This window comes from Choloepus didactylus, chromosome 3 (genome assembly GCF_015220235.1).
Source record: "Choloepus didactylus isolate mChoDid1 chromosome 3, mChoDid1.pri, whole genome shotgun sequence".
NCBI lineage: Eukaryota > Metazoa > Chordata > Mammalia > Pilosa > Megalonychidae > Choloepus > Choloepus didactylus.
Window position 1 is genome coordinate 128,889,424 of NC_051309.1, and position 144,179 is coordinate 129,033,602.

The window sequence follows — 144,179 nt, forward strand, 5'->3', positions numbered from 1 at the left end:
ATAACTTGATGTTCTTTGGTCTTGTCCATGTAGTGAAAGGAACTACATCCCTGAGTCCGTCACTCTTACCCCTTCTGCTAATAATGCCGTATTCACTTTCTTGGCTTATTATCCTTGAATTTTGAAAATTCATAGATGAAGTCTCAAACAGGCCAATCAGTTTCACCACCAAGTCCTAGTTTTTAAATTAAGTTTGTTGCTCAGTATTGATGAAACTTCTTTTTATTTATTTTAAGTTGGCTTCTTATTAAATTTTTATAAATCGTTGTTGTAAACATTTCCAGGCTTCCATAATTTCCATCCTTATGTAGCACACCTACTATAGCAGATGAACTGTCCTGCTCTGAATCAAGACTGGACCTTGTGAGGGCAGGTGAGTCAGGGAAATAGAAATTTGAAATCCTTAAGGAAGAGTATGCAGGTTGTGAAGGAAGAATAGAGAATAGAACGCTGTTGAATACCATGTGTGAAAGGATAAAATGGTAAGAGAAATTATAAAGGATCAGGAGGAGGCAACTGATTGGGAGCCAGGGTCTGGAAAGCCAAGGAGAGCATTGTTGAAAAAAGTACAGAAAGTTTACAGAGTCAAATGCTGTGGAAACTGATATCCAGTTTGCTTAGATCATTCTTTGTTCTTAATTTATCAGTTTTTCAGTAAAACATTTTTAGGAAAGAGGCCAACCAAAAGTGTAAAACCCTGAGCTGTGAGTCAAAGCCTATGGTTCTACCTACTATTCTAATTTTCTAAAGTTGCTGAACATCTATGAAACTGTTTCCTGATTTTCAAAATAATGTACCTAATACTTACCCCAATCAAATCTTTTTTACTTATTCCACCCAAATCTTTTGTGAAGACCAAGTTGGTAATATATATGAATACACTTTTTAAAAGGTGATATGACTTTAAGAAGATATTTGTGTTTTAGAGGAAAGACATGCCCTTTTATTTTATTTTTAACTGTAGGTTTGTTTTTATTCTACTTTTCTCTATACTACTTATCTACTAAATCTTAAGTTTTCTTTTTTTATTTAAACAAGTTGAATAGAGTTTTTCACATATGAGAATGGATTTGATACAGTCTTTAAAGTTTACTGAGGAAATTATAATCTAAAAAAGGTTAATGTTGGACTATTGAACCCTCATTGAAATCCACACAAGGAAAATATTCTGAAATAATCTGGGACCAAAAAAGGCAGAACAATATTAACAAAGCAGTTAATTTAGCAAAATCGCTGATAAGCCTGTCAACCAAAACGTTGAAAAAAATATTTTCAGATAAAAGGCAATAATGTGCTTTTGAATAGTCAATTGTTTACCGCATTCAATTTTTTTAGTCTTCTTTTTCACACAGAAAATAAATTTGAATCACAATAACTTTTCCTAAATGGATATGGAAGAAGCTCCTAAGAGTCATTACATCCGTAATTTTCAGTTAAATAAAGTAGCATTTATATTTACAATAACATATTCTGGAAAAACAATCAGAAGGATTCATTGACCTCATGGACCACCCTTTAGAAAGACAGCATTCACTAGTTAGAAGGAAAATCATTGTTGAAATGCTTCATGGAATCTTTCTCTAGCTTTGAATATGTCTATATAACCTGTTTAAGATTCTAGATTGCTCTTTGGTGAAAGGATTTTTAAATCACATATGTATATTTGAATGTATATATCTGTTTGTATGTACACACATATATATGTAACACATATATGTGTGTGTATTACCTTACAATTTTTTCCAAATCCTTTTATCATTCCTGCCTCAAGGTTATTTAGTTACTGTTCAGTCAAACTGGACATGTTTCCCCCAGATCTTTTTTGCCTCACTCCATCATTTCTTTCACTTACTCCAAGTTTCCCTTCTTGACAGCCCTATCTTTATAGAAGCCAGGACTTAAAGAACAAATTTAATTCAGGTTTTCAGAGTAAGTTTTCACTTAGTTACAGAAAATGAAGAGATTTCTCTTTTACAGGGTAAATATTCTCTGGCTTTGTGTACTCTCATCATTCCAGTAACTGTTCTCAAAATGTTTTCCATCTCTCCTCATATCTCTTAATTGCCTGTCTAAAGCTGAAAAAAATCAAACACATTACCTCCTTCATTCTGGAGGTTATACTCTACTATTAAAGTACCTTGAGATTAGTATGTTTGGCAGCTAACTCTTAATGTGCACTCATATTAAGATTATTAGAAATTTAAATACCAAAATCCTATATGATGCTCTTGAGCTATTATCCACTCTTCAATTCTTCAGTTATATCTTGAACTCTAGTATCAGATTCTAAGTTAAAATATATCAAATATGTTGTATTTGGCTCATAATTTCCAATTAATTGAGATAACTCTGGAGTTGAATTCTCTTACCTGAGGTATTTGCACGTTGATCCACACACAAATGTGTTCTAAAACTACCCAAGTTTGTTTGAATTCCTTTCTGTACTGTAGGTATGCTTAAAGACTTGTTGCAACAGTTAATTCACAGAGCACAGCAACACTTTGGAGGGCTACAGAGCAAGATGAAAAGGCCACAAGTATGTTGCATGATTCAGCTAAACACATTAGTGGTTGCAGCCTTTGCCAAGGGAGCTCTACAACTGCTTTATCCATTCTAATCAACCATTCTAATCTACCTAGTATGCCTCAGTTTTGTCTGCCTGATTCTAAAATGCTAACATTTTTCTGGACACCCTTTCCATTGAAACTCACTCCATACTCTCTCACTGTGGCTCTTATGTACATTCTCAAGACTCCAAGTACAAGTTACATGGCAGTAAAGCTCGTATTTAAGACTTTATCCTTGACTGACTTATACTCATTGTTCAGGTATGATCATAAATGTTCAATTTCATGATAAAGAACCAGCTTGATGTAAACAGAGAATCGTCTTATTTTGGGGAAACAGTCTCTTTCATATTAATATATGTCTGTAGTGGAAGCTAAGTTCCATAATGCCTCATTTTCCTAGTCATAGAGGTAGGCTGTTCCCTACCAATTAGAATGCCTACTTTACCTTAAAACTTTATAGTTTTTATCACAAAACTCTTTGAGTAATTATTTGTTTGATATGCATATACATTATTAAATTCTAATCACCACAATGACAGAACCATATCTGTTACTCTCCATTGTAGCTCTGAGATTAACATAGTGTCTGCCTCTAAGTAGGTCTCCTTTTTCTTGTAGAGGAAAAACATAATATGTGGCCTTAAATTACCATTAAACTCAAAGATAGTAATCCTATGGGCTAATTCTATCATTTCTGTAATGGCATGTGTGCCAATTTGGATGTATTATGTCCTCCAAAATGCCATGTTCTTTGATGCAATCTTGTGGGGGCAGATGTATTAGTGTTGATTAGGTTGGAATCCTTTGATTGTTTCTTTGGAGATGTGACTCAATCAACTGGAAGTGAGACCATTGATTGGATAATTTCCATGGAGGTGTTACCCCATCCATTTAGGGTGGGTCTTACTTAAATCACTGAGTCCTATAAAAGTGTTTACAGACTGAAGGAGGAGCTTCAGCTAAGACATTTTGGAATATGGCCATTGAGAGCTGACATTTTGGAGAATGCCATTTTGAAACACAACCTGGGAGCAAGCAGATGCCAGCCACGTGCTTCCCAGCTAACAGGGGTTTTCTGGACACCATTGGCCATCCTTCTGTGAAGGTACCCTACTGGTGATGCCTTATCTTGGACACTTTATGGCTTTAAGACTGTAACTTTGTAACCAAATAAACCTCCTGTATAAAAGCCAATCCATTTCTGGTGTTTTGCATAATGGCAGCGTTAGCAAACCAGAACAGCATGTAAGCAAGAGAGACAACTGACCTGTATGTACACTGGTCAGTTTTTTTTTTTTTTTTTTTAACTTTTCATTTTGAAATCACTTCAAACTTATTGGACAGTTGCCAAAATGATACAAACCCCAACATACACCCCAATCCTAGATACCCAAATCCTCCAATTTTAACATTTTGCCACCTTTGCTGTTTCATTCTTTCATTCTTTAATGTCTATCTATCTATCTATCTATCTATCTTTCTATCTTTTGAACATTTGAGAGGAGGTTGCACATGTAATACTCCTTGAACACATAATAGTTCCATGCACATTTCCTACAAACAAGGATATTCACTTATATAATCATCCTGAATGCAGTTACATAGTTCAAGAAATTTAATGTTGATATAAAGCTTACATTCCATATTCCTATATTTTCTTACGTCCCAGCAATGTTCTTTTGAGCCTTTTCTCCTCCATTCTCACATCCCATCCAATAACATGTATTACATTTAATTGTCATTATCTCTTTAGCTTCTTCTTCTTTTTTTATTTTTAATTATGGGAACATATATACAACATAAGTCTTCCCATCACAGCTCCTCCCAAGCATTCCATTCAGTGATATTAATCACATTCACAATGTTGCAGTGACCTCACCACCATCCATTACTAGATTATACCCATCACCACGTACAGAAGAAATGTATACTCATTTTACATTAACTCCCCATTGCCTCTGCCCTCCACCACTGGTAACCTGTACCCGATTCCATCTCTATGAGTTTACCTATTCTCTCATATTATATTTGTGTTTACCATGGTGCTTAAATTTAACATCCTTAATCTATAACAATCTCATTTGCTATGATACCAACTTAACAACTTCATTAGCATCATAAACTATGTTCCTATATCCCTCCATCACCCTACCTTTATGTAGTTCTTGTCACAAATTACGTATTTATACATTGTGAGACCAAAGCCATTGAAATATTACTATATTTTATGTGTTAGCCTTTTAGAACCTGTAGGAAGTAAAAAAGTGGAGTTACAAATCAAAAATACTATAATACTGGTATTTTTTTACCCATGTCATATTTATTTCTTCATGAAGCTTCAGTCAATTGTCTAGCATCCTTTCTTTTCAATCTGAAGAAATACCTTTAGTATTTCTTGTAGGGCCACTCTAATAGTGATTTATTCCTTTGACTTTTATTTATCTGGAAATGTTTTAAACCCTCCCTCATTTTTGAAATTGTTTTCCTGGATTCAGAATTCATGTTTGGCATTTTTTTTGCTTTCAGCACTTTAAATATGTCTTCTCACTGCCTTCTTGATTCATGGTTTCCGATGAGAAATACATCTCCAATGAGTGTACATCTCAGAGCTGTATACTCATGTCTTTTGTTAAATTGGGGAAATTTTCATCCATTATTTCTTTGAATATTCTCTATGCCCTTTTCTCTCTTTCTTCTCTTTCCAGGATTCCCAGATTGCATATATTGGTATGCTTGATTGTGTCTCAGTTTCCTTAGGCTCTCTTCACTTTTCTTCATTCTTTCTTCTTTCTGCTTCTAAGACTAGATGATTTCAATTGTCTTATCTTCAAGCTCACTGGTTCTTTCTTCTGCCAGCTCCAATCTACTGTTGAAGCTCTCTAGGGAATTTTTAATTTCTGTTACTATGATCTTCAGCTCTGTTTGGTTCCTTTTCATAATTTCCATCTCTACTGATATTCTCTTTCAGTTCATCTGCTATTTTCCTGATTGTCTTTAGTTCTTTGTCTATGTTTCCTTACTTAGGGCTATGTTTTTTTAAGTCTTTTTCTGATATGTCCCAAGTCTGATCCTCTTCACTGATGGTTTCTAATACTTTAGTCTTCTCCTTTTGCCTGGGCCATCATGTCCTCTTTCTTTTGTGTTTGGTGATCTTTGGCTGAAACCTGGATATTTTGATATCTTGATATTTTAAAATGTTATTACTGGAATTTAGGCTCTGAGGCATCTATTCCTTTAGCTTGTGTCTATGTTGTGTTATGACAGACCTTTCCTTGAATGCCAGGAGTTAATGAAAAATAAAAAAAAGGAGAAAAAGTGAAAACACCTTGCAAATACCTATCCTTTTTCAAGGGCCTCAGAAATCATGTGTTCACAAACCTACACACATATATACAAGCAAATAAAAAGTTCTGTTATTTGGAATTCACCAGTCAGCACTCACATAAACTCGAAATGCCTTTTCTAATAATTACACTGTTCAAGTCCTAAGGAATCACTTCTCCATGTCTCTTGCTTGAAGTTCTTAGATCAAAACAAAACTACCTGTCATGAAGGTTTGCAGGTTCTGTTACTGTCAGTATTAAAGACAAATACTGTTTTGCATTGCAGAGAGGATTTATGGGATAGAAGTGCTTAGATAAGAGAAAAGACAAATTAATTAACTTGTCAAATCTTTCCTCCCACATATCAAGAATGTAATAGATTCTTGCATAATGAAGTATAGATTCCCACTAGTGTCAAGTGTCTGCTTTCTTGCTTCTCCTGGTGTCCCAATTAATGATGCCAGGGGCATTCTACATTAGCATTGCAGTCATAACAATGCTATGCAATAACTGAGGAAATTTTCTGATATTAAATAATGTGTCCTTTTCTTAAACTTATATGTATATAGTTTAGGCATAATATGCATGAATTATAATACTGCCTTTTACTTTGGCAACTTGATGTTCACTGAATTATAAAGAGTTTCATTTTTTATGAAAATATATAATGATTAATTAGAATGTCAAGAGGAAATAAAATATCTTTCATCTTAGTTTATATTTATTTTTTATATATGCTTTGGATTATAGTTTATATTGTTTTAAGTTTATAAGATGGTTTTTAATATTTCAGAAAATACTCTTTTAAAATTTAAATAAAATAATTTAAATCATTAATTTTACAAAATTTATTTGATGAAATTATAATCAAATTTTGAAAACACTGAATACAATTACATTTATTTTTTAATTCTTTAGATAACTGAGAATGAGTACAATCAATATTTTAAAATAGAAACTATGCAAATAAATACCAGAAAAGAAAATAAAAATTTTAAAAGAAAAAAAGAGATAGAAAAGGCAGTCATATTTTTTTAAAGATGGAAATAATAAAAATGAGCAAACTTCTATGAAGAGTGCTCAAATAAAAGTCATGAAGAGAACAATACCAGGTCTTTGTTAAAGGAATATTTAATTACTGGTGAAATCCATGGGGCCTTCTGTGTACTGAGTCCCAAACCAGTAAGTGGGAGCTCCTTGGCCCCAAGAAGGACCAGTTTCCTTTTCAGAAGGGCCTGTAGATCTAGTTAAGTTGCCAGACATGCCACTACAGATTTCAACATCAAAATCAGAAAGCCGGAGGGAAGAGAATTAGAAAATAAAGGGAAAAGAAGGTCTTGGGGCACTAACAAAGAGAACTTTTAATACCAGGAAGAAGAAATTGTACAAGGAGACTCCTAACCCTAAACCTAAAATTTATAAAGTTTTGCTGAAGTCACTAAACAATAAGAAAAAAATAGCCCCCCAAATTCTTACCATTCCCACTTAACTGAGGGAATTTGAGAGCACAACTCAGGATATTATTTTTTGAGATGCTGAGATTGGCAAATTCTTTTAAAGCCGTGGAACATGAAGGAATAGGGTTGGGGGATAAGAAAATGTTACTTTCTTACCAAAGAAGGGAATAGATTTGTGCATTGAACATAATTCTGGCAACAGAGTTCAGGACAGGTTAGCACAAGGATATTCTGGATAAGTATGACTATTAAAGGAATTATTAAAATGTAAGAATCTACATGAGTGTTGTAGCAACCAAGAGAAAGCACCTCACAGACTTCCAATTTTTGGTGTGGGGTGGGAGGGAATTGACTAAAAGACTTTTTGTCACATTTGTACCAGGCCATGCTTCTCACTGGTTGCCTCCAGGAATACTTCACTTTGACAGCAGGAATACTAAGACAGGCCCATACCTGGGAGACATCAGAATCCTCTGATGGTTGTCTTAGACTACAAAATTCTCCTATGACTTGCTGTCTTTAGAATGCATGGCAGTCTAAGATGTTTCCACCCAATCTTTTTTCCCTTTTTCTTTCATTCAAGGATAATCTTGCATCATGGCCTGATGGCTCTTCCAGCCTTTCCAGATATTTCCCCATTTTCATTCACTGGTTGTTTCCCTAATAAATTTCTTACATGTTTAATCCCATGTTGGCATCTATTTCTCTGTTCTAGATTAACATAAGGCAGAAACATGTGTATGAACATGAGTATAGGTAAGCAAATTTGGAAGAAAAATTGACAGAAAATATTACCTGATTTTATGGAGAAGAGGAAAATAAAGTCCAATACTACCCAAGTAATTGTGTAAATGCTGATGACATTAACCAAAATTTCAAAAAGAAGGAAAAAGTAGTTGAAGGAAAGACAATGACTTCAGTTTTCGAATATGTCCAGTATGGGATATCACGGCCCTTGAGTGGATGATACACAGCAGATCATTACAAGTTTCACTCTTGAATTCATGAGATAGAAAAAGGCTAGAGCTGCAGGGCATGCAGATTAAGGAGACTATTTGAAAAATAAAATTGTCAAGATTTTACACTATTTGTAAGCTTAAAAGATAGCCTGTAACAGTTTTAGGGATGCTGGTTGAAGACATGAGAGACTTGATTCAGAGCAATAACAATAAGCAGAATATCAGCATTTGTGCAGGTGCCATAAGCCAAGCCCAAGTTACCACAGGGCAGCATGACACCTGCACGCATAATGGGTTGCATTATAGAAGAGGAACCCTGAGCTTAGGAACTCTGATCTTTGATAATAAGTAGTAAGCATGCCTGTCCTTTGCTCCACAGGGAGACACTATCTCTATTTACTGCTTGCTATTCATACATCTTTGAGAAAATAATCTGGAATAAAGAACATTCAATGGCTTGAGCACGAAATGTGCAGAAACACGAGAGACCCAAGGAAAATTGTCTCCCAACACAAATCACTAGAAAACATATGGAAAAATGATCAAACTCTCTTGAAAACCTGGAATGCTAATTAAAATAATTAGGTGCCATTTTCTTCCTTATACGCAAAAAAGTGGGCAGGTATCTGCATAGGTGCCTGTGCATATGTGTTTGTACCTGTGTGTATTTGTATGCCTATGCTTTGTTTTGTTTTTGGAGCCCATTCTGGGTCAGGAAGGGCACAGCAAATTAGGCTTTTAATGGTGTTGCAAATTTGTTTTCTAAGAACAATGCCAAAAGTTAGCATCCAGCCTAACACTCTGCTTTGAGTAGTTATCAATATCTGTTTCTAAATTCTCTATTCATTTCTATTATGTACTTTAATGGATATCCAGAAGTAGTCACATCTATTCATACTTTTCTGTTTTATATTTTCTGTTGCTTTAAAATATTTTTAATTGCAGATGTCTTTATTTAATTTTATGCATGGAAGATCCTCCACCAGTCAGAGGTTTAATGGACATTGTCTTTTATTTTTTTCTCTAGCTTTTACTTTTTAAAAAATGATGAATTTTTAATCCTTCTATTTTTAATCCTCACAGCAGAAGAGTTAAATTTGGTGTCTGATATGTAGTACAGATCTAAATTTATTATATTAATCTGTCTTTGTTAATTTTTTTGTTTCAGCCATTAAAGTAGCCAAACTTCTTTTAACATGCAGTGTCATTTTCAAATTCACTTAATTTTTATTTATTCACTCATTTTAAAAATATTTGTTGGGTGTTTTATTTTCCAGGCAAAATTCTAATGCTAGTTTGTGCAATAAAGGAAACAGACAAGCATGCCTACCTGCATGAAATTTACTTTCTAACATGTGGAGACAGGCAATGCAGAAAATAACAACAAGTGGAATATATAAAGCTTGTTACACAGTGATACGTTTATTATAGAGGAAAACCAAGATGGGAAAGAGAAAAAGAAAAGTCAGAGGTACAATTTCAAATTGAATTTTCAGAAAATGTGATATTTGAGCAAAGAATAAGGAGGTGAGGGGAGGAGGTGAGGGGATGGATATCTGAAGGAAGAATTTTTCAGGCAAAGGAAACTGCAAGTGCAAAGGCCTTGAGACTGAGGGCACCTGGCACATTATCAGAAGTACAAGAAGACTAGAGGGGCTGAAAAGAAGCAAGACGGACAACAGGACAACAGCCTAAGAGGTCATAGGTTCAGACTGTGTAGGACCTTGTAGGTTATTGTTTGAGCTTAGGCTTTTACTCTTGAAAGATTAGGAAGACAGCGAGAGGACTTTAAGTAGAGGAGTATTGTGACTTGATTTGTACTTTAACAAAAAAGTTTAAGTACACTTAACTTTTCCTGGCTGCAGAGTTGAAAATAAGCTGGAGGCAGACAAGGATGGAATGAGATACGATGGTGGTGAAAACTAGAATAATAGCAGTAGAGATGGTTGTAATCTGTTTAATTCTGAGTATGTTTTGAATATAAATTCATTAGCATATGTTGAAGCATTAGATGTGCATCAAGAAAGAAAAAGAATCACCGATGACTTCCAACATTTACACTTGAGTGTTTGGAGTGATGGCTTTGCCATCTCTCTAACAGATGGGGATACTGTGCTAGGAAAAAGTTTTGAGTGTAGAGGATCAGGGGCTCTGGTAGAGACATATTGAAATTTAGTAGTACACATCCATGTAGAGATTTTGAACAGATAGGTGGAAATAAATACCTGCAGTTCTGGGGAGAATTCAGTACAAGAGATATAAATTACAGACACAGAAAATAGGAAAAGCCAATAACACAGAAGGAAAAGGGCAATTGTCGGAATCAGAATCTTGAAGAGATGAGAAATGATGAGACCCTATTCCCAAATGAGTCCATTAGTCTTTGTGAAGGAACAAGGGCAGAACAGGAGGTGAAGTTATGGGTACAGATACTGGTAGGTGGAAGAATAGTGTTGGCACTCTTCTTCAGTTTTCCTAATGAAATAGGAAACTAAGCCATCAGTTGTGAGTGAAAGTGTGAGGTATCGGGGGTTTGAGGAGAGAGGAGAATGCATGAATTTATGTCCAGAAATGTAAAAGTGAATGATCTAAGCAAATATAGTATAATTACCAGGTAATATAAAGGGCCAACTTCAATGACAAAATTATGACTTTAAAGTGAAGCTGATCAATACGGTAATGTGGTTTTCTCCAGGCCTGTTCAACTGTAAGAACAGGTAAAAGAAAACTGGATTTACCAGTTTTATGGCTTGGCCAAATTAATATCATGAACCAAGGGATTAGAAAGGGGGTATTTGTAAGGCATTGATTATATTGTCCATGGATCTTAGGTTGGTTAAAAGAGAATAAGCAAAGGTGAATCTAACATGAAGACAATGAAGCTTCAGCTTTAGGGCTCTTCACCTGTTCCCCTTTCTTCCACAGCCCAGGGTAGAGCTGTAGTATGTATTATTACCTGCGTTTTTAAAAACTTTTAAATATAAGGTATTTTAACCGTAAGTATTTAGGTTCTCCTTTTATTTCACTCTTTCTAACCCTATCCTACTTCCCCTGGTTCCATGTGGAGATGAATTGCTTCAAACAACTCTTCTTGGAGGAAAGATGACTTGGGGATGCATTGTTTACATTAGGACTAGCAGGATATGGTTATGTGGTTAGCAGTCACATTTATATATAGTTTACTAATTGTTCACTAAGTGTAGAAATGTCTTCCAGGACATTCTACCACATACCAGGGCTCCTGATACAAAGGTGCAGTGCCCAGGATTACACCAATATGCAAATGCAACCTACAGGATTTGGAACCAGATAAACATAGATAGGGGAGGACAAAAATGTGTGGAGTCATCAAATTTTACAGCTTATATATAAAAGAAATTTGACAGAGTTTACCCCACATGTGACATTTAAAAACTCACTTGTTATAACCAACTACAACTGTGAAATTGTTAACCATTTTTTATAAACTTTCAAATATAAAAACAAAACAGAGTTTGATCATCCATACTGGAGAAAATGTGAAATCTCTTTCTGTTCTCTCTATAGAAAATTATATTTCAAAACCATTCTCTTATATGAAAAAAAAAAAAAAAACAATTACAGAATTGCAACTAAAAATATTGAACAAAAACTTAAAGGATGAGTCAAACAATATCACAAGTGTTTCTTTGCTGGATTTAAAAATACTTGTGATTTTTTTTCAACTTTTTAAAACTTGTAATTAGTTGTGAATTTTTTCAACTTTTTAAAACTTGTAATTAGTTTTGATTTTTCCATTTTCATTTAGAATAATTATTTAGCTATATTTAGAATATTTACCTGTATTTATAATTTTCAGAATATTTATTCTTGAGTATATTGAGAATATTTATTCAAGACTCATTTTCAAAACTGTCTTATTTTCCTAGGGCTGCTGTAATAACAGCTCAAGTTGTTGTCTCAAAACAACAGAAACTTATTGTTCCACAGTTCTAGAGGCTATCAATCCAAAATCACCAACTTCTTCTGAAGTCTATGGGAATCAGTTCCATGCCTCTCTCCTGCTTCTGGTAGTAGCTGTCCAGCAATTCATGACATTCTCTGCCTCAGTGGCCACATCACCTTGTCCCTGTGTCTGTCTGGACCCAAATCTCCTCTTCTTATAAAGACAACAATCATATTGGATTAGGGCCCCCCTCATGTTGTCTAATCCTATCTTCAAAGAGCCTATTTCCAAATAGGGTCATATTCATGGCATTGGAGTTTAAGGACTTGAACATAACTTTTGGGGGGACAAAATTCAACCCATAACAAAGCCTAATTTCATATTTCCATTCTTTTTCTTAAGGAAAGCTTCTAAATTTTAAGTTTCAGGCCTTACAAAGTCCAAGCTTAGTAGAGGTGTGATGAGTTTAAGAGATGGTGTGAAGAATGACACAGTCATAGTGTTCATTGGATAGCTACCTGGGTGTGGTAGGGGTGATGGGATTTGGGCACTAAAGAGGAACTAATCAGTCAAAAGTTGGTATCATCTGCTAATAGTTTTAATCACTTATTTTCATACCAACAGGAACCAAAATAGACTTTTTCATATTGGTGAGGTGATCCTTTTCAACCTCTAAATTATTAGTGCAATGGCAGCAAAAGTGAAGGTGAAAGATGAAGAACCATGAAATGATAAACCCTCTATTTCCATACAAACATGCATGGAAATTAATATTATTTCTTTATAGCAACACATCCAAAACATTTACATTTTGTGGATAGCGATTTTCTTCACCAGATGGGACACAGGCATAAGAATAAGCCATCAAATAATTATTTGATGGGTAAACAATTTTTTTTTTAGGAAGCAAAAAGGTAGAATGAAAAGTAAACCTCTTTTTCTGTGAATTTCCCTTCGGCAAAATGAAGAGAATGGTCCTAATCATTTCATACCAAGATGAGCCTCAGGGTTGCATAATAGTTTAATTAATGAATAAAATGATAAAGATCTTGTAGGAACACAGCAAAGTGCCTGGCACTTAATTGGAGCCCCACAGCAGAAATAATGTCTCCCCCTTAGTGACCATTATTGAAGTCTTCTTATAGGAAAGGAGGCATAAAATAGGTAAACAAACCTAGAGTGAATTTAACAACAGCATAGAAAAATCAATTCAAAGAAATTAAGCACTAATCATATTATCCTAAACCTTTTTACACTATATTCTAGTTTTAAAAATTGATGTTGTGTTCAGTATGTTCTCTTTGTAGAGTTAAGGTATTCATATTTTATTGAAATTTTCATAAATGCTAGGTATTTTGTAGTATTGGGGGGAATTTCTGATATCTCAGAAACCTGCAGCATTTGACATGTTTTTAAGCAAGGGATTTGTGCAGTTACATTGAAGTTTGCCATCTAGTGACAGAGATTTTGAATTGCCTTTATCTGCTTCCCGGAAAATCCAGCCCTCAGAAGACAAGCCATTTTATGGTAATTATGGCTTTAATTAAGTAACATGAAATTTTTTAAATCTCAATATTTATACACTTGGATGAGTGGCTTTCTCTTCCAAATTGTCACTTTCAGAAGCTAACCACTTAATCCAATAATGTTTCCCATTATTAAAATACTTTCTGGAATCCCTCTTTAAAATTGCCTTCAGGGCTTAGGTCATTAATAGCTGTTAATGAAATCAATTGCCATTTATGAAAGTCTATATTAAATATACTGTTTCTTATATATATATATATATATATATATATTCATCATCTTATGGAATCTTCACAATAAAACAAACAATGATGTATTTTACATCCTTTTCATAGATAAGGAAAGTTGCACATAGAAAGATTTAGTAAATCGTTCAAGATTACACATACTACATAAGTATAAAAGTAAGAATTTTAAACCAAATCATCAGACTCAAAATCATTACAATCTTCTACCTCCTGTTTGACATGGATGTCATTCAAGTTCACAGGGTTTTAAATCTTCATTTTAGTGAATACATTTGATTTTAACAACATCAACAAGAAAAATATTCAAATGAAGGATAGTGAAAATAGCTGTTTTCAGGAAATTTTACTTCTGGTCAAAATAAAGTCTCATTATGTATTAATCTTGAATTTTGTGTATTTATGGATGGGAAACTGGTTTTATAGACATTTCCAAGAGAGAAATTGAAATAAGTATAACACGTTGCCACCTTTGATGGTGAGCACTCCATTGAATAGCCTTAGAGTTTATTTAAATAACAAAAACTGTATTGCTGTAACATAGACCCACTTTTATGGAATGGCTATATATAAATATAATAAACTGCTTTCAATACACAGGCAATATCAGTAGTATCTTCTCCCACCCTGTCCTGACTCTAAATAATTGTATCAGAATGTGAAAATCTCTGCAATAATTTGGGTCTGATGGTATGAAACTTCTGCAGAGGATAAAAATGGTTTGCATTACTGATGTCAAAAATTGTTTAGGTGAGTTTTTCAATTCTACCATGAAAGCCAAAAAGTTGTTACCAAAGAAAATTTCCTAGAATGATGACTTTGTAAAAAGTTGTAGTGAGCCAAGAGCATATTTCAGATATAACCTTCATGTCAAGCTTAAAAAAAATCTAAAATCTACAAAATTATTTAACTTATTTTTAATGCAAGCTAACATTTTCAATACCTTTACTATGTATGAATTACTATGCTAAGGGTTGCATTGATGATTCATTTTAAACCTTAAAACAACAACTATCGTGGGTTCTAGTATCTTCTGGTAGTGGATGTTCTGTTAGCTGCCTAAGTGAATTCACCTCCAGCCCCTTTCAGGACCTAGGTCTCCAGCTGTTGGGAGTCTCGGCTACTAAAAGCTCTGGGTCTCTGTCCCACAGCACTGGCTCTGGCCCCAAAGGGACTGCCTCACTCAAGATTATGGCTGCCTGGGAAGAGACCACACATCTGTTGACTGATAGGTCAGTGTGCCGGTACAACAGTTCAACTCACCTGCATTAATTTGAGAATATTCTGAAGGTCTACCCTATTCCCAGAGCTACCTCTAGTAACAGCTTTGCCATTCATTCAACTTCTTTCCAATCCTGCTTTCCTTGTTTCCTTACAAGTGTTGTTCCTGTGACCAACCCCTCAATCAACCTCCTACAGGCCAATCTCCATTACAGGGTCTCTTTCCAAGGAACCTGATTTAAGACACATTTTTTTCTTCATTAATGAAGAAACTAAAACCTGTAGATCAAGTAATTTGTCAGTATTCACACAGATAAGAAGGAGTAGAGCCAGGATTTTAAGTTAGGGAATCTGACTTCAGAGCCTTGCTTTGCACAGTTGCCATTTTACCTGCTCCATCAGAAGCAATGAATCATTTTCCAGACAACATAAGGCTGTCTAATCACAGCATTGTATTCTTGGGGGGGAAATGGCATTGTAAACAATATAGGTAGGTCATCCTAGAAAGTAAGATTTGCCATGAAAATAGTGCCTACGTTTATCTCACATTCTCAGACTACAGCTACATAGTCTCTTCTAAATTTTATGTTTGAATGCCTTAGAATTATGAGATTAACAAATTTTCTGAAAATCTTAATGTATCTAAAATACACAGGAAAAACAAGAGAGACATTTTTGGCGTAATTCATAACATGTGTAACTGGGTAGTAGGAAGTGTTGGCATCATGTTCTTTACATTTATGTTCTTTTTATGCAAGTACAATTGTTTATCTGACTTAAAAATTCAAAACCAGATTTATTGGGCAGGAATAGACCAAGAAAAAATAATGCACACATATTCACAGCATATTTAGTGAGTCATAAATAAGGAAGTGCCATCTTGTAAACAATTCCTATCTCTAATGCCTTTTGATTATACAAGAAAGAGAAAACAGCAGTGAGGATATAGTGCCCAGGAAGATTGTAGTTTTGGAAGCCACTGTCACCATCCTTATATGCTTTTAACCCTTTCCTCCCTATAATGAATAAACTTTCTCCATACTCAGTGCACCGTGCTGCTGCTAAATGCCTTACTAGAATGTGTTGTTCATTATTTTTAAAATATTTGTCAATGAAGCCAAAATGACCCATCACATGTAGAACGTATAAAGAAACACAAAATATTTGCTTATAGTTTTTTCCTAAAAAATGGAAACTATATAGGATTATACCAAGAACACTAATTATGCTCAGATAAAGGGTAAAGAAAAAACAAAGACAATATAAGATACTTTTATATTAAATCAGTACATTGGATACTGTTTTCACCTTAGGTGTTTTCCATTATTTCCTCTTAGAAACATTAACCTATCTCAAAAGAGTCCAAAAGATAATTGCATTTCTGTAGGAAAACAGTATGTTTAACGTGGGTTGTGACATATGTTTCACCCTGCTTCCTTACTCTTGAAAGCCATTAATATTTAACTTAGTCCATTTAGAATTAATTATCTCAAGAGTCAATGGTCCAATGGCAATAATCTAAATCTTCAGCAAGCCTTACAGATGGCTGAAGACAAATCTCCTTTTTCCTCTTCTTTTGGAGAGAAAAAAATTATATTCATCACATCCTAAAATTTCATCAGTAAATAGAATATATATATATATATATAGAAACAACAGTGAGATATTGTATCTGGAAAGACAATATTTTAAAACAGGCCAATTTAACACATCCTGTAGAACAAAGATAAGAACCCCAAAGAAATCAATTCCCAAATGGGTCTGCATTCCCTCCAGGCTACTTCCCTGCTCTTTTGTCACTAATTGTATTGACAGCTGGTAGTTCCTACTTTGAGACAATTTATCTTCCCCCTGCATATTTATTGAAACCTACCTTGTTGTAGTATTGACCTTACACCGTGAGGAAGCAGTGAATAATAGCAAAATCCCCTGGGTCCTGACAGATGGTTTTAGTATTCGGCTTTGCTGTCAGCATTGGACCTCACAGCATATGCAAAACAAGGTAACATGAGCCTCTGAAGTGAAAATGAAATGCTATCTGAATTAAAGAGGCAATGTGATGATTCTCAAACAATACATGTGTTTAATACTGAATTTCAGGATTAAAGCATCTTCAGTTGCAAAATAAATTCCCAAGTCTAAAGAGTGGGGAAGCAAATGGAGCCAATGTGGTACTGCTGATTTCAAGGGCCAGAGTGAACCATGTCTTGCCAAAAAGAGTCACATAATTCTAAGCTCCATCTATATTATTAAGTAAAATAACATGAAAATAGCCATAATATTATTCTTTAATATAATATGTAAAAAACTGAATAAAATATTATGCATTGAATATAAAAATTTTATGGTATTTAGGGAATACTTACCATTTGTTTTAGTTTGGTAAAGTTGACAAAATGCCATATACCAGAAATGGACTGGCTTGTAACAATGTGGATTTATTAGCTTACAAGTTTACAATTCTAAGGCCATGAAAATGTCCAAATTAAGGTATCAACAGGGCAATCCCTTCTCTGAAGACTGGTTGCTGGTGAGCTTGAGTTCCTCTATCATATAGCAAGGCCCATGGCAATGTCTGCTAGTCCTTCACTCCCAGGATTCATTGCTTCTAGCTTCTGGCTTCAATGGCTTCCTCTCTCAGCTTCTGTAGGTGTGCCCTTGTCTCTCAGTTTCTCTGGAGTTTTTTCTGTAAGCTTCTCTTATTTTTATCTACTTAAGATTCTGTTTCTCTTTCTGTCTTTCATCCTCTTATAAAGAACACCAGTGAGAGGATTAAGAACCATGTTGACTGAGATGGGTCACGTCTTAACTGAAATAACCTAATCATAAGGTCTCACCTGCAAAAGGTCTGCATCCAAAGGAATGGATTAAAAGAACATGGTCTTTTCTGGGGTACATAACAGCTTCAAACTACCACATTCCACCCTCTGGACCCCCAAAAAGCCATGTTCTTTGAATATGCAAGATACATCACAATATCACAGAAGGCTTAAATCATTTCAGTAACAATATTAAGTACAAATTTTCATAAAAAAATAGTTACAGGCATGGTCTTTCCTGAGGCGAAATTCCCTTCTGGCTGTGGACCTGTGAAACTTAGAACAAGTTATCTGCTTCCAAGAAACAAAGAAAGGACAGCAATAGGATAAAAAATCTCATTGCCATACGGAGACATTGGAAGGAAGGGTGTCATAGACCCAAAAAGTTCTGAAATCCTGCAGGGCATAATCCATTAGATTTCCAGGTCTGAGAGTCATCTACAGAATGATATTTTGTCCTCAGGTTTTCTGTTTTTTGTTTTTTTTAAATTCATTTTATTGAGATATATTCACATACCATGCAGTCATACAAAACAAAGTGTACATTCAGTTGTTTACAGTACCATTGTATAGTTGTGCATTCATCATCAAAATTAATTTTTGACATTTTCATTACCACACACACAAAAATAATAAGAATAAAAATTAAAGTGAAAAAGAGCAATTAAAGTAAAGAACACTGGGTGCCTTTTTTTTTTTCTTTCCTCATTTTTCTACTCATCCATCCACAAACTAGACAAAGGGGAGTGTGGTCCATATGACTTTCCCAATCACATTGTCACCCCTCATAAGCTACATTTTATACAATCATCTTTAAGTTTCATGGGTTTGGGGTTGTAGTTTGATAGTAGTTTCAGGTATTTACTGCTAGCTATTTCAATTCATTACAACCTACAAAGGGTGTCTATATTGTGTGTAAGACTGCCCACCAGAGTGACCTCTCAGCTCCTTTTAGAGTCTCTCTGCCACTGAAGTTTATTTCATTTCCTTTCACATTCCCCTTTTGGTCAAGAAGATGTTCTCCCTCCCACAATGCCGGGTCTCCCAGGAATATGATCCCTGGGAGTCATATTCCATGTTGCCAGGGAGATTCACTCCCCTGGGTGTCAGATCCCACGTAGTGGGGAGGGCAGTGATTTCACCTGCCAAGTTGGCTTAGATAGAGAGAGAGGGCCACATCTGAGCAACAAAGAGGCATTTGGGAGGAGGCTCTGAGGCACAATTATACGGAGGCCTAGTCTCTCCTTTGCAGCAACAGTCTTCCCAAGGGCAAGTCCTGTGGTAGAGGGCTCAACTCATCAAACCACCAGTACCCTGTCTGTGAGCACATCAGCAACCATTGAGGTGGGGAAGCCCAATACCCATGCATTCTCCACCAGCTCCTCAAGGGGGCTCAGCATATTTTTGTATCATTTTTTTTTAACTAACTTTTTTTTTTTTTTTAAATCAACTATATAAAAAAAAGAATTAAAAAAAAACATACAATAAAAAAAAATTTCAAACAAACCATAACAAGGGAGTAGGAAAAAGACAACTAACCTAAGGTAACTACTTTACTTCCAACATGTTCCTACTCTACCCAAGAAAATAACCTAATATAGCAACATTTCTGTGAACTTCTTCCTACCATACCCATCAGAAATTAACAGACCATAGTCATTCCTGGACATTCCCAGAACATTAAATTTATCCACAATAGCTTATCTGTTCTTATTAAGTTGTCATTCCCCCTTCCTTAATTGCTCTCTATCACTAGTTCCCCTACATTCTACATTATAAACCACTCGTTTTACGTTTTCAATGTTCACATTAGTGGTAGCATATATTTCACTTTTTGTGCCTGGCTTATTTCACTTAGCATTATGTCTTCAAGTTTCATCCATGTTGTCATATGTTTCACAACATCGTTCCTTCTTACTGCCATGTAGTATTCCATTGTGTGTATATACCACATTTTATTTATCCACTCATCTGTTGAAGGACATTTGGGTTGTTTCTATCTCTTGGCAATTGTGAATAATGCTGCTATGAAAATTGGCATGCAGATATCTGTCCGTGTCACTGCTTTCAGATCTTCCGGGTATATACCGAGAAGTGCAACTGCTGGATCGAATGGTAGCTCTATATCTAGTTTTCTAAGGAACTGCCAGACTGATTTCCAGAGTGGCTGAACCATTATACAGTCCCACCAACAGTGAATAAGAGTTCCAATTACTCCACATCCTCTCCAGCATTTGTAGTTTCCTGTTTGTTTAATGGCAACCATTCTAATTGGTGTGAGATGGTATCTCACTGTGGTCTTAATTTGCATCTCTTTAATAGCTAGTGAAGCTGAATATTTTTTTCATGTGTTTCTTGGCCAATTTTATTTCCTCTTCAGGGAACTGTCTTTTCATATCTTTTGCCCATTTTATAGTTGGGCTGTCTGTACTATCGTCATTGAGTTGTAGGATTTCTTTGTATATATAAGATATCAATCTTTTGTCAGATACATGGTTTCCAAAAACTGTTTCCCATTGAGTTGGCTGCCTCTTTACCTTTTTGACAAATTCCTTTGAGGTACAGAAACTTCTAAGCTTGAGGAGTTCCCATTTATCTATTGTTTTCTTTTGTTGCTTGTGCTTTGGGTGTAAAATCTAGGAAGTGACCACCTAATACAAGGTCTTGAAGATGTTTCCTAGCATTATCTTCTAGAAGTTTTATGGTACTGTCTTTTATACTGAGATGTTTGATCCACTTTGAGTTAATTTTTGTGTAGGGTGGAAGTAGGGGTCCTCTTTCATTCTTTTGGATATTGATATCCAACTCTCCCAGCCCCATTGGTTGAAAAGACTGTTATGTCCCAGTTCAGTGGCTTTGGGGGCCTTATCAAAGATCAGTTGGCCATAGATCTCTGAGTCTATCTCCAAATTATCAATTCGATTCCATTGATCAATATGTCTATCTTTGTGCCAGTACCATGCTGTTTTGACAACTGTGGCTTTATAATAAGCTTCAAAGTCAGAGAGTGTAAGTCCTCCCACTTCGTTTTTCTTTTTTAGAGTGTCTTTAGCAATTCAAGGCATCTTCCTTATCCAAATAAATTTGATTACTAGATTTTCCAAGTCTGTAAAATAGGTTGTTGGAATTTTGATTGGGATTGCATTGAATCTGTAGATGAGTTTGGGTAGAATTGACATCTTAATGATATTTAGCCTTCCTATCCATGAACATTGAATATTTTCCCATCTTTTAAGGTCCCCTTCTATTTCTCTGAGTACAGTTATTTACTTTTCTTTGTATAGATCTTTTACATCTTTGGTTAAATTTATTCCTAGGTACTTGATTTTTTTAGTTGCTATTGAAAATGGTATCTTTTTCTTGAGTGTCTCTTCAGTTTGTTCATTTCTAGCATATAGAAACATTACTGACTTAGGTGCATTAATCTTGTATCCCACTATTTGCTAAATTTGTTTATTAACTCTAGTAGCTGTATCATCAATTTCTCAGGGTTTTCCAGATATAAGATCATATCATCTGCAAACAATGACAGTTTTACTTCTTCCTTTAAAATTTGGATGCCTTTTATTTCTTTGTCTTGCTGGATTGCCCTGGCTAGCACTTCCAGCATGATGTTGAATAACAGTGGTGATAGCGGGCATCCTTGTCTTGTTCCTCATCTTAGAGGGAAGGCTTTCAGTCTCTCAACATTGAGTACTATGTTGTCTGTGGGTTTTTTATATATGCTCTTTATCATATTGAGGAAGTTTCCTTCAATTCCTACCTTTTGAAGTGCTTTTATCAAAAAGGGATGTTGGATTTTGTCGAATGCTTTTTCAGCATCTATTGAGATGATCATTTGATTTTTTTCCTTTGATTTGTTGATGTGTTGTAATACATTGATTGATTTTCTTATGTTGAACCATCCATGCATGCCTGGAATGAACCTCACTTGGTCATGGTGTATGATTTTTTTTAATGTGTCTTTGGATTCGATTTGCAAGTATTTTGTTGAGGATTTTTTGCATCTATATTCATTAGGGAGATAGGCCTGTAGTTTTCCTTTTTTGTAGCATCTTTGCCTGGTTTTGGTATTAGATTGATGTTAGCCACATAAAATGATTTAGGTAGTGTTCCATTTTCTTCAATGTTTTGAAAGAGTTTAAGATTGGTGTCAGTTTTTTTGGAAACTTTGGTAGAATTCCCCTGTGAAGCCATCTGGACCTGGGCATTCATTTGTTGGAAGCTTTTTGATGACTGTTTGGATCTCTTTGCTTGTGATTGGTTGGTTGAGGTCTTCTATTTCTTCTCTGGTCAGTCTAGGTTGTTCATATGTTTCTAGGAAATCATCCGTTTCCTCTACATTATCCAGTTTGTTGCCATACAGTTGTTCCTAGTATCCTCGTAATTTTTTTAATTCCTTCAGGATCCACAGTAATGTCACCTTTCTCATTCATTATTTTGTTTATATGGATCTCTCTCTTTTTGATTTTGTCAGTCTAGCTAGGGGATTGTTAATCTTGTTGATCTTCTCAAATAACCAACTTTTGGTGTTATTTATCCTATTTTTTTTTGGTTTGTTTTCTGTCATTTATTTCTACTTTAATACTTTTTATGTCTTTTCTTCTACTTGGTTTAGGGTTGGTTTGCTGTTCATTTTCTAGGTTCTTCAGCTGATCCATTAGTTCTTTGATTTTGGCTCTTTCTGCCTTTTAATATATGCATTTAGTGTTATAAATTTCCCTCTCAGTACTACTTTTGCTGCATCCCATAGGTTTTGGTATGTTGTGTTCTCATTTTTATTCATCTCTATACATTTAGCAATTACTCTTGCTATTTATTCTTTAACTCATGGATTGTTTAGGCGCATATTGTTTAACCTCCAGGTATTTGTGAATTTTCTAAGTTTCTGATGGTTATTGGTTTCTAATCATATTCCATTGTGGTCAGAGAATATGCTTTGAATGATTTCATTTTTTTTAAATTTATTGAGGCTTGCTTTATTTCCCAGCATATGGTCTATTCTGGATAAAGTTCTGTGAGCACTAGAGAAGAATGTGTGTCCTGGTGATTTGGGATGTAATGTTCTATATATGTCTGTTGAATCCAATTCATTTATCAGATTGTTTAGGTTTTCAGTTTCCTTATTGGTCTTCTGTCTGGTTGATCTATCTATAGAAGACAGTGATGTGTTGAAGTCTTCCACAGTTATTGTGGAAACATCAATTTCTTTCTTTAGTTTTGCCGGTGTTTGTCTCATGTATTTTGTGGCACGATGATTGTGTGCATAAACATTTATGATTGTTACTTCTTCTTGTTGAGTTGCCCCTTTTATTAGTATGTAGTGGCCTTCTTTGTCTCTCATAACATCCTTGCATTTATAGTCTATTTTATCAGAGATTCTATTGCTACTCCTGTTTTCTTTTGACTGTAGCTTGCATGAAATATTTTTTCCATCCTTTCACTTTCAATTTCTTTGTGTTCCTGTGTCTAAGATGAGTCTCTTGTATGCAACATGTTGATGGTTCATTTTTTTTTTTGATCCATTCTGCAAATCTATATATTTTAATTGGGGAGTTTAATCCATTTACATTCAACATTGTTACTGTGAAGGTTATTTCTTGAATCAGCCATCTTATCCTTTGGTTTATGCTTGTCAGATATATTTTTTCCCTCTCTCTCTTAATGTCCTTTAACTTACCCATACTGAGTCTCTTTAGTACTGAACCTTTCCCCATATCTCTCTCTCATTTCTTTGTTTCTCTGTTGGTAGGGCTCCTTTAGTATCTCAAATAGGGCAGGTCTCTTGTTAGCAAATTCTCTCAGCATTTGTTTGTGAAAAATTTAAGCTCTCCCTCAAATGTGAAGAAGAGCTTTGCTGGATAAAGAATTCTTGGTTGGCAATTTTTCTCTCTCAGAATTTTAAATATGTCATGACACTGCCTTCTTGCCTCCATGGTGGCAGCTGAGTAGTCAGTATTTAGTCTTATGTTGTTTCCTTTGTATTTGGTGAATTGCTTTTCTCTTGCTGCTTTCAGAACTTGCTCCTTCTCTTCCTTATTTTGCAGTGTGATCAGAATATGTCACAGAGTCAGTTTATTTGGTTTTTTCCTATTCGGGGGTTGCTGGGCATTTACGATTAGTGTATATATGGTGTTTAGAAGATTTGGAAAGTTTTCCCCAACAATTTCTTTGAATACTCTTCCTAGACCTTTACCCTTCTCTTCCTCTTCTGGAACACCAATGAGTCTTATATTTGGATTTTTTATATTATCTATCATTTCCCTGAAGTCCATTTGATTTTTTTTATTTTTTCCCCATTCTTTTGTTCTTTCATTTTTCTGTTCTGTCATCCTCCAGGTCACTGATTTGCTGTTCAGCTTCATCTAGTCTTATACTATGAGTATCCAGAATCTTTTTAATTTGGTCAGCAGTTTCTTTTATTTCCGTAAGATCATCTATTTTTTTATTTACTCTGGCAATTTCTTCTTTATGTTCTTCTAGGGTCTTCTTCATGTCCTTTATATCCTGTGCCATGCTCTTCTTTGCATCCTTTGTATCCTGTGCCATGTTCTCATTGTTCATCTTTAGTTCTTTTATTAATTGCTCCAAGTACTGTGTCTCTCTGATCTTTTGATTTGGGTGTTTGGGCTTGGGTTATCCATATCATCTGGTTTTCTCATATGCTTTAAAATTTTCTGTTGTTTTTGGCCTCTTGGCATTTACTTAACTTTACAGGGCTCTTTTAGGATGTGTAGACCAATTCAAACCCTTATCTCTAATTTTTCAAATCTACAGCTTCATGGAATACACTTTAACCAGCAGGTGGCATCTGTGATCCACCTATTCCCCGCAAGCCAGTTCTTCCCCATTTTGTCTTTGTGGCGAGTGGGGGTGTGGGTCTTGTGGGGTCCAATTAGTGCACTAAGCTTGCATGTGTAGTTGGTGTTGCCCGCCCTGCATATGGGGCATGTGTCTGAGTGGTTTGGGAGGGGGGCAGCTTTAATAATCAAATCTCCCAGGTGTTCCTGCAGCTTTAAAGCTGTTGCAATACTCTAATACTTCAGTTCAGTCTTGCCACAGTTTGTCTCTGCCACTGACCCACAAGTCCTTGGTATTGGCATATGGTCCCTGGGACTTGAAAGTGGGTCCCTCTTCCAAGCCATGCACTCCTGTGTCCTCTGCTGAGGGACAATAGTGCTATGTCACAGGTTAGTGCCATCCCCCAAGGGAGGTTCTGGGCTGCAGGGCTTTGTAGGGGTGTTCCCAGTCTTTTGAACAGATGTCTGAATGGGGCATGTTAATTTCCCCCTTTTCACACAGCTCCACCTTCCCAGCTCTCAGACAATTAGCTGAGGGTGTGAGAAAGGCTATTGTTCATGCCTGATATTGTGGTGTGAGTGTGTGTTGTTGGAAACACTTCCCATCACACTGGGTTGTTTGGGGCAGCTCTGGGCTGTGGCGCTGGTGCCGGGCAGGAGCATTCCCTGCCCACCGGGAAGATGGCTATAAAGGGACATCCCCCTTTTCTTGGAAGTTGTAGGGTTTAGCAAATTTTCTCAGCCACTGGACTCATTGCCTTGTGTTTCAGAGCTGTCTCAGCTCTGCTCTTGTCTGGACCCAAATTGCAAGTCTTTGAGGTGTTTTATAATGTGCTTCTCAGAGTAATTGTTTTAGAAAAAGAGAAAAAGATAAAAAAAAATAAGTCTCCTCCTTGCAGATCTAATGGGCTATTGAAATGCTAAGAGACAAGGAGATTAGGGCCATTAAGGAACATCAAGGAAACAGAGAATCTGGCTCTTCAGACAAGGAAATGGGATTTGCATAGGAGCCTGACTCTTCCTGAGCCCTGCCCTTCCCCATTCTATGACCACCAGAACTCCAAAAAGTCTTTACTTTTATTTTTGGGTTTTCCTTGCTGTTTTTGCCAGCCCTATCTCCTCTCTGCCCAGCTGACTGCTCAGATTCTCCAGTGTCTGGTCTCAGCCTATCTATGTTTGGATTTGGATCAACCATCTAAAGTTTCAATAAGAACCACAACTGCAGTTCTCCCTCCTCATTCCTAGTACCACTGGCCCCTCATCCCATGTGACTGAGCCTGACAGGCAGGGGCATGGGTCCCTTGGCCACAAGAACTTACAGATTTTGCTGATCTCAGCTTTTCCATGTGTTTATGAGTGTTGTATGACATATGCCCAAATTCAAATTGCTGTCTGGTGTGCAGTCAATGTAGTTCCTGGCTTTCTACCTACTGCCCTGGAGGAGTAACTAAAACCTACACCTCACCACTCTGCCATCTTTCCCCACCCTGGAAATCCCACCTATCTTGAGTCTGTCCTCAGGTTTGCATAGAGTGGCAGCCCCACCATTTCCAAGGGCTTGTGCAGTAGCCCTGATCTCTCCAAACCCTAGGGTGAAGTCTCTGAAATCTACAAGCATTGGGGAGACAGCCGTGCACTTGGCTCTACCATCCTCCAGCATCTGGGTGGTGGCCAGAAGAGTGGGGTGGCAGCAAACTCTCCCCAATTTCTGAGGAATGTGCTCCACCCTCTCTGAAGCCTAGGATAACATCACTCTCCCAGAACACGGAGCAGAAGATTCACCATCTGCATGCTCCAGGGCACACTCACCCTTTCCACCTATATGTGTGGGTCTGCTTTCCCGGCCAGAGGTGTCTTACTTCAAGACCTCAGCTTCCATAGTTCTGCTTTTGAAATCATCTTTCCTTCAGTCTGTTCCTTTTCTCTCCCTTTTATTCCTAGCTGTCTGTGGTTCCATTCAAACAGATCTCACAAAAACTTTGTCAGTTTCACACGCAGCACACAGGGGTCCCAACTGTTAGAGAATAGGATTTTCCATAAATCCTTTCTAGATAACTCCAACTCCAATCCTGACTCTCACTGAAAGGGCTGACTGGTTCCATGTTCAGTTAAATCCTCACATGGGGCACTAACTTCTGGGGAGTCACTTTCCAGAAGCTCAGAATTTTCCAAGCCATGAATTTCTGGTTTCTTTGTTTCCAAGAGCTCATTTCTTAGCTTATCCCTTTCCTCTCACATTTTACTATAAGCTGCAAGGAGAAGCCAGGTTGCAGTTTCCACATTTAGTATGAAGGTCTCCTCAGCAAAATAATCAAGCTCATCACTTTCAAATTCTGCCTTCCATCTGGCATCAGGACTCAATTTTGCCAAATACTCTGCCACTTTAAAAAAAGGGTCACCTTTCTTCCAGTTGGCAATGACACATTCATCATTTCTAAGTCCTCATCAGAAGTATCTTCAGAGTCCATATTTCTACCAACAGTTCCTTCAAAGCAATCTCAGACTTTTCTATCAAGGTCTTCACAATTCTTCCAGAATCTTTCCCTTACCTATTTATATAGCCATTCCAACATGGTTGGTATTTGCAAATCATAGCACCACACTCTTTTGGTACCAAAATCTGTTTTGGTTTGGTAAAGCTGATGAAATGCAATGTATCAGAAATGGGCTCATGTTTAAAAATGGAAATTTATTAGCTTACAAGTTTATAATTCTAATGCCATGAAAATGTCCAAATTAAGGCATCAACAGGATGATACCTTCTCTAAGGATGGGTTACAGCAAGCATGGGCTCTTCTGTCAGATAGTAAGGCACATGGTGACATTTGCTGGTCCTTCTCTCACAGATTTCATTGCTTCTAGCTTCTGGCTTCAGTGGCTTCCACTCAGCTTCTCTGAGCCTTTTTCTATGAGATTCTCTTCAAATCATCTCTTTTAGCTTCTGTCTCTTTCTGTCCTTTATCCTTTTATTAAGAACTCCAGTAAGAGGATTAAGAGCCACCTTGAATGAGATGGGCCACATCTCAGTTGACATAATCTAATCAAAAGGTCTCATCTGCAATTGGTCTGCATCCACAGGAATGGATTTAAAAACATCACCTTTTCTTGGGTACATACAGCTTCAAACTACCACACCACTGTTAAAACAGCACATTAAAAATACCATATTTATTAATAAAATTTTAATGTCAATTGACTGTACATTTTGAATATTTTTGAGTAAGATTTTAAAATTGAACTCAAGAAGGGCATCTTTAAAGCAACAGGTATTTGTCTTCTAATTAATTTGGTCATTCCTGGCACAAATTTGAATTACATTTTAAATCCAAAATATTGAATCCTTTTTGACTAAAATTGCATTCCCATTTCCACTGTTTCTGACTCACGTTATCCTGCAAGGATTCTTACCTTTTACTTTATCTTCCTGCTTCCCTTTTATCCTCACTTTAATCCATGCTGTGCTTTCTCAGTGGTATTGCCTTTCCTAAATACAGACCTGATGCTACTCACCTGCTTAAAAATTCCTAATGTTTCTCAACTTCCTACAATATAGTGTTCAAGTCCCTTAGTAAAGAGATCAAGAACTTTCATAAAATGGCTCCAATTACTTCTTACTGATCTCATGACCAATACCTATCTCAAACTTTATACTTAAAATGCTCTGTGGTGAAACTATCCTACGGTGACCCCCCAGTGATCCATGCCCTTATATAACTGCCCCCCACCTTGAGTACAGATGGAACTTGTGACTTGCTTCTAACCAATACAAAACAGCTAATATGATGGGATGTCACTGCCTTTATTAGTTTGCATTATGTGTCAAAGGTAATGAGATGTTACTACCATCATTATATTACATTTTCCAAGATTCCTCTTAGCAAGGTAGAGAAAGATTCTCCCTTTTTGGCTGTGAAAAAGGAAGATAACCATGTTGTGAGAAGTCCTATAAAGAGGGCCACAAGGAACTGAAGGCAGCCTCTAGAAGATGAGAGTGGCCCCAGCCAACAACAAGCAAGAATACAGGGACCTCAGTAATACAGCCAAGCTACAAGAAAATGAATTCTTCTAGAAACCTGAATGAGCCTGGAAATAGATTCTTCTCCACTCCTGTCTCCAGATAAGAATGTAGCATGGCTGACACCTTTATAGAAGCCTTGTGAGATCATGTTCTAAGGACCTAGCTAAGCCATGCCAGACTTCTGACACACCAAAACTGTGAGATAAAACATTGTATTGTTTCAAGCTGCAAAATCTGTGGTCATTTCTTTAGACAGTAATAGAAAACTGATATGCACCATTAGTCCCTTGAATATACCACAGCCATTGTGCTGGTTTGAAACTGCTATGGACCCTAACCTTGATGTGTGGAAACTTTTTATTGCTTCCATGGAGATGTGACTCAATCAACTGTGGGTGAGACATTTGATTAAATCATTTCCATGGAGGTGTGGATCCCGCCCATTCTGGGAGGTTCTTGATTAGTTCACTGGAGTCCTTAAGAGAGCTCAAGAGCCAACACAGATGCTGACACTTGGAGTTGCAGACCTAAGGATGTTTGGAGATGTCAAGATAAGAGATGGAGCCCAGAGTTTGCCCCAGAGAAGCTGAGAGAGGACTCCCAGATACTTGGAAACACCCTGGGAGAAAGAAGCAAGGATGCACAAGATCTGAAAGAGAGGATTAAAGACAGAAGCCCAGAGACATTTTGGAGAAAGCCATTTTGAAACACAATCAGGGAGTGAAGGACCAGGAGATGCCAGCCATGTACTTTCCCAACTGACAGAGGTGTTCTGGATGCCATCAGCCATCCTTCAGTGAAGTTATCCCTTTGTTAATGCCTCAACTTGGACATTTTTATGGTCTTAGAATTGCAAATTTATAACTTAATACATCCCTTTTATAAAAGCCAATCCATTTCTGGTATTTTACATACTGGTAGTATTAGCAAATGAACACCCATTCATACCTTGAACCACTGCTCAAGCTACTTTTTCCTTCCCACTATCACTAAAGAAATCCTATGCATGGTTCCAATTCATTATCTTCTCTTTAAGGATGTCCATAGCCTGAAATTTTTTAATTAAACACTCTCTCTCTGCACTCCCTTTTCATTGTCATAGCTCAAATATAACATTTGGATGATGTATTTTTGTCAAATGTGTGTTTCCCTGGCTCCCTTTCCCCATTTGTATGCACACATGTGTGTGTGCACACATGGAAACAAATATAATCTATAGTCTTCTTTTTTTTCTTTGTCAGTCTAACAAAAGGTTTTTCAATTTTATTGATCTTTTTAAAGAACCACCATTTTTATTCTATTATTAAATTTTTATTTCATTTATCTCTACTCTCATCTTTGTTATTTCCTTCCTTCTACTCAAATGGGTTTGATTTGTTGTTCTTTTCCTAATTTCTCCAGATGAGAGAATAGATCTCTGATTTTCTTTCTTTCTTCTTTCTTTAATGTTGCTCTTTAGAGCCATAAGTTTCTTTATCAGCACTGCCTTTGCTGCAGCCACCAGTTTTGGTATGTAATCCTGTCATTTTCATCACCTCAGACATTTCTTAATTTCCTTGTGATTTCTTCTTTGAAGGATTGGTTGCTTAAAAATGTGCTGTTTAATTTCCATGTATTTGTGAATTTTCCAGTTCTCCCTCATTACCAATTTTCTAGTTTCATTCCATTGGGATCAGAGAAGATACACAGTATGATTTCAATATTTTAAAGTGTATTGAGACCTGTTTTGTTACCTAACATAGAGTCTACCTTGGTTTATGATCCATGTGCATGAGGGAAGAATGTGTATTCTGCTGCTGTTGGGTGATGTGTTCTATATATGTCTGGTAGGTAGGTCTAGTTGGTTTATGGTATAATTCTTATCTTCTCTTTCATTGTTGTAATCTTCTGTCTAGATGCTCTACCCATAATTGAAAGTAGTATATTAAAATCTCCTATATAGAACTGTCTACTTCTCCCTTAGAATCTGTCAAATACTTGCTTCACATACTTGGGGGTTCTGCTTTTGGGTGCATATATGTTTATAACTATTATATCTTCTTGTTAAAGTAATCTTTTTATCAATATGTAGGCTCATTCTTTGTGGCCTGTAGCAGTTGTTTCCTGAAAGTCTATTGGTCTGATATTAGTATAGCTATCCTAGCTCTCTTTTGGTTACAATTGGCATGAAATATTTATTTTTTACATTTTTTTTGCTTTAAACCTACTTGTGTCTTTGAATTTAAGGTTATTCTCTTGTAAATAGAATATATTTGGGTCATGCTTTTCTTATCCATTCTCCCAATCTCTGCCTTTTGATTGGAGAATTTAATCCATTTACATTTAAAGTAAATACTAATAATGCAGGACTTTCTTCTGCTATTCTACTGTTTGGTCTTTCTAAATCTTATACCTTTGTTCTTTAATTCTTCTTTAATGACTACTTTCATATTTACTTGATATTTTGTAATGTACCATTTTAAATCCCTTTGCATTATCTTCTATATGTATTTTACAGATATTTTATTTGTGGTTACTATGGCTATTAAGTTTAATACACTAAACTCTATAACAATAACATATGATTTGATACTAACTTAACTTAATAGTATATAGAAAAACTGTTCCTATGTCTTCTGTCACCCCATTTTTTAATTATACTTGTTACAAATTATGTCTTTATACATTTGTCCATAACCATAGATTTATCATTACTTTTTATGCATTTGAGTTTTAGAACCTGTATGAAGTAAAAAGTGAAGTTACATAAATGATTTAGAATAAAATAATGCTGGCACCCTTATGGTTACCTTTACCAGACATCTTTATTTCTTTATGCCACTTCATTCAACTATCTAGTGAGTTTCCTTTTATTTCAATCTAAAGAACTCCCTTTAGCATTGCTTGTAGGACAGGTCTAGTGGTGAGGAACTCCCTCAGCTTTTGTTTATTTTTGAATGTCTTAATCACTAAACTCATTTTTGAAAGGCAATCTCACCAGATGCAGACCATTTTAATTGTTTCTTATACTGCTTTAGCCGTGAACAAGTTCTTCTGCCTACAGGGCAAGTTCTGGGAGGACAAGCCAGAAGGAGTGTCCTGCTTCAGTCCTTCATGTGGCCACCCAATAGATTTGTAACTAATCATACTGGTTTGTATATATTAAGTCCCCCAGAAAAAGCCATATTATTTAATACAGTCTTGTGGGGGCAGATGCATTAGTGTTGATTAGATTGGAACCTATTTGTTCAGTGTTTCCATGGGGATGTGACTCAATCAACATGACTGAGACCCTTCATTGGATTATTTCTAAGGAGGTGTTGCCCCACCTATTCAGGGTGAGTCTTTATTGGATCACTGGAGTAATTTAAAAAGAGCCACACAGGCCCAGACACAGAGAGCTGCAGGTGAGAGACACATTTTGAAGATGGCCATTGGAAGCTGACAATGACATTTTGGAGAAAGCAATTTTGAAACCAGAACTCCAGAGCAGACACCAGCCATGTGCCTTTCCAGCTAACAGAGGTTTTCAGGACACCATTGGCCATCCTTCAGTGAAGGTACCCAATTGTTGGTGCCTTCTTTTGGACACTTTATGGCCTTAAGACTATAACTGTGTAGCCAAATAAACCCCCTTTATAGCAGCCAATCCATTTCTGGTATTTTGCATAATGGCAGCATTAGCAAACTGGATCACTAACATACAGTCAGTGCAGTGTGCACATAGGGGTTATTCTGTTCCCTCTGGGAGAGGGCAAGAGAACCACTAAAAGAATGTAGGCCAGTGCCACACTTCAAGTAAGAAAATGGGGGAGGGGACCAGCAAAGATGCCAAGAGCTTCTCCTACTCTTTATGTTGTGTTTTCTTGATTTGACACTCATCCAGTTACTGCCACTTTTAACTGTTTTCTGGAGCTCTGAGGAAGATGGCTCTGCTAGTTTTTGGTAGTTGTTCAGATTCTTTTAGGAAACAGAACACTGGAGTGTCCTATACCACCATCTTGGTCAACTGGAACCTTTGTGTCACAGATTATAGTCTATGTTGCTAAGAGAAGAAATTTGATTTCTATTTCTCCACTGCCAAGCATAAGTATTTGGTACATATTTAGGCATCCTGAATGATTATTAATAGTCATTTTTAAATGTAATAATAATAACTACTATAATCTAAAAATAATTACAATAACAAACCTGTCATTAATGAGCACTATGTTCCATGCACTTTGCTAAGCAAACTTTATATACATTTCCATTAATCTTTATGAGATAGGTATTACTACTCACAAGTTAAAGTTTTAAAAGCTGAAATGTAGAGCATGCAGCTGGACTTGTAATCTCTTTCAGCCCCTGTTTTTTTGTCTACTATCAGCCACCATATTTCTTTGGTGATCTCCCTCTTTCATTTCATATAGCCATGTCAAGCCATGTGTGAGATCATGTGACCCAAGCTGGGCTAGCCAGACTCTTCCCTCAAATATGAAATACAGATACAAGGAGACAGTAAACCACTCTTTGTCTTGCATCCCAAGATGTTGCTACAGTATATATGTTGAACTGTAAGTGGCCATTTTTCTGGGTATTAAGATGGTTGATGCATATATGTTGAAGTCAATACATTGAGGAAATCAGAACCAAGAAATGTGAGGAAGAATAGAACTTTGTTTAACTTGTTTGAATTTCTGGACTGAGCAACTGCTAAGACCAATTTTACCCCTCGCAGATACATGAGCTTTGATTTGGGTTTCTCCTGAAAAATACAACACCTAATATCTCAATGATGTCAAATGGTAAAATCAGCATTTGAAATTAGCTCTGAGTCCAAAATCCATACTTTTATAACACTGTTTGTTTTCTCCCAAACTTGAATATAAATGCTTAATAGAAACCCTGAATTAATGTCTTTATGTGCAATTATACTATCAACAGTATTCTAGCAGTAATAATAATAATCTTTATTGTACATATGTAACAAAAAAGTTTACAATAACACTAACTTATTATTTTATGTATTATTTATTATTAATTTGTGTTTTAAATTATATTATTAAAGATTGACAATGAATATACATGAAATTATACACAGTGGTGGAAACATATATATCACAAGTCCATCCCTTAATATAACATTGCATAAAACTTTGATGGTTGGTTTTGTAGCAAAACCAAGGACATAGTGAAATTCAAGAATCAGAGCCCAAAGGAAAATAGTTCTCTGTTTAGTATGCAAATTTGAAGCTTTCCTTAGTTGCTAGAATAGAAAAGAAAATAAAGATTGACTTAGGACACAATAACCACAGGAGACATACACTCTGCATTTTAACACTCTGCATTTTTCCCATATTCATGTGTTATTTTTATAATAATCTTTTAACAATTAAAGTAGAGGGTTAATTCTCTTTTTGAAAGGAGGTAATCATACTTAGGTATTTAAATTCCATCTGTCAATGAGTTTGGTCTTTAAGAATACCACAGGGCCTGTAGAATAAGATGAATCTTTCCTAGACTGTAGAAAATGCAAATTTCACTTCATTGTATGGACAAAGAAAGCAGTCACCTCTGCATTTTTTAAATTTTCTGTTACATTTCAATAAAAATATAGCCATAATATTTTGAAACAGAAATTATGCACAATGTAGCCAACTAAATAGTATCATTGTCATTTGAATACTAGAGCCATCAAAAAATATATATGTATTTTTCCTGAAATAAAAGAGAATATGTTAATTCAAACTGTTTTTTGAAAGGATGGTAGAATGAAGATTTTCAGCAAGCTAGATAATTTAAAATTAAAAGCAGAACTAGAGGCAAGTTACAGTCTTTGAAAAATAAATATCATCACAGCACTTTATGTGCATTTTTGACTGAGCTGCAATATTTTTTTATTTTCTCTGTTGAAATTAGAATCAAGAAAATTTCATCAATAAATCCTTTTACTTATATATAATACTTGAGCAACCTTCCTATCGAGCAACAATTTGCATCTATCAATGATCTGAAAAATATTATTTATTGTATCTGTGCTGGGTTGGATATATTATGTCCCCCAAAATGCCATGTTCTTTGATGCCATCTTGTGGGGGCAGACATATCAGTATTGATCAGGTTGGAATCCATGGAGATGCAACTCAATCACCTGTGTGTGAAACATTTGATTGGATAATTTCCATGGAGATATGGACCCCACCCATTCAGTATGGACCTTGATTTAAGCACTGGAGTCATAAAAGAATTCACAGACAGAAGGCACTGAGATCAGCTAAGAGTGACATTTTAGAGAGCAACTGAGAGTGACATTTTGGAGCTTCAGCCAAGAGAGGCATTTGAAGATGGCCACTGAAAGTAGACTTTTACTACTCCAGAGTTTGCCTGGGAGAAACTAAGAAAATATCCCCAGATACCTAGAGAGGAATGTCCTGGTAGAAAGCCATTTGAAACACAACCTGGGAGCAAAGGAAGAAGATGTCAGTCACATGCCTTATCGACAACAGAGGTATTCCTAATGCAATTGGCCATTCTTCTGTGAAGGTACTCTATTGTTGATGCCTTCATTTGGACATTTTCATGGCCTTCAGACTGTAACTTTGTAGGCAAATAAATCACCTTTATAAAAACCAATCTATTTTCAGTATTTTGCATAACAGCAGCATTAGCAAACCAGAACAGTGTCATATCTTTATATTTCAAACTGACAGCCCTATGATTAGCGTAAGAGCTTCAGTTAGTCTGTAGACCCCAAATTCAGCACTAGTTTTATTTCCTTTCAGATTTTCTTTCCTCAACATGGATAACAGTTAATTATCTGATGAGTAACAATGGATATAGAAGAGCAGTCAAAATATTTTAGAGCCCTGTGATAGTTTTTTTGAGTTATTCCCAAAATAGCCAAAGTCCACATGTCCATTTCATTTTGTGCTGTGTGAATAGAGGAAGAGAGAAAATTGGTCTCATATCTAAAATGATAGTTAAGATTTACCACCTTAACTAAAATGAAGTTTTAATTAAGAGTACAGACAGATACATCATATAATGTTAGGTTTGGAAGGTACATAAAAGATCACCAAGGTCAATTCTCTCATTTTAGAAATAAGAAAATTAAATGTGAAAAATATATCTGACATTCCTGGGGCTACAAGAAAAACACTTAATTTTTACCTCTCTACTAGACATACTCACTTGGCAACAGCACCAGCCCAGTTCAACGCAAGTATTTTCCATCTTTTGTGTGTGTAGGAACACTTAAAATGGTGAAGAAAGTCACAAAACTGTGTGCTCTTGTGTCAATAATTCAAGACTATGAGGGTCAAAAGAACACTTCATAACACTTCATAACAATCCTATCACACTTCCATAAAAGTCCACTTCCCCACACATAGTAAGGATGATTTCATTAAGTCTCCTCTTTTAAATTCTTTGATGCTCTCACCCCTTCCTCACCCGATGACCCTGTTTTTACCTCTAACTGACAAAATGAAAACAATTTGAACAGAAACTCCCTCATCTTTTACCAAATCTACAAATATGATTGAACTTGCTCACACACTGTTTTTCCTTCTTCCTGTTACAGAAGCAGAAAAATCCCTCCAGTTCTCAAAAAAAAAAAAACAAAAAAACAAAAAAACTCCTCTCTGTATTCTCCTTATACATGACCTTCCACATTTAGGATGTTAATTTTCATTTCACTAAGTAATTTTCCTTGTCCAATGAATTATTCTTATCAGCATAAAAATTGTTCTAATACCCATCTGTAAAAACAAAGCTTGGAGGATCTAAGATGGTGGCTGTAAGAAAGGGTTAAATTTAGCTGTCACATAAAGGCAATATGGAATAGGAAAAATGAAGACTCAGTGGCAGAACTGGCTTAAACTAGCTCCACAGTAAAGGGAAGGAAAGAGAGAGAGAGCCATGATGTAAGCCTAGAATCAGCACCAGCTCCTTATATGGGAAAAATAACCAGGGCTACTGGAATGTAAAGGAATATGGGGGATAATCAAAGGTGGGAACTCTTGGTGGGAAATTTAAACTGGTTAACTCTCTCTGATAGGCTTTAAAATTCAAAATCTCAAAGGCAGGCTAGTTAGCTCTCTCAGATAGGCTGTAATCTCTGGAGTACCCAGCCAATGGGGAAACAGGGAAGGGACCTGCATATTAGGGGTAGGATATAACTATTGCCATGTTCTGTTGTGCAGTATGCCTGCCACATTTCTGGCTGTGCATCCATTCTTGCAAGATTGTGAATAAATTCTTTCCTTCTCCACAATCAGGTGAGTGTGTATTCCGTTTTGCTTGTTTCTTACAATTTGGGGCCTCATCTGTGATCTGAAGCATTGAGGGGGACCCCTGGGACCAAAGAAGAGAAGGTGGGCCCCACCATTTGTGTGGTTGGGAGCCCACCTCTGATTGCTGGTGAGACCCACAATCAGTTGCTTAGGTCTGCCAATTGTGGACAAGAAAAGGGGAAGGAAAAATGTGCCTCACAGCAACCAGGTAACTCTATGCATAGACCAAGGTAAGAAATAAAAGGACTATTAAGTAGTTCATTGGTGGTTGGGACAGTCTGATGAGTCTGAGGCTGATCTTAAGGGAAAGATGCCCAGACAATTCTCAGAATGGGGATATTTTGATGAGTCTGAAGCTGATCCTAAGGGAAAGATACCCAGACAAGACTCAGAATGGGGAATAGTGGCAGTCAGCCAGCCAGCAATAAAGGGAAGGGGGTAACTGTAGGGTCCCCTGAGAACATTCCTTTAAATAGTCCATTGGGGAAAAACATTGGGCCAAAAGTGATTGGACCAAGGGAAAGGATAAAAGGAAAATGATCAAATATTGTTGTTATGTTTAGACAAAAGAACACATTTTTCCACCTGATGTATTCTGGCCAAAATACAGGGCAGATAAGTGTTAGCTCTGTGCTGACCTCATGCATTATGTTAATAAAAAGACACCTTTTTCCAAGGAGGAATCTAACTATGCCATGTGCTGGCTGCAGGGAATGAAGATCAGTTTTTATCCCATAAAAGTTAAAATCCCAGAATCTTTAGAAACTAAAACCTGGGATCCTTTGTTAAGCATCCCCCCACCTTATGTTTCCCCAAGGATACAACATTGTTCTGTTAATCACTCTCAGACTTTGAAATCTAATGGAGTTTGCCTGTGGATTTTAGGAATTGTTTTGGTCCCTTAAACCTTGTTTTCCTTTCAGTTTACCTGTGAAGGTTAAGAGACCAGGTGAAAGAATACTCGGGAATGGATCCTAATGATCCTGTGGCCCAGGGAATGATAAAGGTCAACTATATAAAGCAATCTTGGCCTAATATCCAGAAAACATCAAAAAAAAAAAAAAAGTGATGATTGGCTGGATAAGCCACTGGAGGAGTTATTAAGAGAGTCTACAAGGCAGGGAGGAAACAGAGGCAAGATAGAGTAGTGGGGAACAGTTAAAAAGAAAGAGGGAGAATTTTTGGCATGAAGTTTGTGTGATTATTCATATACTTAAGTGACAGGACTACATAGGTATTGGTGTATACATTTGCATATTTTAGTGTTTTGTATAATTGAGTCTATTTAAAGCACCAGAAGTTGTGTTTAAATTTCATTAAAGTGTGTATTCAAGGTGCACAGAAAGTTGTACATGCATTTTCTAGGACTATGTATTTGGATTCTGTAGTAAAAAGTTGTGAGTGTGCAATCTGGGAATTGAGAATTCATGTATCTAATGGAAGTTTGAGTTGTGTGTTTATACAGGGATGGGGGATAAGTGTAGCATATACTAGTTTATGTGCACTCTAGAGCTGGGTGATTGTGGCAGATTTATGATAGTATGGAGAATGAGGCAATTCTTTACTTAAAAATGTGAGGAAGACTGTGTTTATATAGAGGCTTTCTGTATATATGTAACAGCAGTGTGTTGGCTGTATGTGCTTGTAAATGAGCATAATGTATGCATGTTTTGTATGGTTATGGGTGTGTATATAAGTTATACATGTCTGCCTCAGTTCCAGATAGATAAAGGGGCTGTATATTTTTTGATTCATAGTATGGTTTTGCTAATATATTTTGGGCAAAAGCAAAAGGTTCATACTCAAAGTGCAAATGGATTATATGCACATGTTCCTGTAAAAGGGGTTGAGGTTCACTGAAGCTGAATTGAATGAAGTTAGGACACTAAGTGGTACATATCTATTCCCAGTTGTGCATTTGGTGATGCCAGGTTGCTAGTTTGAAATAGGCTCTGGTGGGAATAGAGACACCACATATATTGTCAAATGCCTCACACCAAAGCTTGTCCTCTCACTGGAGAGTGGGTTATTACGCATCTGACAGCAAAGCTTCTGTGTGTGTTCAAGGTATGCATATATGTGAATCAAGTATATTCAGGCATCACTAAACTAGGTGTAGTAAACACTGGATTTTAAGTGGGCATTTAAGAATGGTGAGTCTTTTGTGTTCATTAGTCTAATTGTTCCATTCTTTTTGACCACTAAATAGCCTTAAATTTTGGTAAATTCTTACTGCTCTTCATGTAAATGAGTTCAGGAGTGTCTGTACCTGAAGAAGGTATCAGCAGTTTTACACCAGGGGAGTCATTGGGGGGTACAAGCCATGTGTAATTTAGTACTTAGGCAATTTGGATGTGTAGGCCTTTATACAGTTACTAAATAAATATGTGAATGATGCATAATTTGTCAAAAGATTAATAAAAAGGTCTTAAGAAAGCAGGTACAAGGGGAAAGAAAGCAGGGCCTCAGACCAGTCCAAAGCATTCAGGTTGATTGCACTGAAATGCCCCAATAGGTTGGCAAAGTATATTCTGGTAATTGTAGACCATCTAACTGGATGGGTGGAAGCCTGTCCTCTAGCCTCAGCTACAGCATTAGGGACTTCTAAAATTATCCTTAAACAAATCATTCCCCATTATTTGTTAGTGGAGAATATAGATTCTGACAGTGGTAGACACTTTACCTCCCATGTGTTGCAGAATGTTACAGGAAGCCTAGGTGTCACTTGGGACTTCCACACTCCCTGGCATCTGTCATCCTCCAGAAGAGTGGAGAGAATGAATCAAACCTTAAAGAAACATCTTTCTAAATTAGTCTTGGAAACAAAGTTACCCTGGATCAAGTGCTTATCTATAGCTCCATTAAGGATCAGAAGTGCCCCTAGAAAAGAACTGGAAATTTCCCCTTATGAAATGCTTTTTGATTTGCCTTTTCCCAGGAGGACTGGAGAGTTCCCTTTCCTAGACACAAAAGATCTCTTCCTTAAAAATTATATACTGGCCTTGTCTTCTACTTTATCATCCCTCAGGCATCATGGTTTGCTGGCCCAAACCCTGCCTCTTGAATTTGCTGTCCATTGACACCAATCCAGCAGCTGGGCCCTAATCAAGTCATGGAAAGAATCCAAACTTCAACCAATCTGGGAAGGACCCTATCAAGTCTTGCTGACAACTGAAACAGCAGTCTGAACAGCAGAAAGAGGCTATACTCATAAAACCTGAGTAAAGGGCCCAGTGCCTGAACCAGATGATAAGTACTCAACCACTCAGCCTGAGTCCTGCAAAGTAAATCCTACCTCGGATCCCCTGAGAATCACTCTAAAAAGGACAGTAATTAGGAAAGTGTACTGGAACTTATATTGGTTGTAATGTTCCATGTTCAAAGTGTAACAGGTTATGCTTGTCAGGTAATTAACTGTGGGAATTTAGAACATCAGTGACAACTGAGAGAGGAATATAAGTATTTACTGTCCAGATAGAGAGCAAGATTTGAGAAACTAGAATGTGAAAACTAAAAAGATTTTAAAAAGAAAGCAGAGGGAATGTTGGGGGGGTGAACACTTGGAAGTATAACTTATGAGTCACCTGATCCCTGTTACTCTTGGAATGCTGTTTGGTGGGCAACACAGTATAAGGGATGGGTCTCAACCACATCAGAGGGAAAACCATTAAGGGAAACTTGGCTGGAGTCCAACTCTCCACTTCAAAATGACCCCAAGGTCATTAGAGCACTTGAGTCCAAAGACTTAAAGCAAACCATAGAAATAGAGACAGGTTATGGAAATAAAAATGCCTGGGCAGAATGGGTCAAATATACTATCCAGAGTCTAAACAAAAGTAGTGTTACACTTGTGCAACAGGCAGACTCACTGCTCAGATTGTGCCCTTCCCCTTGGGTATGGAAAAGCATGAAAAGGAGTTTAAGTGTATGATACTCCTCTTTCAAAATGCTACTCCTGGTGAAAGTTGTAGTACATGTCCTCCCTATTCCCTCCAGTTCAGAAGGGAAGGGTCAAGACCATGCCAGCTTCTCGCCTTGGTCCCAGAAACCACTCTGCCTGTCTCTCCAGATGGGGAGAAGGGCTCCAGGATCTTGGAACCATGGCCTTGTGTTCATGAGCATGGAATTTGAGTAAGGATAGTACTGGCAACTTCTCCAGCTTGCCTGTCCCCCAAGCAGACTTCTGGTGGTACTTCAGGAAAGGGCATCCTCCAGCCAGCACTACCTGAAAAGTGGAGAGGAGCCTCAACTTTGGTTCAATTGGCTATCCCATTCACCCTGGCATTTAAAAGTAAATCTATTATAATCAACAGAGATTTATCAACTATACCAGGGATGCCATTAAGGGAATAGCAGGACAGTTAGATGTCACTAACCAAATGGTATGGGAAAGCAGAATGACCCTCAACATCATGTTAGCTAAAAAGGGAGGTGTCTGTGTTATGATTGGGGGAAGTTGTCACATGTTCATCCCCAATAATACAGTACCTAATGGAACTATCACCAAGTCTTTGCAAGGCTTAACAGCCTTATCTCAGGAACTAGCAGAAAATTCTGGCATTAACAACTCACTCATGGGGTGGTTGAAAATTGGTTCAGGAAATGGAAAGGAATTGCAATGTCTGTTTTAACTTCCCTTATCATTTCAGCCAGAGTGCTCACAGCAGTTGGGTGTTGCATTATCCTGTGTGCCCCAGGGGTTAGTTCAGAGACACATTGACCAAGAATATCAGCAGAACAATCTATACCCCTCTCAAAGAGAAAGATCCCTATGATGAGGAATGTGAAAAAGCTCATAACAAATTTGAGAAACTAGAGTGTGAAAACTAAAAAGAGTTTAAAAAGAAAGAGGAAGGAATCTGTAAGAAAGGGTTAAGTTTAGCTTTCACATAAAGGCAACATAGAATAGGGGAAATGGAGACTCAGCAGCAGAATTGGCTTAAACTGGCTCCATGGTAAAGGGAAGGAAAGAGAAAGAGCCATGACATAAGCCTAGAATCAGAGACAGATCCTTATATAGGAAAAGTAAACAGGGCTACTGGAATGTAAAGGAATATGGGAAATAATCAAAGGTGGGAACTCTCAGCAGGAAATTTAAATTAGTTAACTCTCTCTGATAGGCTTTAAAATTCAAAATCTCAAGGCAGACCAGTTAGCTGTAACCTCTGTAGTACCCAGCAAATGGGGAAGCAGGGGAGGGACCTGCGTATTAGGGGTAGGGTATAACTTCTGCCAGGTTCTTTTGTGAGGTGTACCTGCCACATTTCTGGCTGTTGGTCCATTCTTCCAAAATCATGAATAAATTCTTTCCTTCTCCACAATTGGGTGAGTGTTTATTCATTTTTGCTTGTTTCTCACAGCAGCACAGAGAGGAGTGGATGCTAGTTAGTCCCCTTGGAACAACTAATAAACAACCAGGATTAGTAAATAATCCAGAATAACTGTGGGGAGACAAACATGATCATCCACTCATCATATGCAGCCTGAATTGGGAGGAATGCCTGAGATCATAGCATAAAATCTGCAAGTAAAAACTGCAGATCAAAGGGAACTCCCTATCCCCACAGCCCAAACTGCAAAGTCTCATGGTTCTAGAGAGAAGCTTTCTCCCAGCAAGTGAATATAGCTCATCTGAGTTCCAACTGGGGTTTTAATTAACAAGTGTGGACTGCTTGCTGTGGTCTATAAAGCCCCAAAAAACAGACAGAGGCTTTGGGTGATGATTGACCATGGAGAGTCAGGGGGTGGCCACAGACTGGCCCTGAAGGGGGCTTTCTATCCCTGTTTCAGCTCAGTGGAGAAAGCCTCAGCCATTTTCAGTTCCCAGTGCTCTGACCCACACAAGGGTGGAGGTAGCACAGGCAGAGTCTATTCAAATGCTAATGGCCTCTCCCTAGGGGAGTGATCTTCCCTAAGAGGAAAGGGGTGGGGCCTAGCCCAACTACCCACCTTCCATTGAGAACCAGACCCTAGAGCTTGGGAGAAAACAGCCATAGACCACACCTCCTTACACCAATCTGGAGTGACAGGGTGATAAGAAACACCTGCTGGGAAGAAAAGCACAGTGACCTGAGGCATCACAGTGTGTACAAGTCTTTTAAGACACACCCCCATGGAAACCAGATACTGAACAGTTCTTCCTTCTGGGACCTGAGCCCATTCTGGTCTGGGAAAACCTGACTGGGGTAACCAAGGAAACCATGCCTAGACAACAGAAAACTACAAACTACACTAAGACTAATGAAGTTATGGCCCAGTCAAAGGAACAAAGTTACACTTCAACTGTGATACAGGAATTTAAACAACTAATAATAAGTTAATTCAAAAAGTTTAGGGAAGATATGGCAAAAGAGATGAACCATATAATGAAAACACTGGGCATACATGAGGTAGAAATTGACAGTTTGAAACACCAACTGGCAGAATCTATGGAAATGAAAGACACAATACAAGAGATGAAAGACACGATGGAAACATACAACAGCAGATCTCAAAAGGTGAAGAAAACATTCAGAAACTGGAGAACAAGACACCTAAAAGCCTACACACAAAAGAACAGAAAGAGAAAAGAATGGAAAAATATGAGCAATGTCTCTGGGAACTTAAGGATAAAATGAAAAGCAAGAATGTATGTGTCATTGGTGTCCCAGAAGGAGAAGAGAAGGGAAAAGGAGCGGAAGTGATAATAGAGGAAATAATCAATGAAAATTCCCCATCTCTTATGAAAGACATAAAATTACAGATCTAAGAAGTGCAGCATACCCCAAACAGAATATATCTGAATAGGCCTACTCCAAGACACTTAATAATGAGATTATCAAACATCAAAGATAAAGAGATAATCCCAAAAGCAGCAAGAGAAAAGTGATCCATCACATACAAAGGAAGCTTGATAAGACTGTGTGCATGTCTCAATAGAAACCATGGAGGCAAGAAGGAAATGGGGTGATATATTTAAGATACTAAAAAAGAAAAATCACCAATCAAGAATCCTATATCCAGCAAAACTGTCCTTCAAATATAAGGGAAAGATTAACATATTCTCTGACAAACAGACAATGACAGAGTTTGTGAACAAGATACCTGCTCTACAGGAAACACTAAAGGAAGCACTGCAGACAGAAAAGAAAAGACAGGAGTTAGAGGTTTGGAAAACAATTTTGGGAGATAGTAGCACAGTAATGTAAGTACATTGAACAAAGATGACTTTGAGTATGGTTGAAAGAGGAAAGTTGGGACCATGTGGGACACCAGAACAAAAGATGAAGGATAAAGACTGGGAGTGCATAACTCAAGGAAACCTAGGGTGCTCAACAATTGTAATAAAAGACATGAATACATTTTTACATGAGGTAGAACAAATGAATGTCAACATTGCAAGGTATTAAAAATCGGGTGGGGTTGGGAGAAAATACAATCAATGCAAACTAGAGACTATGATTTATGGAAATATTGTATTATGCTTCCTTTAGTATAAGAAAGGTTATATTAATGCTTATGGGGGGTGGGGAATAGGGGAAGGTTATGGGACTCTTGGCATTGGTGATGTTGTCTTACTCTTTATTTTACTTTAGGTTAATGCTATCTTTCCTTTTGTTGCTTTCTACCTGTCAAGTTTTTTTTTGTTTGTTTAGTTTTGTTTTGTTTTTGTCTCTCTTTCTCTTTTGTCTCTCTGCCTTCTTTGACTCTTCCTCCTTCTTTGTGGAAGAAATGGAGATGTCCTTATATAGATAGTGGTGATGATACTGAATACATAAATACGTGACTATACAGGGAACAAATGATTGTTTACTTAGAATGGAATATATGGTGTGTGAACAAAACTGTCTTAAAAGAAAGGGGTTGATGAAGAAACCTGAGGACACCATATTGAGTGAAATAAGACAGACACATAAGGACAAATATTGCAAGGTCTCACTGATATGAACTAATTATTATCTGTAAACTCATAGACATGAAATATAAGTTACCAGGATATAGACTAAGGCTAAAGAATGGGGAGTAGTTGCTTATTATGAGCAGAATGTTCAACTAGCATGAATGTAAATGTTTGGAAATGGACAAGGGTGATGATAGCGTGTTGTGAGAATAACTCACAGTGCTGAAAGTTGTGTGAAGGTGGTGGAAAGGGGAAGCTCAGAGACATGTATGTCATGTATGTCAGGAAAGTTGGAGGTTAAAAGATGGGAATGTATAAAACAGTGAATCTTGTGGTGGACAATGTCCGTGATTAACTATACAAATATTAGAAATCTCTCATGAACTAGAACAAATGTATGACACTATAACCAGAAGTTAATAATAGAAAGGCATATAGGAAAAAATATATACCTATTGCAAACTATATACTACAGTTAGAAGTATTTTAGCATTCTTTTATCAACAGTAACAAGTATACTATACCAAAACTATGAATCAATAATGGAGGGGGGGGTGGTTAGGGGCATGGGAGGATTGAGTTTCCTTTTGTTGCCTATTTGTTTTCTGGAGTAATGATAATGTTCTAAAAATTGAAAATTAATTGTGTTGATGGACGCACAGCTGTATGATGGTACCATGGGCAATTGATTGTACACTTTGGATCTTCAGATAGTTATATGGTATGTGAACAATATCAATAAAATATACATATATATGCAGGTATTTAAAAAACAAACAAATAAAAAAAGCTTGCCTGTAAGATAAATACCTTTCCAGATATACCTCTAATTCTCTGCACAATAAAACGTTTTGAAGAGGTGTGTCTACTATCTACCTCCATGTGCTTATCCCTTCACTTTTCACACCAGTTAAAGGAACATCTGTTCTTTCCACTCATTGTAGCTTCATCAATGTTAAAAAAGATGTCCAATGCCAGATGCAGTGGCTACTTCTTTGTTTTCATACCTGGACATCTCTCTCAAGCTTCCATTAAGGTTGAAACGTTTTTTTCTATTGGATTTCTTAATTTGGCATTTTACTGGTTTTCTTCCTACCCTTCTGGCTACTCCTTCCCAGTGTCATTTGCTGTGTTTATCTCTTCTACATTTCCTGCTCAGTCCTTGATATCAACTGCACCTCTCTAAAAGACCAGGTATACCTGGTCCCATAATGACCCTCTGAATTATATTCTAGCATCAGAATCTTCCTCAGATGTTTAGACTTTTATATCTATGTACAACTACTTGAAATATCCTCTTGGAAATTCTATAGTTACTTCATATGTAGCTTTCCCAAATTAAAATGACCTCCAAAGCCTGTTTCCTCTTCATTCTACCAAATCTCAGAGAATGTCATCATTAACTGAATACTCAATCCAAAGGCCTGAGAGTTACATTTCATTACTCTATTTTACTCTGCATCCTCATTCAATCCATCAAGTATTATTAGCTCCAACTTCAAATAAATAATAAATATTATTATTTATATAATATATAATATAATATATCAACTTCTCTTTATCTCTACTGATTCCAATTTACAAAGATAGAATCATCTTTTGCCTTGATTATTAGAGTAGCCTCCTACACAAACATTGCCTCCACATCTGTTCTTCCTCAACTCATTTTCTAAACAGTAGTTTTGATGAGTGTCATAAACTAGATGCCTGGCAGCCATATCTAGCCTGGGGCCATTTCTTTCTAATTTATTTTGAGAGTCTTCAGAAAAAGAATGTGCCTTACAGTTTATCATAGCCCTTTTTTCTCCTTCAAGCCCACTCCACTCATTATGTTACCTCCCTGACTTTTTATAAGCAGCAAAACTTTCAATTCTGATTGTACATCATCTTTAAGAAATATAAACCAAATCATTTCAGGACCCTGTTTAAATTCCCTCCAGGGGCTCTTCACTGAATTAGTGTCTTTTCCAAATTCTTGACTGTTGTCTACAAGACCTTGCTGGATATGGCATATCCCTCTCTCTCTGTCCTCACCTGGTACCACTTGGCCCTCACTCATGAGGATTAACTGCCCCAGTTTATTTTGTTGTCATTGCTCCAGTTTACTTTGTTGTCAGGCTCTTTTTATTTCAGGAACATATGTTTTCTTTCTCTTGGCTTGAATTACTTTGCTTCCTAGACTGTTTCCTAGCCTAGTTTCCCAGGCTGCTCATGAAACACCATGTAATAGTTAAACAATGGGAATTTATTTGCTTATTGTTTTGAAGCTAAGAAAAAGTTCAAATCAAGGCATCATCAAGGTTATGTTTTCTTCCTGAAGATGGGCATTATGAGGCTGGCTGCCAGCAATCCTCATTGCCTAGCTTGTCACATGGCAACGCACATGGCAGCCTCTTCTGGCCTCTCCCTTCCTTTCCAGGTTCTGTTGACATAGCTTCTGGCTGCTCCCTCTATGGCTTCCTCTCCTGTCTGAATTTTATTCTGTTTCTAAAGGGCTCCAGTAATAGGATTAAGACCCATCCTAATTAGAGTTGAACACACCTTAACTGAAGTGACTTCATCAAAAAGTCCCACTTACAATGGATTCACATTCACAAGAAAAGATTAAATTTAAGAATATGTTTTTCTGGGGTACATACAGCTTCAAACCACCATAACATCCTTTGAGAAGACTGTTCCTATCATGACTCAAATTTCAACTCAAATATCACTTCATTAAAAAAGGCTTCAGTGACATCCTATATAAATGAGCACCCCTTTCTGCCTTTAACACATTCCAAATAGTTCTCTCATGTCACCTCATTTTATTTCCTTCATTGAACTTATCTCCTTATGTTATTATCTTGTTTATTTGTTTATCTGATTATTTAAGACTTTGATTAGAATGCAAAACCTTAAGAGCAGGAGCCTTCTCTGTCTTCTTCACTGCTGCATAACCAGCATCCAGAACATTGCTTTGCCCAATAATTTTCAGAATAATTGGTATTCAAATATTTGTTTCCAACTCCAACTTCAGTGCAGTCACTATTCCATGGTGACTTGCCACACACCCAACTGTCTCTCTGTATTTTGATGGCTAATTGTAAACTTTGTCCTGTGCCCCTTAGAATAATTATATTTTATACTTGATTTATCACCCTGCAAAACTGGTAAAATTAACACATGGTCATGCTGGTTTAACTAGAGCAAAAATATTGAACTCTATATAGTCTTGTTTTCTTAATGTATATATGTCCCTGCCTTTATAATTTCACTAAGCTACACAATGCAATGGTTAGAACAGATTCTGGAACCTGAGTGCTAGAATTCAAACCCCCTTTCTACTAATTCTAGCCTTGGGATCCTGGGAAAGTCCCTTAATCTCTGTGTTTAGTTTCCTTATCTGTAAAATGGAGATAATAGTATTTATTTCAAAGAGTTGTTTGAGGTTTGAATAAATACACATTATGCACTTAGAATAGTGTCTGGTACATAAAGGGTGTTCTAGTTTGCTAAAACTGCCTTTTTGCAAAACACCAAAAATGGATTGGCTTTTATAAAGGGGGTTTATTTGGTTACAAAGTTACAGTCTTAAGGCCATAAAGTGTCCAAGGTTAGTCACCAACAATCAGGTATCTTCACTGGAAGATGAATGGTGTCTGGAAAACCTATTAGCTGGGAAGGCATGTGGCTGGCATCTGTTCCAGAGTTCTGGTTTCCCAAAATGGCATTCTCCCAGGACATTCCTCTCTTGGCTACAGTTCCTCTCCAAAATGTCACTGTTAGTTGCTCTTGGGACATTTTTCCTCTCTTAGCTTCTCTATAGCAAAAGTCTGCTTTCAATGGTTGTCTTCAAACTGTCTCTCATCTGCAGCTCCTCTCTTAGATCCTATGCATTCTTCGAGGTGTCCCTTGTGGCTGTAGCAAGCTTAGTCCTTCTGTCTGAGCTTATATAGTGCTCTAGCAAACTAATCAAGGCCCATGCTGAATGGGCAGGGCCACACATCCATGGAAGTTATCCAATTAATCATCACCCACAGTTGGGTGGGTCGCATCTCCATGGAAACACTCAAAGAATTGCAATCTAATCAACACTGATACATCTGCCCGCACAAGATTACATCAAAGATAATGGCATTTGGGGGGACATAATACATTCAAACTGGCACAAAGAAGATTCAATTTTGCTTCTTGTTTTTATTATGATGTTATTATTACAAATTTCAAAGTTAGATACCTAAGCTAATGGAATAAAACAAGCAGGAGAGTCTAGGAATATGATGCAAAATTGATGGATTATATACTTGACCCCACTACTTTACAAAATTTATATATATATGTATTTATATATATGAATATGTAAATATTTATTTTAATGTACTTTTTTATTTGAGAGACTTAGTTTTGACTATTGAGTTATTTATTGATCACATTTTTCATTGAAATAATGCCAATAGTGTGAGCTATTTTAAAGACAGCAGTGATAAGATCATAATGCTAGACAAAAATCATTCTCTTGTAACAGTCACATACTTAACTTTCTTTTCCTTTTGTCTCGTCAACATTTATCTAGAGCTAATATTTTAACGTTCTTTTGACATTGATGCTTCAAAGTCATTCTTAATGACAGTGTTCAAAAGTACCAAAGATCAGAGAAAGAGTAATTCACTTTGGTAAACCATTTTTTTTTACCTTCAGTCTTTTCTGCGTTCACCTTTTTGAAACCTCTCCTAGCAATATTTCTGAAGAATTTGTGCATCCTAGCAGGTCCATATCAATTCTCAGTTGTTTTTATGGGTTTTTAAGTAAATAGGTTATTTTAAAAATGTGGTTATTTTCCAGGAAGCAGAGTTCTTTGACATTTTTCAAAATTTACATTGAGATTGGCAAGTTAAAGTATAAATTTATTCTTTTCTCTTCCCACAATTATGGTCTCTTATTTTTCTGTGATTTTCTCAAGCAAAACTTAATGTGTGATGAGATTACCAACTACAGTTTGGTGTCAAACTTAATAAATAGATCTCTTGTTACTTTCAGCCAATTTCTCAATAATAAGATTGCCATAAGACAGATATTCTAATTGCTGTGCCCATGCAACTATGTTGTTCTAGACACTTACTAACTTTGCACTTTCTGCATAACCTTGAGGAAATGAAGCTGATGAAGATTCCAGCAGTTTACTGACTAGGGAGAAGGGAGATTGCTTCTCTAGTGAAACCCCAGGCAAAGAACACAGGTCAGAGGCTGCCAGAGGGTCTGTAGGATTGAACCAAGTAAATCTCCTTAGAACATAGATAAGGAAGTTAATCTCTCTGTTCTTCAGTTTCCTTATCTCTAAAACAGAGATAATAATAGAATTTACTTCAAGGCATTGTTTCAAGCTTAAATAAATTACTTGTTATTAACTTAGAATAGCACCAGCCATATAAGGGCTACTCAATTTGTTTAACTATTCTTATTATATTACTTTATTATTAAAAATTACAAAGATAAGGACTTTTACTGCTATCTTACAACTGTTGATAAAATTTATTGAAACCCATTGTCTCTAGGTGATTGGATAATAATTATTTTATTCCCCATCAAGCCACCACAACCCAAGAAATAAATGCATCTAGCCCAAATAGGATTTGAGATAACCCTCTCTAGTTAAAATAAATGGAAAAAGACAGGGCAAGAAATTGGTTAAGAGGACTCAATTAAAAGGTGGAGATGAAGTCAAATATGGAAAACAGGTAATTATATTATGACAGATTTAATGAAAGAAACAGAAAAGAACTTAATGATAATGAAATTGGAATTCTTAGAAAACAAAATTTAAGTTTGGAATTAATAAAAATGATTTACAAAGTTATGAATTTAAGAGATGAACTGAGATATAGAACAAGTGATTTGGCATATCAGAAGGAAGCATTATTAACATTCTTATCAATGATTGCATTATATTATTTAAAATCATACTGCAAATTGTATCTCATGATACAAGAGATTTTAAAAAAAATAACTGAAGAGGAATAAATATAGAAAAAGAAACTGACCAAGGTAGTATAACTTAGCAAAAAGTAAGAATTGCCCCATAGAAAACTCAAGAGAATCAACTGAAAAATTATTCTTTCATAATGCTTTGGCACTATGTGTCCTTTCTATGGTATTTTATAAGCCTGTTTGTAGACAGTTTCTCATGCTCATTTTGTAGAATGAATGGTTCCCTCTTGTACACAACAAATGCCTTTGAAAGTTCATAGAACTATTATTTGAATAGGTCATCATTACCACTAAGACGTTCACCTGTTGAAGACTATTCACTGCAACCAAAGTGACTTAAGTCCTTTTTGAGGGAGAAGCCACAAGATTGGTTTTGTTCCAATAACAATTGATATATACTAACTGTAGAAGTCATGATTATTTAAATGAATGGAGAGCTAAGGACAAAGAAATCACAATTTAATAAGCAATTTTTATTTTGTCTGTACTGGATCATAATTTTTAAAAATATGTGTTCATATGGATATACATTCAGTAATAAGGTTCATCCATTAAACATGAGATTCCTTTGGGTTTTGTAGTATATGCTGTCAGAGCTTGGAGTTGGCTGCCCTAAATAACCCTTGGGCTATATTAAGCAGATGTGTGATTTGCATCATAATTTTATCTAATCTCCCTTTACTCTTTGTCAAGTAAAAGATGCTTTAAATATAATTAAGCTCCTTTTTAGAACCATTTATAAATTTGTCTTTGATTTTCATAAATGCTTAATTTGTCCTCTGCTTAAAAATAGCTCCATCAGAATGTGGAAAATTCTTAGAGTACCATTTTAGAAGTTGAAAAAACAAATAATGGTTATCTCATTGATTAGGATTGTTTCCAGTGAATCTTGGAAAATGAATAAATGGGCTGAATCTTCTAATTTACTTCTCTGAGAGAGGAAGTTTACACAGCCAATTATTTATCAGATTAAATTCATCTTTTAAGGAATTGACAAGAATATTCTAAAGAAGACACTGATGATTATAATTCACAGTCCCAAATGACTTCAGTATTTGAACTTTTTATCTTCAATTTCAAATCTATATCTTTTATTCTGTCTCTTTCAATTTATTTATTATACCAGAAGATGCCATTCATGTCATATTCAAAATTCTATTGAATTGTGTATTTACAGATTACTGAACAAATTTGTGATGGTTATGAAGCAATGAACACTTTTGTTACAGAGTTTAAAGTATAACAAAGCTATATATTATTCTTAAAAAGCTATTTGTGATGCACAAGTTCTCTCTAATATTATGTCCTGAAACAGCATGAATGGGAAAAGAATTAGAAAATGAATGCAATATGGGAATTATTTTGCATCAATATTATTGCCTGTTATGCAATAACTAACATCTATGTGTTGAAAAGAATGCTGTAATAAATACTCACATGATTGTGGAGGAGAAAAGAATTTATTCACAATCTTGCAAGAACAGATGCATAACCAAAAACATGGTAGGCATGCCAAACAATAGAACACAGCAATATTTATACCCTAAGACTAACACACAAGTCCCTCCCCTATTTCTTTGTTGTCTGGATACTCCAGAGGGTACAGCCTATCTGAGAGAGCTTAGTCTGCCTTTGAGATTTTAAGTTGTACAGCCTATCTGAGAGAGCTAACTAGTCCAACTTTGGGATTTTAAATTGTACAGCCTATTGGAGAGAGCTCATCCAGTTTAAATTTCCCACCAAGAGTTCCCACCATTGATTATACCACACATTCCTTGAGCCAGTCTTGTCTAGTTTCCATTTTCCCTATTCCATGTTGCCTTTATGTGAAAGCTAAACTTAACCCTTTCTTACAGACTCCCCCCTCTTTCTTTCAAACCTTTTTAGTTTTCACATTCTAGTTTCTCAAATTTGCTAAGAGCTTTTACACATTCTTCATTATAGAGATATTCTTCTTTGAGGGTGTATAGATTATTCTGTTGATATTGCATGGGCATTTGTTTAGTTAGGGCAGTTTCAATAAGTCTCTGAACTAACCCCTGGGCACATGGGATAATGCAACACCCAACTGCTGTGAACACTCCAGCTGACATGATAAGGGAAGTTAAAACAGATGCTGCAGTTCCTTTCCATTTCCCAAACCAATTTTCCAACCACCCCATGAGTGGACTGTTAATGCCAGAATTTTCTGCTAAGGCGGTTAAGCCTTGTAAAGCCTTAATGATAGTTCCATTGGGTGCTGTAATATTGGGGATTAATGTGCAACAGTTTCCCCCAATCATAACACAGACACCTCCCGTTTCAGCTCACATCATGTCCAGGGCCATTCTATTTTCCCATGACATTTGGCTAGTGGCATCTAACTGTCCTGCTATTCCCTTAATGGCACCCCTGGTATAGTTGATAAATCTTTGCTGATTATAATAGCTTTACTTTCAAATGTCATGGTGAATAGGATAGCCAATTGAACCAGAGTGCAGGTTCCTCCCCACTTTTCATGTAGTGTTGGCCAGAGGATGCCCTTCCTGCAGTAACACCAGAAGTCTGCTCGGGGTATATAAGCTGGAAAAAGTGCCAGTACTATCCTTACTCATGTTGTACACAAGGCCATGGTTCCAAGATCCTGGAGTCCTTCTCTCCATCTGGAGAGACAGGCAGAGTGGTTTCTGGAACCAAGGCAAGAAGCTGGCATGGCCTTGACACTTCCCTTCTGGACTGGAGGGAATAGGGAGGACATGTACTACAACTTTCACCAGGAGTAGCATTTTGAAAGAGGAGTATCATACACTTAAACTCCTTTTCATGCTTTTCCATACCCAAGGGGAAGGGCACAATCTGAGCAGTGAGTCTGCCTGTTGCACAAGCGTAACAGTCACTTTTGTTTAGATACTAGATGGTATGTTTGACCCATTCTACCCAGGCATTTTTATCTCCATAACCTGTCTCTATTTCTATGGTCTGCTTTAAGTCTTTGGCTTCAACTACTCTAATGACCTTGGGGTCATTTTGAACTGGAGATTTGGATTTCAGCCAAGTTTCCTCAGGTATTACTGATGAGTTAGTTGGAGAGGGTGTTGTTGGGAATGCATTGGGTGGGGAGGGGACAACTTGGATATGAAACATTCCCAGAGGGTCTGTATCCATGTCATCCCCCATCCCATACTGCCAGTTAATCTGTTCCTCCACTTCTCTAATAGTTATTTTTACTGGATTACACTGGAGATATTTGCAATTTGGTGGAGCATTGCCTTTGTAAAAGGTTATTTTATCCCTTAATAGTTTTCCCTCTGATGTGGGTGAGACCCATCTCTTATACTGTGTTGTCAACCAAACAGCATTCAGGTGACTCACAAGTTATACTCCCAAATGTTCACCCCCCAACAGTCTTGCTCTCTATCTGGACAGTCTGCACACATAGATACTTATGTTCCTCCCTTAGTTGTCACTGATGTTCTAAATTCCCACAGTTAATTACCTGACAAGTGTTGAACTGCACAGTTTGGGATTCTAAGCCTTTGATTATATTTACAACCAATTTGATGGAACTTTTTACACTTTGAACATGAAAAATTACAATCAATATAAGTAATTTCATGTTTAGGCTGAATGTAAGGTACTATGCAAGCATAGGATTCAATTCACCCCTTCTTCCCTCCTAATATGCTTTCCAAATTATTCTCATTTTAGAGTATCCTCTGGTGATCTGAGGTAGAATTTACTTTCCAGGACTGGGCTGAGTGGTTGGGTACTTAACATCTGGTTCAGGCATTGGTCCCTTTACTTGGGTGTAATGAGTCCAGCCTCTTTCTGCTGTTCAGACTGCCATATCAGTCATCACCAAGGCTTGATAGGGTCCTTTCCAGATAGGATGAAGTTTGGATTCCTTCCATGACCCAGCAGCCAGGTTGATGTTGATGGACAGCAATTTAAGAGGTGGAGTCTGGGCCAACAAACCATGATGCCTGAGGGATGACAGAGTAGGAGACAAAGCCAGTACATAATTTTTAAGGAAGGGGTCATTTGACTCTAAGGAAGGGAGATTTCCAGTTTTGGCCACCCCACTGGGGGCATCCCATTGTAATTAAATGGCTTGAGGCCTGGTTCCCTTCCCCCATGTACTTGTTTGCCTAGGACTTTTTTTATTAACCCTTTGGCAAATTATGCATTGTTCACAAATCTGTGTGGCTACAGTATAAGGGCCCACACATCCAAATTGCTTAAGAACCAGATTACACATGGACTGTATTCCCCAATGACTCTCCTGGTGTAAAACTGCTAATACCTCCCTTAAGTACAGACACTCCTGAGCTCATTTGCATGAAGAGCAGCAATTTACCAAAATTTAAGGCTATTTAGTGGTAAAAAAAGAATGGAACAATTAGAACCCAAGATTAATGAACACAAAAAGTCTCACAATTTTTAAATGCCCAATTAAAATCCAGTCTTTAGTACACCTGGTTTAGTGATGCCTGACTATACTTGATTCATGTATATGTACACCTTGAACACAAACACAAGGTTTGCTATCAGATGAGTAACAACCCAGTCTCCAGGGAGAGGAGGACAAGCTTTGGTGTGTGGCATTTGACAATATATGTGGTGTTGCTATTCCCACTGGAGCCAATTTCAGGCTAGCAACCTGGCATTACAAAACTCAGAACTGAAAAGAGATATGCAACACTCACCATTCCAAGTTTGTTTGATTCAGCTTCAGTAAACCTCAACCCCCTTTACAGGAATATGTGCACATAATCCACTTGCACTTTGAGTATGAACCTTTTGCTTTTACAAGAAATATATCAGCAAAACCATACTATGAATCACAAGAACACACAGCCCCTTATATATCTGGAACACAGACACATATAATTTACACATACTCAAGCCACTTCTACCTAAGGGAAAATGCTACACACAGTAAAATTAACATATACACACCCATAACCATACAAAACATGCACACATTATGCCCATTTACAAGCATGTACAGCCAATACACTACTGTTATATATACACAGAAAACCTCTAAACACACTCTTTCTCACATTTTTAAGTAAAGAGTTGTCTCATTCTCCACACTATTGTGAACCTGCACACAATCACCCATCTCTAGAGTACATACAAACTAACACATGTTACAAAGACACAAAGAAATATCTCCAGTCTACTATGGATGAGTACACAGGAAATTTCTGCCAAGTCCTAAATCATACACTGACAAACTCCCACAGCTCCAAAGACTCCTACATAATCATATCACATGCTTTCATTACATACAAATACAATTATCCCACATCCCTGTATAAATACACAACCCAAACTTCCATTAGAGACACAAATTCTCATCTCCCAGAATGCATACTAATGACTTTCTACTACAAAATCCAAATACACAGTCCTAGAAAATGTGCATACAACTTCCCATGGACCCTGAATACACCCATAAATGAAATTTAAACATAACTTCTGAGTGTCTTAAATAGATTCAATTACACAACACACTAAAATATGCAAATGTATCCACCAATATCTATTTGGTCCTACATCACTTAAGTATATGAATAGAGAATCACACAACCCCATGCTACAAATCCCTCCTCTTTCTTTCTATCTGGCCCTGAGTACTTCTCTGTCTTGCTTCTGTCTGTCTCCTCCCTGCCTTGCCCCTAATCTTTCTTTGACCATGTGGTCAACCTTGCTCATTATGACTTTGGCTTTCTGCTTTTGCTTTTCCTCCTCCGTTCTCACAAAAACTTTCTGAGACTCTCTTAATAACTCCTCCAATGGCTTATCCAGCCATTCATCCATTTTCTGGATCTTTTATGAATATCAGGCCAAGATCCCTTTATATAGCTGACCTTTAGCATTCCCTGGGCCACAGGATCATTAGGATCCATTCCTGAGTATTTTCTCAACTGGTCTCAACCTTTGCAGTAGGCTGAGGGGGTCTCATCTTTTTCCTAATTTACCTCAAAGGCCTTACTTAGGCTCTGGGACTTGGATATGACCAACTTTATTCCCAGTATAGCCAGTTTTTTTTAGATATTTTATGTGTGTTTTATTCCCCTGATCATTATTATCCCAATTGGGGTCTACATTGGGGAGTTTTTGCTCTGCTGCCATTACCCCTTGTCCAGTTGAGTGCTGCCTCCCCTATTCTCTTACAGCTGCCCTCCTTACCATTCCCCTTTCTTTTCCCATAAAGAGGATATTCAGTATGGACATAAGCTCAGACCAGGTATATCAACTTGTGCCTAAGAATTGATCTAATTGTTCAGCTAGCCCCACTGAGTTCTCCATTAGTGATTTCATTTTTCTTTTGAAATTCCATACTTCTGTACTTGTTAATGGGACATTTACATAACCAATTTTTCCTGGTCCAATAGGTACTTCTCTGAGAGGGTACAAAGACTTAGCAGGTTTATGTACTCTCACCCTTCTTTCCTTAAGAGCCTCTGGAAATGGAAACTTTTGGATATTTTTCTTACGCTGTTCCAATTCTTTTCTTAACTGTTTGTGGGTTGTAGCCAGTGGAGTAGTTGGCACCGACTGGCTCTCCGATTGCCTGGGGGCATGGACAGGTTCCATTGAATCTCTAGGGTTCAACAGTTCCTGTCCCAGTGGGGGAGGGGAAACATAAGGTGAGGGAATACTTAACAAAGGATCCCAGGTTTTAGTTTCTGAAGATTCAGTCTCTGGGTCTGGGGTTTTAACTTTTATGGGATAAAAACTGGTCTCCTTTCCCTACAGCCAGCACATGGCATAGTTAGATTCTTCCTTGGAAAAAGGTTTCTTTTCATTAACAGAATGCACAAGGACTGCACAAAGCCAATCTGCATCTCCCCTGTATTTTGACCAGAATACATCAGGTGGTAAAATGCTTTCTCTTGTCCAAACATAACAATACTTGATCATTTTCCTTTTATCCTTTCCCTTGGTTCAATCACTTTCAGCCCAATGTTTCAATATCCTCCCCAATGGACTATCCAGAGGCATGTTCCCAGGGTACTCTACAGATACCACCTTCTCTTTATCCCCAGCCAGCCAACTGCCTCTGTTACCCATTCTGAGTCTTGTCCAGGCATCTTTCCCTCAGGATCAGCCTCAGAATCATCAGAATGTCCTGGCCATCAAGGCAGTACTTATTAGTCCTTTTTTCTTACCTTCATCTATGCATATAGTTACCTGGATGCTGTGAGGCACATTTTTCCTTCCCCTTTTCTTGTCCACAATTGGCAGACCTAAGCATCTGATCACAGGTCTCACCAGCAGTCAGAGGTGGGCCCCTAATGATGGAGTCTGAGACCACTCAAATGCCAGGGTGTGCCTTCCTTTCTTCCATCCCAGGGGTCCTCCTTGATGCTTCAGATCCTGGAAAAGCCCCCAGGTTGTTGGAAAGAATGCTGTAATAAATGCTCACATGATTGTGAAAGAGAAAAGAATTTATTCACGATCTTGCAAGAACAAGTACACAACCAAAAATGTGGCAGGCATGCCAAACAATAGAACACAGCAATATTTATACCCTAAGCCTAACATACAAGTCCCTCCCCTGTTTCCCCATTGGCTGGATACTCCAGAGGGTACAGCCTATCTGAGAGAGCTAACTAGTCTGCCTTTGGGATTTTAAATTGTACAACCTATCTGAGAGAGCTCATCCAGTTTAAATTTCCTGCCAGAGGAGTTCCCGCCTTTGATTATACCACACATTCCTTGAGCCAGTCTTGTCTAGTTTCCATTTTCCCTATTCCATATTGCCTTTATGTGAAAGCTAAACTTAACCCTTTCTTATATGGGAATGCTTATTTTAGTAATATTACATTAAAAAACAATATGCAGTAGTGTTTGTATTTGTACACTCACCACTATATACAAATTCATACCAGCTATGAAAATCCATCTAAACTTTAACAGTGGTTTTCTGGTAACATCTAAATAAAAGATTATGGGTATAATTTATATATTTAGTGTCTTTTTACATTGTCAACATATCTTCATCATATATTTTGCTCTAATAATTCACCTCCAAAAAAACAAAGAATTGAGTTGGGAAAATTGAACTAGGATTACATGATAATAGCTTTGGGGAAGTAAATTTTGACTCTGGGTAAGGAACTTTCTAATCAATGGAATTATCTGAAAGGTATTAGGCTGCCAGATCAACTGATGATTTCTCCTAAGGAGAAGTGATTAGAACAGACATCTTTCCTTATGTCAGAGGTTTTCAGAAGAGTCATTCCTAGCAGAGGTTTGGCATATAAAATTTCTCATCTCCAAGCTAATCCCCAATTCTACTGCTATATTAATGCCTCAGGTATACTTGTTTTTGCTTATTTTAGCATTTAATAATAAAATATAGATGTATGCATTTATTTATTCTTATCATTCATTGTAAACCTAATGGCTTTCATTCTTCTCAGATAAAATACCAAAGAAACAAACCAATTTTTAATTCATGTATTTGATACACTAAGCACTGTGTGTCAAGCACTATGTATAGAGTTGACACCATAATCATTCATAACCAGTGTATCATCTAGTTATTCTTGGTGATAAAATATAGGTGTGAGTAGAGTCTGTCAAAAGTCTCTCATTGAAAAGCATAAACATAAGGGAGAATGTCACCTTATGAATAGGGAAACCATTTCCCATTAGAAATATTGAGATGTATGTAGAGTAGGAGAATGACAATCAAGCTTATTGCAATGCTTATACACTTCCTTTTGTCCACCATCTCATTTATTAAATCTTGTTAATTATTGTTTTGTTTTGTTTTCCCATTTAAACGTATACAGGTTCATATTTCTATATTTCTCATTCCTAGTTTTTATTCTCTTTCATCAATGACTCTGGTCATCTTTAGTCCCATAGTCATTTATTCTATGATGCCCCAGAATTTTGCAATGTATTTTAGTAACTTTTACATTTGAAAGTTTAAAGCCTTTAATTTACTGAATAAATGCCCAAAGCACACATCTTCTGTTATTTTAGAAATGCTCAGAAACATATATGATTGATAAAAAAGATTGTGTAGGTGATTATTGAGGCAAAATCAGACTGACCTAACATATACACATTTTAAGCTTTTTTAAGCTTAAATCAGTGAACAATAATGAAATCACAGAATTTCAAATTTACTCCTATCTTCCATAGGTTGGTATTAACATTTATATATTATCAGATAAGTTTTGCATGTTGACAAGTGGGGCCTCATGAGAAGTTGAAGAGACTGTCAGCTGATTCTAAGAGTTGTTGTGCCCAATATAGGTGGTTACTGTGTCTGGAGTGGCCAGAAGAGCTGTACCTGCCACTTTATACAAGCTTCATGACTGGAGTCATCACACTGTCCTAGCCATCTAAGTCTTGAAGGCTAGGGAATATTGCTGCAGTTCTCACTCTACCCTCAGCACCCTATCACTGAGGTGTATGAGTGGATAGTACAAATAACCATGTGAATAAGCAGCTTTGATTTCTCTACCACTGTTTGCTTAAGGTAAGGAATATACCCCAAATTTCTGCCATTATCTTTGAAAAACATTCCTGAGAAGGAGGCTTATCCTTTGGTGATTGATATCCTATTAGAACACTGTAGTAGATAAGTATAATAGACACAGCTGCTTCTAAAATCATGACAAATAAGGGAAGATTTCACTTTAAACTGTGAAATCATTAAGAAAGAAAAACTCACATGTGATAAAGACTTACTATTTCTCAGGTATATTCTGAGAACTTAACATTGCATTATTGTGTTACATCTCTACAACAGCCCTATGAAGAAAGTGACATTATCACAGTTTTAAAGAATAGGAAATATGCTCTTTTAGGCTGAAGAAATTGCCCAAGGTTATAAAGTTACCTTTATGATACACATTTAAATATGGGAGACAACAGTGCCCTTATTCCAGTTACATAACTAGACACTAAAAGGAATATATTTGACACATTTCTCAACACTGATTTTCATTTTCATCCATTCTTATTCATTCATATGTAAACTGACACTAATATCCTCTTCTGCATTAATCCTTAGACAACATTTCATATTAAAATTCTGTAATTAAGCATTCTAGAATTTTGAAATATCATCCTGAGTTTTCTTATTTATCTGGACTTATTATATATGCTTATTTAAGAAAACTGTATATTGTGTTTAAAAGCTTATTTGTTACCTTACCAATGACAAGAAACTGAATTAGAAACATAATAATTGAATTCGTAAGTTATCCAAGACTGAATCAGTCAAATCCCAAATGACTTACTTTGTAATTTCAAGCACTAGCTCATTTGCTTTGTTGTGATAAAAAGAATGATGATTTGATAATCCCAGTCAGTTATCATGATTTTTAAATACATAATATAAATATAAATAAACATTAATAAAATGTGTTTTGGTCATCTGAAAGTGACTTAGATGTTTTTTATTAATTTGTCCTTTTGTAACCTATCTTCCTTTTTCAATGCTATTGAACTCTATTACTTCCCCTTACATTACTAAAAAATTTTGAACTTATAGATGCATGCATGTATGATTCTTTTATTTTGAGAGATGCTTTATTAAAAGACATTATTAAGACCTTTGATGTATGCCTGGATTAAGGCAACATCACTAGTAAAACTCCTTATTTTTATTATTTAACAAAGTCAGAAACAAAGCTATCTTATTTTACGTAGTAATGTTTAAAAAGCAATGCATGTAAAAAATAACTTTTTAGTGTTTACAACAAACTTATATAAATAATAATGTAAATCACGAAATATAGACTTCAAGCTGTCATATCAAATAGCTAATGGAAAGCAATATACATTTGTATTGATTTGAGAGATAGTATCTAAATTATTTGGGCTTCCTATTGATTTCTTTTCAGAATATCAAATGTGTCTTATAAAAAAATCAATATGGCACTTTACAAGACATTTGGACCAAAGTGAGGCCATTCTCTGGTCAGCATTTTCAGAAACAGATTCAGTCCAACCCATTTGATCACCACTGTAAATTTGTTAATAGCAAAATTAATTTGGGGAGTATAATTAGGCAGCATATATTTGCTACTAAGCATAGACCATTTAGATATTTTGTGCAGCTACTTGACAAAAACAGAGGTTTAAAAGTAAAATAAAATATAAAATAAGAGATACATACTTACATGGTAAAAGTTGATTATTATATCAGAAAAGAAAAAAACATTGACAATGATGTTTTTAGAGACTAGCTCTTATGCTAATAAACAAAGCAAATAAACTCTTGATATTTTAATCCAAGTTTTGAAAAGAAAGAAATTAACTTCATCCATTCTCCTGTGTACTATGAATTTTCTGGCATGAATAATAGCTGTGGTATAAAATCTAATACATCTAACTCAACCATATTGTGGATATTATGGTATCTGGATACACTAAATTGTATTTTTAAAGCACCAAATATTGTGTTGAAAATCTGAACAAGCATTTTATCATAAATAAGGCCATGAGATGGGTACGATAGTGTACCAATCCTAGATTGATAGGATTTATATTATTAAAAACTCTGGCTCAGATTCTAAACACAAAACATAGAATTCATGAAAGAGATTGTTAGGAAGGTAGTCCAGATTTTTAAAATTATCAAATATAATTTCAAACTCATTTTGAAAATGTTTATGGCTTTAGTTTTTTTAATAATATTTTTCATATTTATTGCCCTCAAATATTTATGTTTACATTATATTAGTGACTATATAATCAATAGCTAACTTAACATTTGCTCTTGTGGCTAATATTTTAGTTATCTTTGTGTTTACAAATATTATTTGACACATAAATACAGAAGTAGTAATAATAGAATCTATTAGTGCATTCAATTCTAGTAAAATTTCTTCCAAGAGGAGTGAAGTTAGACAATCTGTCATTGTTTGTATAGAAAACACAGTTTCACCCAACTGTTGTGGCCTTACATAGCAGGAGGATGGGGATTGTAAAAGATAAAGGAATCCACATAGTGAGACATTTGACTCTTTAGAAAGCATATTTTAAAAGAAGACTAGTCAGGGCCCAGTGAGTGTAGTGTTCACACCTCATACATCTAAACTGGCTTGAGATAATAAGATTCAGCAAGAGAGTTGAGAAATCTTTAGGTTCTTGCTATATTATTGAACCAATTTACCAGTACAGTATAGGGCAATTGTTCAGAGTGTACATTTGTTTGGGTCATGCTATGGATTGTATTTCTTAGGGATCAATATTTGGCAGACAACAGTAATTTAGGAACAAGGAAAATGTATTTCCACCAGTGAGCTATAGATGTGAGGATCTTTATAATCCATGTGACTGTAAGCTGAATTAGTCCACAAATCAGAAACAGGACCAGGCATATAGTTGGGAATGAACTGATTCCACTTGCAAGGGCTGGAGAGATGCAGGACCAAGGGTAAATCAGGCCATCACAGTGACCACCATTTGGCACTTCTCAAATGCAGTCCCACATTGTAATTTATATTATTTCTCCTTTTAATTGCAAATGGCTTGAGGATTACATCTTCCTTCATCCTTAACAACAAGGGTATAAAATGCTTGATGTATGTTAAGTGTATGTTAAGTGTGGACCATAATGCTGTATGTTAAGTGTGGACCATAATGCTGTTGTTAATTTAAGTAAAGCACATGCATCTTAGACTGTCCTATAAAAAAAGAAAAATATCCAGAATAAGTATTCATGAATTCAAAAAAAAAAAAAAAAACACTGTATCTTTTGGTCAAAATGTATTTTTCTGCATCCTGTGCAGTGAAATGCACTAGTAATATTTTAAGTAATTTCATTAACAGGTGAAAATAGTTCTTAAATTTCATACCTCACTAATATTGCTGGAATTACATATTACTTCTATTCAGTGTTAACTAACTTCATAAACTTTCTCTTTGATTACATTTTTCTTACTTTCTGGTATTTTGAAAAAATGTTAAGTGGTTTCCAACAGAAGAACACATATGGATTTGCAAATATATTGAATCTTAATGGCTTTGCCAAAAGAATGAAAATGCTTAGATAAAATGACATGTTAAATTCTGGTAGTGATGTTGTATATCTACCCAATACTCAACAGCACATTTCATGATAATTCCAGTTAAATTGGATCTTTGGATATAAATCACAGCTTTCATCATTGAAAGTTGATACTGGACATGCACAATTACTTCAAGGGATCCCAGTTCATTTGTGGAAGTCAAATCAAGCGCCAAGACCTGCTCACTATCTCAAATTCTCTAAAAAAATCTTAGAAATTCAGTATGAGAAAACAGAAATCTAGTATTCCCATATCTATTCTTATCTTAATAAATTCATAATTAACAGGAATTAAGTTAAAATAATTTTAGTGTATTTGAGTTTGACACTGCTCTATGTAAAACCTTTGATATGACTAATCACTAAAATATTCTAAAAAACTGTAAGCATGTGGATTTTAGACACAGAAGAAAATATTTTTAAACCCTATAAAATTGGGCCACAATACCAATTTACCCTACATCACCTGTTTGCTAAAACCTTCCCAAACATCTTGCCAGTGAATCAGTGTTGTCTTTACATGCATGATAAGATAAAAAATGAACATTTTTGGTTATTTTTGTGCCTCACATAATGTCCGGCGCTGCCCCGCTCGGTCCCCGGTTCCCGGCCGGCGAGGGGAAACAGGGAAGGAGAGAGAGAGATGCAGACTGCGCGAACTAACCTGGTCATGAATCACGACTCGAACCACACGGCAGTTGTGAAAGCAAGCCCTTTACTACAGCTAGATGAACATTCTGTGTTACTGGTTCCCACACGGGGCACGGCGCCTCGTGGGAGAGCAGCCTCGATGTGGCCGTCAGGCACGGCTCCTTGTGGGCTGTCTCACCCTACCCCGTCCGGGTAAGACCTTTTATACACAATTAACAACCAATAAGCTTCTAGGCTAGTATCGCGTATACAGGATTTCGATTGGTAGGAGCGGGTGGCGGATACATGCGTCACTATGCGGAAACAGGATGCAGGCGCCATCTTGGCTCACTCGATGGGCGGGGGTAACTCTAGAGCAGGCTGCAGCGCATACGCTAGGCCCGATTCGGGAGGCGGCTTTCCACATCTCCCCCTTTCTTATTTATTTTTGACCCAGTGTCTCCAGTGATGAGCGTGCTCCCGTGAACCCAAATGGTTCACAACCTCTTTGGTGCTTTGGGGAGTCTGGACTAGGCCTCAGCCATCCAGCGGCGGAGCCTCTAGCACCAACCAGAATGCTCACGTCATATGGAGACCGGAGAGTCCGTAAGCTGGAAGCAACGTGACTCTCCCTGCAGTGCTTTGCCTGGCAACTGGGGAACAACGACGGGGGCAGGAACAGCAGTAACCAGAGTCGGGGGTGTCACTAGGTGTCTCTGTGCAATGGCTAGGGTCCAGTCTGGCCACAACTAGGACTCTGCCCTAGAGACCCACCTGAGACAAAATTATGACTACTGGTGTCGCCTTTTACACCCGAGAAACAGCCATGCGATTCGCTACAAATTTTGCTCCAAAGCGCCCCACCTGAGGCGACCAGGAAGGGGTATGGTTAATAAATCGGTCACTATCGGGGGTAACAGAGGTGGGAGTCATAGCCATCATAGTGGTAACACGCAATTGCTGCTGCGCTTGAAACAGGCGTTCTAGCAAACATTTAACAACGACTAATCCCACCAATAATCCCACTGCAATGAGGATCCAATTAGTTAAATTGGGCCAAGAGAACCAGGAAGAAACACTGTGCAATAGTTTCTGTAGAACCTCGCCTAACCCGGAGAGATCGACTTTAACGGGTTTTAACTTGATCCCCCCAATTGTGTCTAAACTAGATTCCACCTGTTGGGAGAGATTAACAAATTCAGGAAAATATGACCTTTTCAGCCAATCAGAGACTCTGGAAATGCTTCCGGTCACGTTGGCCCTGACAGGAGTGACACAGAGTTTAACCGTAAGCCACCGGGTGTCACATGTTTGCTGAAGCACTCTCCAGAGTCCATCTATTTCCAGTCCAAGTTCATCTATCTCCGCTTGGAGTTTCTGAATGGCCTGGAAATTTAAGTTCAGCATCTGATTGTGGCGGCGTAGCACGTCTCGGGTAAGGTTGACCAAGCCATTTACCGTTTCCATCGTTATGGCGAGCTGCCGATCTGTCCATGCTTGTAGCACAGCCTGCCCGATCGTTGGGACAAACAAAGAGGAAGCTACACTGGCAGCATTCGATAGCCATTCTTTTATGCCTCTTGGACGCCTAGACTTAGAGAAGGGGATATTGTTAAGTGAAACAACTTGAGAAACAGGGCCAACCCAGTCGGTTGCCTTGACGGGGAGCCAGACATAGCTTGGGCGATACACTAGGATAGCAGGGCGGCGAGGCATCCGGGTCTTTGGAACGGTTGCAGACTGTAGGAGCAAGCCCTGGAAGGAAAAGGCACCTTTGAGTCTCCTTTTTACTCAAGATCCCTTCACAAGACTGGCGGCTCTTCCCTGTAACGTTAAGAAATTCAAGCAAGACTCCCTTACTTAACTCGCCATTACCAGTTTCACAAGTAGCATTCGCCGCAACTGTGGTGTTGACAACCTTGACAGAGAGGTTAGCAAAAGAGAGGATCAGTGTGTCATTGGTGAGGGGGAAGGACTCGTTGAAGCTTGTGGAGGGTCAGAAGGCAGGTGGTGGAGACCTAGAGACAGGGTACGAGTGAAAAACACAGGAGAGGCGGGAGACCCAGCAGAGAATGGGGCCAGGGTCGGGGGATGATGCCACAGGCCCCAAAGACCACTCTCCTGCGCTACCACAGTTCCACTAAAAAGAAAAAGGCAGATTAGAAGGATTGCTATAGGAGAGCAAAGAACAGAGTTACCGATCCTCTTTTTGGGCAACCGCGGGGTGGTCAGTCCTACTATTATCGTCTTGTCGGTCGTCGCCATCATCAGCAGGGTCGGAGGCTTGGTCTAATGGTTCAGGTTGTATATTCGTTGGCGTTTCTGACAGCTGTTCCTTGGCTTCTTCAGGTGATGTCACGGTTCTCACCAGTCTTTCCGGAACCCACACTGGTTGACGTCCTGTTTCCTGGGGAAAAACACAAACAGAGCCTCTGGCCCAGCTGAGCACCGGGTCAGGGCCTTTCCACTGCCCCGACAGGACATCCTTCCAACGGACTAGACCTCTATGCGGAGGACTCGGGGTGGTGTGTTGCAGGGCGGGTGTCATTCCTTGTGAATTTTCGTTTAAAAAATTATATGTGAGCAAGGCTACAGACAGTCGAGCTTTTGGGGACAGGCCGTGGCCTATACCCTCTTTCTGTTTTTTAAGCAAGTCTTTGAGAGATCTGTGCGCTCTTTCAATGATTCCTTGCCCCTGAGGGTTATAGGGGATGCCATGTTTTAATTGGACATCCATGTTGTCACAAAATTTTTGGAAGGATTTACTAGTGTAGGCAGGCCCGTTATCCGTCTTTAACGTCTTTGGCTTACCCCAAGCTGCCCATGCAGCAAGGCAGTGTGCAATGACGTGGGAGACTCTTTCTCCTGGTTCAGCAGAGGCAAATAAAACTTGGGAGCATGTGTCCACCGACACATGTAAGTACTTGATCTTACCATACTCTGAATGATGAGTGACATCCATCTGCCAAGTATCCCCTGGGGTGAGACCCCTAGGGTTGACCCCAACCGAGGGGACTGCTCTCTGCTCTGCACAATTGTTGCAGGCTCGGACAATATCTCGAGCAGCCGCACGTGGTATGCTGAACCGCTTAGCTAGGGTACCTGCGTTGATGTGAAACTTGGCATGGAATTCTCGGGCTTGTTGATACGGTACCAGCGTCGGAAAGATGTGCAGCTGTCGAGTGGCTACATCTGCGCTATGGTTCCCCTGGGCCATAGGGCCAGGCAAACCTGTGTGGGCTCTAATATGGGTTATGTAAAAAGGGTGTTGCCTGGTCCATATAACCTCCTGTAGTTTGGCAAAGAACGTCCTTACTGTAGAGGAATGTTTAACAATGCCCACCGTTTCTAAAATTTGTACAGAGTTCACAACATAAGCAGAATCCGAGACGACATTTAAGGGCTCGGAAAGGCTTTCCAGGACTGCAATGATAACCTGCAGTTCTACCCATTGAGGCTTTTGTGGTTGGAAGAGCACTGTTTTAGGAGTGTCCCCCTCCACACAATACGCCCCTGTTCCGGAGCTGGAGCCGTCCGTGTATACGGTGGGGGCGCCTGCTAGTGGCCTAGGAGAGGTTACTTTGGGAAAAATCACTGGGTGCCGGGTGACAAACTGCAAGAGAGGAGCCTTAGGGAACTGATTGTTAATGGGACCAAGAAATGTACACCGGAGAATGGCCCATTGATCTATGCATCCGGTGAGTATCTCAAGCTGCTGGGAAGAATAAGGCACCCTGAGATTTTTGGGCTGCTGACCGAAATGCTGCACAGCCCTTTTAATGCATTCTAGGGCCAAGTCTGCAACCGCTGTAGGATAGTGCTCTAGGACTTTTTTGGGGGAAACTCCAGGGTGGACCCAGAGCAGCGGCCCCCGCTGCCACAGTACCCGCAGTGGGCTGTAATTCTGTCGGCAGCACGCAGGCTTCAAAAGGCTCATCAGGGTCTATTCTCTTCAATGCAGCGCCACTGAGCGCCTGTTCCACCTGGCATAGTGCTCGCCTTGCCTCTGGAGTGAAGCTTCGAGGTGAGTTTATATTAGAATCCCCCTTCAACAGGTCGAACAAAGGTGTTAGTTTGACATTGGGTATTTTTAGGTATGGACGGATCCAATTGATATCCCCCATGAGTTTTTGTAGATCATTGAGAGTGTGTATATTGTCTAGCCTGAGAGACACCTTTTGGGGGGAAACATGAGTGGGTGCGACTTTCGCCCCCAGGAAAGTGGTAATGTCAGTCATTTGGATTTTTTCAGGGGCAATCTCTAGGTTAGCTTCTCTAAGAGTAAGGACTAAATGTGACAAAACTGTTTTAAGAAGATCTGTGTCTCTATGGGCTAAGAGAATGTCATCCATATAATGGATGATTTTCACTTGAGGGAACTGCTGCCGAGTGCTAGCTAGCTTCGCAGCGACATACAGCTGGCACATGGTAGGACTATTAGCCATGCCTTGGGGCAGGACTGTCCATTCAAAGCGTTGACAGGGCTCCTCTTGATTACTAGAGGGCACAGTAAAGGCAAACTTAGGGGTGTCTTCAGGGTGGAGCGGAATAGAAAAGAAGCAATCTTTCAGATCTATGATGAAAATCGACCAGTGCTCCGGTAATGCCGAGAGGAGGGGCAGTCCCATCTGAACGGGCCCTAAAGGCTCCATGCAATCGTTAATAGCTCTTAGATCATGTAGCAGTCTCCATTTACCAGATTTCCTTTTTATTACGAATATAGGGGTGTTCCACGGTGACGTGGAAGGGGCGATATGGCCCTTTTCTAGTTGTTCTGATACTAGGGCGTGCAACGCTGCAAGTTTTTCCTGTGGCAAGGGCCACTGAGGCACCCACACCGGAGCCTCGGTTTTCCATTTTAGTTTTATAGGTGTGGGTGGGAATCTCTCCTCAGTGGCCCCTATGAAAAACCCAAGCCTCGTCTGTCAGACTTGGGGGCAGCTTGTATAGGCTCCACACGTCCGTGCAGTGAAGCTCCTAAACCCTTGCCGGGGGTATACCCCATTTCTTTTAGCAGTCGCTTAGAGGTTGGGGAGTAGCCGCTAATTAAAGTAACGTCCATTTGGGTCAGAATGTCTCTTCCCCACAAAGACACAGGCAGGGCTAATACATAAGGCTGGAAACTGCCTTGGTGTCCTTCTTCATCGGCCCAATGAAGGGCAGCTGCACTGAGCATGGGCGCTGAAATTTGGCCTATTCCTCTAATGGGCTCTTCCGCCCTGCTCGTTGGCCAGGTGGGGGGCCATTCTTGTTGTCTTATGATAGACCGATCGGCCCCTGTATCGAGCAGGCCCAAGAAAGATCTGCCTTGCACCTTAATGGTTAGCATAGGTCGAGACTCCAGGGACATATGGAGTCCCTCAAAAATCGCTCCACTGGATCCGAACCCTTTTTCCCCTCTCTGTCTGATTCTGCTTGGAAAGACTGCATGTAAGCTGGGTAAGAGCAGGAGCTGCGCCAGCTTATCACCTTCTGCAATGACTAAGGTGCCCCGCTGAGATTGAACCATAACTTGGGCACGGCCTGTGAAATCTGAATCTACAAGTCCTGGTATAACTGTTAATCCTTTCAGGGCCGTGGATGCTCTTCCCAATATGAGCCCTACAGTACCAGCCGGTAAGGGCCCCTTGAAGGAGGTCCCTACTAACTGGACACCCATGGAGGGGGTTAGTACGAGTCTGGAGGTGGCACAGAGGTCCAGTCCTGCTGAGCCGGGGGACGCACGAATTTGATCGGATCCTGTGTTGTCGAATGGCATGCAAGGGGGTCCGTCGAAAGGGCGGACCCCCTCTTCCCGTTTTTTGGAATCTGCTCGGGGCGGCCAGAGAGGCGTCTACCCTGCGCATCGAAAACCGATTTACAGTCTTCTGCGCGGTGGGGGCCTTTGTGGCAACGGCCACACGGCCTGGTTGCTGCACCTGGTTCGCCAAACCGTTGAGTGGCAGGGGGCTGACGTCTATTGGGACAATCTCTCTTAAAGTGCCCTGATTGGCCACAGCCATAGCACCCGTTAGACTTTGCCCCTAAGGTTCTCGGGCTTTTTGTAGCCACCTGTAGGGAGCTGGCTAGCATGGCAGCTAGACCTGCATTAGTTAAAGGGCTGCCAGCATCTCTACAGAGCCTGACCCACTCTGTCAAATTTTTTGCTCTGTTTTGTGCCAGGATAACTTTGCACTCCTTATTGCACTGCTCAAAAATCATTTGCTTAACCACAGTCTCTGCTACTCCTGGATCTGAGAAGATTCTCTCAGCTGCGGTTTGCATCCTGGCTACAAAATCCGCAAATGGTTCTGTGGGGCCTTGGTGTATATTGCTGAGTGAGGCCTGAGCCTCTCCCTCACCTGTTAGCTTTTTCCAGGCACCCACAAAACAGCGGAAGATCTGGGCATAGACCTCTTGTGGGAAACCCGTTTGGTTCTGGGCATGGGCGCCTCTCCCCAACAGCATGTCAGCATTCCACCCGCCACGTCTCCCCGCCGCATTCCTTGCGGCCTGCTCTTCAGCTAACTCCTCAAACCATGCTTTCCAATCTATGAATCGGCCTGACGGCAAGCAAGCACGGGCTAGCTGAAAAATATCTGCGGGTGTATGATTTAGAGCAGAGAGGTTCTCGATCATGTTCAAGGTATAAGGGGCATTGGGGCCATACTGATGGACGGCCTGCCTCAATTCCCTCAATAGTTTGTAATCATATGATTCGTGCCGATTGCCACCTTGGGGATTGATAATAACCGGGTACATTTCTGAGACTGGCTGCGGCTCAAGTGGCTGGTAGCCACCCAGCATGCCAAAAGGTCTAAATGTTGTGAAAGGGTTCCATCTCCAGAAATGTCTCCCACCACTACCTAATGGCAAAGGGTCCTGAGGGCCTGTATACTCGGGCGGGGGGTACGGCAAAGGTTGCCCCTCCCCTGACCGACCCATCGGGGTTTCCGGGTCTGGCAGCAAAGGATAATTACATTTACTGGGCATGGCCACTAGAGGGAGCTCTCGGCGAGGTCCTTTGGTGGGACCGCCCAAGGCGTCAGTTGGGAGCTGGGGTGTCCCTGGGGGTGCAGCGGTAGACATTGGCGGGGCGGAAGGCCGCACGGGTGTGGCGGGAGGCTCCTCCCACTCAATTAGCGGGGATGCTTCCGCCTTCTCGTCAGTATCGCTATCTGACTCTGAGTCAGAGTCACTGGACTCCGGCGGTTTGCCCTTACAGGAGCCGTCCGCTGACGAAACTGACTGGGTTTCTTGGAGCGCGCACCGTGCTTCTTGCAAGACAGAGGACGGGCTTAGGCCGGTAGCCGATTCTAGTTCAAGGACCGCACGGACGGTCTCCCATATGGGTACTAGAATCGGGTCCATACACACGCCCGTCTGGCGCGCTCGGTCTATGTCGCGACCGAGCTTCATCCAAGAGGGTAGGCTAAGGCTGCCGGTGCAGGCAAACCAAGGGGCAAAAGTATCAACATCATCAAGAAAACGCTGAAGGGAGCTTTTCCTGACCGAGATACCCCGTTGTTTCAAAAGGTTCTTTAAGGGAGCTAAGAGAGGTGAACTTCCGGACTGCCCCATGATTGCAGTCGGCACTATACTTCAGTCACTCGGAGAGCTCTTCCGAGTCCCCCGGGGTCACCTGAAAACCCACGGGCCCTAACTATCATGTAATAAGACGCACTCACCTTCTCGCGTTGATCAGGCGCGGGAAGTCCGCCGTAAGCTCTACGCGCAGCGCTGCTCTCCTCACAGAGGGACCGTCGAGAGCGAGGCAGGAGGAGGAGCGTCCCCGTACGGGCCACCACTTGTCCGGCGCTGCCCCGCTCGGTCCCCGGTTCCCGGCCGGCGAGGGGAAACAGGGAAGGAGAGAGAGAGATGCAGACTGCGCGAACTAACCTGGTCATGAATCACGACTCGAACCACACGGCAGTTGTGAAAGCAAGCCCTTTACTACAGCTAGATGAACATTCTGTGTTACTGGTTCCCACACGGGGCACGGCGCCTCGTGGGAGAGCAGCCTCGATGTGGCCGTCAGGCACGGCTCCTTGTGGGCTGTCTCACCCTACCCCATCCGGGTAAGACCTTTTATACACAATTAACAACCAATAAGCTTCTAGGCTAGTATCGCGTATACAGGATTTCGATTGGTAGGAGCGGGTGGCGGATACATGCGTCACTATGCGGAAACAGGATGCAGGCGCCATCTTGGCTCACTCGATGGGTGGGGGTAACTCTAGAGCAGGCTGCAGCGCATACGCTAGGCCCGATTCGGGAGGCGGCTTTCCACAACATAACACATTAGAAATTTTTTATTAATTAATTTTGTATATCATCTTTCATAATGAGAGTTTCAAATGACTGTGTTTGTTTACATTGTGTAAAGAACTATGCTAATATTCACAACAGTGCATGATACAGTTTTTATCCTCATTTGCATTTACATTCTAAATCGGAAAATCATATGTAAACCTTTGGGAAGAAAAATAATAATGAAAGACAAGAAGCAATAAGTGCTAAGTGAGAAAGATGTCCAGTAACTTCTAAAGCCATGTGAGTAGGGAGAGCTGACTGTAGGTGAGAATTTGTCATGGAAGGCACAGAAAAGAAAATGGTATTTTCCTAAATGTGTCATGAATTTTTTAATTATTTATTTATTTATTCATTCATTTATTTTTAGGCTACAGAAGTGAAATACACTTTCGATGAGAGCTCTGTTTGAATAAATACCAGTTTTTTTTGTAAGATTGAAGAAATAAGTTTCAGATGCAATGAGCTATATAGATTTCAATGATTTGTATGGATGGTACCTAGGCTTTGGATAATAAGACTGTGGGAGTGAAGAAAACTTTTAATGTCCAGATGGTAAAAGGCCTTAACTTTTAGCTTAAGGCATAATGTCTTTAACCTTAAAATCTGAGGAGTCATTGAAATAATTTTCTTTGGAGGCGTTTTTTATGGTTTGTCCAATGCTATGATATATTTGATCAAATTGTTTACAGATTTAATATATTCTGCACTCAGAAGAATTAGTTCATAACAGTAGATTTCTCTGACTAACTAGAATAATCTAATGTTGGGGCAGAAACCTGCAGAGGATATTTTTAATGTCCTTATGAATCATCTTCTGAATTGATGAAAACCTGATAAAAGTGCCTAACTTACAAATATGTGATTTGAAAACAACCCTTCAAAGAAAGAACATTTTAATTAAGAATTTTAGGAAACTGTCATGTAGAACTCAAAAAAATTAAAGATGCCATGGAAAGCAAAACAGAAGGGAGCAATCCGAGGACCAGATTTCCAAGAAGTGGTGGCCCAGAAACCATTCAGCTACAGCTTTCTTGAAAATGTCTAGACTATTTCCCACATTTTGGTATATTATTGATCACTTATAGAATCTTTCCAAGATTTTCAGCAGTAAGTGTAATTGGTATTTTAGGAAGATTGATCTCTCTATATTGTGCAGGATGGATTTTTAGGAGGTAGAGAATGGAATACATGAAACAAACAATGTTTTGTTTGTTTATTTTTTAAACTGGGAAAACAAATCAGTTTAATGTTTTCAAAACATTGTCCTTGTAACAGACACTACATACATTTGGATAAGAATTTCAAGCAGCAGTAAAAACTAAAGTTAGTTTCTTTTATAATTTAGGTTAATATTGTAAATATGCCACCAAAGAAAAAGAACAGTGGATTAAATGGATTAAACAGTGGATAAACACTGAAGGCACACTGTTCTAGTTTTCCCCTAAAAATTTCATGACAAATTGTCTTCAAGTTGCTTTGACACCTTTTTAATGCATATTTTACCCATTCAGAATTTCTTATAACTGTAAACATAAACAGGCAGAATTGTCAGCATCCTATGATGAAGAAATGATTCACTATGATGATTTATATTTCCCAAGCAATTAACAGCTAAAGTACATATTTAACCTCTTTAAAGATAATCAGTTATTTTAAATGACTTTGGGCAATTTCTTAGATGCTATTAACCTGGTAATCTTAGCTATTCATCGACTCCTGAGAAATTTAGAAATGTTTGTGGTTATCATATGTTGCTACACATCACTGAAAAAATGAACCCATGGGGTAGCTTTGGCCTAATGGGGAGGACATCTGAGATCTTGGACAAGTGGGGAGGTTGGAGACAGGGTTTGGAGTCAGGCAGAGCTGGCTCTGCACGTATAGTCTGCAGACCTCTGCGGACCTTTGGAAGGTGGCAAGGGGGCTCACCCTCTCTCAGCCTCCTTCCCTTGGTCCTTAGAGTGGAGATGAGAATAGCCCTACCTTATCAGTTGGTTTGAGGATTAAATGAGATGATGCAGATGACATTCTTAGAACAAACAATGTTATTGTACTAGCCAAAGAATGAAATAAGAAACCTGGCTTAACAATGTGGCCATAGCAATGGGAGAGCTTGAACAAGTAGCACTGTGTGAAATAGAGAAAAAAAAAATCAACTTTACATGTTAATGAAACAAGAAATCTTGAATTATTTGCAACTTTAATTATCAAAGTAAACTATGCGTTGAAAATGAGATAGCAATGTTCACCATCAACATGGGATGGATTAATAAAATGTGACTTGTTAGAGCCAGTAAAATGAGTATATCCATCTCTGGCCATGTTTCTAAGATTCTTTTTCCTAGGTAAATTATACACAAGGAAGAGGTCAAAATTTGGCAGAGTTCAAAGATGGAATTAATGTCAAGACTTATCAAGCCAGTCATTTCTATCTTAGTATTATTGAATATTAGGTGATAAGGAAATGCTTATCCTTCTGTTTCAATTATTTTATGAATATGTTAAAAAAAATTGCAGGACCTGGATCCCATCCCTGAAAATGACTGTGTTTCTCTTCAATCTGTCAGATACTTTTCCACACAAATGAGAAAAAGCATAATCCTGTTTAGAAAGACTTCTAAACTGCACTTAAATACACTTGATAGGATTATTCTCTTCAAATTCAACTGCAACTATTAACATAGTACTAAACATTTGTACTCTTTGAACAACCCCTATAGTATAAATCATATTTATTCCCAGTTTGGCTGAAAACTGCATTATGATCCCAAATTTTAAAATTTTGTTTTTAAAATCTAAACAGTTAAAAATTATTGGCTGCCTCAAAGAAAACATGTACCTTCATAAGAATACCGTGCAATTTTAATGTGGAATACTCAGGTTGTAAATAGTATAAGTAAAGGCTTTGAATATGAAGGATGTAGAACTACATTTTAAAATTGTGTACAGTGTTTTCTTCTTTTGGATGGGGGGTGAAGAGAAATTAAAATGGCATCTATACTCAGGATGGCAGACTGCTTGTGGTTTCTAAAAGTGAAGTACTCATAAAGATACACTACATAAAATTCCATTTTAAAAGAAGGACTTTAATGAATTTTGTCTTGTGAAGGAAAAACTAGACTTTATTAAGCATTAAATCAGCAAAGAAACATGTACAATAATTCAAGCACAACCAGGATATATTTTTAAGAAAATAGAAGATCAACTGGCAAGTTGAAGACAGCCTGGTGCAGTGGAACTGGCCCATTTCTGGAATCAGAGAGACTTGAGTTGGAATCCTTACACTTACATCTTTTTTCTATATATGGCAACTTGCTGTCCTTTAATAAAGCCAGTTGCTTTATTTCATTCTAATAGAAACAATAACCTATAATCTATAGGTTTCTTTTATATAAAGGATGAGATCATATAAATGCTGTTCCTACCACATAGAAGATGCTGATTGATTACTATTCTTATTGTATAAGATACAATAACTTTTCACTTGTCAAAAAAAAATTGATAAAACTTGAAAAATTTTCCTCTACCAAGCATTTAGGGACTGGCAAAGTGATTATTAGCTATCATATTACCCATGGTGACACACAATGATATTTGGTGAGATGTAGTCAATAAGATTGATAAAATTCCTCCTTAATATATAAATTTGAAAAAAATACAACCTAATTGATAACAGTTGTGCTGGAGTCCTCTCATATATCTAATTCTATACATTGTCTCTCTCATTCCTACACACAGAAACCATTTGTAATCAAAAAATATTTTAAAAAAATAAAAAGGAGAGATGGGGAACTCTGACACTTTTTTTTAGAGGTGAAACATATTGAATTAAAGATCCTTATTGTCCTGAGAATATGTATCCCCTAAAATTGCACACATTTTTGTTTGTTTGTTTGTTTGCTTGTTTTACACAAGGTTTTTCTCTGGGGATGGGATAAGAAGGTTGACTAGATATCAGGAACCACTCAAAACCATTGGAATGTGTTCCTCTAAGTAGTTCCACTATGTTACCAGGACTCAAGCCTCTATTGCCTCCCTTATCTTCCACACCCAACATTTAACACCAGAACACTGGGCACTCTCCACTAAAGTTATTACATCAGAAGTAGTGGCTTTCCTCCAGTGACTTATTTTCCTCTATGGTCCTCTAATAACCTAGGGCTAATTTAGTTTTGAACTCAGGTGCTTCATCTTGCTTAATAAAACAAAGTTAAACTAATACTATGGATTAGCATTTTTTTTTTTTTTGGCCAGTCCATATGACCAATATAATTTCATTTTTATCACTTATTAGTTTTTTTAACTAAAACTTATTCTTTACAACTCTTTTCTTTATGTTACTCTTAGGCCAGATGCAATAAAACATTCCTTAGGAAATTTTCCATATGTTATCTGATACCTGGTTTCCCTTTCTCTTCTCTGAAGATGATAAGAAACAAATTAATTTACCTGTTTTTTTTTTTAATGGAGGGAGTGTGGATTTGAATTGAGTATGCTTTAGTGGAATATTACTTATTGATGTTAAACTTAGTTTGAAAAAACAGCAACCATTTTATTATGTCTCATTTTATTATCTGTGGGTCAGACACTCACGACTGGGTTAGCTGGCAGGTTCTAGCTTGGAGGTCTCCTGTGAGGTAGCGGTCAGTATTATCTGGGCTGCTGTTATCCAACGTCTTGAGAGGGTCTGGAAAAATGTTCCTCCAAGGTGACTTACATACATCACATTGTCAGTAAATTGGTCCTGGCCAATCATTGGAGCTCAGCTCTTCTCCATGTAGATCTCTCCCTAGGACAGTTGAGCATACCCATGGCAAGGTGACTGGCTTCCTCAAAAGCAAGGAAAATCACTCCAAAAGGCCAAAGCAGAAGCTGAATTGTCTTTGATGATCTACCTGTAGAAGTTGCACATCATCCCTTTTGCTATATTCTTTTGGTCACAGTGACAGCCCTGATTTCATGCAGGAGAATGTACTACACAAGGGCTGACTACCAGGAAGTGAACAACATCAGGGGACATCTTGGAGGTCAGCTACTATAGTTCACCCTCGGGCCCCTAATAATCTATGAACCTTCTATGTGCAAAAACCACTCCTCCTTCTCAAAGCCCTTAAAAGTCTCATTTTCAGTACAGTATCACCTTCTGGGTATAAATAGAACATTTCAGGTATGGTTCCTGCACTATAACTATCTGAATACAGTTTCTTTTAACTGAGACTTTTGAACTGAAGACACAAAGTAAATTTCTGACACACATCAATGATGGGATAGATAACCTTTCCAAACCCTCTTAAAGGAGGAAATGAGAACAAAGAGGAGTCATTTTTGCATCACAATTCTGAAATTTTCATCATGCCAATTCCTTAATTAGATGCTAACCCTACCTCCTGAGAGTAATTCTCTTTGGCACTTTGCTTTTACCCCCTGAGTTCTGGATTCAGTCCCCTCCATCATCCTTTATTTTCCATAAATAAATTGTTGTTTGCATCTGAGTAGTACCCTCAACCTGTTTGTTATAATATCATTGGAGTCCATATGCTTTTCTTTTCATTTTGTGCTCTCTCTGTCCTTTCTAATTGAAACTGGAAGTATTTCTGATGTATAGTCCTCTTAAAACCTTGTGAGTCTCCTACACAGCTTATTGAGGTTCACTTCATTATACAAATGCCACACTCATAAATCTTTTATAATAAGCTCTTCTCTTACTTGGGATTATTCAAATGTGGCCAACGGACAAATCACTTAAGACTGTTAGAGGTCCAATTGTTTAAAAGAAGAGGATCTGAGAGGGACACCCTTAGGATACTCAGAGAGCTTTTATGTGATTAAATGGTTCTTGGAGGGACTGCCTTGGATTTTTCTGAGACATCAATACCAGATTTCATAGATACAACCTGGGCTTCATCTTTAGATCATGTTTTCCTAAAAGTACCATGGAGCTGATCATTTCCTGCGAGCCATTTCTTTTGCCATCTGGAAAAGTTGGGAATGAGAAAAGAATTATTGACAAGCCCAGCAAATCCTGTCTCCATTGTATTTAATAAGACTCCCTTTGGTTTGTCTCTCTCCTCTCAGAATTTCATTATATTAAGCTAGAGGAAGGCAAGTGGCACATTCAATACTCTGGCTAGATATCTCCTAAGCTAGATTAATCAATTTATTAGGTATACTTTTACATTCCACATTTCTACAGGCTGGAGTGTTGCTAGACTTCCCATTAACTACTCAGCAATGATCCTTTTTTCTCTAGTTTCCAGTAACATTCCCATAAATTTCCTTTACATTCTTTCCAGCAGCCTACTCAAAGACCCTCAGAGTTCCACCACCAAGTCTTCAAAGTCCTTTCAATTTTTGCCTGCTGCCTTGTTCTAAAATTACTGCTACATTTTTAGGTTTCCACTATGGCAGCACCTTACTTCCGGGTACTAAAATCTGTATTAGGTGTTGTTTGGTTTCCTAAAGCTGCTGTTATGCAAAATACCAGAAATGGATTGGCTTTTAAAAAGGATGGTTAGGTTACAACCTTACAGTTGTAAAGCCATAAATGTATCCAAACTAACGCATCAACAAGAGGGTACCTTCACTGAAGGAAGGCCAGTGGCATCTGGAACACCTCTGTCAGATAGGAAGGCACATGGCTGGCATCTGCTTGTCCTTTGCTCCCAGGCTGCATTTCAAAATAGCTTTCTCCAAAATGCCTCTGTGTGGAGACACAGAAGCTTGCCTGGCTTGATACATTATACAATGGGCCCACTTCCAAGTTCCAGATGCCTGAAGGTGGGTGCCAAGCTGGGAAAAGGCCAAAGTTTTGCATGTCTGAAGGCAGACAGCAATTTAGATAAGGGCTTCTTGCTGGGTTCCTTCCATGCTCCTGTCTCCCACTCCCACTGTTTCCCAACTAGCCCCAAAGACATTGTCCCTTGAGATTAAAGAGATGTAAACAAACCTTACAGCTTTAGGAAAAATGTACACTCCCTGAAATACCTGAAAACAGTCACATAGGAAACTACTTTGTATGCTATAAAAACCTGTAGAAATGAGTAGAATAAAACTTTCTTTTGCAGGAACACAGAGTACAGAGTGGGCTCCCTTCCTTCACAATTGGTGCCCCATGTGAGGCTCACCAATCCTGACCATGATGTTTGGAAGCTGCGCAGTAAGTACAAGCGAGTTGTCTCACGGTAGGTCAGAAGTTTCAGCCACTCAACGATATGGGTCAGTCTCTCAGTGTTCCCCAGCACCAGTATGTTTTAGTTTTACAATGGCTGCTGCAGGCTAGTGAAGCTTCTGTTTCAGAAGATAATTTGTACTCTTTATTGTACGATGTTGTTCAACATAACCCTTTGTTTCCTGAGAAAGGCACATTAGACAGATGTGTGGGAGTGCACTGGACAAAATTTAAAGTGTCACTTTGAGCGAGGACAAAAGTTTCCTCTAAAACATTTACTACATAGGCTCTCATTGGTACTGCTCTGGCCCCTCTTCATATTGCTGAGACTGAGAGTTCTAAAACTGAGGTCCCTGAAAGAGAAACTGCTGCTCTCTCTGATAAATGCCTCCCAAACCCCAAGCCCTCGGTCCCCATACCACCAGCCAATAAAGGTGGTGGGGAAATGACTATAGCCTCACTCCCTCCCTTTCCTCCTTTATCACCACCATCGCTGCCTTCCCTCTCTAGAGGAGCCGCAGCAGTTTTGCAATGCTGTCTTCATAAGGCAGCATTAGCAGCAATTTTGTTTGCCCCATTATGCTTAACCAGTTGCCCAGAAATTTTTCTTAGAGTACCAGGACCAGGAAGTCCAAATGAAAGTGCCTGCCACAGACAAATGCTGAATGCATCTGAGTTAAGGTAGCTTTACAATTCAAACTTTCCCTGTGTTGAGTAAGTGTGTAATTTTTTGTTTGTTGTGTTCACTTTGCTTTCTTTTATTTCAATTAGTCTATTATGTAGTAAAGCTAATTAAGTTAATCCAAGGTTCATGCATGCAAACTCAGTAGGTTTGAGCCCCATTAACAGTAACCCCAAGTTTGTAGTTCTCCTTTTAAATTTTGTGCAGTTTGCACAGTTTGCATTTGTGTGAAAAACCAGTAACATTTAAACAGCTCCTACTCCTATGTTCTATCTTTATAATTTCTTTTGCTCTTGTTCAGCCATGGGAAACTCTCAAAATGTGCCTGTTACATTTTCCTTAAAAACTATTCTTAATAATTGGCCTAAATTTAAAAAGTGTTATTAAAATTGTTAATGAGCTATAGCTGCAGCCAGCTGGCCTTTATGTGTGGCATGGCTAGCTATAGCAAACTGTCTCAAAAAAGACAAAGAAATCTGTAAGTTAAAAGAAAAGTTGCAGCTTAAAAAATATGCAGAATTACACCTCTGCTTTAATATACCTTCCAAAGCAATTAAAAAATATAATAATAATGTAAATGTGCTAGCCTATCAGTTTTTAAAATTAAGAAGTCAAAAAGACCTAGTCAAAAGGGTCCTTACAAAAACCTAAAATTGCTGAAAGAATATCAAAAGTAACTAATACAATTTAAAAATCAGAAAAAGTGCAAATTGTCAAACCAGTGTCATAAAATAAGATCTCTACTAAGGAATCTGATAATGAGAACTTTAACTCCCTCTCTCTATAAAGAATGTTTTAAAATATTTAGCATCATTCTATCAAGTTTAATTTTGGTGGTAATGGCATGTTGTATAGAAAGTATAAAGAATGTTTTTCTAATTAAGGGGAAAAGGCAAGTAGCTTTGTCCTAAATGACTAATTGTTTAGGAATGTAAAACAAAGCCTGGAAGGATAAGAATGTGGGATAAAGCTTAGATGGATACAGAAAGTTGTAGAAGGTTTGTAGAGTGGAAAATTTATTTCTGTAGTCAAGGTTAAAAGATAAATAGAAAACGCTGTAAAAAGTTTATGAAAACAATTATTTCTGTGGTCAAAGTTAAAAAAATGGTAAAAACTAGTAATAACACTGCTTAACAATAAAACCTCACAACTTAAAGAAAAAAAAGGTGGTTTTATAAAACAAAATAGCATTAAATATTTTAACCACCACCCAAAGCAGTAATTAATATTCAATATTGTGAGTATGTGCCTAATAATTCACAAAATATAAAACATTCCTCACCATACTGCAAGCTCCTCATGTTACAGTCTCCTGCTGTTTTTGTTATGAAAAAAATTTCCTTAAATTATTAAGGTGTTATCTCTTGATAAAAGGTTGTAAAAGTGTTTTTCTGAGTAATCAGTATAAAATGCAAAGTCTCTTTTATCAAAATAACTTCTTGCACTCAATGTATGTTAAATTTGTCATGTCCTTAGTTGTTTAAAAATACTGTCTTCTCACTTTTAAAAGAGCTAAGTCTTTTCCTTAACTTTAAATAAAAAAAATATATCTACTCTTTCAAACCTAATAACTTTTAACACTTTGCTTTCTCAAAGTCAAACTGTAAAAAATATCTTTTTATTCCCAATAGTTACAAAGAATTTATTCTTTCACCTTAGAAAAATAAACTACTAAAAAATGATTAAATCCATGCAGTATGTTATAAATAGCAGAAAAAATGTTTAAACAATGTTATAAAAATTAAAAACTTCTAAACTTCTTTTAGTTACTAATGTGCATAACATCAAACAACAATATAATACTTATAATTATAATTTCAGTTATTTTTAAAAGGTTATCTATCACAAAACAGCCCAATGGAACCCTGGAGCCCACCATCCTGCTTCCCAAAGACCAACAATGCTGTAACAACTGTACAAAGAAGATACCTCCCAAAGCTGACTCCAGTGTGGATGAACCAGCCTAAGAAGACATGGCACCCATTCCTGGAACCCCCATGATATTCCTATGAATGAGTTTTATGTCACTACACCAAATTGTAATCATAATAAAAAGAGGGGAGATGTGGAGACATGGAAGCTTCCCTGGCTTGACAGATTATACAGTGGGCCCACTTTCCAAGCTCTGGATGTCTGAAGGTGGGCACCAAGCTGGAAAAAGGCCAAAGTTTTGCATGTCTGAAGGCAGACAGCAATTTAGATAAGGGCTTCTTGCTGGGCTCCTTCTGTGCTCCTGTCTCCCACTCCCACTGTTTCCCATCTAGCCCCAAAGAAATTGTCCCTTGAGATTAAAGAGATGTAAACACACCTTACTGCTTTAGAAAAAATGTACCCTCCCTGAAATACCTGAAAACAGTCACATAGGAAACTACCTTGTATGCTATAAAAACCTGTAGAAATGAGTAGAAAAAAACTTTCTTTTGCAGGAACACAGAGGATGGAGTGAGCTCCCTTCTTTCACACCTTTGGGCTTCTGTCTCTCTTAGTTTCTCTCAGCTCTCTGCTTGGTTCTGCTGGGGCATTTCTCTCTAAGAATCTGGGAATCCTCTCTTAGTTTATCTTGGGGAAACCCTGGGCTTCATCTCTTAGCTCAACATCTCCCAATATGTTTCTGTCTGCATCTCCAAGTGTCTCCAAGCATCTGGGTCTATGTCAGCTCTTATCTTCTCCTGGGGACAAACTCTGGATTACATATCTTAGTTTCTTTCCAAAATGTCTCTCAGCTTCTTTGAGGTCCTCCTCTCCATGAGCTCTCTTAAAGGACCCCAGAGATCTAATTAATACCCACCTGGAATGGGTAGGGTCACAACTCCATGGAATGGGCAGGGTCACACCTCCATGGAAATGATCTAATCAAAAGGTCTCACCTACAATTGGGGAGGGTGGTAGTCACATCTCCATGGAAACATTCAATCATAACATTCCACCCAACAAGATTGGATTAAAAGATCATTGCTCTTCTGGGATCCATAATAGTTTCAAATTGGCACATTCCACCCCCTTACCCTAGAAAGACATCTTCTTTCCAAATGCAAAAATACATTCCATTCCATCACAATATACATAAATACAAAGTCTTACCAAAATCAGTTACAGGCATGGTTTGTCCTAAGGTAAAATTCTGTCTGTGCAACTTACAAGTTGTCTTCTTCCAATAAACAAAAGAGGGACAGTCATAAGATAAACATTTCCATTGCCCTGGGGAGAAATTGAAAGGAAAACAGGATTCAAGGGACTAAGACAGTTCCTGAAACCCACAGGGCATACCTCATTAGATTTCAAAGTCTGAGAGTCATTTATCAAATGAGATTTTATACTCAGGGCTTGAGACAGCAAGAGTCCCACCCTTTGCAAAAGCCATTGTGGTGGCCCTTTTCTCTTCAAACACTGGGGTGTGTGCTCCAACATATCCATGTATTGTGGAGACCACCTTGTTCTTGGCCCCACACTCCTCAAACATCAGGGTAGTATCCAGACTCTCTGCCATTTCCAGGGCACATGTTAAACCCCTTCAGAACAGTGGGGTAGTAGCCAGGCTCTTCCCAATCCTTGAGGAATGTGCTCTACCCTGTCTGAGGCCTGGTGTGGCAGCATCCTTCTTCAACATTGAGGCAAAAGGCCTGCCCTCTAACTCTGGGTAAAACTCACCCTCCTCACATGCATGGGAGGGTCCCGTCTCTTGGCCCAAGATTTCTTCTTGTCTTCAGACCTTGGCTTCCATGGTTCTGCCTTTGAAGAAGTTTTTCCTTCAATCTGTTCCTTTAGTCCAAACTGGCAGTGGTTCTGTTTATACAGATCTCATAAAAAAAAATTTGTTGCTTGACATGCAGCATACGGGGGTCAAAAACATTAGATAATAGGACTTCCCATAAATCCTTTCTGGAGAACTCCATCTACAACCCTGGCTTATACTGAAATGGCTGTCAGTTTCCATGTTTCATTAAATCCTCATGTGGTGCACTATCCTCTAGAGTCTCACTTTCTGGAAGCCCAGGTTTTTCCAGACCATCAATTTCTGGTTTCTTTGTACCCAAGAGTTCAGTTCTCAGCTTATGTCTTCCATCTTGCATTTTATTATAAGCTGCAAAGAGAATCCAGGCTGCAGTTTCCACATTTACTTTGAAGATCTTTTGAGCTAAGTATCCAGCTTGTCACTTTCAGATTCTGCTTTCCATCTGACACCAGGGCTCAATTTTGTCAAATTCTCTGCCACTTTAAAGCAAGGATCACCTTTCTTCCAGTTGGCAATGACACATTTATCATTTCTGTTTAAGGCCTCATTGAAAGTATCTTTAGAGCCCATATTTCTACCAACAGTCTCTTCAAAGCATTCTAGGCCTTTTCCATCAAGCTCCTTACAATTCTTCCAGAATCTTTCTCTTAGCCATTTTAAAAGCCATTCCAACATGTTTGGTATTTGCAAACTCAGCAGCACCCCACTTCTGGTACCAAAATCTGTTCCAGTTTGCTAAAGCTGCTGCTATGCAAAATACCAGAAATGGATTGGCTTTTATAAAGGGGGTTTATCTATTACACCTAAACAAATCACCCCAAAATATAGTGGCTTAAAGCAACAGTAATCATTCATTTTCACTCATAGACAGTGCTGGCTCTAAGATGTCTCATGAGGTTATACTTAGATTTGTGATGGGCTATAGTTATCTGAGGGCTAAACTTGGTCTAGAGAATCCTCTTTCAAAGTAGTCATACATATGGCTGGTTCCTCTTTGTGAAGAATTCTCTGTGGGCAGCTGAAACTTCCTCAATGTGTGGTGTCTAACTTCCTCTAGAACAACCTGTCCAAAAGACCAAGTTAAAGGCTATAATGCCTTTGATGACAGCCTTGGAAGTCATACACTGTCACTTCTGCTGTATTTTATTAGTTACATATGGCCAGCCCTGATTCAGCATGAGGGTGGTCTACATTATGGCTTGTAATCAAGGAGTGAAAGATCATTGGGAGCCATCTTAGGGACTGAGTAACACAGATATTTTTCCACCTTTCACTCTTTCAGATATGTATTATTACTATCCAAATATTACCCAAAAAAGTGAGCTAAATATTGAGAGTTTTACTCAAGCACTATACTATAGTCCCTTTTCTTTAAAGAATACTCTCTATATGCCAGGCATTGAGTTAGACAATACACATCCATTATCTTGGTTAATCCTCAAAACAATGTTTCAGAGTGAATATTATTATTGGGAACATGTCAGGATACAAGATTAATGAACAAATATCAATAATGTTCCTGTACACTAGAAATGACCTAACTGAAGAGCCATTCAAGAAAAAGATTTCATTCTCAGTAGCAGCTAAAAAAATCAAATACCTAGGAATAAACTTAACCAAGGATGTAAAAGACTCTACACAGAAAATTATGCAACTTTACTAAAAGAAAGAGAAGGGAACCTAAAGTGATGGAAAAATATACCATGTTCCTGGATTGGAAGGCTAAAAGTTGTTAAGATGTCAATCCTATCCAAACTGATCTACAGGTTCAATGCAGTTCCAATCAAAATTCCAACAACCTACTTTGCAGAATTGGAAAAGCTAGTTAACAGATTTATTTGGAAGGGAAAGACACCTTGAATTGCTAAAAACATTCTAAAAGAGAAAAAACAAAGTAGATGGACTTACACTTCATGATTTTGAAGCCCACTGTAAAGTCACAATAGTCAAAACAGCATGGTTTCAGCACAAAGATAGACACATTGATCAATGGAATTGAATTGAGAATTTGAAAATAGACCCCAGATCTACAGTTTACTGACTTTTGATAAGGCCCCCAAATCCACTGAACTGGGACAGAAGTCTCTTCAACAAATGGGAATGGGAGAACTGGATATCCATATCCAAAAGAATGAAAGAGGACCCCTACCTCACAACCTGCACAAAAGTTAACTCAAAGTGGATCAAAGACCTCAATATAAGAGACAGTACCATAAAACTCCTAGAAGATAAGTAGGGAAACATCTTCAAGACCTAGTATTAGGAAGTTGCTTCTTAGACCTAACACCCAAACACAAGCAATGACAGAAAAAAAAAAATAGATAAATGGGAACTCTTCAAAATTAAAAGCTTTTGCACTTCAAAGAATTTTGTGAAAAAGGTAAAGAGGCAGTCAAATCAATGGAGAAAAATATTTGGAAACCATGTATCTGATAAGAGACTGATATATTGCATATATAAAGAAATTCTACACCTCAACAAGAAATAGTACAAACACCCCAATTATAAAATGGGCACAAGATATGAAAAGACAGTTCTCTGAAGAAGAAATACAAATGGCTAGAAAACACATGAAAAAATTGCTCATCTTCCCTAGCTATTAGGGAGATGCAAATCAAGACCACAATGAGATATCATCTCACACCAATTAGAATATCTTGCCATTAAACAAACAGGAAACTACAAATGCTAGAGAGGATTTGGAGAAATTGGAACTCTCATTTATTGCTGAGGGACTGTATAATGGTACAGCCACTCTGGAGGACAGTTTGATGTTTCCTCAGAAAACTAGATATCAAGTTACCCTATGATCCAGCAATTTCACTTCTCAGTATATACCCAGAAGATCTAAAAGCAGTGACATGAACAGATATTTGCACACCAATGTTCATAGTGGCATTGGTCACATATGCCAAGAGATGGAAATAATCCAAATGTCCTTCAACAGATAAGTGGATAAACACAATGTGGTATACACATGATGGAATACTATGCAGCAGTAAGAAGGAACAAGGTCATGAAACATATGACAACGTGGATGAACCTTGAAGATATATTGCTGAGTGAAATAATGCAGACACAAAAGAAGAGATAGTGTATGTTACCACTAATGTGAACACTGAAAAATGTAAAATAAGTGTCTTAAAAAGTAGAATATAAGGGATCTAGAGATAGTCAGAACCTAGTGAATGAGGAACAATAATCTAATATATACAGATGTTATAGTGAGTGTAATCTTAGTGGTATGGGAATGGTCAGGAGTGACCATGGTACATTAATAGGATACATCCTTTGGGATTTGCTCTATAGCTTCTCATTGAATTGTCCCTTGAAGGTCTTAACCTTTCTGAATATACCTTGTATTGCATAATAAAGAAATAAGTGAAATTGTGGAAATGTAACCCATAATTTTTGAAATTATCTATATGACCGCTTGTTGAGCTGTACATTAAGAGATGTAACCTTTCTGTATGTATGTGATATTTTACAATAATGGAAATAGCTGAAGTTGTGGAACTGTGACTCATGACATTCTCTGAGTTTTGCTAACTACTTGTGAAATCGTACATGGAATGTTATCACTGTTTATATGCATACATATATATATATATATATATATATATATATATATATATATATATACACATGTTAATGTTCACAATAAAAAAAATTGAAAAGAAGAAAAAAAAGAAGGGATAAGAGTTTCATCTTAAAGAGAGGGAGCTTGGAGAACACAACTATATTAATATACAGATAGGTGTTTGTGTACATTTGTACATGTGTATATATGTATGTGTGTATATATATGAATAAAAATAAGAAATAAAATGAATAATGAAAAATCAAGCCCTTCTATTCTCTCACTCCACACTTAGTTTCATCATGAAAAAAATTTAATTTAAAGCATGTATTCAAATTACACAATGAAATTTGAATATGTGGATTTTAACCCTGAGACCCTAGCAAATAAAATAATCTCTAAGGTCTCTTCAGTGCTTACACTGGCATTTTTCCCGTGTTACATTATCTCTTCTTTCCATGGATTGCGCTCTACACCTTTACCAGTAAATGCCATTGATTTGTTCAGTTCAGAGACTGAGAAGTCAATCTTCAAAATGCACTCTTGCATACCCTTAGAAATTCAGTCCTTTAACAAGTTTTATCAATTCTACCTCTACAATATGTGAAATTTACTCACTTCCATCTCTCCTGATACCACTTTCACTTCTCATCTACTCTTAGATCCTTAAGATTTTATTTTCCTCCCAGTTCCATTCTCCATTATTTGCAGAGTGATTCTCTCAAAATGCAAATCAGATTACTTCATTACTGGGCTCAAAATTGTCCCATTATTTTCATTTCCTAAAGAATAAAATACAAAAATTTTAACATGCTCAACATGGCACTGCCTCTTCTCAAATACCTTCTTATATCTGGCTCATAATAAGAATTCAGTAAATATTTTTAATGAATGCATTATAGATGAACATATCAATTTCTAATATACTACACAATTTACTTGTTTCTTTTTTCCTTAAAGCACATTTTTATAACTGTACTATTAATTATAATCTATATGATTTAGCTGTTTACATTATGAATTTTTTTATCCCTCTTCCACAAAAAAAAAATAAACTCCATGAGGGTGGAAAATTTGGAAAATTGGTCCCTTACATATCCCCAACATGCAAAATGGCTCCTTGACCAAATCTCCAAATTTCACTTATCAGTTAACTAATAGTAACAGTGTCTTCCTAGATAAAATGAGATTGGAAAGATTGGTGACACCCAGGGTGGGAGACACAATCTCTAAGAATGGTTTTGGAAAATTTTGGATGCCTGTCTGAGTTTGTTAAAATGAAAGGGGTGGGTTATTGACATTTAAAGCATGGGCACCAGGGATTCATATTACCTCACATGTTGTATAGTACCCAATGAAGAATTATGCCATGACCCACATGAGTTTTAACTGTCTCACCAGGTATTTGAGTAGATGAAAAATCTGTTTTTAATTATCTGAGACTACAATATGATTTCATTTTACACAAAACAAGTATTTTGCATAGTTTTGGAATACTGTATACTGTATTTCCAGAAATGAAACTACCATGGTTATTGAGATTAATTGTACCTTTTTTTTCCCCAAGAATTGTTTACTGTTTTGGAAAATTACAATACTAATGGAAAAAATTTATAGCATTTAAGTCACTAATACAACTACCCTGGGTTCATCTGTATTTGTAGCTGTACCATTCACGATGATTTTTTTTTGTATATGTATGCATATGTTTCTGTACATGAATATATATATCTATTTAATAGTTACTTTAAAATGTCAAATATGAAAAATTAGTGACTATATGTACATGCTATTTATTTGCTTAACTTTTCTTCAAAACAATTCATTACAAGTAGTGTTTTGGTTTCTTAGACTTCTCAAAGCAAATACCATGAAGTGGGTCAGGTTAAACAATGGGAATTTATTCACTCATGGTTTTGAGGCCAGGAAAATGTCCAAATCAAAGCATCATCAAAGTGATGCTTTCTCCTCACAACTGTGGCATTCTGCAGCTGGCTGCTGATAACCATTGGTCCTTAGCTTCTCTCTCTTTCTCTCTCCCTACATTTCATTCTCTTAAAAGGATTCCAGTAATAGGATTAAGACCCATCCTGATTGAGCTGATTGAGATGGGTCACACATTAACTGAAATACTTTCATCAAAAGGTCCTACTTACAATGGGTTCATACCCACAGGAATGGATTAAATTTAAGAATATATTTTTCTCTGTGGTATATAGAACTCCAAACCAACACAAATAGATATAAGCATCTGACTATTTTTGAGCACTTCTTGACCAATCATTTACATATTGAAATCCATAATTTTACTAAAAAATTGCTTTTCCTTTTGTAACTCCTTTATACCAAAGTCAGGGCATTATCTTGATTTTTTAAAGTATATTTATAGGAAGATACCTTATACTTAATACCTTATATTTAAGGGCATATGTTAAGCAGAAAAATGGCCTCCCAATATGAACATGTCCTAATTTCCAGAACCTGTGAATATGTTACCTTCTGTGACAAAAGGCACTTGGCTGCTGTGATTAAGTTAGGGATGTTGAGAGGGGAAGATTATCCTGGATTTTCCAGGTGGGCTCGATCTAATCAAAAGTTTCCTTATAAGTGAAAGAGAAAGGTGGGAGAGAGAGAGTCAGAGAAGACATGAGGTTGGAAGCAGAAGGAGGAGTAATGCAGTTGCTGGCTTTGAAGATGGAGAAAGGAGCCAGGATCCAGGGAATGCAGGTGGTCTCTAGAAACTGGGAAAGCAACTGAATGGATTCTCCCCAGAGCCTCCTGAAGGAACCAGCCCTCCTTGCACCTCAGCTTTAGCCCACTGAGACCCATTTCGGACTCCGAACTGCAGAAATGTAACATAATAAAATTTTGTTGTTTTAAGCTACCAAGTCTGTGGTAATTCATTACAACAGCAACAGGACATTAATACAGGAGTCATTACAGAATATTTTTGGAATGGGCATTGAGTCTGATAGACCTAAGAATGATTAGAGTTGTTAAATTCTAATATTGCTCAGAGTTTTATTTGTTTTTTTAATTATATTCATCAAAACACTGACTAGACAATGTTTCATTTTGAAGAATTGGCCATAGATGTTTTTATTATCTTCTACTATCAGGACTTATCTAAAATCCCACCTTTCCACTAAGCTTTCCCTAACTTCCAAACACTATTATCTCATCAAAAGCCCTACTATCAAATATGCACCTTGTAGTATTTTACATACATGTCTTTTATATATAATTAGATTACATGTTTTTAGAGAGTAAAATCTTTGTTCTGTCTTTTGTTTGTATGTTGTCTCAACCACAGCTAATATGATATCATATTCTTAACAGAGTATATACTCAAAAATGTTTGTTTTTTGCTTGATTCATCACTCCTGAATATTTTTAGTGTGGAGAACAAAATCAAAATTTCAAAATATGATTATTTTTGATTGAGGTTAATAGAAAATTATAAATAAATCTATAGTATTGAAGTCAACACAAACATTTAGCATAGCCCCTAATTTTTTTGGTATTACTAAAATGACCATGTTGCAGGGATAAAGACTGCAAACATTAAGCAGAATATATACATGCTGTAAAATATGGACTGGCATAACCCAAATACTTTGATTTAACAAAATGTTTATCAAAGTCACTCACTACTGTTATGATTTAATTAAGTTGTTTCCTTCTTCTATTAGCTGAATGTCTACTTAGTACAAGGCAACTTCATAGAAACTTTGGCCATGAGGGAAATATTCTACATCTGTGCAGTCCAAAACAGTAGATACTAGATCCATGTGACTATTAGGTACTTGAAATAATGATGTTCTTTTCAAGGAACTGAATTTTTTTAAAAAATTATTTTGATTAATTTAAGTTCAAATTGAAACAGCCACATGTGGCTAGTGGCTACTGTTTTGAGGAACTCAGCAACTTGAGTCATCTGAACTTTCCTGATTATTTTTAAACACTGGCACCTAACTAAACACAGAGAGGAATTCCAAACTATCTGTTAAGTAAAATAGCAAGCAGAAAATTGTCAAAAATAGTGAAATATTGTTTTATACATTTTCTGTTCTTTCAAAATAGGAGCCACTAAAACTTCTGAAAGCAAGCATCACAGTTACAGAAAATTGATATTTATGCTTTGTTTTTATGTGATAGCATAAAAACACATGAAATCCAAGGTAAAGATATAAAATTCTATATTTTGCCATGGAAGTCCTATCAAAATAATATCAAAACCAAAGATAAACACTTCTGTCAATTACAGAGTTTTATTATTATTGTTTGGCTTTACTTTATTGCCCCATCCCCTCCTAAATTACAATAGCTTGGTATCATCTCGTCTATGTTTGTAAAAATGATCTCTGAATCTTATATTTAAGAGTGAAATTAGAACCAAAAGACAGATGTCAGCTTCACTGAATAACCTCTTTACCCCTCCCACAAGGCAGACATTATCTGTGACCATGTCCAGCCTTCTTGGTGTCCTGTAGACTGCTTGCAGTTAGTTTGAATTTTTTTCCATTTATTGCTGCCCTGATTTTTGCACCCCAATTTATAATTCATTGTTGATTTTAATTAACTTCAAATAATACTCATAATCCAGCGGACAGAACTGAGAACTAAATAACAGCCAGGAAAACAAAGAAAAGATGGCACAGCAGAACCGTAAAAGGAATGGAATGACACACGAGGAGCACTTTAAGGAAGAGGGAATTCATGTTATGGAACAATATTTTGGTTTGCATTTTAAATCAGGAGAGCTTTTGTGATCAAAATGCACATGTAATTGTTTGGCTTCCCCAGGGAAATGCAGGCAACACTGTCTGGTGATCACAGCATGTTGTTCAGCATTTTAAAAGTAATAAAACAAGTTGGCTGAAACTTTTTTCAGCTCATTGTATGCAGAGACACAATGTTAAAATGACAATTGGGCATTCGAAATTTTATGTATGCTTTATCCTTTGAATCATTTACATTTTTTCCCTGAAATCCACCCCACAGACTTCAAACCATGTCTCTATCACTAATTATGATTTTAAGAGACTCAAAAAGGCATGTAATTTCCTCATGTTCAAAGAGATATTTGATAATAGATTTAGAATTTCAACTTAGAAAGCTATTGCCATTTACAAAAGCAGCTAAGTTTTGATATTTTAATTTTAGAAAGATTATATATAAAAACCAAATTAATGATGAGATTTTTATCTACAAGAGTCAGAAAATTCAGTTTGGGTGCATACAGCAAAGCTATTAACTTTGATCTTCTTTCCATGAACTAATAGCTAGTTACCCCCACCCTTGCAACAACCATCCATGATGACAAAATTAAAATGTTGATTTTGTGGCAGAACTTTTTGCCAATAAAGGAATGATTTTCATCTATGCAAGTTTGTATATGTTTGGTACTTATAAAAGTACCTAGTAAATAGTTAAAACTATGGCACATGCATGTTTTCACTACTACTACTACTACTACTACTACTACAGTGGAAAACAATGAAAGTTCCAATCTACATTCTCTTAATTATTAATAAAAATACCTTTTTTGTTTGTTTTTAATTAAATTCAGTTTTATTGGGACATATTCATCCACAGTGTACACTCAATTGTTCATATTACCATCATATAGCTTTTCATTCATCACCTCAATCTACTTTTGAACATTTTCCTTACACCAGAAAAAATAAGAATAAGAAATAAAAGTAAAAAAGAACACCCAAATCACCCCCCATCCCACCCTATTTTTCATTTAGTTTTTGTCCCCATTTTTCCACTTATCCATCCATACACTGGATAAAGGGAGAGCAATCCACAAGGTTTCCACAATCACACTGTCACCCATTGTAAGCTATATTGTTATACAATCATCTTCAAGAGTCAAGGCTACTGGGTTGGAGTTTGATAATTTCAGGTATTTACTTCTAGCTATTCCAATGCATTAAAACCTAAAAAGAGTTAACTATATAGTACATAAGAGTGTCCACCAGAATTACCTCTTGATTCCATTTGGAATCTCTCAGCCACTGAAACTTTATTTCATTTCATTTCTCATCCCCCTTTTGGTCCAGAAGATGTTCTCAATCCCATGATGTTGGGTCCAGATTCATCCCCGGGAGTCATATCTTGCATTGCCAGGGAGATTTACACCCCTGGGAGTCAGGTCCTACATAGTGGGGAGGGCAGTGAGTTCGCTTGCTGAGTTGGCTTAGCTAGAGCAAGAGGGCCACATCTGAGTAACAAAAAGGCAATCAGGGGAGACTCTTAGGCACAATTTTAAGCAGGTTTAGCCCCTCTTTTGCAGTAATGAGCTTCATAAGGGCAAGCCCCAAGATAGAGGGCTCGGTATACCAAACCATTAGTCTTCAGTGTTTGTGAGAATATCAGCAACAATCCAGGTGAGGAAGTCCAATGCTTGCATTTTCCCCTGGCTCCTCAGGGGGCCCTGCATATATATTTTTATTCTCTGCCCAAATTACTTTGGGATGTGTCACTATTACACTCTAACCTATACAGACCTACCATAGCTCACTTCCTGTTCAAAGTTCCATGTAATTATGGTGCTTGAACAACCTGACTGTAGGAGTTATATTGTTTAGAAAATATAGATCCTGTGCCAAATAAATATCTCTTTCCTTGGTCTCATATGGAAGTTGAAGTTTTAAAACATAGTCAGTTTCAACCTTTATCCTTTGGCCCAATTTGCCCTAGACAGATCTGCTTCATTCATACCTCTAATTAAAGTCTGGGCTCTTTTTCAGCTTTTTTGACAGTTGTTGTATGCACTAATATGGGCATTCATATCTGCCAAGCTCTAGCTTTGAGTTTCAGGTGTCACACAGATACCCAACATTCCAGAGACCAATCAGGTTATACACAAAGGGATTAGCATCTCAGAGTTTGGAGATAGCTATTACAATTCAGCAAAAGATTTCATTGCTGTAAGAACTTACAATCTAGGGACCATTGCAATAATTGCTCCCCTGATAGGCTGAGTTCTAAGATTCAATTCTGAGTTTACAAATTGTAGTTAGTCCATATTAGTGAAGCACTATAGTGTTTGCCTTTGTTTCTGGTGTACTTCACTCAAAATGCTGTCTACAGGATCCATTCACCTTGTTGCTTGTCTCACAGCTTCAATACTCCTCATAGTTGCTCAGTATTCTATTGTATGTATACACCACAGTTCACCATTCTGTTCCTCGGTCAATGTACCTTTAGGCAACCTCCACCCATTGCAAATCATGAATACTGCCTCCTTAGACACCAGTGTGCAAATGTCCATTCATGTCTCTGCTCTCAGATCTTCCAAGTACATACACAATAATGAGGTTGCAGGACCTTATGGCTCCCACATACATAGCTTCTTGTGGAACCACCACACAGACCTCCAGAAAGGCTACACCATTCTGCCTCCTCATCAACAGCAAATAGGTACATCCCTCTTTCCATGTTTTCTCCAGCACTTTTATCCCTATTTATGTATTTTCCTACATTTTTATAAAGATATATTCACATATCATACAATTATCCACAGTGTACAGTTCACAGTATTATCATACAGTTGTGCATTTATCACCACAGTCAGCACTTGAACATATTGATTACTATGAAAAAAAAGTTGTTTTTTTTTTTTTCCTTTAGTGAATAATAAAAAAGATAATAAAAAGAAAACTAAAATGTCATATAATACAATATAATAGTAAGGACAGACAACACCACCACTACCAAGAATCCCATATCCCTCCCTTATATCCCCCTCTCATACACATTTAGCTTTGGTATATTACCTTTGTTACATTTAATGGAAGCGTATTACAATGTTACTGTTGACCATAGATTCCAGTTTGCTTTGATTATGTTTTTTCCCCAATACCTCCTTTTTTCAACACTCGGCATGGTTGACATTCATTGTTCTCCCACATGTAAAAACATTTTTATATTTGTACATTTAGTAACAGTCATTGGCCACTCCAGACTTTACTAAGTTATACAGTCCCAGTCTTTATCATCTGTCTTTACCTCTGGTGTCATACATTACCATATCCCACCTCTTTCAGCTTTACTCACAGACATCTTTGTTCAGTGTACTTACAATATTGTGCTACCATCACACAGTATTATGCTATCTATTTCTGGATCCATGCAGTCAATCCTGCTGAACATTCTGTAGTCCTTCAGCATTAAATGCCCAATCTCTATCCTCTTTTTATCTCCTGATAGCCTATGTTACCTGCTTTTAGCTATCATTAATGTTAGTTCATATTATCGAGACCATACAGTATTTGTCCTTTTGTTTCTGACTAACTTCACTCAATATAATGTCCTCAAGGTTCATCCACTTATTATATGTTCCATGTCTTTGGTCTGTCTTACAGTTGCTACCATTTTGTCTTTTGGATTTTATGTCATATCTTATATAAAAATATCTGTTAAACATAATTATAAGTATTTCTCAGATGTTACTCTTTTGTCTTCCATTCTCCCTCCTTAGTAGCTATACAAGTGTATGGAAAATAGAAATATCCCAAGCATTTTACATGCATTATATAATGTGACTTTCCTTAATTCCTTCAATAATGCATGACTTATATATTATCCCCTTTTTACCAAATATGGATAATAAGTTTCATAAAATTTAGGTGAGTTAGTTGAAAGCAGATGATTTTACGGTTCCAAATGTAACAATTCCCCTACCGTTTCAGGTTACTAGTAGACATGAATCCTCAAGAGACTATCTTCAAGGATACATAAAGCTCTTCAACTTAAGGAGGTAATGGTATCCGACTGGTCCTTTCTTGTGTCTGGAAAAGAGAAGGTAAAAGTAAGTGAATTTTTTTTAATTATTTTTAAAATTTAGATGTATAATTCGCTGTGAATTTTTCAGTTTATTCAGTGATACTCTGATATATATCAATGTGCTATTTTTAGTATACAGAAATGAAAATACAGGTTCATATCCAAACATTTTACATAATATATGTGTTGCAATATAGATTTTTAGATTTTAGAAAGGAAGTACAGTATAGAAAACATAGTTTACTTAACATTCTTAGAGTCATCTGTGTAAGTTCCTCATTAAAAAAATAGTAATATTTATGTAGTGAAGGTAAATGTCATAAATACAGACAGTGCATATGCTTATAACAATTCAGTCCAGCTTTTTCTGCCAGACAGTTGATCAGACACTGACAGGAAAAAAAGAAGAAAAAAAAGACTTTTATTTTTCTTTTCAAACTTTTTGGATTTTGAATTGCAGGCAGGATGTTGAACTTATTTTTATTCACCATTATTATTGAATTGATTTTTTAAAAGAGTGTTTGCTCTCTCAATAACCACACACTCATTTTTCTCACATTCTTATACCTTGCCTATGATTTAAAGTTGCAGACCAAGGCTTTAGAATCTTCAGCTTTCTTAACAATATGAAGCTAACTGGCCTGGCCACACGAACCACAGCCCTAATGAACCAGCTAAAGAGTTGGGCAGGAAACCATTCAGCATCATGCACATGTTCTGTTACAGAGAAGAGAAGTGACAGGAGCAGTTTCACTGTTGGTTTTTTCCCAGCCCTTAATCCTGAAATGACATGTATAACATTTATGTCTTAAATTAGTATTTCTAAACTTACACATATCCCTTTGCAGTATTTGCAAACGTTCTGAACTAGTAGGACAACACAAATGAATATGTGCATATGTGCATTTTCCTGGGGAGAGTGTTCCTAGCTTTAAACACATGGTCTCTGATCCCAACAAAATGATCAAGAATGCTTATTATGAATTTTTATCTAAATAAAGAATCCAATCTCAGGAGTATGTTAATTCACCCTCCTAATTATATTCATCAGGTCAAAAATATGGGAAGAGGAGAATGCTCTCCAAATCCAACAATTTCCCAAGGTTTCCTATGTTCTTTCCCATATCCTGGCATAATCTGAGGCCATGCTGTTGGGAGAGGACCGGTGAACAGAAGGGTAGGGTGTGTATGCAGCACAACCAACTCCGGCCCCCATGCCTGATGCTGTTCCCAGTGGTGGTCATTGTTCATTTGGTAAAATAACTTGCTTCTGCAGTCTCCATGGAGTCATGCCAGGCTTTGCATAAGGCACTCTTTTATGCCCATCTGCTGTCCTTTCCACAGAGAAGGAAAATTAGGCTCACCATGTTAACAATCTTCATAACATATATCTAGATCTCATATATGTGAATAGTAGAATAAAAAATTCTTTTCCAGGTTTTGTTTTCCTAGTTTTCTTCAGGTATTTCAAAGATTCCTACTTAAATATAATCTAGTAAACATTAGTGTCTCATCTTCTGCCAACTGAAATTCAGAGGATTGTAATAGGAACTGAAGATCCAAGTGCTCAGGGTGTCTCGGGCACCCCACTGAGAAGATGCAAGCAGAGAGTGTTTTTGAAGTCACTGTGAGCTTCATGCTCTGATCAGTACCATGGGAGGTGCTAAATGAGATGAGAATGGGTCCAAGGATGCTTTTAAAAGGTGTGATTATGATTCAGAGAAGAAAGCTTTGGACTTTTATCTCTAAAGTAAAGCTAAACAATTAAACAGAATGTAGGCTAAAAAAACAATAAGAATGCACAAAGCACAAGCAGGGCATATCTGATCCATATGAGATCAGGAAAGGAAACATTGCATCATTCAATATAAATTCGAAATGCCTCTCAAACCCAAATATTTTTCAAAGCTCAAGGACCATGTCAGCCCATATGTTTTGTAGTAAACCAAGTTCAATCACTGACAACTCAAGAAATAATAATAAAAAATTTGCCCTCAGGGAAGATATTACAAATATTTATTTGTATTTTTTTCTTGAGAACATAAATCCCATATTATACTGTTATTTTTTTTTATCCTAAACCACCAATGAAGAGAATATGATTAGAAAGAGTTCATATCCTTGAGAATTTTTTAAACTTTTAAAGAATCAAGGTATCTAAATATTTCTTTCTGCCCAGAATTTAGCTTAAGAGTTCCCATTTAAGAAGGATGTTTGGAAATAATCAAATTAAAATAGAATACCATTTGGGTCATTCAGTAAAGACTTAATATGTATATTTAATAACACCTTCTTGTCTTAACAATAAATCTGACCTCTCTTACAAAATGATTTTTCCAGTGTGCTAAAGAGTAATATTACTAGATTAACAATCTCCTATTAGGTTATATTTAAAAACATTTACAAGATATGAAAGAACCAAACAAAAGTTCTATGAAGGAGATGGAAGCTTTTGAAGGCAACTCCTGGACTATGAAAGTTTTGCCATCACCAATAATAGTAAACCAAATCATGTGCTCAAACCATGGAGCCAGGAGTCAAACCAACCTCCCTGAAAACAAATGGATCCTCAATGGAAATGAGAGCTATTGGGAAAGGGAAAGGAGGAATGGATGCTAGGACAGCAAGCAAAGCAGTCATGTCCAATATGCTGTGTAACATCAATCCACATGCTGCTTCCCAAACATAAATTCTTAGTAATAAGCATCCGCATGAAACATATCAACTGCCTCTGTGGGTAGATTGAATCATGTACCTCCTCAAAAGACATGTTCTTAGTCTTAATCTGCATTCCTGTGGGCATGAGTCCATTGTAAATAGGACATTTTGAAGATGTTATTATTAAGATGTGATCCCACTGGATCAGCACGGACCATAATCCTCAGTACTGAAAATCTTATAAAGAGACGTCAGAGATAGTCACAGGGAGGAGTCAAAAACTGGAAGTCAGAAGACACCAGAAGAGAAGACACAAGGAGAGAGCTCTCCATGTGACAGGAGGCAAACATACAAGCCAAGAAAGTCCAAGGATTGCAGCAAGCCAGCACCAGAATGACTCAGACTTTGGGGGGAAGGCATGGTCTTGTTGATGCCTTGACATTGGACTTCTAGCTTTGGAAACCATAAGACAATAAATTCTCTATTTTGTGGTATTTGTCATAGCTGCCAAACAGCTTCCCTGATGTGAATTCATTGCATCCAGCTCTGAGCCCAGGATTCTGGTTGATAACAATCTTATCAGTTCTGTCATGAGTTCTTGATAACCTACCACACAAAGGGTAAATGATAACTTACCAAATTCCAAAACACTATATGTATACACTCAAAAGCTTCAATAAAAATTCTCATTTGATTACGAGGAAAAGGGGAAACAATACATAGTGGTCAATGATCTACATCATATATCACCTCCTCCTAGGCATAAGATACACATGATTCCTGCTCTGGAAATAGGATAGGTTCCTTGAATAGCCAATTTGTCACTGTTGGTTGTAATTTTGGTGAAGGCTTCCTTTACCACTCTTCTCCATGGATCCTGATTCTTTCAATATCAGGGATAAACTGTGTCAACTTTATACCATAGGAACACATACAATTGGCATTTAAGAGCCTTTCCTACTTGGACTGTACTTTTTGAGCATACCACCTTCTGTTAGTGGAAGTTTGGGGGCCTGGAAAGCACTCGGTTGAGCAATTAGAGGTTTATAGGTGACCAGGCTTGGGTTTCTTTAGAAATATATCTCCTTTAAAATCACAGCCTGCTTTATGTATATTTTTGGCCAATTCCATGTGCTAGTAGTTAAAACCAGAGATCACATTTAATTGCAGACTTTGAGCCTAGAACTAGACTTGGAGAATTCTCTCTTTTAGTAAATGGTATTGATCTTCTGTGCTCTGATCATTTGCCTATCTCATTTTAATATGGTCTTAACTCTTGGAACAATTCAAAGTAACGGTTGCTTTGGGAAAATATGCATATTTATATCCTTGTCCTAGGTCTATGTTTCAGTCACATATTCATGATGTGAGCAGTTATCTTCTTTATCCAGCAGAGAATGTTTAAGACAATGTTCTCGGTTGAAACCAAACACAGCAAATATAGTACTACCTTATATTTGCTCCTACTAAATCTCCCACTTTCCTACTCCTATTAACCCCATCTTTAGCTTGCTGTAGATAATTAAACTTGTTTGACCTTGCAAGTTGCTGAATTATCAGACTCTCAGTAGAGAGTAGGAAATATAGATATGAATTTTAAGTTGAGGACTCACCTAGGCACAGAGACAATATTTCATAAAAAAGTAATTCTCTAAGTGATAAAATCATTATCACTCATGTCTTAACACTGAAAATATCACACTAGAGAACATGACATGTGGAAGGAGTCTTGAAGGTCTAGAAGTATTTTGCAGTGGTGTGTCAGAGAAGGCTTTCCTGTTAGAACAGAGCATTTTAATGGGAGGTATCACAGCCACCTGCATGACTAGAAGAGATGAACAGTAATGCTGAGCAGATGAAATTAAAGTCAGATTGAACAACAGGGCCTGGGTTAGAGTGGGTTCACAAATACCCCTCAAAGGGACATTATTTTCCCCACTTGCAGATTTTTTTCTGGAGACAGAACAAGGAAGTTTCACTGCAAACTGCCAAGCAAATGGAGAAATAGCAATTTATTATCAATTATGTAAAAAAATTACAAACCCATATTTCAAAATATATAATTATCCAAACTATTAGGATTTTTTTTGACATTCTTCTCACTGTATTCATATCACCATGTAATTCCTACAAGGAAATCATTTTTAGGCTCTTCTCAGCCCCTGACAGTTATGAGTATTCAATAAACATGGAATCAGCCAGACATTAAGAAATATGCTCTGAGGTGATTCACTATTACTTCCATCTTTTCTGGTAGGGGACATTGTTTGCTCTAAGACTGCTGGGTAGTGTCACTGTTTCAGTTAACCTTTTCATTTTACTACCTGTTAAGTCCACTAAAATATCAACATACCACTTCAGGGGATACTTGTATATTTGAGGAAATGACAGCAGAATGTAATACATGTTTAAGTTCATTTGAAATTAATGATGAACAGAGCTAGACTAAGTTCACAGTGATGACCTACACATCTTCTATCCAACCTAGAATTATGTAGGGTACCCATTAATGAATGCTCTTTAATTCAGTCATTATATCTCTTTTAAATCAATCACCATCAAATTCCCCAAACTAAAATGTAAATCATGCCATTTCAACAATACCAAAACCATTCACCATATCAAATCAGGTCAGCACACAGAATCTCATGACTTGAAGAAATTTTGAGAAAATGTAGAACATTTGTTAGGATCCATGTGGAGTTTCACCACTTGAAAAGTATTTATTTCTCATGGTAGGTAAAGTAGTTTCTTCTTTTGCTTAATTCAAAAATTAGCTATCCACCTAGCTCAATCCTCAAATACTATGGAATCAACAAATATGAGGTTGTCAATGTTATGAACATGAATATTAAAATATAATGCAGAAAATACAAATCAATGCTACTAAAAGTACATTTCTAGATTGCATGATTATAATTTCAGCATAAGAAAGTAATGACATAAATATAAATAATCATTAACAAAGTCAGGATCAATCTTCTGCTCTGCCTCTTACAACTCTGATAGTTGGAAGTCTCCAAATTCAGTATCAAATTCTAACCCTTGGTATGAACATCACTATAATGACAAACATTTTATCTGTAGCAAAGTGTTGCTTTAAGAATTAAATATGATGTTTTTCAAATATACAGTCTCACATAAAATATAAATATATATGCATATCTCATGTAAATGTCAGTGTATATTATACACACACAAACATTTACACATATCTTTTGCAGATTTGAAGCACCACACACATTTTACTGTGTGAAATTTTCTGTCACCAGTAGATAGGTCAAATATAGTGATGATTTCCAGTTTTGGCAATGGATTTTTTATAAGGAATTATCACAGCCAGGTGGGCACAATAGTGCCATTATGTAGACAAGTAATAAACATAACAAATATATGCATTTCAAATATATAACAATTATACTCTGAATAAAAAAACATGCTATTTCAAGCATTATTGGAGTCATAGTAATTTTATTTCATTGTCAAGAACATGTGAAAAACCTTGGTTTTTTTTTTTAATGAAAAAATAATTCTAAATCAAAGTCCTTCTATTTGAAAACAAAATTGAGAATCATTGATCTGGGTAATTTATTTTAAAAGATAAAAATTCAGTTCTTATTAGACTGAACAATGCCTGGTAAGTTAAAAGCTGAATTGGGCATTTATTTCAGTAAATCAAAGAGCTCAAACAAACATTTTTAGTGGTATAGACACTAGACAGCAATCACCCACGGTCAGTTTTTGTCACTTTCCTTTTTTGTATCTTCTAGCCTCTCAGAGAGCCTCGTATATATAAGGCATTTATACTTCTTGAAATTAATTGTGGTAAACTCAATTCCTTTGCAAAAGACAAATGTAATTGTCACCTCCATAGGAAAGTCATTTGCAAATATTAATGTATTGTGTTTGCTTGTTTTCTTTTGCTCCTACCTCCCCTGCCAGATTGAGGACAGGAATCAAGCTTTCTTCATTCAACAATGCAATATTAACCACCAGTGCAATGAAGATTTGTTGATGAATAAGAGATCTTACAGTTCATTTTTAATTGGTTGACACCACACAACATTAAACTTCATCCTCTAGAACTAAAAATTTGTCAACTTTAATCAATGTTTCTTAATCAACTTAATAAGAGGAGAAAGAAAAGGGCTCTAAATATTATGCTTATTGGATTTTGAAATGTTTGCATGAGGTGTGGAATATCCTAATGCTATTCTTAACTTGCTAAACTCTGAAACTTGAGTGCTTTTTGTAAGTAAAAATTGAGTTTGATTTCTAAATGTGAAGCTACAATTAGAATTTTTAATACATGAAAATGACTGTCTTTGTATTTTACCTATTAATGTAAGATACAATACCAATAACCAAAGCTTTCTTTATGAACAAAGGGACTTTTTTTTTTTTTACTGCTGTTGAAAAAATCTTTACAAAATCAATCTAAAGACACTTAAAAAGGAAGGGATCACGGGTTAATAACCAGCATGCTTTCTCTAAAGAACATTTCTGTTAGTATTAGGAAGGTAAAAGAAATAGATGAGATGGATAATATGTCTTTGGAATAGTAGAAAGATTTAAAAGACATTCAAATTAAATATAACAGGCCTCTGGAACAGTTTTCTGTCTGATTCTTAAATGTCAGGAAAAAGGCAGCTCTCATATGATGAGGTGCTGAGTAAGCATCTAGACCAGTGTTTGGCCACAGGGGACATTGCGGTCCTTCACATATCTCCATCAATGGCCAAAGACTCTCATTCCAACTCCCCTAGGAGGAAATTTTCCTCATCTGGTTTCCTCACCCACCATGTACCATGCAAATTCCTAGCACTTTGCATCTCTTTTCCAGATCTTCAAATTATCTGGCTTCACAATAATTAAGTTGTGGGTCTGAAAGTATTCTACCAGGGGCCAAACACAAGTTTAGCCAGATTGGATAAACTCTAATGGCTTACCTGTTTTGTGATATCTAGGTAAAGTTCTCTAAATTCTGAAGCTGTGAATTTGGTCAGTCTTATATAACAATAGATTGAATAGCCATCTTGAATTGACAGGTTCAGCTAAAAATTTTAGGCATGTATATGCTCATTTCTATCTTTAAGAACTGTATTGTTTTTCATAATATTCAGAATTAGTGTTTCCATATACGATAATAATTCATTCATTCAATAAATATTTACTGAGATACTATTATGTGCCACTCAATATTTTAGGCACTGGAGATTCAGAAGCAGAAGACAGAAAGCTCCAGACCTCATGCAGATAGGCAAGGCAACATGAACTATTCATAAGTCAAAATCATAAATACTTACCACCAACTCGTATGTGGATTTATTTTAAATAAAGGTGCTAATATAATTCAAAAATATCTCAGGGGAAATGTGCCTTAGAGTTAGGTTCCTTTTTTACTGTATATATAAATCTTTATAATAATAAATTTTTTAACTAACAAAAAAGAGATGTATGATAATACATTTCAATTCTCTTGACATGATCTCTGCATCTATAGGAGATTATGCCCTAAGTGTAGATAGCTGCAAATGCAAGATATGGTAAAACAGCTAGATTATGCAACTTGTTTTTAACTGCTGATATCTAAAATCTTCAGGATTTAAATGATAAACTTTTTCAAGTCAAAACCATCTAGTTTGAAAAATGTAATATAAAGTAAATAAGCCCAATTCAAAAATGAACTAAAATTTGGTTTCAGCTCTGCCCTTAGTTATTTGAGCTTAGGGCTTTTAACCACTCTGTGACTAAACTTTGTAGTCGGTTAAATTATTGCATGCAAATAGTTAATTTCTAATTTCTCCTGATGATTTGTGATTGAAAAGAACAGATAAATAGGAAAACATAATTTTCTAATATAGACATTTGGCTTATTACCTACTGAAATGTCTCTATTATAGGTGATTACCCTAAGGACAGCAATGAATATTATTACACAATTACTCTTTTCAATACATATAAACTATATAGATTCCTGAAATTTCTTTGAATTACTCAAGTTAAGGTAATTTACATTGAATAAATAACTATTTTAAATGCAATCATTTAAAATTTTGCGCAATTGTCTCCTTGACTTGTATTTTGAAAAAAAAGTATTAAAAATAAGACTTTTTGTTCCTATGCTCCAGTCAATTTTCAATGAAAAGAAAAAGATAGCTATGTACATATACAAACACACATGTGCTTATATATGCATATTCATCATATTATAAACTCAATTTTAAAGATTTATAAAAGGTGTGATGCCATGATTCCAATACTGGTTATTTCTATATGATAGATTAAGGGTGAATTTTCTTTCATCTTAATTCTTTTCTGCACTTTTAAAATTCACTAAATGAGTATGAATTACTTTGATAACATGCAGCAAATAGGGGAAAGATTGATTAATCAATATGTCTACATATAGAGGCAAAAATTTATCTAACAAAGCTTTATTTAAGTATAGGACTTCTTACTACTTAATTCCAAAAGTAGGAACTATAACTATTTAGAGATGCAATTTTTCGATGTTTAATTTAGCTCTACATAAAATTGTTCTTCAAATACAAGCAAATGAAAAATCATCTTTCTTCCTAAGTGTACAACTTCCCCCCATACCATTCCATGCATATAAAGCAGAGATTTAAAACTTAAATGCCTTCTGGGACCAGGCTGACTTTGTAAATGTATGCAGCAGCTGAGTTAACACAAAAGGGATATGTGGGGACTCTGGAAAAATGGTGAGCGCATGACCAGCCTAAAGACAATTTCTAAAATTCTCTACACTCTGCTAGCTGAAGGAAACATGTCCACAGGCAGAATTCAGATCATAGGAAAAAATTTTAATTCAGTAATTATAAACTAAACAATTTTTCTCAACAAGAAATAATGCAAATAAAAATTCAAAATGGTAAAGTTCACCATTATATTGCAAAATAATCCAAAATGGAGAAAAGTAAATATAAACAAATGTACTAATGGTCAAAAGTGGTGATGCTACACACACATATACTCCTGGCAAATAAAGGAAACATCAGTATAATACATTAAATTATAGGAATGTATGTTAATTAACTTATGAGCTTAGTGATTCACTCAAGTTTGATAAAGGTGCTGTTCAGAGGTATGAACAAATCAGATTAATTTTTAACCCCACATGGCTGCAGGCATTGATTTCCCTCATTGTTATACAGGCATGCCTCATTTATTGCACTCCTCTATTGCACTTCATAGATACTGTGTTTTTTACCAATTGAAGGTTTGTGGCAAACCTGCTTTAAGCAAGTCTGTCGGTGCAATTTTTACAGCAGCGTGTGCTCACTTCATGTCTCTGTGACATGCTTTGGTAACTCCAGCAATTTTCCAGACTTTTTCATTATTATTATATCTGTTATGGTGATATATGATCATTAATCTTTGATGTTACTATTGCAATTGTGTACGGGCACCACAAACCCCACCCATAAAAGATGGCAAATTTAATCACTAAATGTTGTCTGTGTTCTGCTCCATGGACCAGCCATCCCTTCATCTCTTTCCCTCTCTCCAACCTTCCTATCCCCTGAGACACAATATTGAAATTAGGTCAATTAATAAACATACAATGGCCTCTAAGTATTCAAGAGAAAGGAAGAGTCACAGTTCTCTTTAAATCAAAAGCTAGTGAGGAAGTCATGTGGAAACTACTTTAAGAAAAAAAAAGCTAGACATCTTACACCAAACAGCCAAATCATGAATGCAAAGGAAAAATTCTTGAAGGAAATTAAAAGTGCTACTGCAGTGTACATGGAAATGATAAGAAAGTGAAACAGCCTTATTGCTGACATGGAGAAAGTTTTAGTAGTCTGGAAAGATCAAACCAGCCACAACATTCCTTTAAGTCAAAGCCTAATCCAGAACAAGGTCCTTACTCTCCAATTCTATGAAGATTGAGAGAGGTGAGGAAGCTGCAGAAGAAAAGTTTGAAGGTAGCAGAAGTTGGTTCATGAGGTTTAAGGAAAGAAACCATCTCCATAACATAAAAGTTATGAAAAAAATGAAGTAGCAAGTGCTGATATAGAAGTCGCAGCAAGTTATCTAGAACATCTAGCTAAAATAATTGATAAAGGTGGCTACACTAAACAACAGGTTCACAGTAGTAGATGAAGCATTCTTATATAGTATTGAAAGAAGATGCTATCCAAGTCTTTCATAGCTAGAGAGGAGAAATCAATGCCTGATTTCAAAGCATCAAAGAATAGGCTGACCCTCTTGATAGGGGCTAAAGCAGCTGATGACTTAAAGTTGAAGCCAATGCTCATTTACCATTTTAAAAATCCTAGGACCCTTAAGAATTATGATAAATCCACTCTGCCTGTGCTCTATGAATGGAGCAGCAAGGCCTGGCTGACAGCACATTTATTTATAGCATGGTTTACTGAATATTTTAAAACCACTGTTGAGACCTCAGGAAAAAAAAATTACTTTCAAAATGTCACTGCTAATTGGCAATGCACCTAGTTACCCAAGAGCTCTGATGGAGAGACACAACAAGATTAATGTTATTTTCATGCTTGCTAACACAACATCCATTCTGCAGCCCATAGATCAAGGAGTAATTTTGACTTTCAAGTCTTCTTATTTAAGATATATATATCATAAAGCTATAGCTGCCATAGATAGTGATTCCTCTAATGAATCTGAGAATGTAAACTGGAAAACTTTGGGAAAGGATTCACCATTCTAAATGTCATTAAGAACATTCATGATTCATGGGAAGATGTCAAAATATCAATATTAACAGGTGTTTGAAAGAAGTTGATTGCAAATATCATGGATGATTTTGAGAGGTCCAAGACATTAGTGAGGAAGTAACTGCAGATGTGATGGAAAGAGCAACAGAACTAAAATTAGATGTGGATCCTGAAGATATGGTGGAATTTCTGCAATCTCATGATATAAACTGAACCAATGAGATGTTTCTTATGGATGAACAAAGACAGTGTTTCCAGAGATGGAAACTATTCCTGATGAAGATGCTGTGAACATTGTTGAAATGACAGGAAAGGATTTAGAATATTTCATCAACTTAGTTGATAAAACAGCCCCAGGATTTGAGAAAATTGACTCTAATTTTTGAAAAAGTTTTACTGTGGGTAAAATGCTATCAAATAGCATCACATGCTACAGAGAAATCTTTCATGAATACAAGAGTCAATTGATATGGCAAACTTCATTGTCATCTTATTTTAAGAAATTGCTACAGCCACCCCAGCTTTCAGCAACCACCACCCTGATCAGTCAATAGCCATCAGTATTAAAGAACAAAAATTCACCAAAAAAAATAAGATTATACCTCACTGAAGGCTCAGATGATTAGTAATGTTTAGCAATAAAGTATTTTTAATTAAGTTTTAAATTGATTTTTTAAAATATAATGCTATTGCGCACTTAATAGACTACAGTGTAGTGGAAGCATAACTTTCTTAATGCAATTTTATTGAGATATATTCACACACTGCATAATTAATCAAAAGTATGTAATCAATGACTCACAATATTAACATAGAGTTGTGCATTTATTGCCACAATTTTAGAACATTTTCATTACTCCAAAATAAAGGAAAAAATAAAAAAGAACACCCAAACCCCCATATTATTTATACATCTTTTTGTCTTTATTTTATTACTTATCTGCCCATACACTGGATAAAGGGAGTATTGGGCACAAGGCTTTCACAATCACACAGTCACATGATAAAAGCTATGTAGTTATACAATCATCATCAAGAATCAAGTCTACTGGATTACAGTTCAATAGATTCAGGTATTTTCTTCTAGTTATTCTAAAACACTAGAAACTAAAAGGGAATATCTCTGTAATGCTTAAGAATAACCTCCAGAATGACTTCTTGACTCTTTTTGGAATCTCTTAGCCTCTGAAATGTTATTTTGTTTCCTTTCTTTTCTCTCTCCTGGTCAAGAAGGCATTCTCAATCCCACAATGCCAGGATCAGGCTCAGCCCTGGGAATCATGTGTCATGTTGCCAGGGAGACTTATACCCCTGGGAGTCATGCCCCACATAGAGGGGAGGATAGTGAGTTTATTTGCAGATTGGCTGAGAGAGAGAGGCCACATCTGAGCAACAAAATAAGTTCTCTGTGGGTGACTCTTAGGCATAATTATAAATAGGCTTAGCTTCTCCTTTGCAGGAATAAAGGAAACATAACTTTTATATGTTCTGGGAAACCAAAAAAATTCACAACTTGCTTTATTGTGATGTTTGCTTTATTGTGGTGGTCTGGACCCAAATCTGCAATATCCCTGAAGTATACCTATATTAGTTTCCCTGGCCCCCACACCAACCCTGAACAGGATAAAGAATACCCTGTGGCCACAACCTACAAATGACTAGGGTTGTTGTGTGAAATGGGTGCACCTGTCCCTTAATCTTTCTAAGGTTGATTGTAATTCCTATTTATGACAAATATCTACTTAATTTAGTACTTGGATGTCAGACCACTTGGCTATATCCCTGGCATCCCACTGAGCCCTTCCCAGCTTTGACTTACAAGGCTAGATCTTCTTCTCTGTTCATCTAAGTGCTGGCTGCCATTATGCTCCTAAAAGTTTGATTACCTGGTGTTTCAGTTTACTGAAGTTTCCAGAATGCAATACAACAGAAATGGATTGGCTTTTACAATAATGGTTTATTAGTTTACAAATTTACAGTTTTAAAGCTGCAAAAATGGCTAAATTAAAGAATAAAGAGAAAATACCTTCTCTGAAGACAGACTGCTGGCATCTGGGACACCTCTCTCACATGGGAAGGCACATGGCTTGAATCTGCTGGTGCTCTCCCTGGTTTTGTTGCATTCCGCTTCTGGATTCAGTGGCTCCTTCAGTGGCTTGCTTGTTGCTTCTCTTGGTTTTTCTTTCTCAGCTCCCTCTGAATGTTTCTCTCTGAGCTCTCTGAATTTTTCTGTCCTTTTTCCTCTCCTAAAGGACTCCAGTAAAGGATTAAGACCATTTAGAACTGGGTGGGTCACCTCTCTATTGAAACAACCTAATCAAAAGATCCCACCCAAAATAGGTCTGCAACCAAGAATAGACTAAAAGAACATCGCATTTTCTGTGATATATAAGTTTCAAATCAGCCCACCTTGAATCATAATGCCAGAGAATTGTATTAGGGTTCTCTAGGGAAACAGAATCAACAAGAGATATCTATAAATATAAGATTTATAAAAGTGCTTCATGCAGCTGTGGGTATGCATGAGTCCAAATTCTGTAGGGCAGGCAGCAAACTGGCAACTCCAATGAATGGGTTTGATGAACTCCTTAGGAAATGAACTGGCAACTTCAATGAACTCCTCAGGAAATGCTTCACTGGTCAGCTGAAGAAGTGAAGGTCCTCTGTCTCACTTAAAAGTCTCCAACTGATTGGATTAAATCCAGCTAATTGCATTCTCTTATTGTAAAACACATGCTCTTTGTTGATGTAATCAGTCACAGCTGCAGCCAATTGACTGATGATTTAATAAACCAACCTTCTGGTATATTAACCAGCCACAAATATCCTTGCAGTAATGGTTAAGCCTGTGCTTGCTTGACTAAACACCTGGGTACTATCACCTGGCCAAGTTGACACATGAACCTAACCAACACAAACATTATCTGATTTTAATATTGCCTACCTTATACTTTCATATAGCTGAATTCTACCCACTGCATTGGGCCTGTTTCATCAACACTGGCTCAACTCAAACCTTCATATGTCAAACCTATCAAAGACAATAAATATTTTACTCTCAGCTATATTCATAAGATACCACTCTTTAGGTGGGTAGTCATTTTTTTTTTCAGGTTTATTTCTTATTTTTTTAATTCATTTTATTGAGATATATTCACATACCACACAGTCATACAAAACAAATCGTACATTTGATTGTTCACAGTACCATTACATAGTTGTACATTCATTACCAAAATCAATCCCCAACACCCTCATTACCACACACACACAAATAACCAGAATAATAATTAAAGTGAAAAAGAGCAACTAAAGTAAAAAAGAACACTGGGTGCCCTTGTCTGTTTGTTTGTTTGTTCCTTCCCCCACCTTTCCACTCATCCATCCACAAACTAGACAAACGGGAGTGTGAACCCTATGCCCCCCCCCAATCCCACTGTCCCCCCTCATAAGCCACATTTTTATACAATTGTCTTCAAGATTCATGGGTTCTGGGTTGTAGTTTGATAGTTTCAGGTATCCACCACCAGCTACCCCAATTCATTAGAACCTAAAAAGTGTTGTCTATATTGTGCATAAGAGTGCCCACCAGAGTGACCTCTCGGCTCCTTTTGGAATCTCTCTGCCACTGAAGCTTATTTCATTTCCTTTCACATCCCCATTTTGGTCAAGAAGATGTTCTCCATCCCACGATGCTGGGTCTACATTCCTCCCTGGGAGTCATATTCCACTTTTCCAGGGAGATTCACTCCTCTGGGTGTCTGATCCCATGTAGCGGGGAGGGCAGTGATTTCACCTTTCAAGTTGGCTTAGCCAGAGAGAGAGGGCCATATCTGAGCAACAAAGAGGCATTCAGGAGGAGGCTCTTAGGCACAATTACAGGGAGGACTAGCCTCTCCTTTGCAGCAACAATCTTCCCAAGGGCAAATTCTATGGTAGAGGGCTCAATCCATCAAACCATCAGTCCCCTATGTCTGTGAGCACATTAGCAACCATCGAGATAGGGCAGGCCAATACCCCTGCATTCTCCACCAGTTCCTCAAGGGGGCTCTGCATATTTTTTCCTTGTTTTTTTTTTTTTTTAAACTTTTTGTTTTCCTAAATCAACTGTATGAAAAATTTAAAAAATAAAAAAAAAAACATACAATAAAAGAACATTTCAAAGAGACTGTAACAAGGGAGTAAGGAAAAGACAACTAACCTAAGATAACTACTTTACTTCCAATGTGTTCTTACTCTACCCCAAGAAAGTAACCTAATGTAGCAAAGTTCCATGAACTTGGTCCTACTATACCCATCAGAAATTAACAGACCATAGTCATTCCTGGGCATTCCCAGAACATTAAATTTACCCATGATAGCTTATCTGTTCTTCTTTGATTATTGCTCCCCTTCCTTAATTACTCTGTTTCGCTAGTTCCCCTACATTCTACATTATAAAACATTTGTTTTAAATTTTTCAAAGTTCACATTAGTGGTAGTATATAATATTTCTCTTTTTGTGCCTGGCTTATTTTGCTCAGCATTATGTCTTCAAAGTTCATCCATGTTGTCATATGTTTCACGAGATCGTTCCTTCTTACTGCCGCGTAGTATTCCATCGTGTGTATATACCACATTTTATTTATCCACTCATCTGTTGAAGGACATTTGGGTTGTTTCCATCTTTTGGCAATTGTGAATAATGCTGCTATGAACATTGGCGTGCAGATATCTGTTCGTGTCACTGCTTTCCGATCTTCCGGGTATATACCGAGAACTGCAATCGCTGGATCGAATGGTAACTCTATATCTAGTTTTCTAAGGAACTGCCAGACTGACTTCCAGAGTGGCTGAACCATTATACAGTCCCACCAACAGTGAATAAGAGTTCCAATTTCTCCACATCCTCTCCAGCATTTGTAGTTTCCTGTTTGTTTAATGGCAGCCATTCTAACCGGTGTTAGATGGTATCTCATTGTGGTCTTAATTTGCATCTCTCTAATAGCTAGTGAAGCTGAACATTTTTTCATGTGTTTCTTGGCCATTTGTATTTCCTCTTCAGAGAACTGTCTTTTCATATCTTTTCCCCATTTTATAATTGGGCCGACTGTACTATTGTCATTGAGTTGTAGGATTTCTTTATATATGCAAGATATCAGTCTTTTGTCAGATACATGGTTTCCAAAAATTTTTTCCCATTGAATTGGCTGCCTCTTTACCTTTTTTGAGAAATTCCTTTGGGGTGCAGAAACTTCTAAGCTTGAGGAGTTCCCATTTATCTATTTTCTCTTTTGTTGCTTGTGCTTTGTGTGTAAAGTCTAAGAAGTGGCCGCCTAATACAAGGTCTTGAAGAAGTTTTCCTACATTATCTTCTAGGAGTTTTATGATACTTTCTTTTATATTGAGATCTTTGGTCCATTTTGAGTTAATTTTAGTGTAGGGGGTGAGGTAGGGGTCCTCTTTCATTATTTTGGATATGGATATCCAACTCTCCCAGCCCCATTTGTTGAAAAGACCATTATGACTCAGTTCAGTGACTTTGGGGGCCTTATCAAAGATCAGTCGGCCATAGATCTGAGGGTCTATCTCCGAATTCTCAATTCGATTCCATTGATCTATATGTCTATCTTTGTGCCAGTATCATGCTGTTTTGACAACTGTGGCTTCATAATAAACTTCAAAGTCAGGTAGTGTAAGTCCTCCCACTTGGTTTTTTTTTTTTTTAGAGTGTCTTTAGCAATTCGAGGCATCTTCCCTTTCCAAATAAATTTGATAACTAGCTTTTCCAAGTCTGCAAAGTAGGTTGTTGGAATTTTGATTGGGATTGCACTGAATCTGTAGATGAGTTTGGGTAGAATTGACATCTTAATGACATTTAGCTTTCCTATCCGTGAACATGGAATATTTTTCCATCTTTTAAGGTCCCTTCTATTTCTTTTAATAGAGTTATGTAGTTTTCTTTGTATAGCTCTTCTACGTCTTTAGTTAAGTTTATTCCTAGGTACTTGATTTTTTTAGTTGCTATTGAAAATGGTATCTTTTTCTTGAGTGTCTCTTCAGTTTGTTCATTTCTAGCATATAGAAACATTACTGACTTAGGTGCATTAATCTTGTATCCTGCTACTTTGCTAAATTTGTTTATTAGCTCTAGTAGCTGTCTCATCAATTTCTCGGGGTTTTCCAGATATAAGATCATATCATCTGCAAACAATGACAGTTTTACTTCTTCCTTTCCAATTTGGATGCCTTTTATTTCTTTGTCTTGCCAGATTGACCTGGCTAGCACTTCCAGCACAATGTTTTATAACAGTGGTGATAGCAGGCATCCTTGTCTTGTTCCTGATCTTAGGGAGAAGGCTTTCAGTCTCTCACCATTGAGTACTATGCTGGCTGTGGGTTTTTCATATATGCTCTTTATCATATTGAGGAAGTTTCCTTGAATTCCTACCTTTTGAAGTGTTTTTGTCAAAAAGGGATGTTGGATTTTGTCGAATGCTTTTTCAGCATCTATTGAGATGATCATTTGATTTTTCCCTTTTGATTTGTTGATGTGTTGTAATACATTGATTGATTTTCTTATGTTGAACCATCCTTGCATGCCTGGAATGAACCCCACTTGGTCATGGTGTATGATTTTTTTAATGTGTCTTTGGATTCCATTTGCAAGTATTTTGTTGAGGATTTTTGCATCTATATTCATTAGGGAGATTGGTTGGTAATTTTCATTTTTTGTAGCATCTTTGCCTGGTTTTACTAGATTGATGTTAGCTTCATAAAATGAGTTAGGTAGTGTTCCATTTTCTTCGATGTTTTGAAAGAGTTTAAGTAAGATTGGTGTTAATTCTTTTGGAAAGTTTGGTAGAATTCTCCTCTGAAGCCATCTGGCCCTGGGCACTTATTTGTGGGAAGCTTTTTGATAACTGATTGGATCTCTTTGATTGTGATTGGTTGGTTGAGGTCTTCTGTTTCTTCTCTGGTCAGTCTAGTTTGTTCATATGTTTCCAGGAAATTGTCCATTTCCTCTACGTTATCCAGTTTGTTGCCATACAGTTGTTCATAGTACCCTCTTATAATTTTTTTTAATTTCCTTGGGATCTGCAGTAATGTCACCTTTTGCATTCATTATTTTCTTTATATGGGTCTTCTCTCTTTTTGATTTTGTCAGTCTAGCTAGGGGCTTGTCAATCTTGTTGATCTTCTCAAAGAACCAACTTCTGATGTTATTTATCCTCTCTATTGTTTTTTTGTTCTCTATGTCATTTATTTTGGCTTTAATCCTTGTTATTTATTTTCTTCTACTTGGTTTAGGATTGGTTTGCTGTTCATTTTCTAGCTTTTTCAGTTGATCTATTAGTTCTTTGATTTTGGCTCTTTCTTCCTTTTTAATATATGCATTTAGTGCTATAAATTTCCCCCTCAGTACCGCTTTTGCTGCATCCCATAGGTTTTGGTATGTTTGTTCTCATTTTCATTCATCTCTTTATATTTAGCAATTTCTCTTGCTATTTCTTCTTTAACCCACTGATTGTTTAGGAGTGTGTTGTTTAACCTCCAGGTATTTGTGAATTTTCTAAGTCTCTTAGGGTTATTGACTTCTAATTGTATTCCATTGTGGTCAGAGAATGTGCTTTGAATAATTTCAATCTTTTTAAATTTATTGAGCCTTGTTTTATGTCCCAGCATATGATCTATTCTGGAGAAAGTCCCGTGAGCAGTAGACAAGTATGTGTATCCTGGTGATTTTGGATGTAATGTTCTATATATGTCTGTTAAATCTAATTCATTTATCATATTGTTTAGGTTATCAATTTTCTTATTGGTCTTCTGTCTGGTTGATCTATCTATAGGCGAGAGTGAAGTGTTGAAGTCTCCTACAATTATTGTGGAAACATCAATTGCTTCCTTTAGTTTTGCCAGTGTTTCTCTCATGTATTTTGTGGCAACTTGATTGGGTGCATAAACATTTATGATTGTTATTTCTTCTTGTTGAATTGCCCCTTTTATTAGTATGTAGTGACCTTCTTTGTCTCTCAAAAAATCCCTGCATTTAAAGTCTATTTTACCTGAGATTAATATTGCTACACCTGCTTTCTTTTGGCTGTAGCTGGCATGAAATATTTTTTTCCATCCTTTCACTTTCAATTTCTTTGTGTTCCTGTGTCTAAGATGAGTCTCTTGTATGCAGCATTTTTTTTGATCCATTCTGCAAATCTATATCTTTTAATTGGTGAGTTTATTTCATTTACATTTAATGTCATAACCGTGAAGGCGTTTCTTGAATCAGCCATCTTATCCTTTGGTTTATGTTTGTTGTATATATTTTTCCTTCTCTCTATTAATATCCTTTAATGTACCCATACTGAATCTCTTTAGTACTGAACCTTTCTCCACATCTCTCTCCTTTCTTTGTTTCTCTGTCTGTAGGGCTCCCTTGAGTATCTCCAGTAGGGCAGTTCTCTTGTTAGCAAATTCTCTCAGCATTTGTCTGTGAAAAATTTAAGCTCTCCCTCAAATTTGAAGGAGAGCTTTGCTGGATAAGGTATTCTTGGTTGGAAATTTTTCTCACTCAGAATTTTAAATATGTCATGCCACTGCCTTCTCGCCTCCATGGTGGCTGCTGAGTAGTCACTACTTAGTCTTATGCTATTTCCTTTGTATGTGGTGAATTGCTTTTCTCTTGCTGCTTTCAGAACTTGCTCCTTCTCTTCTGTATTTGACAGTGTGATCAGAATATGTCTCAGAGTGGGCATTTATGATTCGTGTACTTGTGGTGTTTAGAATATTTGGGAAGTTTTCCCCAACAATTTCTTTGAATACTCTTCCTAGACGTTTACCCTTTTCTTCTCCTTCTGGAACACCAATGAGTCTTATATTTGGACATTTTATATTATTTATCGTATCCCTGAGGTCCATTTCAGTTTTTTTCGATTTTTTTCCCCATTCTTTTTTTTCTGCTTTCATTTTCCATTCTGTCATCTTCCAGGTCACTGATTCATTGTTCAACTTTCTCTAGTCTTGTACTATGAGTATACAGAATCTTTTTAATTTGGTCAATAGTTTCTTTAATTTCCATAAGATCATCTATTTTTTTATTTAGTCTTGCAATGTCTTCTTTATGCTCTTCTTGGGTCTTCTTGATGTCCTTTATATCCTGTTCCATGCTCTTCTTGATGTCCTGTATATCCTGTGCCATGGTCTCAACGTTCATCTTTCGTTCTTTAATTAGTTGCTCTAAGTACTGTATTTCTTCTGATCTTTTGATTTGGGTGCTTGGGCTTGGGTTATCCATATCGCCTTTTTTTTTTCATGTGCTTTAAAATTTTCTGTTGTTTTTGCTTAACTTGGTAGGGTTCCTTTAGGATTTGTAGACCAATTGAAATCCTTATTTCTAATTTGTCAGGTCTACGCTTCATGGAGTACACTTTCTGTGACTAACCAGCAGGTGGTGTCCATGAGCCACCTGTTCCCCTCAAGCCAGTTCTCCCCCGCTTTGCCTCTGTGGTGAGTGGGAGAGTAAGTCTTGTGGGGTCCAGTTGGTGTACCAAGCTTGCATGTGTAGTTGGTGTTGCCCGCCCTGTATGAGAGGCATGTGTCTGGGCAGTCAGGGAGGGGGGTGGCTTTAACAATCAAATCTCCCTGGTGTTCCTGGAGTTTTAAAGCTACTCCAATAGTCTAATCCTTCAGTTCAGTCCTGCCACAGTTTGTCTCTGCCACTGACCCACAAGTCCTTGGTATTGGTGTGTGGCCCCTGAGACTTGTGAGTTGGTCCCTCTTCCAGGCCTTGCACCCCCTGGTCCTCTGTTGAGGGATGACTGTGCTATGTCACAGGTGAGTGCCATTCCCCCAGGGTGGTTCTGGGCTGCTGGTCTGTGTAGGGAGGCTCCCAGTCTGCTGAAATGATGTCTGAATGGGGCTCGTTAATTCCCACTGCTCCACCTTCCCAATTCTGGGACAACCAGCTGAGGGTGCAGGGAACGCTAATGTCCATGCCCAATTTTGTGGTTTATGCATGTTTTTGTAAGCACTTCCATCACATTCAGTTGTCTGGGGCAGCTCTGGGCTATGGAGCTGGTGATGGGCAGGAGTGTTTCCTGTCCACCAGGATGATGGCTGTGAGAGGACGCCCCCCTTTTCTTGGGAAGTTGTGGTGTTTAGTGAATTTTCTTAGCCACTGGATTATTGCCTTTTGTTTTAGAGCTCTCAGTTCTGCTCTTGTCTTGACCTGCCCAAATTGCAAGTCTTTGAGGCTTTCTGTGTTGGGCTTCTTAGAGTAATTGTTTTAGAAAATGAAAAAAAAAAAAGATAAAAAAAGAAAAAAAAAAAGGGCCCTCCAGGCAGATCTAATGCATTATTGAAATTATTGAAATGCTAAGAGACAAAGCAATTAGGGCTATTAAGGAAAGATCCAGGGGGCAGAGAGATCAGTTTTTCTTTGGGTTTTGCAAATGAGCCTGCGGGCCTGAGCTCTGCCCTTCCCCTTTCTATGTTCACCAGAACTCCAAAAAGCATCCGCTTTTATTTTTGAGTTTGTCTTGCTGTTTTTATGCTATGCCTATCTCCTCTGCTGGGCTGGCTGCTTTCAGATTCTCTGGTGTCTGGTCTCAGTCTATCTATGGTTGGAGTTTGGATCAGTAGAATGAGTTTCCGATAAGAGCTGCCACTGCAGTTCTCCCTTCTCCTTCCCAGTGCTGACAGCCCCTCCTCCCAGGGGACTGAGCCTGGCAGGGGGGGGCATGGGTCCCCTGGCTGCAAAAACTTACAGATTTTGCTGATCCCAGCAGTTCCACATTTTCATGAGTGTTGTATGAAGTATGCTCAAAGTCAGATTACTCTGCAGTGGTGGGTAGTTATTTAAACACAATCTTGGTCAATTTTCACTTCCAATATTCTTTCCCTTATTCCAGATTTATATACTACCAAGAAGATAGAATTTCATAGCAATAAGACATTTTGAATTACACTAAATGGAATATTGTACAAGAAAATTAAGTTATTCCTACATTAATTAATGATTGTATCTGCATTGCAGATCCACTCAAAAGTCAGTAGAGTAAATCTTTCCAAAGGAATACTTTATATGAGTAGGAATATGCCTTAAAATCTTCCTAATTTTGCAGGACAATAATAATTATAAACATAATAAATATGTGTTCATCATTTTACTTTTATTTCATAAAAACTTTAAACATTTATTGCATAAGTTTATCCATCTCAATTGGTTGAGTAACCAGGATATGTATTTGGAGCAAATATAAGCAGTAATCATTGCATTGCTTTTAAGGCCCAACAGAAAGTAGCTTAACTGCAAGGAAATAAAAACTCAAAACCAATTCAGAGCTTTCAACCAAGAATTTTTTGGGCAGAGGCGGGTAGCTCTTTATACTGTCAGCACATTCCCAGTGAATCTAATATAGAGGTTTGATATACTCGTCCATGTGTATTTTAGTCCCTTCATTTTGTTTTATCTAAAAGCTAAAAACACTAAATTAAAGTCTTTATTATGATGTAAGAAGTACATCCACAAGACAAATTAATTTCTGTTTGCCTCCTCATATCAACTCCACTAAAGTAAAGGGATTTTATAAAATTCACCTTGTACTAAGCTCTCATAGTGCCAAAGTCTATGCATACCTACATTATCTTCTAAAGAAAAATCACACCAACATATTTATGAAAATGCCAGGAAGCTGAGTTTCAGCAAATGCCACATATAGTTACATATGTGTCAGATATTTGAAATACTTGAAAATAATCATCAGACCACCAGCTATAATACAAACTTGTCTTTATTGTTTCATTGTGCCATTTGGACTAACATGCTCACTCTTTTCCTACTTTTTAACAATGTCTGCTAATACAAATGGTTTCAAAGGTACCAGATACTCATTAGATTCTCAGATACCTATAGATCTCAATTTTGAAAACTGAAGTTTCTACTTTTCCACTTTATCACCACAGCTGGTTTCATTTAAAACCCAACCAAGAAGCCAAAAACCTGCTCAATGCTTCCAACCTATTACAATTTCCATGTGTAATACATAACAATGCTAAAATTTCCAAAAAAGTTGTGAAATTTGATACCACTATTTTGAAATTCTCATTGCCTTACATTTTTCAGAATTTGAGTTTTTAAATGTTATTGTGTATTAATTCAAAAATATTTTGAATGTTATCATTCCCATTTGAAATATATTAGAAGTGGTACTTTCTTACATTTATATTCATATTAGAATACTAGTATGGACATGGTTGATATATACAACATATATATAATATATATAACATATATGATGTATATGGTAACATCTACTTTAAAAAAATTGTAATAAATTTATTTGTAAAGTTATATTTTTGTTGAAATGAAATTTAAAATTCTATTGTTATATAAACCACTTAATGGGCCTGATGATCAAATTCTTGAAAAAACTGACAAATATTATGTTAATTATATTTTTCTGTAATATATGGGTGTGCCACTTTGGATGTATTATTTCCCCCAAAACACTGCTATCTTTGATGCAATTTTGTGGGGGCAGATGTATTAGTGTTGATTAGGTTGGAATCTTTGAGTGTTTCCATGGAGGTGTGACTCAATCAACTGTGGGCAAGAACTTTGATTGGAAAGTTTCCATGGAGGTGTTACCCCACCCATTCAAGGTGGATCTGAATTAAATCACTAGAGCCATATAAAGAGCAGCTAAGAGTTACATTTTGGAGAACAACTGAGAGTGACAGTTTGAAAAGGAGCTGCAGCTAAGAGAGGACAAAATGCCTCAAAAGCAACATTTTGGAGAACGCCATTTTGAAATGCAACCTGAAAGCAAGCAGACATCAGCCACTTGCCTTCCCAGCTAATATAGGTCTTCTAGATGCCATTGGCCATTGTTCTGGTTTGCTAATGCTGCCAGGATGCAAAACACCAGAAATGGATCCGCTTTTATAAAGGGGGTATATTTGGTTGCAAAGTTGCAGTCTTAAGGCCATAAAATGTCCAAGAGAAGTTATCAACAATTGGGTATCTTCACTCGAGGATGGCCAATGGTGTCCAGAAAACCTGTTAGCTGGGAAGGCACATGGCTGCTATCTGCTCCAAAGTTCTGGCTTCAAAATAACTCTCCCAGGATGTTCCTCTCTAGGCTGCAGTTCCTCAAAAATGTCACTCTTAGTTGCACTTGGGGTGTTTGTCCTCTCTTAGCTTCTCCAGAGCAAGGGTCTGCTTTCAAAGGCTGTCATCAAACTGTCTCTCATCTGTAGCTACTCTCTCAGCTTCTGTGCCTTCTTCAATGTTTCCCTCTTGGCTGTAGTAAGCTTGCGTCTTCTGTCTGAGCTTATATAGTGCTCCAGTGAACTAATTCAGACCCACCCTGAATGGGTGGGGTCACATCTCCATGGAAACTATCCAATCAGAGCCATCACCCACAGTTGGGTGGGTCATGTCTCCATGGAAATACTCAAAGAATTACAATCTAATCAACACTAATATATCTGCCCACACAAGATTACATCAAAGATAATGGTGTTTGGGGGGGACATAGTACATTCAAACTGGCACGTTCCACCCCCTGGACCCCAAAATGACATGATTTTTCCATATACAAAATACATTCATCCCATCACAATATCACAGACACTTAAATCATTTCAGTAACAATAGTTAAATACAAGATCTCATCAAATCAGTTACAGTCATTGTCTGTCCAAAAGCAAAATTCCCCTCAGGCTCTGTACCTGTGAAACTTAGAACAAGTTATCTGCTTCCTATATACAAAGGAGGGACAGTCATAGAATAAACATTCCCATTGGCATAAGGAGAAACAGTAAGGAAAGCAGGGTTTAAGGGACCAGAACAGTTCCTAAAATGTGCAGGGCAAACTCCATTAGATTTCAAAGTCTGAGAGTCATTTACAGAATGATGTTGCATCCTTGGGGCTTCAGAGAGTGGGAGTCTAACTCTTCCTAAGGGCCTCTGTGGCAGCCCTTTTCTCTCCAAATGCTGGGGTGAGCATTCCAACATATCCACACACTGGGGAGACCACCTTCTTGGCCCCACCCTCCTCAAACATCAGGGCAGCACCCAGATTCCCTTCCATCTCTGGGGCACATGCTCAACCCCTTCAGAACAGGGGGTGGCAGCCAGGCTCTCCCCAATTCCCTGGGAATGTGCTCCACACTTTTTGGGGTCTGGGGTGGCAAAACTCTTCTGGAGCATATAGGCAGAAGGCCCACCCTTGACCTCTGGGGCAAACTCACCCTTTCCAGGCATGTGGGACACTCTGCTCTGCCAGCCTGAGACCTCTTGACTCCAGACTTCAACTCCACAGCTCTGTCCTTGAAGAAATTTTTCCCTCAGTTTGTTCCTTGTCTGTCTCCTCCAGTCCTGACCAGCAGTGGCTCTGTCTGTGAAGAGCTCACAAAAATTCTGTTGGCTTTGCATGAAGCACACAAGGGTCAAAGCCATCAGACAATAGGACTTTCCACAAATCCTTTCTGCTTAACTCCTTCTCCAATCTTGGCTTGTACTGAAATGGTGGCCAGGTTTCATATTTAGTTACATCCTCATGTTGTGCTGTAGCTTGTGGGGTTTCACCCCCTGGAAGCCCAGAGTTTTTTGGGCCATCAGTTTCTAGTTTCTTTGAAACCAAGAGTTCATTTCTCAGCTTATCTCTGTCCTCTCACATTTTACTATACGCTGCAAGTAAAAGCCAGGCTGCTTCTTTTATATTTTACTTGGAGATCTCATCAGCTAAATATTCCAGGTCATTGTGTTCAAATTCTGCCTTCTATCCAACATCAGGACCCAATTTTGCCAAATTCTCTGCCACTTTAAAACAAGGATCGCTTTCCTTCCAGTTTGCAACAACACATTCATCATTTCTGCTCAAGCCCTCATCAGAAGTAACTTTAGAGTCCACATTTCCACAAACAGTCTCTTCAAAGCAGTTTAGGCCTTTTCTATCAAGCTCCTCACAATTCTTCCAAAATCTTCCCCTTATCCATTTAAAAAGCTGTTCCAACATGTTTGGTATTTGCAAACTCAGCAGCACCAGCAGCCCACTCTCAGTACCAAAATCTGTTCTAGTTTGCTAATGCTGCCAGGATGCAAAACACCAGAAATGGGTTGGCTTTTATAAAGGGGGTTTATTTGATTACAAAGTTACAGTTTTAAGGCCATAAAGTGTCCAAGGTAAGTCATCAACAATGGGGTACCTTCACTGGAGGATGGCCAATGGTGTCCAGAAATCTCTGTTAGCTGTGAAGGCATGTAGCTGCCTTCTGCTCCAAAGTTCTGGTTCCAAAATGGCTTTCTCCCAGGATGTTCCTCTCTAGGCTGCAGTTCCTTAAAAATATCACTCTTAGTTGCTCTTGGGGTGTTTTTCCTCTCTTAGCTTCTCTGGATCAAGAGTCTGCTTTCAACAGCTGTCTTCAAACTGTTTCTCATGTGCAGCTACTCTCTCAGCTTCTGTGCATTCTTCAAAGTTTCCCTCTTGGCTGTAGCTCCTCTTCAGAATGTCACTCTCAGCTGCACTGAGTTCCTTCTGCTTGTCAGCTCATTTATACGGCTCCAGTGATTTAATTTAGACCCACCCTGAATGGGTGGGTAACACCTCCATGGAAATTATCCAATCAGAGTCATCACCCACAGTTGAGTGGGATGCATTTCCATGGGAACAACCTAATCCAAACATTCCAACTTAATCCCCACTAATACATCTGCCCCCACAAGATTGCATCAAAGAACCTGGCTTTTTCTGGGGGACATGATATATACAATCTGGTACAGGTACAAGTAATATATGTGATATATTCATTACTTGACTTCTATTTAATCAATCCTATAGCATAGTTTTTTTATAATTTTCAAATTTATCTTCCTGCAGTGATTTCTATCTTCTTCATCAGAATAACTCATTTTATGCTAATTTTTTCTGTGCTTTCTTCTAAAGTTTCATTTGTATGTCTTCTACAACATGTAATAATTTTTACCCATAGTTCACTCATTTCTATACCCAAAACTGGTAATCCTTTGATTAAATAACACTGAGATATATAGACAAATCTTACATGCACTCAATTTATTTTCCATCCATTAGTGTCCAACATTAAAATTAACACATATAGTTAGCATGTGATCAGTGTTTGCTTCCATGATTATGCACCTGAGGGATCCTTTGAAAACAATGCATAGTTGAAATTTTGAGAGATACTCTCTATAGAAGACAAGTCTTCACTATGGAATAAAAGAGTAAATAGTCAAATGTGGCATTTTTGTGTGCCTTCACAGTGACAGCTAAGGAACTAGTCTTAAATAGTAAGTCATTAATAGAACAATGTACATGAATAGTCATAAAGATTCCATTCCAAATCCATGTGGTGCATTGTATCTGGAGCTGAAAAATTATAATTACAATAAAAAACAAACTTTAGTTGAGGAGAAAACAGCAACAGAAAGGTATATGCAGAACCATCAGGTATTTGCATTTTCTCTTCAATATTGAATATTTAAATATCTATTACACAAACAATTTTATTCATCTTTTTTCTTAGCAATGTAGAATTATAAATGTAATAAGGGTGCATCCTGATATATTGATATGCTATGTTAAAGTTTTGATCTCCACTTGGAATCCATTAATTTCAAGAGAATATGGAGACTCCAGGTAAAATAGCACAATTCTTGTCTATAATAGGAATTCAGATACATTTTCTAAACTGTATGGGTATGATGAAGGAATGAGACAGGTTCAAAATAAGGCAAACAAATAGCAAAAAAGGACTTTGGGACATCAAAAGAGAGGTAATTTCTTAGAAAATCAAATATCAGCAATAATGCATGAGGTTCTCAGGGAATATTGACTACAACCAAATTGTCATGTCTGTTACTTGAATCTGCTCCAATCAATTCACCTTTTTTGGCAAGTGTATACTCTGCCCAGAGATAAGAAGCTTTGGGAAAAAAATCTCCAAGCACTTTTACTGTGTAATCCACAAAGAAAAGCATTTAAAATTGAAGATGGACAGTCATTTTTCTACCTTCAGATGAGAGACAAAGTTTAGTGGTTCAAATGAAAAATCCTATGCTAAGCACTGGATGAGTAATATACCAAGTGGAGTTTGGTAAAGAAGTGGCAGCAACAGCTATAGAATCATCTTTAGCTCAAGGTCTAGAAGCCATCTGGAAAGATACAGCCAAGTGGCCCCTAGAAAGGAAACACAGTATTTGAGTCTACAGAGATGAACAACCAGTCCATGTAACATAGAGAACTCAGCAAAGGTTTGACTAGCTCAGAAGCAAGAAGCAGATATGGTCAGGTATTGCCTCCAAGTGAGTTCATAGCAAATATATGAACACAAGGGGTAGTGCTGAGGACAAAGGTATAGACAGAGAGCTCAGCAACTTTCCAGCAGAACCACTGGTAGTGGTGAAAAAGGCTCAAGCCACAGCTCCATAGACCCATCACATGGTGGCATGTAGCAAAGTGGGAGTGTCAGCATGTGCAAGCCATTTTTCTCTAGAACAGTGTTGGCAAACTATGGATGGCTTGAAGGCCAAATCCAGCCAGTGGCCTGTTTTTGAATGGCAAAATAGGTAATCATAGTTTCGGCATTCTTAAAAGGTTACTAAAAGAAGAAGAATATGCAACTGTGTCTATATGTGGTTTACAAAGCCTAAAATATTTACTGTCTAGCCCTTTTCCAAGAAAAAAATGTTTTCCAACCCCTGCCTTCAAGAGAGGAAGAAAACTGCAAAACATCATCAAGTTCCTAGAGAAATTGCGCTACAGGGGAGCTAAAACACTAGTGCAATTCCTGGAAGAATAATTTATCTTCAGAGTGATTAGTCCTGGAAACTTTTTTTTTTTTTGCAAAGGATAATTGAACCCACAAATAAATTAACAAAGCATTCACCAAAATATACCACATATAAACCATTAAGAAAATTATGTAAAGACTGTTTAACCTAATATAGATAGAAGTATATTTTGACAAAGAATAAAGTATAAAATTTAAAGTGTATACTTTAATAAGTTGTCAAAACCATCATCTGATATAAAATAGATGAATGATACATATAAACTTTTCACCAAAGTGTTTGTGTGTGTGTGTGTGTGTGTGTGTGTGTGTACCCATCACTCTCAAAAGTTTCTTCATGCCCTTTTGTAATCTTTCTTGTATTCTCTTTATTCCCACCCACCCCCATCTCCAGGCAAGCATTGATCTGCTTTCTGTCACTATATATTAGCACATTTTCTAGAATTTTATATAAATGGAAGCACACAATGTGTTTCTTTTTTCTAGCTTCTTGTACTCAGCATAATTATTTTGACATGTATTCCTGTTGCACATATTAATAGCACATTCCTTTCTATTGCATCATATGGATGCACCAAAATTTGTTTATCCATTCACTTGTGAGTATATGCTTCAGTTGTTTGTGACTAATACAAAAAAGCTGCTAAGAACATTCGTAAATACTTCCTTATATGTACATGTGCATTCATTTCTTTTAGGTAAGCACCTAGAAGTGGAGCATCTGAGTCATATAGTATGTGTATATTTACATTATTATGAAACTGCTAAAGTATTTTCTAAAGTGATTGTACACTTTTATGTTTCTGCAAGCAGTGCATAAGTGTTTCAGTTTTTCCACAGCCTTTCCAACCCTTAGTACATTCATTCTTTTTAATTTTAGACTTCTTAAAAATTTGTTTTTCCATAATGACTTATGGTGTTACACATCTTTTCAGACTTATTTCCTATGTATATCTTCTTTGGTGAAGTGTCTATCCACCTCATTTTTCCATATCATTGTTTTCTGATTATAATAAGTTTTGGAAGTTCTTTATATATCTAGATATAAGTTCTATGTCAATTATTTGATTTGCAGATATTTCTCCTAGACCGTGGTTTGTATTTTCATTCTCTTCTAGTAGAATTATATTTTAAAATATGATTTTTTAGGAATAACTGTCAGCATGGGAATATTGTTAAATCAGAAATGGAATAACATATTCATAGCTGCTTGGATATAACACTTTGTCTAAAGCATCATGAAATCTATCAGAATTAAGTGTGGGATGCCTTGAAGGGGCTATCTCTTTATCATATCATGTGTTATCTTCCTCCAGCATGTCTTTTATATGAATACCTAAACCCTTTAAGAGTTCCTTCAATTGAGTCATTCTTTGGAGTGTGACATTATTTTAAAAGTACAGTTGATACTGACTTATAGTCTTTGGTGAGAGGAAATAGTCACTAGGTCAAGGAAAAGTGTGAAACAGTAATAAGTTCTGGCAGAGAAATCTATATCAATGTGCCAAGTGACTCTCCACAGGTGCACTGTACCAAGACAACCTCCAAATCATTTCATATCTTCAGTGCTGCTGGTGGGCAACATGTGTCTTGCAAAGTTGCCACAGATTAGTTTTGCTTTCAGGGGAAATCCTATTTGTTCAAATCTATTTGTCAGAGTTGTTAAGAAGCAAAACACTTGCTTCTCAAAGCCTACCTGCAAATATGGAAATGACGTTGCTTATGTTTTTCTCAAGTATTGACATGAAATGCCTCACCAAAGTCATGTTAGTTCCTTACTAATTATTCCCATGAAGAAAGATAGTTGGCTTTGGGGAATTGTTTAACATAAAATAACAGTTTAAATATTGATTTTAAAACAACTTAAACTAATTGCTTTAAGTTCAAGAACACTGAAAAAAAAGAAAATTCCATTTCTGCATCAGGATTTCCAATATACATAAGCTTGTAAAAATGCCTTTACAATATTGGAGAACTCAAAAGAAATATGTGTCTTGCAACAATTTCAGACAGTTTTGTAAACTGTGGGGTTTTTTTCTGGAGAATTTCTTCTGTATAATTATTTAAATACCTTTAAACCATTAAAGCTATTAAGGTTTCACCATCATTCAATTTCTCATTAATTTACATCCTATGGCATAAAAAGATTAAAGGAAAAGAAAAACAGCCAGTCTGTAATATAAAACTTTACTGAATGTTAGTCAACACAGTAAAGAATCATGAGATCCAATTATTCAACAATGCAATTTAAATTTATTAAATCTTGTTTACCTCTACAGCTTTTGAAGTATCTATTTTGCTATCTATTCCAGTTTGCTAGAGCAATCCTTATACCAGAAATGGATTGGCTTTTATAAAGGGGATTTATTAGGTTACAAATTTACAGTTCTAAGGCTATAAAAGTCTACAAACTAAGGCATCAACAAGAGGATACCTTCACTGAAGAAAGTCTGATGGCATCCAGAACACCTCAGTGAACTGGGAAGGCACATGGCTGGTGTCTACTGGTCCTTTGCTCCTGGGTTCTGGTTTCAAAATGGCTTTCTCTAAAATGTCTCTGGGCTTCTGTCTCTCTCAGCTTCTCTCAGCTCTCTGCTTGGTTCTTCTGGGGCATTTCTCTCTAAGCATCTGGGAGCCCTCTCTTAGCTTCTCTGGGGCAAACTCTGGGCTTCATCTCTTAGCTCAGCACCTCCAAACATCTCTCTGTCTGCATCTCCAAGTGTCTGGGTCTGTGTTGGCTAGCTTCTCCCAAGGGCAAACTCTGGATTATGTATATTAGTTTCTTTCCAAAATGTGTCTCTCAGCTTCTCTGAGCTCCTTATCTACAGTGAGCTCTCTTAAAGGAATTCAGTGCTCTGATTAAGACCCACCATGAATGGGCAAGGTCCACACCTCCCTGGAAATGATCTTATCAGAAGGTCTCACCCACAGTTGTGTGAGTCAGGTCTCCAAAGAAACATTCAAATAAAAGTTTCCTTCCAAAAAGATTGGATTAAAAGATCATGGCTCTCCCAGGGTCCATAAGAGTTTCAAACAGGCTTATTCCATTCCCTGGAACCCAGAAAGACATGCTCTTTCCAAATGCAAAAATACATTGATTCCATCACAGTATGGATAAGTACAAAGTCTTATCGAAAACAGTTACAGGTGTGGTTTGTAATAAGGCACATTCTCCTCTGGCTGTGGACCTGTGAAACTCAGAACAATTTATCTGCTGCCAATATACAAAGGAGGGACAGTCATAGGATAAACATTCACATATCCATAGGGAGAAATTGAAAGGAAAACAGGGTTCACAGGATCAAAACAGTTTCTAAAACCAAAGGGCATACTTCATTAGATTCCTAAGTCTGAGGGTCTTTTATAGATAGATGTTTTATCCTTGGGGCTTGAGAGAGCAGCAGTCCCACCCTTTCCAAAGATTCATGGAGTGGTCTTTTTCTCTTCAAATACTGGGGTGATTGCTCCAGCATATCCATGCACCGGGGAGAACACCTTCTTCTTGACCCTTCCCTCCTCAGGCATGGGGATACCACCCAGACTCTGCATCTCTGAGGCAAAGGCTCCCCCTTCTCTGAATGGTAGGGTTATTGGCAGGCTGTCCCCAATCTCCAGGGAATGTGCTCCACCCTCTCTGAGGCCTGGGGTGTCAGCACTCTTCCTGAGCATCAAGGTGGAAGGCCTGCCATCTATCTCCAGGGCAAACTCATCCTTTCCATGGGCAAGTCCTCTGTCCTGGCCTGAGTTTTCTTGGCTCCAGACCCTAGCTTCAATGGTTCTGCCTTTGAAGTCATCTTTCTCTCAATTTGTCCCTTCTCTATCCCCTCCAGTCCAGAGTGGCAGTGGTTCCACTTATACAGATCTTGCAAAAAAATTTGTTGTCTTGGCATGCAGAATATGGGGGTCAAAACTGTCAGACAATAGGACTTTCCACAAATGCTTTCTGGATAACTCCATCTCCAGTCCTGGCTTGTACTGAAATGGCTGGCTGGTTCCAGGTTTCATTAAATCTTCATATGGCACACTATCCTCTAAGGTTTCACTTTCTGGTAGCCCAGAATTTTCCAGACCATCAATTTCTGGTTTCTTTATACACAAGAGTCCAGTTCTCAGCTTGTCTCTTTTCTCTCACATTTTGCTATAAGTTGCAAGGAGAAACCAGGCTGCATTTTCCACATTTAGTTTGGAAACCTCTTCAGCAAAATATCCTAGCTCATTGTTTTCAAATTCTGCCTTCCATCTGATGCTAGGACTCAATTTTGCCAAATTCTCTGCCACTTTAAAACAAGGATCCCCTTTCTTTCAGTTGGCAATGATACATTCATAATTTCTGTTTTAGACCTCATCAGAGGTATCTTTAGAGTCCATATTTCTACTAACAGTCTCTTCAAAGCAATCTAGACATTTTCTATCAAGCTCCCCACAATTTTTCCAGAATTTTTCTCTTATCCATTTAAAAAGCTGTTCCAATATGTTTGGTATTTGCAAACTCAGCTGCTCCCCACTTCTCTGGTACAAAAAATCAGTTCCAGTTTTCTAGAACTTACATTATGCAAAATACCAGAAATGGATTGGCTTTTATAAAGGGGATTTATTAGGTTACAAATTTAATCAAAAGTTTCCACCCAACAAGATTGGATTAAAAGATCATGGCTCTTCTGGGGTCCATAACAGTATCAAGCAGGCAGTTTCTAAGAAAGATACTTTGAAGATGTTAACACGTTTATTTGCTTGTAAATATCAGAAAAAAATAAATGTAAATGAAACACATATTTAGGTGTTTTATGTTCTTCATTTGCTGCTATCCAGTTTCTCAAAATAATGTTTTTTTCAAATACATCATAGATTCATAAATAACTAAGCTAGTCCAAAATCTACCATATGGACTTACCATAATGTTTTGAAGTGATCTGTTTCTCTCTCTTTATGCCTTCCAATGTGCTAAGCTATTCAAGAACAAGGGCTAGACATCTCCAACACTTAGAATGGTAGCTAGAAATGAAGGAAATACCAAAATTTGTAGAACTGAATGTGTTCTTTTGTTAAAAATGTGTTTATTTTCCCTAGTGGATGAGACTGACTTCATTTTCATGGAAATAGCATGATGCATACTCAAGAAAGCAAACATATTTGGAATTTGAAAGGAGAGACCGATAATAGAATTTCTGGGAATTTTTTATGTACTGCTCCACTGAACCCCTGTGCCAGTATTATGTCCCTCAGAAAAGCCATATTCTTTAATGCAATCTTGTGGGGGCAGATTGATTAGTCTGTTGATTAGGGTGGAACCTCTGATTGAATTATTTCCATGGAGGTATGGACCCCACCCATTCAGGGTGGGTCTTATAAATCTCTGGAGTCCTATAAGAGAGCTTACAGATAGAAAGAGCTCAGAGCAGTGAGAGACACTTTCTGAGAGATGCTTGGGAGCTGACAGAGATGCTTTTGAGATGCTTGGAGAGGTTTGGAGATGCTAGCCCAGAGTTTGCTCCAGAGAAACTAAGAGATGACCTCCAGATGCTTAGAGAGAAATGTCCTGAGAGAACAAGCAAGATTGCATAGGAGATGAAAGAGAGAAGCTAAGAAAGGATCCCCAATGCTTAGATGCACAGGAGCTGAAAAAGCTAAGAGAGACAGGCCCAGAGACGTTTCAGAGAAAGGCATTTTGAAACCAGAACCTGGGAGCAAAGGACCAGCAGATGCCAGCCACTTCCTTCCCAGCTGACAGAGGTGTTCCAGACACCATTGATCTTTCTCCAGTGAAGGTATCATCTTGTTAATGCCTTAGTTTGGAGACTTATATGGCCTTAGAACTGTTGTAACCTAATAAATCACCTTTATAAAAGCCAATCCATTGCTGGTATTTTGCATAATGATAGCATTAGCAAACTAGAACAACCCCTACAGAACTTTTGCCCTGTGATGGATATTTGGATATAAGTAAATTATTTCTTGTCCATTATACTTCATAGGTTTAGATCTAGCATGGCCAATTGGAATAAACTGCTTAGTCTTCATGAAATGATCTATAATCTTACTCTTAGACCTAATGTGAAGTCTTTTCCAAATTTGGCTCAAATTTTACTTTCTTATTGACTATGTTTGGTGTAAGAAAACAATTCAGCACTGCAACTGCTAATTTAGTTTCTACTTTGTACCCAACCCTATGCTCAGCTAAATGTAAAAAGGCAGTCCTTCAACTGCTAAACTTACAAAGTAGAGGAGGAAAGACAATCATCAGGCAATTATAGCATATTATGATAAACACTGCAAGAGGGGCAAGTTTTAAATCCATGAGAGCAACTACCCCAATCTTCTGTGGTTTAAGGAAGTCTTCCTCAAAGAATTCATGTCTAATCTAGAACTAAAGTGCACTGATCAAGAGTTTTACAGGAAGAGGAAACAGCATATGAAAAGGTACAAAATTGAGAGGGGTGCACTTTTGGACAATAAAAATATAGTTAGAGCATAGAGATAAAGTGTGGGAGAAAAGAAAAGCCTCATGTGTCATACTAAGAAGTTTGTACTTTACCTGAAACCAATAAGATTTAATTAAAAATTATCAAACAAGAGAGACATACAATCAAATATTCATTAAAAAAAATAGTATTATTGCCATACAGAAAGTGAATTGGAGAAGATGAAACAAATACCATTTAATTAAGGAACTGTTTCATATAAATCCAGAAAAAAGAATTATGCCGGTCTGAACTAAAGAAATGGCAATAACAATGGAGGAAAAAAGATAGCTACAAGAGATATCAAAAAGATTGCAGCCTTTTCAACAGACAGTGCTAGGACATCTGGATATTCACATGCAGAAGAATAAAGTAGGACCTCTACTTCACACAATACACAAAAATTAATTCCAAGTAGTAAGACCTAACTGTAAGAGCTAAAACTCTAAAATTCTTAGCAGAAAACATAGATGTATATCCTCATGACTGTGGGTTAGGCAAAGGTTTCTTAGTTATGCCAACAAAAGCACAAACAACAAAAGAAAATATAAATAAATTGGACATGATCAAAATTAAAACTTTTATGTTTCAAAAGATACAATTAAGGAAATTAGCCAGAAACAAAAGGTTGAATGCTGTATGGTCTCACTAAAATGAACTAACATTAATGAGAGAACTTTGAGAGTCATTGTTGAGAACACAGGTTATCAGGAGATAGAAAGAGGCTAAAGATTGGGCATTTAATGTTGAAGGAGTATAGAATGTTCAACAGGATTGACTGTATAGATCCAGAAATGGATAGCACAATACAGTGTGATGGTAGCACAAAATTATAAGTACGCTGAACAAATATGAGTGTGAGTATGTTTGAAAGAGGAAGACTAGAGGCATGTATAATACCAGAAGGAAAGACAGAAGACTGGGACTATACAACTTAGTGAATTCTAGAGTGGTCAATGATAGTGATTAAATGTACAAATATAAGAATGTTCTTACATGAGGGAGAACAGATGAATGTTAACATTGCAAGGTGTTGAAAATGAGATGGTATGGGGAAAAAATCAATAATGCAAACTAGAGTCTATTAAATGAATGAAATGTACTTTGAAAAGGTATTAAAAGCTATTGTTGTGCTTTAAAACATAAACCAGATAGACGGATTAAAGGATTATTGTTAGCTATGTTTTATATCCATGTTGATCTCTTCAGTCTATACACATAGTATTTGAACATATATGCTGACAGTGAAATAAAAGAGCCTGCATCCCTGTAAAACAGAGGTTACTTCACTGATAACATAATACCTAATATTCACGTTAAATAAAGCATTAGGAAAAAAGCCCCTTAGAATAGGAGGTGGGGCAGTGTGGTGGTTGTTGGCATGGACTCTGAAACAGAGACCTTGGGTTATGTTCCAGTTCTGCCATTTATTTCTGTGAGTCTTTGGACAAAATCCATTATCTCTCTCTGCCTGTATTTCCTCGTTCGCAATATGAGGATAATAAAAGCACCTACTTTATAGAATTTTTGTGAGTATTAAGTGAGTTATTACATGTAAGAGTCCTTAGAACCAGGCCTGGTACACACAAAACACTATATAAGTGATCATTTTTTTAATAGCTATTTATTTTCTTTTATTTTCCTTTGGTGAGAGGAGAATTTTAAAATAGGTCCCATATCCCTCTAATAGCCTGTCCAATATTTGTTTCATTGGATAAAATGTGCATATTAGGAACCTATTTCAAAAGAATATGAGAACAGAATGGAGGCGAGTCAATAAATTCAAAAAGAGCTGCTAAACAAGTGATTAATGATGATTTTATGGATTTTTCAGTTACACATGGAGGAGCTCAATGCAGTAGAAGGAAACTTAATTGGAATCAGAAGCCTTAGGTTTGAACCCTTGTTTTTTTGTTGTTGTTTGTTTGTTTTGTTTTGTTTTGTTTTGGCTTAGTGTTCTAAAGAAATTAAATTATCAATTCTAAATCTCAGTTTCTTCACCAATAAAGATATATCATAACTAGCTCTCAAGATCTTTGTAAGTATCATAAGGACTAGTAATATGGAAATTCACTTATTGATAGTGGCTGATACCAGGTTTTTCAATCTAGGACTTGCTAAACAATTCCAAATATGGAGATGGAAATGGTTAACAGTACTGCCAATTAATTGAAAAATTAATATGAAAAATCAGAATTTATACTATACCCTGACATAAATTTGCTGTATTAACACTTACAGGATAAAAGCCAACCAAACTGCATGTCCGTATTAATGCTATTTGTCCTACCTAAACACATATTCACCTAGTAACCATTATTAATAAAGTTTATGGAAATTGAAAAGTTGTGCAAAATAAATGTCCAATTATTACTCTTGTAAACAACCACACTTTAACAAATCACTCTATTCAATTAACAATTTATATCTATAAAGAAGAAGGAAAATTTCAATTATGATGTTACTAAGTAAATACAGTATATAATGGTAATTAAGTTTAAAAAGCCAATCTATATGGTGCAAACACTTTCACTGAAGGAAAAAACATAAGCTTATGATTTGGGCACAATTAAACTCTACTTCCACACATACAATCAGATTCTTATTGAAGCAAACACAAGTTATTTCCAGAGGAAACCACCATCATCTAAGACCCAAATGACACAAATCACACAAATGATTTTCCAGGGAAGCAGCAACCAGGAAAAATTTTAAAATAGTAATTTTAATGATAAAATTATTATAAGTGTGATTAAATACATAAGAAAAGAAACACAGGAAACAAACAATAGATGGCAAAAATAAACCCTGATGCACTTTGGATACTAAAATTATCAGACCCAGATTTAAGAACTATTGTGTTTAAAGAAATAAAACTGAAGCTTAATAATATCTGCAGGGAGCCGAAAACTATAATATAGGTCTTAGCAAATTTGAATAAAAATGTAAATAGTACTTCCAAAAATAAAACAATAATAATCAAAATGAAATATTTAATGAACTGGCTTAACCACAGAATAGAAACACTGAAGAGACAATCAACACACTAGGGAAGGCATTGTTCTGGTTTGCTAATGCTGCTGGAATGCAAAACACCAGAAATGGATTGGCTTTTATAAAGGGGGTATATTTGGTTGCAAAGTTGCAGTCTTAAGGCCATAAAGTGTCCAAGGTAAGTCACCAACAATTGGGTACCTTCACTGGAGGATGGCCAATGGTGTCTGGAAAACCTCTGTTAGCTGGGAAGTCACGTGGCCAACGTCTGCTCTGGAGTTCTGCTTTCAAAATGGCTTTCTCCCAGGATGTTCCTCTCTAGGCTTCAGCTCCTCAAAAATGTCACTCTTTAGTTGCTCTTGGGGCATTTGTCCTCTCTTAGCTTCTCCAGAGCAAAAGTCTGCTTTCAAAGGCCATCACCAAAATGTCTCTGTAAGCTGAAGCTCCTCTCTCAGTTCCAGTGCATTCTTCAAAGTGTCCCTCTTGGCTATAGCAAGCTTGCTCCTTCTGTCTGAGCTTATAAACTGCTCCAGTAACTTAACTCAGACCTACCCTGAATGGGTGGTGCAACACCTCCATGGAAATTATCCAACCAAAGGTCTTGACCACAGTTGATTGAACCACATCTTCCTCGAAATGCCCAAAGGATTCCAAAATCTAATTAACAATAATATGTCTGACCACACAAGACTGCAACAAAGATAATGGCATTTTGGGAGACAATACATTCAAACTGGCACAGACATCAAAACAAATTACATGAAACCATCACATATAAAAGTGAAATGAAATTAAGAAAAAGTGTTTACTTCAATGAAAGCTAGAGTGAAATTTTTAAACATATGTTTATGTGGAATAATGTTTACTTGGAGAGTAAAGTAAAGGGATTAAAGGCAGCATTTAAATAAATAATCCTGAAAATATTCCAGAACTAATGAACTACAGTAATCCTCAAATGCAACAAGCCCAGTAACTCAAAACAGAATTAATAAAAAGAAATCCTTAATAGACACATTATAGTGAAACTTCAGAAAGTCAATGACAAATATAAGATCTTAAAAGTCGCCAGACAAAAAGACCAAATTACTTCAAATGAGTGGCATTAGCTTCAGAGATGATGTTTCAATAACAATTATGAATCCTGAAGACTGTGGAGCAAAAAAACTTGTTATACTACAATTCTATGCAGTGAAAATATTTTTCAATAATGACCACAGTGTAAATATACTACCCTTAGTCCTGGGAAATTAGGACCTTTGCCCTAGGTTCTGCAGTGGCCCTCTCTCCTCAAGGCCATTTAAATGAGCAAAGCTTGTATATGCAGCTGGGAGTCCACATGTGTGAGAACTGATGACCAGGGATAAAGGTGGGGATAGAAAGAGAATATGTGCTGGGATCCATACCAGAATCTCCTATTTCTCCTCTTTCTATGATCCCTATAATGTTATGGGTGGTGTAAACAAAGACCTTTTAGACAAAAGTTATTTGCTACCTGCATAAAGATATTTTTCAGATAAACATAACTGACAGCTTGCCCCCAGTAGATCCTTGCAAAGAAATTCTAAGACTGTACTTGACTCAGGAGCAAAGTCATCTCAAATAAAAGGTCTGTTAGGTAGGACAAACTGAAATACAGAGAAAGGAATAAAGGTGTGTAAATCTAAACAAATGCTGACTGTCTAAAATAATAATGATAATGTATTACAGGGTAAAAATATATTAAATATACAATATTTGTGCATAAAACAGTAGGGTGATGCTTGGGTCTAAGGTCCTTTTATTTTCCAGGAGGAAGATAAGGTTATTTATTCACTTTAAACTTTGATAAGTTTAATATTTACATTGTAATCTCTTCAGGAATTTAAAAGAACTGGAGCAGATATATACATCCCAAACTAGAAAAAGGGAAAATAACAGAAAGATTAAAAATATGCAACTAATCCATCAGAAGGCAAAAAGGAAGAGAAAATGAAATATGGTATAAGTTGGACAAACACAAAACTCAAAATTAGATGGTAAATAAAATATGAATTTATTAGTAATTGTGTTACATGTAGACAGACAATGTTACAGCAAAAATCAGATATTATCAGACTGGATTTGAAAATATCCAATTTCACCTTATTCACAAGAGATGAATAAGGAAAAAGAAAGTTTCAAAGCACAAGGGTGGAAAAAGATAAACTAGGCAAATTCTAACCAAGATAAACCTGGTGCAGCTGTACTAATATCAGAAGAATAGACTTTTAGGCAGAAGCAGTAACCCAATATTGCCACTGGACATTGCTGCTGCTACTAAAGGATGCCTTCAACACTGCTGCTAGATACTACCTTGGCTTATGAATGCTACATGTCCCTTTACACCAAAATTTCACTCCTTCCTTAGCTGCCCTGAATAGGGGAAGAAGTATCTATAGTCTTCTGGCTTCCAGAGTGGGGAAAATGCCAATAATGGCTTTTCTCTTTGTCTTATGGTTTATTTTGGGTGGAATGGGAGGTTTTAATCATCTTGATGATTGCTTCTGGCTTTTAATTTGCTGAGGATCACACAATCTCATAAAAGCCAGGGACACAGGGACCAGGTTGTTTTAAAGAGCTGAAACAGAGTCCGAGCATCCTACCAATTACTTTCTGGCTTGAAATTTTAGATATTCAAAAATATATTGATAAAAAATATTGCCATGGAAAACAACAGAATAAAAGCATGTATTTCAACTACAGCACAGAATTCAAAGATTCATAGGAATTACTAACTCAGAAGGATTTCAACTTCCTTACATGCCTAACTCCAAATGGGATTTCTGATTTCTGATTCATCTGCTAGAAAAGTACCTATAATAACCTTAAATAATTAAAAGTATAAAATCCAGTCTCCCAAAGACAAATAGGTTGTTTCTAATTTTCCCCCAAGTTACACAGTACTGAGCCATTTGTAATCTGAAATTCTGCCTCCCAGTGATCCCTTACCCTAAACTATTCACGATGAGGCAGCTGGCAATTTGACAGGGAGAGACAAGCTGACAACTTTTCCTGAAATATCAAGCATACTCTATGTTTCCAGTGCCAAGCTAGGTTCGACATTTAATTTAAAAATAGTGTCTTAACATAGGTCTACACAAGAAACTTTGTCTGCTGTAACAAAATCAATTTTGTCTTATTTAAAGCTGAAAAACCTTGATGCCCAAAAGGCAGAATTTTTGTAATAAAAGTATCACTGCTTTCCCTCTGGGAATATTGATAGTATTAAAAATAATGCAATTGACTAGTTTAGGATATTGGACTTGGCTCAGGAGTACAGAGAATAACATTATTTATTAAGAAAATTGAACTTCTATAAATAAAAAATATCCGTTATAATTAGCTTGCAATTCAGATGTCATGTATTCCATCAGCTTCATGTATAAGAATATATTTATACAAACATGCACACAAACATATCTGTGTACAAATACATGTGCGTATATATATATATACACACACACACATACACACAAACTCATTATAAAAGTTTTGAGAAATAGAAATAGCACTTTAATTGGATTTTTCAGGAAAGAAAATACACACATAAGTTCACACTATAATATATGTAGTAACAAGTAGAATCAGTATAGTCTCAGCATATCATCAGCCTAACCAAATAAAAAGTTGATATATTTAAATGTGTCAAAAAGAGTTTCAGAAAAAGAAAACTTTTGGTAAATACTATTTTTCAATATAATGTCATTCAATTTACTAGGTTTGTCTGTGTGTGTGCATCTGTGTGTGTGCATGTGTTTGATGGATGAGGAAAGCTCAATACTCTTCTTTATTAACCACTCAATTTCAAATTGTCCAGAATATAGTGAGAAATTATGCCAAATTTAAAATGCTTCTCATTGTTAGGATTATTCATGCATCATTCATTTCTCCTTCCAGGCTGTAAACTCCCTTTTTGTGAAGCTCTGTTTTTTTTTCCTCCATCTCCAGCACCTGGTATGTTGCCTGGCAACTCATAAATGCTTATTGTTGCAAAATCAACATTTCAGTGTCTCCAGGTAGCAAATATCAAGTCCTGCTTATAGTATATCACTCACACTCTGTTGAATCATTAGTTGTCCATGTTGTACTACCAGTACCCACTTCTATGCCATTTCAGAGAAGCTGGGAACTACTTTTCCCAGAACACCCTGTATGATTCCAGGTTAGAGTTTAATGATAAGAGGAAATAGGGGAGATTCAGAAGAGAAGTCATAATTCTCTCAGGAGGCCATGACAGCCACACACTGGGGCTTCTCAGACTGCTTCCTGATCTCCTGTTTCTCTAACAAAGACCGATAAAAATCATAGGACCTTATCCAGAGAGCTGAGAGTTGCAGTAGTTCCCAACCAATTCCAGATTCCTCTTGATCCAGTGGTTCAGATCAGGTTGAAGTCATCAGTGACTGCTTCCTGACCTTCCCACAACCACCCTGTTACCCCATGCCCAACTTCTATATTAAACTGCTTTGTTCCTCCAAGCCTTTGAGCAGCTCTGGTTTCCTAACCAAACCCACAATGGTGCATCTTTACTCAAAGATGCTAAATATTATTAGACCTTTACAGTTGTGTGATTTCAAGACAGGCCTGATATAATATCCAAAAAGAAATAACCAAAAATTGAGAACTTTCCCACCTTTTAGAGGTTTATGACTTCCATAAGAGACCTTGATTGCCATTAAAACTTTGTTTTCTGTTGCAAAAAAAGTGTCTGATGTGATATTTCTCTAAGCAACTGTATTTAGTTAGGGTTCTCTAGGGAAACAGAATCAACAAGAGATATCTGTAAATATAAGAGTTTATAAAAGTGGGTATGCGTGAGTCCAAATTCAATAGGGCAGGCAACAGACTGGCAACCCCAATGAAGATGTTCAATGAACTCCTCAGGAACAAACTGGCAACTTCAATGAACTCCTCAGGAAATGCTTCACTGGTTAGCCAAAGAAGAAGTGAAGGTCCTCTATCTGTCTCACTTAAAAGTCTTCAACTGATTGAGTTAAATCCAGCTGATTGAATTCTCTCATTGCAGAAGACATGCCCTTCATTGATGTAATAGTCACAGCTACAGTAACTGACTGATGATTTAATAAACCAGATTTCTGGTTTATTAACCAGCCACAAATGTCCTTGCAGTAATGGTTAAGCCAGTGCTTGCTTGACCATACACCTGGGCACCATGAACTTAACCATCACTATGAATCATGTACATGTTAGTGTCAACAAAGCACCAAGAGCAAAACCCTATACTAAGACCATACACTATACTGGGTTTAAGAACTCCCAGTTATACTTCAGCTGCACTATTTTTCCAAAGCAGAAAAGGAGGATTAACTACCTTTCACTATTTTGTTGAGACAAGAATTAAAAAATATTTTTACAAAAACAGCAATAGAAATTTAGAAAACTTGGGTTGCTCTGTTTCGTACATGGCTATTATTTTGTCTTTTCCCCTTTGTTGTAAACCACTTTGAATGTGAAGACCAAGCTCATTAGGTTACATAATCATCTTTATCCTTCTCAGCCATAGTTTTATCTTAATACTTCTTCCTAAGTATGTACTTCTATGAAATTTTAAATAATAATAATAGTAAAATAAAGCAAAATGAGAACACAGGAAGCTTGGAAAGAGTTCCCTGATAGCCTAAAAAATTAGGTCAAATTGTATAACATTTACCTAATTGATATGCAGTACGGTAAGAATAAAATAAAAAAGCAAGAACTATTTCTTCCTTTAAACAGGAGAACAAAAATGAGTTTCTCATGATGGTATCTCTGTCTCTTTCTGCATCTCTTTCTCTTACACACACACACAAACATTAAAAGTTTCAAATGTTACAAACTAATTCTATGAGTCTTACAACCTTTAATTCTCAAAATGATCATATGCTATTGGTGGGAGAAATGTCCACTCTTCACATAGTTACGGACTTCTGAAATTTCAGCTCCTTTATGAAGACTTTGCTTTCCACCCCTAGCCTAGATTTGTCTTTTCCATAAACTATGATCTTCCTGCATTATACATGGATTTTTACCCCACAATGTCAACATCTAATTTTACTTATTTCTTTCCTAATATATTTTTTTCACTACAATACAAGCTTCTTGTAGACAAAAGTAGGCCTTGTAAATACTTACATCCACAGTATCCAAAACAGTTTTTAGCACACTTCAGGCCCCCAATAAATGCTTGTTGATTAAATAAATACATAAATTGAAGGACTCATTTTTTCCTTGAGAATTTGGAAGAAAAAGGATCAACTAATAGTAAAGAGAATGATGAGGGCACATCAAAGAATGATAAGTAGGCTTAGAACAGAATGTTCCATATTCGGTACATAAGTCAAGAGAAGCCTCAAAGAAAGATGAATGCAGGCAATGGTAACAAAGAACCTTTTGCACTCTACTTCTGTTCTGAAGTAGACATTACATTTCCTCTTTCCATCCCCCTCTATATTGCCCATTATCTACTAGACTCCATTAAAATGAGGGTCATCTTCTAGTTTATTCTTGGAAGATAAAGAAAAACATTTTGCTGAAGGAAAGTTTGGAAAAACAAATGAGAACCCTAGGGAGGAGGGTAGAGGTCTGCTTTATTCATGGCAGCATGAACCGTTAAGAGGCAAGGGCCAGAAACCAGAATTCTAGAAGAAAGACTGTGAGATACTATACTTTGAGGCTCAGGTGATGAAGGATAGCATTGGGTTGAGAGAAAACTCTTCTTTCTCCCTCAGTAGCAAAGTCAGAATCATTCCAGCACCACAAGAGGAGAGGACATTAAAATATCCATAGCTAACTTCCTTGGCAGGACATTGGCATTTCAAAATGGAACAATGGTGAAGCTTCTTAAATCAACTGTGCAGTAAGCAAGTGTGAGCAAATGGAAGCAGGAGCAACAGAGAAGGAGGAGGGACAATTAAACATTTGACAGAACTTATAAATTCCTCTATGGTTACTTGCAAAACAATACTGTCAAATGCCTCAAAATCACTGTCAGGAGTGAGAGAGAGAGTTTCACTCATTCTGGTATAGATCATGCCTATAAAACCAAGAGTTATTTGACTGACAAATAAAAGGATTGGCAAATTATTTTGAGGACCCAGTTGAAATTGGAAACCATAAATCTACCCTACCCACCCCCCCACCACCACCCCCCGCCCCATGCCAGAATGGGGATGAAATCCAGTTGGAGGTTATCCAGTGAGGCAGGTAAAAACTGATGGATTTTGAATTAGGGCAATGGCAGTTTGAAATTAGAGAAGAGGATTAATACAGAGATATTAAGAGTGGAGAACTATGTAATAATTTATGGCTGATTGTACATAGACTTCTCTGAGAACAAGAAGCTCGGAAAGGCTTGCTGTGAGGCTTGAGAAAGGGGTGGTGGTTTAACTCACTGAGAGGGGAAAAAAGGAGGAAAAGAATATTGTGTGGGGAAGATGATCTGAAGTCAATAGAATTTACATGGTATTTGAAGCTACATCACTGCTTAAACAGATCAGCAGGCCCAGGACAAGGCCTGGGAAAAACAAAGCCTAACAAAGAAGCAGCAACAGAGACTATAAAAGCAGAATGAAAATCAGGAGAATTGTGATATACAAAAGCTAAAGGAAGAGAGATTTTCAAAAAGGGAGGTTTCTACTGTTTTAAATTTTGCTAAAACCTCAGTGTAACACATAGGAAGGCATTTGCTTAATTAACTTTACCAGGCAGGATAGCAAAATCATTACAATATGACACAAAGAAGACAGAGGACCGAGTGATTAATTTTGATTAGGAACACTACTTCTTCTGCAAACTCCCTGAGACATAGCACTATTAGAGCAGTAGCTAAACCAGTGTCCTCCGAAGTAACATTTTTGAGCAAACATTCGTGTCAGTAAAAATAAAATTGAACATGGCTCTCATGAATGTTTATTTTAGGACATCTTGAGTAAAATAGTGACTGGAAATGGAATATTTATTTGAAAGAACAGATCCAATAGAAAGTTCAGTGGAAGAGGAGAGTATAGCAAGAAGACAAACGGTTGAAATGAAATCTTGGAACCAGAGAGTAAAATCTAATGAAAAGTATTTTGGTTCTAAGGGAGGGCAATCTGACTATATATCTATCACAACATTCTTTATCTTCATTAATTCAATGTTTAAGAAAGGTTCAAAGAAAGAGAAACAAAGGTGTTATTACTGCAGAAATAGACATTATTTAAAACCAGCCATCAAAAATGCACTAGTAGTACTTTCTTAATATACCTTACAAGACTGATTCAGAGGCAAGACATAATAGTTATCATGTAACTCCATCTCTCTAGACAGTTCCTAGAAATTCCTATTTTGCTGAAACTTTTATTTTCCTAAACTTAGGCAATATGTACAATCCAAGACACTACTACTAGGGAATTCTGAAAGTAGTTATAGAGGTCTCTGGTATACTTTTTATCTTTTAAATAACATTTTAAAATGTTTAAAGGCAGTTGAATATTTAAGAATAAGGACACAGTCTACTACTTTGGTTTGGAAATAAAGTATTGAGAACAATGCATTTTAATGGGTAAACAATGAGAAAATGTCCTTTGTGGTCAAAAGGAAGAAGTCACAGAATTATTCACTGATTCTCTCCTCGTGACTTCACATCGATGAATGAGAAGGAATTAGTTGATGAGGAAGA